Raw genomic sequence first — 144,179 nt, 5'->3', positions numbered from 1 at the left:
AAGATCATGGCATCTGGTCCCATCACTTCATGGCAAATAGATGGGGAAACAGTGTCAGACTTTATTTTGGGGGGCTCCAAAATCACTGCAGATGGGGACTGCAGGAATGAAATCAAAAGACGCTTACTTCTTGGAAGAAAATTTATGACCAACCTAGATAGCATATTCAAAAGCAGAGACATTACTTTGCCAACAAACGTCTGTCAAGTCAAGGCTATGGTTTTTCCAGTGGTCATGTATGGATGTGAAAGTTGGACTGTGAAGAAGACTGAGCGCCGAAGAATTGATGCTTTTGAACTATGGTGTTGGAGAAGACTCTTGAGAGTCCCTCGGACTGCAAGGCGATCCAACCAATCCATTCTGAAGGAGATCAGCCCTGGGATTTCTTTGGAGGGAATTATTCTGAAGCTGAAACTCCAGTACTTTGGCCACCTCATGCGAAGAGTTGACTCATTGGAAAAGACTCTGATGCTGGGAGGGATTGGAGGCAGGAGGAGAAGGGGACGACAGAGGATGAGATGGCTGGATGGCATCACTGACTCAATGGATGCGAGTCTGAGTGAACTCTGAGAGTTGGTGATGGACAGGGGGGCCTAGCATCCTGCAATTCATGGGGTCGCAATGAGTCGGACACGACTGAGTGACTGAACTGAATTGAAAGACTGTCACACAAAGTGAAGAAAGTCAGAGAAAAAAACAATTAGAATGGTGCAAAAGTAATTGCGGTTAGTGCAAAAGTAATTGAGATTCAAAAGTAATTGTGGTTGGTGCAAAAGCAATTGCTGTTGGTTAAAAAAAAAAAGCAACTGAGATTTAAAAGTATTTTCAGTTGACTTTGCACCAATTGCAGTAACTTTTGCACCAGCCTAATATTATATATTAACACATATATGTGGAATCTAGAAAACTGGTGTAGGTGATCTTATTTGCAAAGCAGAAATAGAGACACAGACAAATAAAGAATAAATGTATGGTTAAGAAGGGGGAAAGGGAGATGTGAGATGAATTTGGAAACAGATTGACATATATACATTTTCAGAATGCAGAGGCAAAATAGTCTTTCCATAGGAAAACCGTTGTACAGCCCAGGTCATTTCATGCTACACATGAAATCCAGACACTGCTGTGCTGATTTTGCTACAGCCCGCAGTGTCTTCATCCTTTCAGTCATCTTCTCATATTATGCAAAGATGTCCCATTAGTATTTAATGAAGGATCCCTTCATTAAGTTTGAAAAAATTAAGGTGCTCAAACAGAGATTTAAGTAATTCTCTGAGTCAAAAATGGAAAGCATTCCCAGTCACTTTCCAATATGTCTTTTGAAATCACCCTACCCACCATGTTATCATACCTGTGACCTCTGGATCTTTCAGCAGCAGGACGAGCCCATATCTCAGTGGAGTACTCATTGTCTCTGTCTCAGCTCCAAACAAAACAGATACTAGTGGTTGTCAAGTTTTCAAATGTACATTCCAATTGTTGGCTGTGCTTTCCCTAGGAATGATTTCATTTAAAAATTGCAAGGTATATACAAAGCAAGTAAATTTGGACCATTAATGGCTAAAAGAAAAGAGAAGTTGACAGGAATCAACTGGGTTTCCCCGAAGAAACCCAGATATTGGACTTACTAGGTAAAAACTTTGAGATACATGTCTTAAGTATACTCAAGCAGGTGAAGAAAACCATGTACAAGGATGAAAGAACATCAGAAAACTGTATAAACAAGTGGGAAATAATGAGAAAGGTATTATAAAAATAAATCAAAAAATTTATAGCTTAAAAAAAAAAAACACTTCAAATTTTTAAAAACTTACCAGACAGTTTCAACAGCAAACTGGAGGAAGCCGCAGAAAGAAATAGAAAACATGGATATAGGAGAACAGAAATTTCCTCTGTGACTATCAGGAAGAAAAAGGAATAAAGAAAAATTAACAGAACCTAAGAGACATATGGAATTCAATCAAGTGTACCAATATCCATTTAATGGGAATCTGAGAAAAGAGAGAGCAAAGGAACAGAAAATAAATATTTTAAAAAAGTATGGAAACTTCCCTGTTGGTCTAGTGGTTAAGACTTTGCCTTCCAATGCAGAGAGTGAGGGTTCAATCCTTGGTCAGGGAGCTAAGATCTCACATGCCTCCCAGACAAAAAACAAAACAAAAAAACCCTACAGAACAGAAAAAATGTTGTAACAAATTCAATAGACTTCAAACATTGTCCACATCAAAAAAATCTTTATAAAAATAAAAGAACAGCTGAAAACTTTCAAAATTTGGTGAAATACATGAATCTATGAGTCCAAGAAGTTAAATAAGCTTCAAGAATAATAAACCCAAATAGACTCACAGCAAGGCACATTTTAATCAAACTGTCAAAAGCCAAGGCAAAAGAGAGAAAGTTTAAAGCATCAACAGAGAAATGCTTCATCATATACAAAACATTCATAATAGGATAACAGTTCATTTTCTATACAAACTATCAAGACCAGAAATCAATGGAAAGATATAATTTAAATCCTGGATGTAAAAATGTCAACCAAGAAGTCTATATCTGGCATAACTATCCTTCCAGAAAATAGAAGATATAAGATATTCCCAAAATAAAAGCTAAGGAGATTCCTGACAAATACATTGACCCTACAGGAAATGCTAATGGTAATCATCTTCCCAGTTAAAAGCAAAAGGCACTAGATGATAATTCAAAGCCAGACTGACAAAGTTCCTTGTTAAAAAATAACCATGTAGGTAAATATAAAAGTTAATATTATCATATTCTAATGTAAAAACTTCTTTTAACTTTCTATCTTATTTAAAAGAAAAATGCATAAAAACAATCATTAGAAATATGTTATTCCAGAAAAAATCATATACAGATATATTCTGTGACACCAATGAAATAAAGTAGAATGAAAGTGGATGGGATCAGAATTAACATATACAATTTGAAGCTACAGTGAAAACAATTCACACTGGATTTTTCTTAATTTAAGAAGTTAACAGGATATCCCTGGTGGTCCAGTGACTAAACATTTGCCTGCCAGTGCAGGGGACATGAATATGATCCCTGGTCAGGAGAGATTCCACATGCCTTGAAGCAACTAAGCTTGTGTGCCACAAGTACCGAGCCTGCATGTTGCAGCCTGTGCACCTAGAACCTGTGCTATGCGGCAAGAGAAACTGCCACAATGAGAAGTCCACATATAGCAACAGAGAGTAGCCCCCACTCACCACAAGTAGAGAAAGTCCATGCAAAGCAATGAAAGCCCACTGAAACCAAAATAAATAAATAAAATTATTTTTTAAAAGAGAATAACAATAATTCCCATTTTAAAGATTAATTGAAAAATATACAAAAATTTGAAAGGGGAAAAAACGCACACTAGAAAAAAAATGTTCATACAAAGAATAAGGCTATACTGGAAGAACTGAGAAACAAAAGACATATGTGAGAACAAAAACTAACAGCAGGAATAAGTCCTTTGGTATTAATAATCACTTTAATTGATTGGAACTCACAATTTTAAACATATATTATAAGGATATATGTATATTTATATTTTGGCCACTCCACTTATAGGATCTCAGGCACTGAACCTAGGCCAGGGCAGTAAAAACCAGGAAGCTAACCATCAGCCTACCAAGGAACTCCCAAAAGAATACATTTTTAAATTATGTACATAAATATTCCATTACATATCTATAACACACAATCCATACATACATAGAATATAATATAGCCATTAAAAAAGAAGGAAATCCTGACACTTGTGGCAACATGGATGGGCCTTAAAGTTATTGTGCTAAGGGAAACATATCAGACACAGAAAGACAAATACTGTATGATCAATCTTGCATGTGAAATACTTTAAATCTGATCTCATAAATACACATTTGGTATTGGGTATCAGTGCCTGCCAGAGATGAGGGGTGGTTAAAAAGAGTGAAGGGAATCAAAATGTATAAACTTCCAGTTATAAAATAAATGTGTTGCAGATAGACTATATCACATGATGACTATAAATAATACTGAATTATATATTCAAAAGTTGCTAGGAAAGTAAATCCCAAGAGTTCCATGACAAGAAAAATATTGAAACTATGTGTTGCAATGGATGTTAACCATATTTATTGTGGTAATCATTTTGCAATATGCCCTTATACTGAATCATTATGTTGTACACCTGAAATTAATGTCATGTCAATCACTCTCAATTTAAAATAACTGCATTTTGTCAATTCAAAACTCACTTTTTGAAACACAAAGACAAAAATATGTTGAATGAGAAGAGGAAAAGAGACTTTTTCACTCAATGAATAGCCAAACAAAGCAGGAATGACCATACTAAGGTTAAGGAAGAAATGGTTTTTGATAAATAACAATTTAAAAGAAACAATAAGAATGAAATTGTTTGCATGCTAAGTTGCTTCAGTAGTGTACAGTGCATTGCAACCTATGGATCATAGCCATGCAGGCTTCTGTCCATGGGATTATCTAAGCAAGAATACTAGACTGGATTGCCATTTCCTCCTCCAGGGAAACACTTTATATTGGATAAAAAAAAGTAAATCCTTCAAGAAGCAATATAATTATACACACACATATATATACCTAGCAACAGAGCCCCCAAATATATAAGGCAAACAGTGAAAGACCTAAAATGATAAACAGAGAGTTCTACAATAATAGTTACCGTTGTTCAATCCCTCAGTTTCAGCATCAGGTCTTCCAACGAATATTCAGGGTTGATTTCCTTCAGGATTGACTGCTTTGATGTCTTTGCTGTCCAAGGGACTCTCAAGAGTCTTCTCCAGCAGCACAATTTGAAAGCATTGTTCTTCAGCACTCATCCTTCTTGATGGTCCAACTCTCACATCTGTACGTGACTACTGGAAAAACCTGTAGTTTTTGACTAGACAGCTTTGACTAGACAGAGCTTTGCAGAGAAGTGATGTCTCTGCTTTTGAATAAGCTGTCCAGGTTTGTCATAGCTTTCCTTCCAAGGACTAAGCATCTTTTAATTTTGAGGCTGCAGTTACTGTCCACAGTGATTTTGGAACCCAAGAAAATAAAATCTGCCACTGTTTTCAATTTTTCCCCATCTATTTGCATGAAGTGATGGGACCAGAGGCGATGATCTTAGTTTTTTGAATGGTAAGTTTTAAGCCAGCTTTTTAACTCTCTTTCACTCTCATCAAAAGATAGGCACCGGAAAATGAGCCCCCCATGTCAGTAGATCTCCAATATTCAATGCGGAAGAGTGGAGAATCAGTCCCAGAAGGAATGAAGAGGCTGGGCAAAAGCAGAAATGATGCCCGGTTGTGGATGTGTCTGGTGGTGAATGTAAAGTATGATGCTATAAAAAAACATTATTGCATAGAGACCTGGAATGTTAGGTCCATGAATCACGGTAAATTGGATGTGGTAAAGCAGGAGGTGGCAAGAGTGAATATTAACATTTTAGATATCATGAACTAAAATGGGTAGGAATGAGTGAATTTAATGCAAACTACCAATATAAGGTCCGTCTAGTCAAGGCTATGGTTTTTCCAGTAGTCATGTATGGATTTGAGAGTTGGACTGTGAAGAAGGCTGAGGGCTGAAGAATTGATGCTTTTGAACTGTGGTGTTGGAGAAGACTCTTGAGAGTCCCTTGGACTGCAAGGAGATCCAACCAGTCCATTCTGAAAGAGATCAGCCCTGGGATTTCTTTGGAAGGAATGATGCTAAAGCTGAAACTCATTGGAAAGTCAAATTCCAGTTGACTCATTGGAAAAGACTTTGATGTTGGGAGGGATTGGGGACAGGAAGAGAAGGGGACGACAGAGGAAGAGATAGCTGGACAGCATCATTGACTCGATGGACGCGAGTCTGAGTGAATTCCGGGAGTTGGTGATGGACAGGGAGGCCTGGTGTGCTGCGATTCATGGGGTCGCAGAGAATCGGACAAGACTGAGCGGCTGAACTGAACTGAACCATTATATCTACTATTGTAGGCAAGAATCCCTTAGAAAAAATAGAGTAGGAGGCAGTCCTAAGATGGCAGAAGAATAGGATGGGGAGACCACTTCCCCCACAAATTCATTGAATGATCATTTGAACACTGAGCAAATACCACAAAACAACTTCTGAACACTGATGGAGAACACCAGACACCCAGAAAGGTAGTCCATTGTCTTCAAAAGGAGGTAGGACAAAATATAAAAGATAAAAAGAGAGACAAAAGAGCTAGGGATGGAGATCTGTCCTGAGGAGGGAGTCATAAAAGAAGAGAAGTTTCCAAACACCAGGAAATCCTCTCACTGGTGGGTGTGTGGGGAGTTTTGGAATTTCAGAGGGCAACATAACCTGGATGAAAAAAAAAAAAATAAAACCCACAGATTACATGCCTAACTGCAAATCCCAGTGGAGAAGTAGTCCAGACACATGCCTCAGCCACCAGCAAGCGGTGGCTGAACAGAGAGTTCCGGGCTGCATTGCTTAGGGTAAGGACCGGGCCTGAATGCCCTGAGGGCAATCTGAGGGGGCTAATATGAGATAGAAACCCAAACTGTGGGATAGCCAGAGAGAGGGGAGGAAAAAAAAAGACAAAAGAGAGGGAGAGAGAGAGAGAGAGAGAGAGAGAGAGAGAGAGAAAACTTTCCTGCAAAAAGCTCTAACCTAAGGCACTTCCAGGCCACTCACAGAACAAAGGACTGAGTGAATACCAGAGGAGAGCTAGTCAGCAAAGGACCAGCCCATCCCACACTGGAGACAAGGAGGCAGGCGAGTGACAGCCAGAGCCAGAAGGCAAGAGGCAAACAGTCCCAGAAACGGCACCCTCTACCAAACTGCGAGCAGGCTCCCAGTTGCTAACCAAGTCTTCCTGGGATCCTGGAAGGTTGACATCTGCTAGGAGGGTCGCATCCAAAGTTCAGATCCCCAGAGGAGACACATGGCACACCTGAGACTGTGCTCCCACTCTGCAACAGGAAAACTGCTTGGCTAGGACAGGGGAGGTGATAAGAGGCACTGCACACCTGGGGAGTGTGCACTTACCAAGCACCTGGTCGACTGAGCTGCTCGGACCCAGAAAGGGCACAAAACGCAGGCTCAACCAAGTCTGTGCCTTTGTGGAGTACCCCAGAGCCTGAACCTGAGCAGCGTAGACCTGGGAAGTGCACGAAACCCAGGGCCCACCTTAGGACAGTTTGCCTGCAGAGCAACCTGGGGCCTGAGCATTGCAGACTGGGAAAGCACACACGCCATGAATGGGGGCAAACCTAGTGTGGCCCAGACACTGCGAGCACTCACCACACATGCCAGTGATATTTGTTTGCAATGTTCCTCCATCCCTGCAGTAGAATTGAACAAGTGAGCCTAAATAAATGACCACCTTTGCCCCCCTTGTGTCAGGGCAGAAGTTAGATACTGAAGAGACTTGCAAACAGAGGGAGCCAAAATAAACAAAGAAGAGGGAACCACTTTGGAAGTGACAGGTGCAACAGATTAAAACCCTGTAGTTAGCACTGGCTACATTGGAAGGTACCTATAGAACTTGAGAAAGACGAGCTGGAACAGGAACTATCTGAAACTGAAACGACCCCACATTGCCATCAACAGCTCCAGAGAAATTGCTAGATATATTTTATTATTATCATTTTTTAATATTTTTAGTTTTAAGTTCTTTATTATTCCTTTAATTTTCATTTTTAAAACCTACTATTACCTTGCAAAAAAGACCCTATTTTTAAAGCAAGTTTCACACACACACACACACACACACACACACACACACACACACACATATATATATATATATAACTTTTGAATTTTGTTTTGTTTTTAAATATTGTATTTTTGAGAATCTAACATCTACTCTAGATTGTTAATCTTTGCTTTTTGGTATTTGTTATCAATTTTGTACATTTAAGAATCCAATCTTTAGTACCCATTTTTACTTAGGAGTGTGATTACTGGCTTCATTGCTCTCTCCCCTTCTGATTTCCCCTCTCTCGTCCTGGTCACCTGTATCTCCCTCCTCCCTCTTCTCTTCTCCATGTAACTCTGAACCCCTCTGGGTGTCCCTCATGGTGGAGAATCTTTTCACCATTAACCTAGATGTTTTATCATCAGTGCTGTATGGATGGAGAAGTCTTGAGGCTACTGTAAGACTAAGACTGAAAGCCAGAGGCAGGAAGCTTAAATCCAAAACTTGAGAACACTGGAAAACTCCTGACACCAGGGAACATTATTTGACAAGAGCTCATCCAAAATCCTCCATACCTACACTGAAACCAAGCTCTGCCCAAGAGCCAACAAGTTTCAGAGCAAGACACACCAAGCGAATTCTTCAACAAAGCAAGAACATAACCCTTAACACAAAAATACAGGCTGCCAAAAGTCACACCAAATCCATAGACACCTCAAAACTCACTGCTAGACACTTCATTGCACCCCAGAGAGAAGAGGTCCACCTCCATCCACCAGAACACCAACGCAAGCTTCCCTAACCAGGAAAACTTGGCAAGCCACTCGTCTTAACCCACTCACAGGGAGGAACCTCCACAATAAAGAGAACCACAAACTTCCAGCATACAAAAAGGCCACCCCAAACACAGCAACCTAAACAAGATGAAAAGGCAGAGAAATATTAAGCAAGTTAAGGAACATGATAAAACTGGACCAAACCAAACAAAAGAGGAAGAGATAAGGAGTCTAACTGAAGAGAATTCAGAATAATGACAGCAAAAATAATCCAAAATCCTGCAAACAAAAATGGAGTTACAGATAAACAGTCCTGAGGCAAGAATTGAGAAGAGGGAAGAAAATTTAACAAGGACCTAGAAGAAATAAAAAAGAGTCAATCAATAATGAATAATGCAATAAACTGAGATCAAAAGCACTCTGGAAGGAACCAACAGTAGAATAACTGAGGCAGAATATAGGATAAGTGATGTGGAAGATAGAATGGTGGAAATAAATGAAGCAGAGTGGAAAAAAGAAAATAGAATTTTAAGAAGTGAGGACAACCTCAGAGACCTCTGGACAATGTTAAACACCACAACATTAGAATCATAAAAGTCCCTGAAGAAGGAGACAAAAAGAAAGGCTATGAGAAAGTACTTGAGGAGATAATAGTTGAAAACTTCCCTAAAATGGGGAAGGAAATAGCCACCCAAGTCCAAGAAACCCAGAAAATCCCAAACAGGATAAACCTAAAGTGAAACAACCCAAGACACATATTAATCAAATTAACAAAGATCAAACACAAAGAAGAAATATTAAAAGCAGCAAGGGAAAAAAACCAAATCACACACAAGGGGATTCCCATAAGGATAACAGTGGGTCTTTCAACCGAAACTCTTCAGGCCAGAAGGGACTGGCAGGACATACTTAAAGTGATGAAACAGAAAAACCTACAATTCAGATTACTGTACCCAGCTAGGATCTCATTCAAATATGAAGGACAAATCAAAGGCTTTATAGGCAAGCAAAAGCTGAGAATTCAGCACCACCAAACGAGCTCTTCAACAAATATTAAAGGATCTTCTCTAGATAGGAAACACAGAAAAAGTTTATAAACTCGAACCCAAAACAACAAAGCAAATGGCAACGGGATCACACTTATCAATATACCTTAAATGTAAATGGGTTGAATCCCCCAACCAAAAGACAAAGACTAGTTGAAGGGATTAAAAAAAAAAAACAAGCCCCCTATATATGCTGTCTAAAGAGACCCACCTCAAACCTAGGGACACATACAGATTGAAAGTGAAGGGCTGGAAAAAGGTATTTCACACAAGTGGAGGCCCAAAGAAAGCAGGAGTAGCATTACTCATATCAGATGAAATAGACTTTGAAATAAAGGCCATGAAAAGAGACAAAGAAAGACCTACATAATGATCAAAGGATCAATCCAAGAAGAAGATATAAGAATTATAAATATATATGCACCCAACATAGGAGCACCACAATATGTAAGGCAAATGCTAATACGTATGAAAGGGGAAATTAACAGTAACACAATAATTGTGGGAGACTTTAATACCCCACTCACTCCTATGGATAGATCTAGGAAACAGAAAATTATTAAGGAAACACAAACTTTAAAAGATACAATGAACCAGTTAGACCTAATTGATATCTATAGTACCTTTCACCTTAAATCAATGAATTTCACCTTTTCCTCAAGGGCACACAAAATCTTCTCCAGGATAGATCACATCCTGGGCTATAAATCTAGCCTTGGTAATTTCAAAAAAACTGAAATCAATTCAAGTATCTTTTCTGATCACAATATGGTGAGATTAGATGTCAACTACAGGAAAAAATATTAAAAATATAAACATATAGAAGCGTAACAACACACTTCCGAATAACCAACAAATCAGAGAAAACACAAAACCCCGAAACCTATGGGATTCAGTAAAAGCAGTGTTAAGGGGAAGGTTCATAGCAATACAAGCCTACATCAAAAAACAGGAGAGAAATCAAATAAATAACCTAACACTACACCTAAAGCAACAAGAAAAAGAAGAAATGAAACACCCCAGGGTTAGCAGAAGGAAAGAAATAATAAAAATTATGGCAGAAATAAATGCAATATAAACAAAGAGACCATAGCCAAAATCAACAAAGCTAAAAGCTGGTTCTTTTAGAAAATAAATAAAACTGACAAACCATTAGCCAGACTCATCAAAAAACAAAGGGAGAAGAATCAAATCAACAAAATTACAAATGAAAATGGAGAAATCACAACAGATAACACAGAAATACAAAGGATCATAAGAGGCCACTATCAGCAACTATATGCCAATAAAATGGACAATTGGAAGAAATGGACAAATTCTTAGAAATGTACAACTTTGCAAAACTGAACCAGGAAGAAATAGAAAATCTTAACAGACCCATCACAAGCATGGAACCGAAATTGTAATCAGAAATCTTCCAGCAAACAAAAGCCCAGGACCAGATGGCTTCACAGTGGAATTCTATCAAAAATTTACAGAAAAGCTAACACCTATCCTACCCAAACTCTTCCAGAAAATTGCAGAGGAAGGTAAACTTCCAAACTCATTCTCTGAGGCCACCATCACCCTAATACAAAAACCAGACAAAGATGCCACACAAAAAAGAAAACTACAGGCCAATATCATTGATGAACATAGATGCAAAAATCCTTAACAAAATCCTAGCAAACAGAATCCAACAACATATTAAAAAGATTATACATCATGACCAAATGGGCTTTATCCTGGGATGCAAGGATTCCTCAATATTCAGAAATCAATGAATCTGATACACCACATTAACAAATTGAAAGATTAAAAACCATATGATTGTCTCAATAGATGCAGAGAAAACCTTTGACAAATTCAACATCCATTATGATAAAAACCCTCCAGAAAGCAGGCATAGAAGGAATATATCTTAACCTAATAAAAGCCATACATGATAAACTCACAGCAAATATTTTCCTCAATGGTGAAAAATTGAGAGCATTTCCCCAGAAAGTCAGGAACTAGAGAAGGGTGCCCACTCTCACCACTACTATTCAGCATAGTTTTGGAAGTTATAGCAATCAGAGCAGAAATAGAAATAAAAGGAATCTATATTGGAAAAGAAGTAAAATTTTCACTGTTTGCAGATGACATGATCCTCTACAAAGAAAACCCCAAAGACTCTAGCAAAAAATAACTGGAGCTAATCAATGAATATAGGAAAGTTGCAGAAGATGTAAATTAACACATAGAAAGCCCTTTCATTCCTATACACTGAGAAAGCAGAAAGAGAAATTGAGGAAATAATTTCATTCACCATTGCAACGAAGAGAATAAAATACTTAGGAATAAATCTATATAAAGAAACAAAAGACTTATATACTGAAAACTATAAAACACTGATGGAAGAAATCAAAGATGACACATATGACAGAGAAATATACCATGCTCATGGAGTGGGAGAATCAATATAGTGAAAATGAGTATACTACCAAAAGCAATCTATAGATTCAATGCAATCTCTATCTAGCTACCAATGATATTTTTTCAGATAATTAGAACAAATAATTTCAAGTTTGTATGGATATACAAAAAACCTCGAATACCCAAAGCCATCTTGAGAAAGAAAAATGCAACTGGAGGAATCAACTTGCCTGACTTCAGTGTCTACTACAAATCCACAGTCATTAAGACACTATGGTACTGCACAAAGACAGAAATGTAGATCAATGGAACAAAATAGAAAGCCCAGAGATAAATCCGCTTACCTATAGACACCTTATCTTTGACAGAGGAGGCAAGAATATACAATAGAGAAAAGACAATGTCTTTAACAAGTGGTACTGGGAAAACTGGTCAACCACTTGTAAAAGAATTAAGCTAGAACACTTTCTAACACCATACACAAAAATAAACTCAAAATGGATTAAAGATCTAAATGTAAGACCAGAAACTATAAAACTCCTGGAGGAAAGCATAGGCAAAACACTGTCTGACCTGAATCATAGCAGGATCCTCTATGACCCACCTCCCAGAGTAATGGAAATAAAAGCAAAAATAAACAAATGGGACCTAATTAAAATTAAAAGCTTTTGCACAATGAAGGAAACTATAAGCAAGGTGAAAAGATAGCCTTCAGAATGGGAGAAAATAATAACAAAAGAAACAACTGACAAAGATTTTTCCTCAAAAATATACAAGCAGCCCTTGCAGCTCAATTCCAGAAACATAAACGACCCAGTCAAAAAATGGGCCAAAGAACTAAATAGACATTTCTCCAAAGAAGACATACAGGTGGCTAACAAATACATGAAAAGATGCTCATCATCACTCATTATCAGAGAAATGCAAATTAAAGCTATAATGTCATACCATCTCACGCCAGTCAGAATGGCTGCATTCCAAAAGTCTACAAACAATAAATGTTGGAGAGGGTGTGGAGAAAAGGGAACCATCTTACACTGTTGGTGGGAATGCAAACTAGTACAGCCATTATGGAGAACAGTGTGGAGAATACTTGAAACCTGGAAATAGGACCACCATATGACCCAGCAATTTCACTCCTGGGCATACATCTGAGGAAACCAGAATTGAAAGAGACATGTGTACCCCGATGTTCATCACAGCACTGTTTATAATAGCCAGGACATGAAAGCAACGTAGATGTCCACTGGCAGACTAATGAATACCAAAGCAGTGGTACATATACACAATGGAGTATTATTCAGCTATTAAAAAGAATGCAGTTGAATCAGTTCTAATGAGGTGGATGAAACTGGAGCCTATTATACAGAGTGAGGTAACCCAGAAAGAAAAACACCAATACAGTATACTAACGCATATATGTGGAATTTAGAAAGATTGTAATGATGACCCTATATGCAAGACAGCAAAAGAGATTCAGATATAAAGAACAGCCTTTTGGACTCTGTGGGAGAAGGTGAGGGTGGGATGATTTGAGAGAATAGCACTGAAACATGTATATTATCATATGTGAAATAGATTGCCAGTCCAGGTTCAATGCATAAGGCAGGGTGCTCAGGGCTGGTACACTGGGATGCCCCTGAGGGATGGGATGGGGAGGGAGGTAGGAGGGAGGGTCAGGATGGGCAACACATGTACACCTATGGCTGATTCGTGTGAATGTATGGCAAAAACCACCACAATATTGTAAAGTAATTAGCCTCTAATTAAAATTTAAAAAAAGAAAAAATAGAGTAGCTCTAATAGAGTCAATCAAACAGTCTGAAACTAAATACTTTGGTGCAATATCAAAAACAACAAGATGATCTCAGTTCATTTCCAAGGCAAACCATTCAATATCACATAATCCAAACCTATACCCCAACCACATTTGAAGTGAAAATCTTAAATCTTAACTGGTTGTCTTCAGATGGTGGTATAGATCACTGGTGATGCTATTGGTGGTGCTGTTTGTTAGGTTTTGTACTGAAAAACACACACTCTGTTTTGCTATCTCTTACAGCAGAATTAATCTTTTTAGTTTTCTCTTCTTCTTGAACCGAAGCAGATTGCTGCTGGAAATCTCTTTTTTGCTTCCCAGAAAAAGGCAGAGGCTTGTGTACAGACTCCCTGCTCAAGTCATAAGGAGAGTCAGCAGGACTGTGTCCTCCATAATGTCCTCTGAAAATTCCTATCTACTGCATTCACTTTCTCCTCTCTGGCCCAGGTATGGGGGTCCTGCTGTAGTACTCTGGTTGCTGCTAGAAAGAAATGAGTTTCTCCAGCTACAACACACAGAACTAAGATGACCAGGCACTCACTCACTGCTTTCCATCTCATCCACAGGAGAGGATGCTGCCAGCACACAGCTCAGTCCCAGGTGAGGGGAGGGGTCTATTGTGGAGTTCTTCTCTCTTCACTGCATCTAAATTCATATCCTTCTTGCTCTGAAGTTATTTTTGAAGAAGTTCTAGGTTCACACAAAACTGGGCAACATGTATCCATCCAACCAACAATTTATCCATGCCCACTTCCCTGTCCCCTCTGAAAACCACTAGTTTGTTTAATATGTCTATGAGTCTGTTTCAGCTTTGCATACACACTCATTTGTTAAATACCACATTTCTCCCATCCATCCACTGATGGACATTGAGGATTTTCCACATTTGTCTACAGAGAATAATGCCAACTTGAACATGGGTATGTAATATCTCGATTTCACTTCTTTTCATCACGATTTCACTTCTTTTATTAAATAGTCCAAAAATGGGATTGCTGGGTGGTGTGGTAATTTCATTTCTAGTTTTTTGATTTACCTCTCTTCTGTTTTCCATAGAAGCTGCACCACTTTGTCTTTCACCAACTGTATACAAGGATTTCAATTTCTTCATATCCTTGCCAGAACTTTTTCCTTTCTCATAATATTCAGCCTAAAAGATGTACAGAGCTATCTCATTGTGGTTTTGATTTGCATTCTCTGAAGATTACTGATGTTGAGCACTTTTTCATACACCTGCTTGCCATTCTTGTTTTTCTTTAGAGATACAGCTATTGTAGTCTTTGCCCATATTTAAAATGGGTTAATAGGTTTTCTACCTTTTACTATTGAGTTTTAAGAGTTCCTATATGTTTTTTAGATTAACCCCTTATCAGATAGGACTTGCAGATATTTTTCTCCTGTTCTGTATGTTGTCTTTTAACATTTTCGACTGTTTTTGCTTTCTGTGTAGATTTTTGTTTTTACTGTCTCACTTGTCTAAGATTGCTTTAGCTGCCTGTGCTTTTAGTGTCATAAGCATGAAATCATTGCCAGAATCAATGTCATGGATAACATACCCTGTGTTATCTTCTAAAAGTTTTTATAGTTTCAGGTCTTATATTTAGTCTTTTTAGTTGACTTTTGGTCTGGTGTAAAATAAGGGTCCAATTTTATTTTTTATTTTTGCACAGGAGTATTTATTTTTCCTGCATTATTTGTAAAAGAGACTGTTCTTTCCCAACTGGGTAGTGTTGGCATACTAGATGATGATCACATGACTCTGTAAACTTGGATTCACTTCTGGGCTCTCTATACTGTTATATTGCCCTGTGTCTATTTTTATGTTAGTACAATACTGTTTAATTACCTTTTAAATATATTTAAAATCAGGAATTGTGATGCCTCCAGCTTTGTCCTTCTTTTTCAAGATTGCATTGGCTATTTGGAGTCTTGTGGTTCCACATGAATTTTAATGTTATTTCTATTTTTGTATAAAATGTCATTAGGATTTTGATGCATACTACATGGAATATTAGATGGCTTTGGGTAGTATGGACACTTAAGCAATATTAATTCTTCCAACCTATAAACATGGAATATCTTTCTATTTCTTTGTGTCTTTTGAAAGTTCTTTCAGCAATGTTTTGCATGGCTTGGTGTACAGGCTTTCATTTTCTTAGTAAAGTTATTAACTTTTTGATATTTTCCTTGCTACCACAGATGTTATTGTATTTCTAATTAACACATAGGTTATTATTAGTATATAGAGAAGCAACTGATTTTTGCATGTTGGTCACCTTATGTTCTGCAAATTTACTGAATTATTTCATTTATTAGTTTTTACAGGATTTTATTATGGAATCTTTATGATTTTCTTCATACAAGGTCATGTCATCTGTGAACAGATATAATATTAGTTCTTCCTTCTGATTTGAATGCCTTTTAATTTTATTTTCCTAATTTCTCTAACTATGATTTATAATATGATGTCAGGTATCAGTGTGAGAGTGGATTTCCTTCCTTGCTCCAGAGCTTAGTGAAAGAGCTTTCAGCTTTTTGAAATCTATGATTCTAAGTACTGGTTTTCATATGGCCTTATTATTCCTAGTCTGTTGAGTTTTTTGGTAATGAAAGCTTGTTGAATGCTGTCAAATGCTTTTACTACATCTGTTGAGAAAATCATGTGATTTTTATTCTTTGTTGTGGCAATATTGTATATCACACTGTTTGAATTTTGTTTATTGAAGCAGTCCTTCATGACAGGGATAAATCTTGAATAGCTATGATGTATAGTCCTTCTAATTTGCTGTTGAATTTGTGAGACTCTGTCCTTGTCTTTCTTTCTGGCTTTGATGTAGCAGAATTCAAACTCACTAAGGGTACAGAAATTTTTCCACTAGTTTCCAGATTGTTACTTTACAAAGAGAATATATTCATGTTGTTTTGAATCAATATGCCTACAGGGGAAAGTGTAGTTTAGCACTTCCTATAATGTCACATTACAGATGTTATTCCTTGTGTACATTTGGTCAGACTGTGTACTTAAGAAATTGACCAGTGTCAATTAAGTCATCAAATTGGTAGACATAGAGTCATTCAGAATACTCTTTCATTATCCTTTTAATGTCCATGGCATCAAAAAAATGACTCCCCATTTCAGTGATAACTTGTGCAATTTCTGTCTTATAGCTTCTTTGAGGGTTCAGTTCAGTTCCATTCAGTCACTCAGTCGGGTCCACCTCTTTGCGATCCTATGGACTGCAGCACGCCAGGCTTCCCTGTCCATCACCAACTCTCAGAACCTACTCAAACTCATGTTCAACGCATTTTTGAGGGTAGCCTAGCTATAGATTTATCAATTCTGTTCAAATTTTCAAAGAACTAGCGTTGGTTTCATTGATTCTATTTAGTGATTTCCTTTATACAATCTTAATGATTTCTATTCTGATTTTCTTTTTCTTTTTTTAATATAAATTTATTTATTTTAATTGGAGGTTAATTACTTTAAAATATTGTATTGGTTTTGCCATATACCAACATGAATCTGCCACAGGTATACACGTGTTCCCCATTCTGAACCCCACTCCCACCTCCCTTCCCGTACCATCTCTCTGGGTCGTTTCAGTGCACCAGCCCCACTGAAACATGTATAATATCATATATGAAACGAATAGCCAGTCCAGGTTCTGTTCTGATTTTCAATTGTAGTTTTCCTGGCTTACTTTGACTTTGAGCTTCCCTTGTGGCGTGGCAGTAAAGAATCTGCCTGCAAATGCAGGGTACCCGGGTTCAATCTCTGGGTGAGGAAGAACCCCTGAAGAAGGAAATGACAACCCACTCCAGTATTCGTGGCCAAGATATTATATCCCAAGGACAGAGAGGCACATGGGCCACAGTGCATGGAGTTGCAAAGAGTCGGACATTACTGGGAAACTAAATAACAATCAACAGTGATCTCCATAATCCCTACAGGATGAATATGCTCCTGAAAACAATTTCTTTCACTTTCAAGTCCAAACCTTAAGTAACTCATGGTAACATGCACCTAAGGGAGCTTTTCTACTCTCATTCCCTCTGTCTTTCTCTGTGCTTATGAAGACCATGTGACATCTTTGTCTTTTCTTTTTCTTTCCTCCCTTATCTGCAATATGCACAAAGGAAGGAAAGTTTGGTACTGGCTTGCCAAGTTATGTGTTTTATTAGGAACAGGCATAGCAGAAATAGCTCTGTGTTGTACAGAGAGTAATCATCTTGTTTTATTTTGGTGGAGTATATAGTTTTATGCATGTAGAACTACTCAACATGAGATAATTATGTGCATTATCTGGTAGCCAATACAGATGTTACAGAGTATGAAGAACAGCAGATACATTTCTGCAGTGAAATTGCACAATGAATGAAGAAAGGTCAGAGCAGTCAGTCTCCAGAAAGATGAGGGGAAGCAGGTGAACAATGCTGCAGATGAGAGGGAGTTGAAGACAGCATCACTGAAGAAGTCAGATGATCTAACATTCCTCACATAGGAATGAAACAGAGCCGGTAAAAAGGTGGCACAGAAGCTAACCCACTGACAACTGGGGTGGTTTCGAGGTCCTTCGGATCAACCACAGATTTCAAGGTAAATTTTTGTAGAATTGTGGTCAGGAACTAAAACAGCTCCACGCGGGCCAGGCCCTTTCCCAAACAAACACGTTTTCCTAAAAATAGCAAACACAGAGTGTACATATTCCTTGAACTCTGTCTTTCTGACTGTCAGAAAGAGATTATGTAGTAACCATTTCATGAATGTGTGAATGGATGGATGGAAAGCAGGATGACTAGAGAGACTGATGGACAAAGAGTAGACATATATGCTATCCACCTGACATCTTACCATAGCAAATATTATTCTTTCAACAAATATTTACTGACTATTCCAAACACTTCTTTAAATTATTCACATATTTTAACTGTAATTTCATATTTTCAAGTTTCTATCTTTTTCTAGAAAGTCACAAATACTGGTTGTATTTTCTGATCCTAATCTAGTAGTCCCCCATGTTTCTTTCCATTCTTCACAGCGTCTGTTCTCTGCTTTATGTATACCTACTCTTCATCAACCTCCAACACACCTTGAGATTTTATAACACCTGATTCTTTTTGGCTAAGATATGGTTCTCTTACATTTTCAGTTTCCAGCTCAAGTTTTATTTCTAAATTTGAAATAACTGGGTCACCTCACCAAAACTCCAGTAATCTAGCCCAAAAATGACGATGTCTAATGGGAGGGAAAGTGTGTGGGCATTGGGATTGCTGCCCCTCATCATGGAGAAAGCGTTTCTACCAGCCCCATAGGATTATTATGTAACTCCCAACTGATCCTTAGAAGGTGTCTTGTCTTCTAAAGGATTGAGGGGAAAAGAAAAAAAAAATTACCTGTAGAGAAAGCCATGAAATAGTCGCTCTTTCTAAAGTTGCCACTCTCATCCAGGAAGTGGCCAGGATCAAATACCTCAGGGTTGAGGAATTCTTTGTCAACATGTAGCACAGAAGTCAGTGATGTTAATATATCTATGCCCTGGAAAGAACAGATGAAGATAAACAAAACTATGGAGAAGTCACGAAGCTAGAAGAAATGCTGCAAATTGCTTAGTCCATTCTGAGGATCAGTAATGAGGAATATTCAGTCCAAAGAAGGGCAGTGGTATTTTGAGGCAGACAGAACAAGTAATTAACAAGAATAAGTTTAAGACTAGGGGCAGTGATGCTGCTAAAGTGAACTTCAACAGCATCTGAAAACCTCGGTATCTGGGTCCTAGGGTGTCAGACCTTATGAATCCAGTGTGTTAATCACCACATTTGGATACAAGTGTCTATTCCCACCATGTGCTTTATTTTATCATTTCAATTCTCACTCATCTCCTATTTGGATTATGGTTTAAAATGGAAGTCCCTATTGAGCTAGAGAGATCTGGAGTTACCTGCTCATGGTGTTTTTATAAATGGATATATGCTCTTCTGTGATAAGAATAAGTCTGATAACAAATATTAATGTTTACCATTGCCATGCAGACTGTCTGTATTTATTTAAAAATATATGGTAGGGCTTCCCTGGTAGCTCAGGGGTAAAGAATCCACTTGCCAATGCAGGAGACACAAATTCAATCCCTGGTCCAAGAAGATCCCACATGCTGTGGAACAGCTAAGCCAAGGCACCAAACTACTGAACCTATGCTCTAGAACGTGGGAACCACAACTACTAAGGCAAATCACCACAACTAGTGAAGCCTTTGTGCCCTAGAGCAAGAGCTCCACAACAAGAGAAGTCATGCAAAATGGGAAGCCCGTGCACTGCAATGAAATTAACCCCCACTCACCACAACTAGAGAAAAGCCTGCGTGTAGCAACAAAGATCCAGCACAGCCAAAAATAAATGAATAAATAAATAAAATTATTTAAGAAGACAAAAATACAGTAGACATCATCACAGATTAATCCTAGATTTGAAACACAGGAAGAATGATAAAACTAGAAAAATCATTTCATAAAAATTCAGATTAACATCATCAATTTAAACAAGTTTTGCTATCAAAGTTAAAACTGTTGGGTAAATGATTAAGAAACACTACACTCTCAATCACCCTGCTTATTTAACTTCCATACAGAGTACATCATGGAAACTCTGGGCTGGAAGAAGCACCAGTTAGAATCAAGATTGCCAGAAGAAATATCAATAACTTCAGATATGCAGATGACACCACCCTTATGGCAGAAAGTGAAGAGGAACTAAAAAGCCTCTTGATGAAAGTGAAAGAGGAGAGTGAAAAAGTAGGCTTAAAGCTCAACATTCAGAAAATGAAGATCATGGCATCCGGTCCCACCACTTCATGGGACATAGATGGGGAAAGAGTGGAAACAATGTCAGACTTTATATTTTTGGGCTCCAAAATCACTGCAGATGGTGATTGCAGCCATGAAATTGAAAGACGCTTACTCCTTGGAAGAAAAGTTATGACCAACCTAGACAGCATATTGAAAAGCAGAGACATTACTTTGCCAACAAAGGTCTGTCTAGTCAAGGCTATGGTTTTTCCAGTAGTCATGTATGGATGTGAGAGTTGGACTGTGAAGAAAGCTGAGTACCGAAGAACTGATACTTTTGAATTGTGGTGTTGGAGAAGACTCTTGATAGTCCCTCGGACTGTAAGGGAATCCAACCAGTCTATTCTAAAGGAGATGAATCCTGGGTGTTCTTTGGAAGGGATGATGCTAAAGCTTAAACTCCAGTACTTTGGTCACCTCATGCGAAGAGTTGACTCATTGGAAAAGACTCTGATGCTGGGAGGGATTGGGGGCAGGAGGAGAAGGGGACGACAGAGGGTGAGATGGCTGGATGGCCTCACCAACTCGATGGACATGGGTTTGGGTAGACTCTGGGAGTTGATGATGGATAGGGAGGCCTGGCATGCTGCGATTCATGGGGTCGCAAAGAGTCGGACATGACTGAGAGACTGAACTGAACTGATACTCTCGAAGCCCTAATGTACCATGCAATAGATTTTGGTGTATTAAGTGTAATGAAAAAAAGGTCTTCTGCTCTGGATCAGTCTGGAAAATACCACTTTATCATGTGAATGGCACTGCATAACCAATAATAATGGAATAAGTGACAATATGGAGCCTCACCTCATTTATGAAGAAAAAAGAAAAACACTAGAAAGGTTATTCTAAGAAAATTGGGATATTTGAAGTATAGCTGGAGCATTAGATAATATCATTGTTTCAGTGATAAGCCATGCTATTATTCCTCTGTGTACAATAATCACTGTTATTGAGGTATGCATACTGAAGTAAGGAGATTTTGATGGATAGCTGGATATAGATATGTAAGTGGTTATTAGTGGAAGAAGTTTTCACATATTGCAATATAGTGAAATAATTCTGGCTTATCCAGTGATTTGATCTGAATTCTGCACTAACTAAAATGACCTGGGATGGTCTACCAAATACATATTGTCCATGTTTCTGCTCAGTCATGTCTGACTCCTTTTGTCCCCATGGACTGTAGCCTGCCAGGCTCCTCTGGCCATGGGATTCTCCCAGCAAGAATACTGGAGTGGGTTGCTCTTTCCTTCTCCAGGGTAGCTTTCTGACCCAGAGATTGAACTGGTGTCTCCTGCATCTCCTATACTGGTAAGAGGATTATTTTACCAGTAGGCCACCAGGCAAAAATATATGTAAAACATTCCCAATAGTGAGATGTTAACCTCAACTCTCCTTCAGATCAGAAAATTTTAAAAAGGATGAGACAAAGATATTAACCCAGATAGGCAAGATAATGTATATAGAAATTGCAATTAATTAGAGAGAAAATTTCAGAAATGATTATAAATTTAGCAAGTTTGCCATATACAAGGTCATCAAAATGATAAAATCAATTACATTTTGATATTACATACAAAAAATAGAAAAGGCATTTAAAATTTTTATAACTACAATAACCACCTTGACAAAATTGTCCCCAAAATATTCAAGCCAATGCCTGGAATAAATTATTGAAAAACATTACAGAAAGCCCTTTAAAACAGGGAGACTATATCATATTCATATCATGATATTCAGTATTTCTAAATTGATCTAAAATGTCACCATTCTATGGTGAAAAATTGAAAGCATTTCCCCTAAAGTCAGGAACTAGAGAAGGGTGTCCACTCTCACCACTACTATTCAATATAGTTTTGGAAGTTTTGGCCAGAGCAATCAGAGCAGAAAAAGAAATAAAAGGAATCCAAATTGGAAAAGAAGAAGTAAAACCCTCACTGTTTGCAGATGACATGATCCTCTACATTGAAACCCCTAAAGATTCCACCAGAAAATTACTAGAGCTAATCAATGAATATAGTAAAGTTGCAGGATGTAAAATCAACACACAGAAATCCCTTGCATTCCTATACACTAATAATGAGAAAATAGAGAAATTAAGGAAACAATTCCATTCACCATCGCAACAAAAAGAATAAAATACTTAGGAATATATCTATCTAAGGAAACTAAAGACCTATATACAGGAAACTCTAAAACACTGGTGAAAGAAATAAAAAGAAGACACTAACAGATGGAGAAATATACCATGTTCATGGATCGGAAGAATCAATATAGTGAAAATGAGTATGCTACCCAAAGCAATCTATAGATTCAATGCAATCCCTATCAAGCTACCAATGGTATTTTTCACAGAACTAGAACAAATAATTTCACAATTTGTATGGAAATACAAAAAACTTCGAATAGCCAAAGCAATCTTGAGAACGAAGAATGGAACTGGAGGAATCAACCTGCCCTACTTCAGGCTCCACTACAAAGCCACAGTCATCAAGAAAGTATGGTACTGGCACAAAAACAGAAATATAGATCAATGGAACAAAATAAAAAGCCCAGAGAAAAGTCCACACACCTATGGACACCTTATCTTTGACAAAGGAGGCAAAAATATACAATAGAGAAAAGACAATCTCTTTAACAAGTGGTACTGCAAAAACTGGTCAACCATTTGTAAAAGAATGAAACTAGAACACTTTCTAACACCATACACAAAAATAAACTCAAAATGGATTAAAGACCTAAACGTAAGACCAAAAACTATAAAACTCCTAGAGGAGAACATAGGCCAAACACTCTGTGACATAAATTGCAGCAGTATCCTCTATGACCCACCTTCCAGAATATTGGAAATAAAAGCAAAAATAGACAAATGGGGCGTAATTAAAATTAAAAGCTTCTGCATAACAAAGGAAACTATAAGCAAGGTGAAAAGGCAGCCTTCAGAATGGGAGAAAATAATAGCAAATGAAGCAACTGACAAACAATTAATCTCAAAAATATAGAAGCAACTCCTGCAGCTCAATTCCAGAAAAATAAATGACCCAGTCAAAAATGAGCCAAAGAACTAAACAGACATTTCTCCAAAGAAGACATACAGATGGTTAACAAACACATGAAAAGATGCTTAACATCACTCATTATCAGAGAAATGCAAATCAAAACCACAATGAAACACCATTTCATGCCAGTCAGAATGGCTGCTATCCAAAAGTCTATAAGCAATAAATGCCAAGAGGGTGTGGAGAAAAGGGAACCTTCTTACACTGTTGGTGGGAATGCAAACTAATACAGCCACTATGGAGAACAGTGTGGAGATTCCTTAAAAAATTGCAAATGGAACTGCCTTATGACCCAGCAATCCCACTGCTGGGCATACACACTGAGGAAACCAGAATTGAAAGAGACACATGTACCCCAATGTTCATCACAGCACTGTTTATAATAGCCAGGACATGGAAGCAACCTAGCTGTCCATCAGCAGACGAATGGATAAGAAAGCTGTGGTACATATACACAACTGAGTATTACTCAGCCATTAAAAGAATATATTTGAATCAGTTCTAATGAGGTGGATGAAACTAGAGCCTATTATACAGAGTGAAGTAAGCCAGAAAGAAAAACACCAATACAGTATACTGTTGCTGCTGCTGCTGCTAAGTCGCCTCAGTCGTGTCCGACTCTGTGCGACCCCATAGATGGCAGCCCACCAGGCTCCCCCATCCCTGGGATTCTCCAGGCAAGAACACTGCAGTGGGTTGCCATCCTTCTCCAGTGCATAAAAGTAAAAAGTGAAAGTGAAAGTGCTCAGTCATGTCTGACTCTGTGCGACCCCATAGACGGAAGCCCACCAGACTCCCCCTCCATGGGATTTTCCAGGCAAGAGTACTGGAGTGGGGTGCCATTGCCTTCTCCGTTACAATATACTAACGCATATGTATGGAATTTAGAAAGATGGTAATGATAACCCTGTATGCGAGATAGCAAAAGAGACACTGATGTATAGAACAGTCTTTGGACTCTGTGGGAGAGGGAGAGGGTGGGTTGATTTGGGAGAATGGTATTGAAACCTGTATAATATCATATATGAAATGAATCGCCAGTCCAGGTTTGATGCAGGATACAGAATGCTTGGGGCTGGTGCACTGGGATGACCCAGAGGGATGGTACGGGGAGGGAGGTGTGAGGGGCGTTCAGGATGGGGAACACGTGTACACCCGTGACAGATTCATGTTGATGTATGGCAAAGCCAATACAATATTGTAAAGTAATTAGCCTCTAATTAAAATAAATAAAGTTACATTAAAAAAAAACACAGTTAGTGAAGGTTTACTTAATATGCCAAGCCCTGGTGAGCAACTGTGGTATAAATATTAATATAATATGGTTTCTGTATTGAGAGAAATTTTCACTTCACAAATATATAATTTTCTATGCTGACAGATGTATTTGAGGGAGAAAATTATGACATGGATCAATATGACAATTCTTTCCTATCTCTGTGGCTCACATGATAAGGAGTCTGCTTGCAGTGCAGGAGACCTGGGTTCGATCTCTGGGTTGGGAAGATCCCCTGGAGGAGTGTATGGCAATCCATTCCAGTGTTCTTTCCTGGAGAATCCCATGGACAGAGAAGCCTGGTGAACTACAGTCCATGGGGTCACATAAAGTCGGGCATGACTGAGCGACTAACACACACATGCACGTGTTGACAGAAGTATCTGAGGGAGAAAATTATGACCATGGATCAAATATGATAATTTTTTCCTATACTCATATATCATGTTCATAGCATAAATGCATTTTTATATCTGTTCTCTCATTTTTTTACCTCAATTCTTCCTTACTATCATGATATATGGGATGACACAAAATACTATGATTCACATTTGTAGGTGACAAAAGAATTTGATCAATGTGATAAAGAGCACAGAGCTGGTCTTTGATGTTTCTACTTCTGGCTCATAGACTAAAACATAAAATCAGTATTTTAGGACTGAAAGTATCCTAAAAACACATGAAACACAACTAATACTTTATGGATAAAGTAAACGGGCACCAGAGCAATTAAGTGGCTTCTGAGAGGGTAGAACATAGCTCAGCACAGGGTACACCTGTGATGTTAATTTATGTTTCTTGCACCAAAACAAAAATCAATCATTTTGTCATCCCCAAAGCAATTACCTTGTAGGTTAAGATGTCAAATGAAGCATCAAACTCTCCCTCTTATCCTAGTTGTTCCCTGGCAGTACTGTCCCCCTTGAAGGAGATATTCTCCTCATTAAATGTAGATATTTCTGCCAACTCATGTGATTAAGTAGCTATTGTGCAACTGTGTGTGTGTGTGTGTGGGTGGGTGTGCTAAGTCACTTTAGTCATGTCCGACACTTTGCAACCCCATGGACTGTAGCCTGCCAGGCTCATCCGTCCATGGGATTCTCCAGGCAAGAATACTAGAGCAGGTTGCCATTCCCTTCTTCTTGACTCAAGTATCGAACACGCATCTCTCACATCTCCTGCACTGCAGAAGGATTCTTTACCACTGAGCCACCGGGGAAGCCCTAAGTAGCAACTAAGTGGTGCGAAATTAAAATATCTCCTGCATATAAATAAACAAGAAATATAGCCATTAGCGATTTCTGACCTCCAAATGTGAATGAGAGCTCTTAAACTGAGACCCGACAGATGCTGCCAGCCCTCAAAGTGACTGCTGAGGAGCTGCGGGAATGCAAGAAGCTTAAAGAGACTGCCACGCCTCCAAGTGAACAAGGAAACCAGATCTGGCCCAATAGAACTGAGGTGCATATGAAAGGAATGAATTCAGTGAGCCAAGAGGTTTGCATCTTCTCATACACAAGTTAAATTCCTTAACTTGATATCCGATCTTTGATGTTCAGACTGGTTGCTCCTTTTGTTGCAAACTTGTATATAGCCTGACTCTCTTCCTGCCTCCTTGGAGCAGTTTCCTCAGAGCTACTGAGATGTGGTCACCTGCACTCGGAGTCCTAACCATTCCCACCAAATAAAACAACTCTCTACTTTCAGGCTGTGACTATATTTTTTAGTCAATAGTTGGGATTGATTGACAAGACTTGTGAGTGATGGGAGTCTTTCCAGAAGAATTTGGAAGTCTTTCTACTGCTGTGGGCATCCCTTTGGAGAAGTTACAAAAGCAGTTTCTGGAAATTGGTGGGGAAAACCACTGAACAGTGTCAATAGGACTGAACTGCAGTTCTGTATTCTGGGCATGCATTTTCTTGTCTATCATTAAAGGGCTCAACCATCAGTCCCAGATGAACACTCCATGATGCTAAGCTCTGGGCAAGACTGTGCTCTTCACACTTTCACCTCACAGCTTGGTGTACAGAGGGAGATCTGGATCTCATGGAGAAAAGAGCAGAAAAAAAATTCCTCAAGAAGAAAGGAACTTGGCCTCACCTGAACCCATGGAAAGCTCAGAATCCTGAGGTCTTCATTCAATTTTTCCATTAGATTTAGAAAAGTCTGATCTTTATAATCAAAACAATTCTGGAAAATAATGGAGCAGATCTCATTGCAGGGAGCACAGCACAGGAGGAAAGTGGAATCTGAGGATGAAGCTAAAAAATCAGAAACAATTTTAAGACATTGAAATATACAGATGAAACATTTGGTGTTTGAGATAACAGGTAAAAGTAGTTTTAGAAACTTTAAATAATGTCTTATCTATAAATTCCCTTAACAACATATATTCAACAAACATAAAATCAACACTTCATTTTTATCTTAGCCAAACATAGAATTCAGCGTAGGTAATTAAATAAGGGGTTGTTCTATTATTATTCAATTCATTGCTGTTGCCTTTTCTTGTACCCTTTTCACCCAAGATGCCTGTTAATTTGAAGAAAAAATGGTGAAAATACTTCAAGAGGTAATTTAAAAATACTATTTAATAACTAAAATTATGAAGCTGAATATCATCTCTCTGCAAAGCCTGTAATTAACCACTGATATACAACGAAGGAGAATAGTTAGGGACATCAAAATATTTTTTGTTTAATGAACAGCTGAAAGAATCATATGTAGCATCAGCAGAGGTGAAGCTAATGTTGGGGTCAGTGTGAGGAAAGCAGGAGAGACTCCATCTTGAAGCCTGTCGTCCATCTTAAAGACTAGATGTGAACTGGGCCTGAACCCTGCCCGAGAGTGAAGAAACTGTTGCTAGTGAAAACCAGGTCTCCTGGAGACTTCCCTCCCTGCAGATGACAAACAGGGATTGTAGTTGAGGTCAGGCTGCCCTGGTTAGATTAACCATGGAGACATTCCCCCTTGATGTATAATCATCGCCCCCTACCCCCCTTAACCATACTTGTTTGTTCTCCTAGCACCTACTTGTTGTAAAACTCAATCATATACAACAAAGAGGTTGCTAACATGTAAGCAGTCACATAGTGGGGGGTATAAAACTGGGCCCCTCAGAAACATCAGAGTCCCTGTTGGGAACTGATTCCACTTGGATCCGCTGGCATAATAAACCATACTTCACTGTCTTGAGTGTCCTCCTAGGTGTGTTTTGCAACTCCAGATTCCACATTTCTGGTGCATTGGCTGGGAAGCCCTCAGAGAGACAGGCCACCTGAGCCTCTGCCTCCAGCTTGCTGCGAAGAGAACCTCCGGGAGGGGAAGGCACCTCTCACTCCAGATTGGCTCTTGTTTTAGCAACTTGTCAATTTTTTGAGTGAAATCTAAAATGAAACAGTTTCATTATCACTTATCTTCAACCAAAAATCAGAGCAAGTGGCCATGAAACGATGTAGGATTTGCCTTCTTTCAAGCAGCAACAGTCCTGAATTTTGCCACCTCACCACTTTTTTAAAAATTAATTTTTATTGAAGTATAGTTGCTTTACAATGCTGTGTAAGTTTCTGCTGAACAGCAAAGTAAATCAGTTATACATAAACATATATCCACTTTATTATTTTTGATTTCACTTTATAATGATGTAAAGATTTTTGTTCATGACAAATATATTACTCTGTTCTAGTTCTGACAATGACAGACAAAAAAAAAAAAGCAATGGAAAGATCAGAATCAGAAATTTGATGTATGATGCAGGGAACCTAAAGCAGGTGCTTTGTGACAACCTAGAGGAGTGGGATAGGAAGGGAAGTGGAAGGGAGTTTCAGAAGGGAGGGTATATATGTATGACTATGGCTGATTCATGCTGATGTATGGCAAAATCCACTACAATTTTCTAAAGTAATTATCCTCCAATTAAAAATAAAATAAAAATTTAAAAAATCCACAGGGAGTGTTTGCTGTAATATGTTCTATTTTAATACGTTGCCCCCAGGAAGATATTTTATTTAAATGTAAGGGTTAATTTCCTTATTCTTTGCAAGCCAAGGAGGAACCTAAAACACACTTATATTGCTTAATGATTTGCTGATGTCCTTAACATCTAACTGTAGGATATTTCCAAGAATTGGGAGAGGCTTCCCTTTCCCAGAGCTCTGTTTCCAGAGTGAGAGGAGAAGCGGACAAGAGAGACAGAGCACCAGGACCAGAGCCAGATCCATTGACGCCTTCACCTATAAAGTCAGCTTGAGCTAGCAGTCCAAGCTTTTATAACACTTCCTGCTAATCTACTTCTTACTCTTTCATTTGGGCTTCCCAGGTGGCTCAGTGGTAAAGAACATGCCTGCCAATGCAGGAGACATAAGAGACCCAGGTTCCGTCCCTCGGTTGGGAAGATTCCCCTAGAGGAGGGCATGGCAACCCACTCCAGTATTCTTGCCTGGAGAATCCCGTGGACAGAGGACCCTGGCAGTCTCCAGTCCATCAGGTTGCTAAGAGCCTAATACGACTAAAATGACTTAGCACTCTTTCATTTGCAAACTGACTAATCGCCTAAGTTCAGTTCAGTTGCTCAGTCGTGTTCGACTCTTTGCGACCCCATGGACTGCAACACCTCATCCACCCTGTCCATCACCAACTCCTGGAGTTTACTCAAACTCATATCCATTGGGTCTGTGATGCCATCCAACCATCTCATCCTCTGTCATCCCCTTCTTCTCCCTCCTTCAATCTTTCACAGCAACAGAGTCTTTTCAAATGAGTCAGTTCTTTGCATCAGGTGGCCAAAGTATTGGAGTTTCAGCTTCAGAATTAGTACTTCCAATGAATGCTCAGGACTGGTTTCCTTTAGGATGGACTGGTTGGATCTCCTTGCTGTCCAGGAGACTTTCAAGAGTCTTCTCCAACACCACAGTTCAAAAGCATCAATTCTTCAGTGCTCAGTTTTCTTTATAGTCCAACTCTCACATCCATACTGTACTACTGGAAAAACCATAGCTTTGACTAGATGGACCTTTGCTGGTAAAGTAATGCCTCTGCTTCTTAACATGCTGTCTACGTTGGTCATAAAAGAGCAAGCGTCATTTAATTTCACGGCTGCAGTCACCATCTACAGTGATTTTGGAGGCCAAAAAAATAAAGTCTGTCACTCTTTCCACTGTTTCCCCGTCTATTTGCCATGAAGTGATGGGACCAGATGCCATGATCTTATTTATCTGAAGGTTGCGTTTTACACCAACTTTTTCACTCTCCTCTTTCACTTTCATCAAGAGGCTTTTTAGTTCTTCTTCACTTTCTGCCATAAAGCTGGTGTCAACTACATATCTGAGGTTATTGATATTTCTCCCGGCAATCTTGATTCCAGCTTGTGCTTCTTCCAGTCCAGCATTTCTCATGATGTACTCTGCAAATAAGTTAAATAAGCAGGGTGACAATATACAGCCTCGATGTACTCCTTTCCCGATTTGAAGCCAGTCTGCTGTTCCATGTCAAGTTCTAACTGTTTCTTCTTGAGCTGCTTACAATCAGCTTGATCAATCAGCTAGAAGCACTTTAATCTCTCTTCTGAGTGGACTTTGGCCCACTGATAAAGGTAAAAATAAACAGCTGTTTGGTTTGCTTTTCTTTCTCCCAATGCCTCACCCTAGACACATCTTGGCTATGTCTCAGGTAGTGGTAATTTTTTTAAAAAAGAAAACCCCAGAGGTAGTTACAGCATACAGCCAGGAGTGAGAAGTAATGATGTAACTTATTTGATCCAAAAAACTGCCTGATATTCTGGCTTTTCAGACTGATGATCAGTTAGGAAATTAGACTTTGAAAGAGATGAGTTTATTTTAAATCTTGTATGTAAAAATTTATCCTATAAAGATTTATCAAATGTTAGAATACATTGTCCTGTAAATGGAAGAAAGCCTTTTAAATAATTAAATGCACTGTACTAACATTACAGTCACCAAAACAAACTTGCAAATATAACTCACATATGAATGACCAAACAAGTAGTGACTTCTGTTAAAGTCCTGCAGTGTTCACAAAACAAGATTCCCCATTAAATGGAAATCCAAGGATAAGAGGGTTATAGAAATTCAAGGAATGAAAATCAGATAAAGGTTGTCCCCTTCCATTACTAAAGAAGATACTAGCTCAAGGACCTGAGAAAGAGCCCATTTCAGAGAATTTAGGAGGGAGGACTTCCTCCCAGTCACCTCCAGGTACAGTTGCCTCTGTTGCTTTTTTTTCCAATCATATTCAGAAATAATGGAATGATGTATGCACAGCAAGGAAAGGAGATTCTAAACAGAACAATGGGTGTGGATTCAGTGAAGGATGGGAGACAGAGACATCATTAAACTGACCCAAAGCCCAGCATTAAGATCTGAACAAGAGATGCCATTCAATGAACATGAGATTCTAATTAGCAGGGAATTATATACATCTCTTGGGAAATCTGTATGCAGGTCAGGAAGCAACAGTAAGAACTGGACATGGAACAACAGACTGGTTCCAAATAGGAAAAGGAGTATGTCAAGTCTGTATATTGTCACCCTGCTTATTTAACTTCTATGCAGAGAACATCATGACAAACGCTGGACTGGAAGAAACACAAGTTGGAATCAAGATTGCTGGGAGAAATATCAATAACCTCAGGTATGCAGATGACACCACCCTTATGGCAGAAAGTGAAAAGGAGCCTCTTGATAAAAGTGAAAAGAGGAGAGCGAAAAAGTTGGCTTAAAGCTCAACATTCAGAAAACGAAGATCATGGCATCTGGTCCCTTCACTTCATGGGAAATAGATGGGGAAACAGTAGAAACAGTGTCAGACTTTATTTTGGGGGGCTCCAAAATCACTGCAGATGGTGCCTGCAGCCATGAAATTAAAAGATGCTTACTCCTTGGAAGAAAAGTTATGACCAACCTAGATGGCATATTAAAAAGCAGAGACATTACTTTGCTGACTAAGGTCCATCTAGTCAAGGCTACGGTTTTTCCTGTGGTCTTGTATGGATGTGAGACTTGGACTGTGAAGAAGGCTGAGCACCAAAGATTGATGCTTTTGAACTGTGGTGTTGGAGAAGACTCTTGAGAGTCCCTTGGACTCCAAGGAGATCCAACCAGTCCATTCTGAAGGAGATCAGCCCTGGGATTTCTTTGGAAGGAATGATGCTAAAGCTGAAACTCCAATACTTTGGCCACCTCATGCGAAGAGTTGACTCATTGGAAAAGACTCTGATGCTGGGAGGGATTGGGGGCAGGAGGAGAAGGGGACTACCCAGGATGAGATGGCTGGATGGCATCACAGACTCGATGGACATGAGTCTGAGTGAACTCCGGGAGATGGTGATGGACAGGGAGGCCTGGCTTGCTGCGATTCATGGGGTCGCAAAGAGTCGGACACGACTGTGCAACTGAACTGACTGACATACATCTGACCTGTCTCTTGAGAAACCTGTATGGAGGTCAGGAAGCAACAGTTAGAACTAGACATGGAACAACAGACCAGTTCCAAATAGGAAAAGGAGTACATCAAGGCTGTATATTGTCACCCTACTTATTTAACTTATATGCAGAGTGAGTGAAGTCGCTCAGTCGTGTCTGACTCTTTGCGACCCCATGGACTGTAGCCTATCAGGCTCCTCTGTCAGTGGGATTTTCCAGGCAAGAATGCTGGAGTGGATTGCCATTTCCTTCTCCAGGGGATCTTCCTGACCCATGAATCGAACCCAGGTCTCCTGCATTGTAGGCAGATGCCTTACCATCTGAGCCACCAGGGAAGCCCCATCATGAGAAATGCTGTACTGGAAGAAACACAAGCTGGAATCAAGATTGCTGGAGAAATGTCATAACCTCAGATATGCAGATGACACCACCCTTATGGCAGAAAGTGAAGAGGAATTAAAAAGCCTCTTGATAAGAGTGAAAGAGGAGATCGAAAAAGTTGGCTTAAAGCTCAACATTCAGAAAACTAAGATCATGGCATCTGGTCCCACCACTTCATTGGAAATAGATGGGAAACAGTAGAAACAGTGTCAGACTTTATTTTTGGGGGGTTCCAAAATCATAGCAGATGATGATTGCAGCCATGAAATTGAAAGATGCTTACTCCTTCAAAGGAAAGTTATGACCAACCTAGATAGTATATTAAAAAGCAGAGACATTACTTTGCCAACTAAGGTCCATCTAGTCAAGGCTATCGTTTTTCCAGTGGTCATGTATAAATCTGAGAGTTGGACCGTGAAGAAAGCTGAGCGCTGAAGAATGGATGCTTTTGAACTGTGCTGTTGGAGAAGACTCTTGAGAGTTCCTTCGACTGCAAGGAGATCCAACCAGTCCATCCTAAAGGAGATCAGTCCTGGGTGTTCATTGGAAGGATTGATGTTGAAGCTGAAACTCCAATACTTTGGCCACCTGATGCAAAGAGTTGACTCATTGGTAAAGACCCTAATGCTGGGAGGGATTCGGGGCAGGAGGAGAAGGGGATGACAGAGGATGAGATGGCCGTATGGCATCACCGACTTGATGGATGTGAGTCTGAGTGAACTCTGGGAGTTGGTGATGGACAGGGAGACCTGGCGTGCTGCAATTCATCAGGTCACAAAGAGTTAGACACAACTAAGTGACTGAACTGAACTGATATACATTACTAATTCAATAATGACCATGCTTGAATGAGGCATGTTCTGTAAGGAAATTATTGTATTGATTTTTTTTCTAAGTTGGCTAATGTGGTTACTTCTAAACTCTTTTCTTCTCTTTTTTAATTTTATTTTATTTTTATTTTATTTTACTTTACAATACTGTATTGGTTTTGCCATACATTGACATGAATTTGCCACAGGTGTACATGAGTTCCCATTCCTGAACCCCCCTCCCAACTCCCACCTCCATATCATCTCTCTGGATCATCCCCGTGCAACAGCCCCAAGCATCCTGTATGGGACATAGACTGGCGATTCGTTTCTTACATGATAGTGTACATGTGTCAGTGCCACTCTCCCAAATCATCCCACACTCTCCCTCTCCCTCAGAGTCCAAAAGTCCATTCTATATATCTGTGTCTCTTTTGCTATCTCGCATACAGGGTTATCATTACCATCTTTCTAAATTCCATATATGTGTTTTAGTATACTGCATTGGTGTTTTTCTTTCTGGCTTCACTCTGTATAATCGGCTCCGGTTTCATCCATCTTATTAGAACTGATTCAAATGTATTCTTTTTAATGGCTAAGTAATACTCCATTGTGTATATGTACCACAGCTTTCTTATCCATTCATCTGCTGATGGACATCTAGGTTGTTTCCATGTCCTGGCTATTATAAACAGTGCTGCAATGAACATTGGGGTACATGTGTCCCTTTCAATTCTGGTTTCCTCAGTGAGTATGCCCAGCAGTGGGATTGCTGGGTCATATGGCAGTTCTATTTGCAATTTTTAAAGGAATCTCCACACTGTTTTCTATAGTGGCTGTACTAGTTTGCATTCCCACCAACAGTGTAAGAGGGTTCCCTTTTCTCCACACCCTCTCCAGCATTTATTGCTTGCAGATTTTTGGATCACAGCCATTCTGACTGGTGTGAAATGGTACCTCATTGTGGTCTTGATTTGCATTTCTCTGATAATGAGTGATGGTGAGCATCTTTTCATGTGTTTGTTAGCCATCGGTATGTCTTTGGAGAAATGTCTATTTGGTTCTTTGGCCTATTTTTTGATTGGGTCGTTGATTTTTCTGGAATTGTGCTGCATAAGTTGCTTGTATATTTTTGAGATTAGTTGTTTGTCAGTTGCTTCATTTGCTATTATTTTCTCCCATTCAGAAGGCTGTCTTTTCACCTTGCTTATAGTTTCCTTTGTTGTGCAGAAGATTTTAATTTTAATAAGATCCCATTTGTTTATTTTTGCTTTTATTTTCAGTATTGTGGGAGGTGGATCATCGAGGATCCTGCTGTGATGTATGTCTGAGAGTGTTTTGCCTATGTTCTCCCCTAAGAGTTTTATAGTTTCTGGTCTTACATTTAGATCTTTAATCAATTTTGAGTTTATTTTCATGTGCAGTGTTAGAAAGTGATCTAGTTTCATTCTTTTACAAGTGGTTGACCAGTTTTCCCAGCACCACTTGTTAAAGAGATTGTCTTTACCCCATTGTACATTCTTGCCTCCTTTGTCAAAGATAAGGTGTCATACGTGTGTGGATTTATCTCTGGGCTTTCTATTTTGTTCCATTGATCTATATTTCTGTCTTTGTGCCAATACCATACTGTCTTGATGACTGTGGCTTTGTAGTAGAGCCTGAAGTCAGGCAAGTTGATTCCTCCAGTTCCATTCTTTCTCAATTGCTTTGGCTATTCGAGGTTTTTTGTATTTCCATACAAATCTTGAAATTATTTGTTCTAGTTCTGTGAAAAATGTGGCTGGTAGCTTGATAGGGATTGCATTGAATCTATAGATTGTTTTCGGTAGTGTACTCTTTTTCAGTATGTTGATTCTTCCCATCCATGAACATGGTATATTTCTCCATCTATTAGTGTCCTCTTTGATTTCTAAAAATATGGAATGCTTCATGAATTCACAAGGAAAAGTTAAGAGCTGTTGAGATTCTAGCTACAAAATGTCTTACCCCTCGCATATTTGCAGGAATACTGACAATTAGAAAATTTTCATACCCATCATATCCTTTCAGGTTCTCTTGATTAACTTTGCCTAATTTAAAATCATTCCTATTCTAAAGATGAAGAAACTGGGTCTTAGAAATTTAATACTTGGGCCAAGGACATGGTGTCTGCAGCCAGTAGAGCTGAGGCTGAATTCCTCTGAGGCCTGTATGCTTCCCTCTAAGTAAACCCTGATTCTGGGAAAGATTGAAGGCAGGAGGAGAAAGGAGCAACAGAGGATGAGATGGCTGGATGCCATCATTGGCTCAATGACATGAGTTTGAGTAAACTCCTGGAGATAATGAAGGACAGGGAAGACTGCAGTTCATGGGGTTGCAGAGTCGGACACAACTTAGCAACTGAACACAACAAAGCAAGCATTCAGTTTAAGCAATGTCGCCAACATGTACTGTGTACCATAATTCAGTATTCTGTGATTTGCCATAATCAGTGATGTTTAAAATAAACACTGAGTTAATAATTACAGCATCAGTTGATTAAAATAAGAATCAGAAATGTTGGTTTTGCAACCTTTGGGACTTGAATAAGCCCAGGTTGCAATGAAAGTTTTACCCAGGACAAAGAGCTGTGATTTGCTACCTGAATCACAGTGTACACTCTGAAAGAGCCAAAGTACTTTATTCTGGATGAAAAAAAAAAAAAAAAAAGCTGAGTTGCTCTCTTTACAGTTATCATTTTATTACTCTGCCCGGCTCCTCCCACCATATGGGAAGGCTTCTGTTGATCATTTATCTTTCTGTAGAATGAAAGAATCATAGATATTTTAGAGGCAGAAGGGTCTCAGAATACCACTAGTCTCATTCTTCTTTTATTTTTAGGAATTTCTGACTTAGTGAGGTGGATTGGCACCAACATATCAGTACAAGACCCTATCTTAGGGTCTAGTTTTCCCAACAACCAGTTCAAGAATTTCTCCCATCAAAGAGATTGCCTATGGGTGTCCAGGAACTTCCTTCCCTTGTAGTTCAGTCAGTAAAGAATCTGCCTGCAATGCAGGAAACCTGGGTTTGATTCCTGGGTCGGGAAGATCCCCTGGGAAGGAAACGGCAACCCATTCCAGTATTTTTGCCTGGATAATTCCATGGACAGAGGAACCCAGCAGGTTACAGTGCATAGTTGCAAGAGCTGGGCACGACTTAGCAACTAAACCACCAAGGGTGTCCAGGAGGACATCAACATGAAGTCCTCCCCAGTCCAAGCTTGGGCAGAATTGTAAGTTGAAAGTTTCTTTTTAAATAAACATTTTCACTGAAGCATAATATACCTAGAGAATGTTGCCTATGTCTTAAATGTACAGCTTGGTGAATTATCATGTGAACATATACCGTGCAGGCAGCATACAGGTCAAGAAAAAGAATTAAATAGGACCCAGAAGTGCCTTTATATCCCCTCTACTCAATACTTACCCTGACCTGAAGTGCATTGTTTCATGCCATAGGTTAGTTTTCCTGTTTGCAATCCTTAAATAAGTGGAATCATAATTTTTTTTGTATCCATCTTTTTTCATTTGATAATTCATTTGTGAGTTCAGGCAAATTCTTTGCCATCTGAGCTTCCAGGGAAGCCTGACTTTATTTCATGTTGTTACAAATAATAGTAGTAAGATTTTGCTTTGTGATTTGTGCTTTGAATAACTGCAGTTTATTTTTTGCATTGTAATCGTTATGGATATTAGATGCTTCTAGATTGGTATTACTTTGAATGGTGTCATTATGAAAATTCTTTTTTCTTTCAAGATCTAATAACTTTAACATCAAAGGTCTGTCTAGTCAAGGCTATGGTTTTTCCTGTGGTCGTGTATAGATGTGAGAGTTGGACTGTGAAGAAAACTGAGCACTGAAGAACTGATGCTTTTGAGCTGTGGTGTTGGAGAAGACTCTTGAAAGTCCCTTGGACTGCAAGGAGATCCAACCAGTCCATTCTGAAGATCAGCCCCGGGATTTCTTTGGAGGGAATGATGCTGAGGCTGAAACTGCAGTACTTTGGCCACTGCATGGGAAGAGTTGACTCATTGGAGAAGACTCTGATGCTGGGAAGGATTGGGGGCAGGAGGAGAAGGGGATGACAGAGGATGAGATGGCTGATGGCATCACTGACTCGATGGACGTGAGTTTGAGTGAACTCCAGGAGTTGGTGATGGACAGGGAGGCCTGGCGTGCTGTGACTCATGGGGTCACAAAGAGTCGGACACGACTGAGTGACTGAACTGAACTGAATTTTAACATCTCTTTCTATACTACTTTCTGTTTTAAATCCATTTTTATTGGAGTATAGTTGTTTTACAATGTTGTGTTAGTCTCTACTCTACAGCAAAATGAATCAGCCCTAGTTATACATGCATCCACTTCCTTTTGCATTTCCTTCCCATTTAGGTCACCACAGAGCATTAACTAGAGTTCCCTGTGCTATACAGGAACTCTATGCTACCATTTTTTTTTTTTAGATTTATTTATTTTTAGTTTGGCTATGCTGGATCTTCATTGCTGTGCAAGGGCTTTTTCTTTTTCTTTCTTTTTTTTTTTAGTTTTTTATTTTTTTAATTTTAAAATCTTTAATTCTTACATGTGTAAGGGCTTTTTCTAGTTGCAGTGAGTGGGGACTACTCTTCAGTTGTGGTGCTCAAGGCTTCTCAATGTGGTGCATGGGCTTTAAGGCATGTGGGCTTCCATAGTTGTGGCACACAGGCTTAGGTGCTTCTCAGCATGTGGGGTCTTCCTGGAGTAGGGACTGACCCATGTCCTCTACCTTGGCAGGCAGATTCTCAACCACTGGACCACCAGAGAAGTCCAATTATCTAATTTTTACACAGTATCAATAGTGTATATGTGTCCATCCCAATTTCCCAGTCTTCCTAACCCCTATACCCTTATCCCCCTAGGTATTCATATATTCATTCTCTACATCTGTGCCTCTATTTTGGCTTTGCAAATAGGATAATCTATACCATTTTTCTAGATTCCACATATATGTGTTAATATATGATATTTGTTTTCTTCTTTCTGACTTACCTCACTCTGTATGACATACTCTAGGTCCATCCACAACTGTACTAATGATCCAACTCTGTTCCTTTTTATGGCTGAGTACCTCATGCGAAGAGTTGACTCATTGGAAAAGACTCTGATGCTGGGAGGGATTGGGGGCAGGAGGAGAAGGGGACAACAGAGGATGAGATGGCTGGATGGCATCACTGACTCAATGGACATGAGTCTGAGTGAACTCCAGGAGTTTGTGATGGACAGGGAGGCCTGGCGTGCTGCGATTCATGGGGTCGCAAAGAGTCGGACACGACTGAGCGACTGAACTAAACTGAACTGAACTGCATATTTCATTGTATATGCACCACATCTGTGTTATCCATTCCTCTATTGATGGACTTTTAGGTTGCTTCTGTGTCCTGACTATTGTAAATAGTGCTGTTATGAACATTGGAACACATGTATCTTTTTTAATTATGATATTCTCTGGGTAATATGCTCAGAAGTGGGATTGCTGGATCATAGGGAAGTTCTATTTTTAGTTTTTTAAGGAACTCCATTCTGTTTTCCACAGTGGTTGTATCAAATTACTCTCCCACCAACAATTTTTAAGTATGGCTTTTTGGCTTTTCCAATGTACTGCATTTCTGTTCAGTACAGACTGACAAGTGGAATTGTTGGATAGGCATGTGTTCACTTTAAGTATGTGTGTGTGTGCTCAGTTGCTCAGTCATGTCCAATTCTCTGTGATGCTATGGACCCACCATGATCCTCTGCCCATGGGATTTTCCATAGGCAAGAATACTTGAGTGGATTGCCATTAATAAACACTGTCAAATAATTGGCAAAATGATTGAACCAATTTATGGTTTACTTTGAGAGTGCCAGTTCCTTCACTTTCTTGTCAACACGTAGTATAATCTTTTTCCATTTTAATCATTCTGATGGGTATATAATAATACTTCATTGAAGTTTCAATTTGCATATCTGTGAAGATTGTTTGACAATGTGGAGCACCTTTTCAGATGTCCACTAGCAGTATCAAATCTTTTGTGAAAGGCTTGTATATTTGGAAATGAACCCATAGTTGGCTCTCTCTATATAAACATACAGATATGTACATAATTATATTGTGCAAGTGTATAGGAAGTTTGGTAGTATGTATTTTGAATAGGTTGAGAGTAAAATGCTGACCCAGTGTTCTGAAGATCTGAATACTTTGTATGCATTGTCTTAAAACTAGGTGATTTTCCTGCATGACCATGATACAAACTTAAATACAAACAGGAAATTAATATTGATGCATTTGGACCATCTAACTCTTATCTCTGTCTTTAACCAGTACATCCCAAAGATATTCCTTATTTCCAGTTCCTTAGAATCACATCCTGCAACTAGTTGTCTTGTCTCCTTAGTCACATTCAGTCTGGAAGAGTTCCTTAGTCTTTCCTTGATTTCCAGGACCCTGCCACTCTTGAAGCGTATAGTCTGGGTATTTGTAAAACGTCCCTCAGTTTGAGTTTGTCTGATGTTTCCTCATGATTAAATTCAGGTTGTATCTCTTTGACAGAAATATTACAAAATGTTTTTTCTGTTTACTGCATCCTGTGAGGTGACAGTTTCAATCTGTTCATTATCGATGTTATTTGCTTTGATTACTTGGTTAGGTTAGTATTTGTCAGCCTCTTCTCATCAACGTGAATGGGCTATGACTTTTCAAACAAGGTAGCTCCCCCAACCTGCTCCATGTGGGTGCCCTCCTTACCTCTCTTGGCTATGATACTCCATCTTGGGGTGTCCCTCAGTGGGAGTGCTTTCTTCATCATACTTCATGCTAAGTCCCCTCTCCAGGTTATCTCATACTCTGCCTCTGCACCTTCATCCCCACCCCAAATTAAGATAGTTCAATAAACAAATATTTTTTTTTAATTAATTAAGCTTCAGCAATAAAATTACAAAGTAATTTTTTTTTAGTTTTTTATTTTTTAAATTTTAAAATCTTTAATTCTTACATGTGTTCCCAAACATGCACCCCCCTCCCACCTCCCTCCCCATAACATCTCTCTGGGTCATCCCCATGCACCAGCCTCAAGCTAGCTGCATCCTGCGTCAGACATAGACTGGCGATTCAATTCTTACATGATAGTATACATGTTAGACTGTCATTCTCCTACACTGTTGGTGGGAATGCAAACTAGTACAGCCACTATGGAGAACAGTGTGGAGATTCCTTAAAAAATTGCAAATAGAACTACCTTATGACCCAGCAATCCCACTTCTGGGCATACACACTGAGGAAACCAGAATTGAAAGAGACACATGTACCCCAATGTTCATCGCAGCACTGTTTATAATAGCCAGGACATGGAAACAACCTAGATGTCCATCAGCAGATGAATGGATAAGAAAGCTGTGGTCCATATACACAATGGAGTATTACTCAGCCGTTAAAAAGAATTCATTTGAATCAGTTCTGATGAGATGGATGAAACTGGAGCCGATTATACAGAGTGAAGTAAGCCAGAAAGAAAAACACCAATACAGTATACTAACACATATATATGGAATTTAGGAAGATGGCAATGACGACCCTGTATGCAAGACAGGGAAGGAGACACAGATGTGTATAACGGACTTTTGGACTCAGAGGGAGAGGGAGAGGGTGGGATGATTTGGGAGAATGACAAAGTAATTTTTAAAGTGTGCATACCATGGGACTTCCCTCATGATCCAGTGGCCAAGACTCCATGCTCCCAATGCAGGGGGCCCAGGTTTGATCCCTGGTCAGGGAACTAGATTCCGCATGCCTCAGCTAAAGATCTCACACTCACATGCTACAATTAAGACCCTGTTGAGGTCCTTTAATGGACTGGAACCCAGTGGTCCAGAGTTGACCGATAAGAAAGTAAAGGAGAGAGAAAGAGGCTGATATTCCTTGGTTTATGCAGAGGGCCAATAAAGCCCCTGACACAGGGCTTGCTCTGTTCATGGAGGCCTCAGGCGCCCTCTCGATGGGGTGAAGGCCCTTCATGAGAGGGTCTTAGAAGCCTGGGCAGGAAAGTGAACTCAGAGAGCCTCTGCGTTCCAGGGGATCAGCCTGAAAGAGAGAGAGAGAGAGGAGAGAGAGAGAGAGAGAGAGAGAGACAGAGACAGAGACAGAGACAGAGACAGAGAGACAGAGAGAGACAGAGAGACATAGAGACAGAGAGACAGAGAGACAGAGGGAGACGGGGACCAAAGCTCTGATGGAGCAAAGGTGTTTTAATCAACATGGTGTGGGCATATATACTGTAGTTATTCTCAACAAAGATAAAGATTAAAATTCCAGACTTACAAAACATAGGCGATCCATATTAAAGAGAGAGAGAGAGTTGTAAATAATCACTTTTACCTTATGGTTCACAAGAAGGAAGAGGGTATTTATCACCATATCCCCATGTCTTTCTTTCTCTCTCTCTCTCAGGCTATTTCTTTGGAGCACAGAGGCTCTCTGAGTTCACTTTCCTGCCTGGGCTTCTAAGACCTTCTCGAGAAGGTGCTCTGCACCTTCACTCCATAGGAGGGCACCTGAGGCCTCCGTGAACAGAGCAAGCCCCGTGCCAGGGGCTTTATTGGCTTTCCGTGTAAACCAAGGAATATCAGCCTCTTTCTCTCTCCTTTACTTTCTTATAGGTTGACTGTGGACCACCAGGTTCCAGTCCATTAAAGGACCTCAACAAGATCCGACACAGCCAAATAAATTTTTTTAAAGTGTATATCTTGTAATGATAATTCACAAAGAAAGAAAAATGAAAGTGCAAGGAGTAGATGAAAAAAAGTGATATGGCATAATTATTCATCAGGGATTCACACTTCATGAAAAACGCTAAATTTCAAAAACAGTGATAATTGGCAAAGTTCTGGGAAACCCAGTACTGTAAGATTCTAAGAAAAATGTAAAAGTACACCCGCTTTGGAAAAAGACAGGTACACATAAGATCTATATGATGTCTGGGGACCATGGGTTGAAGTGACAGCTAGAAAGACAGAACTGCCTGTCTCCCTGGCTAGTGGCATCCACTGGCCTGACCTGTTCTGGACCCCACAGAAGAGCAAGTTAAGAAGTTTAGGGAGAAGCACAGTCTCTTTAATTTTCAGTTTTCACATTTGGACATGAGACTCTCAGCTTCCCCTGAATAGAGCACCTATACTGGGGGTGGTGTGAGTCTGGTTTACATTACCCACCCTGCCCACTCCCCCCCAAACCTCCCATGAGTGTATGCTTTTCCAGCAGGGTTTTAAGCTGTACTTAGGGGAACCTTCTGCAGAGTTCAGAGTTCACTGTGCAACCTCAGCATCAGCCAATGATGGCTTTGTCCCTGCCTCACTCATTTCCTTCCTTATTGATTCATCCCACACCACTGTTAATGTAAGTTTGTGTGCCCAATGCGCAGTGAGGCCAAACAAACAGAAAGGCTAGAATTTGGAGCAGAGAAAGAACTTGGTGCAACTTGAGGCGGTTCATATCCTAAAAAGCCTTGAGCTTGAATTGAGCATGAATTTTAATGTTATTTCTATTTTTGTATAAAATGTCATTAGGATTTTGATGCATACTACATGGAATATTAGATGGCTTTGGGTAGTATGGACACTTGAACAATATTAATTCTTCCTACCTATAATCATGGAATATCTTTCCATTTCTTTGTGTCTTTTGAAAGTTCTTTCAGCAATGTTTTGCATGGCTTGGTGTACAGGCTTTCATTTTCTTAGTTAAGTTATTAACTTTTTGATATTTTCCTTGCTACCACAGATGTTATTGTATTTCTAATTAACACATAGGTTATTATTAGTATATAGAGAAGCAACTGATTTTTGCATGTTGGTCACCTTATGTTCTGCAAATTTACTGAATTATTTCATTTATTAGTTTTTACAGGATTTTATTATGGAAACTTTATGATTTTCTTCATACAAGGTCATGTCATCTGTGAACAGATATAATATTAGTTCTTCCTTCTGGTTTGAATGCCTTTTATTTTTATTTTTCTAATTTCTCTAACTATGATTTATAATATGATGTCAGGTATCAGTGTGAGAGTGGATTTCCTTCCTTGCTCCAGAGCTTAGTGAAAGAGCTTTCAGCTTTTTGAAATCTATGATTCTAAGTACTGGTTTTCATATGGCCTTATTATTCCTAGTCTGTTGAGTTTTTGGTAATGAAAGCTTGTTGAATGCTGTCAAATGCTTTTATTACATCTGTTGACGTAATCATGTGATTATTATTCTTTGTTGTGGCAATGTCGTATATCACACTGTTTGAATTTTGTTTGTTGAAGCAGTCCTTCATGACAGGGATAAATCTTGAATAGCTACGGTGTATAGTCCTTCTAATTTGCTATTGAATTTGTGAGACTCTGTCCTTGTCTTTCCTTCTGGCTTTGATGTAGCAGAATTCATACTCACTAAGGGTACAGAAATTTTTCCACTAGTTTCCAGATTGTTATTTTACAAAGAGAATTTATTCATGTTGTTTTGAATCAATATGCCTACAGGGGAAAGTGTAGTTTAGCACTTCCTATAATGTCACATTACAGATGTTATTCCTTGTGTACATTTGGTCAGACTGTGTACTTAAGAAATTGACCAGTGTCAATTAAGTCATCAAATTGGTAGACATAGAGTCATTCAGAATACTCTTTCATTATCCTTTTAATGTCCATGGCATCAAAAAGATGACTCCCCATTTCATTGATAACTTGTGTAATTTCTGTCTTATATCTTCTTTGAGGGTTCAGTTCAGTTCCATTCAGTCACTCAGTCGGATCCACCTCTTTGTGATCCCATGGGCGGCAGCACGCCAGGCTTCCCTGTCCATCACCAACTCTCAGAACCTACTCAAACTCATGTTCAACGCATTTTTGAGGGTAGCCTAGTTATAGATTTATCAATTCTATTCAAATTTTCAAAGAACTAGCATTGGTTTCATTGATTCTATTTCGTGATTTCCTTTATACTATCTTATTGATTTCTATTCTGATTTTTTCTTTTTTTAATATAACTTTATTTATTTTAATTGGAGGTTAATTACTTTACAATATTTTATTGGTTTTGCCATATACCAACATGAATCTGCCACAGGTATACACATGTTCTCCATTCTCAACCCCCCTCCCTCCTCCCTCTCCGTACCATCTCTCTGGGTCATCTCAGTGCACCAGCCCCACTGAAACATGTATAATATCATATATGAAAAGAATAGCCAGTCCAGGTTCTGTTCTGATATTCAATTGTAGTTTTCCTGGCTTACTTTGACTTTGAGCTTCCCTTGTGGCATGGCAGTAAAGAATCTGCCTGCAAATGCAGGGTACCCGGGTTCAATCTCTGGGTAGGGAAGAACCCCTGGAGAAGGAAATGGCAACCCACTCCAGTATTCGTGGCTGAGATATTATATCCCATAGACAGAGAGGCACATGGGCCACAGTGCATGGAGTTGCAAAGAGTCGGACATTACTGGGAAACTAAACAACAGTCAACAGTGATCTCCATAATCCCTACAGGATGAAGATGATCCTGAAAACAATTTCTTTCACTTTCAAGTCCAAACCTCAAGTAACTCATGGTAACATGCACCTAAGGGAGCTTTTCTACTTTCATTCCCTTTGTCTTTCTCTGTGCTTATGAGGACCATGTGACATCTTTGTCTTTTCTTTTCTTTCCTCACTTGTCTGCAATATGCACAAAGGAAGGAAAGTTTGGTACTGGCTTGCCAAGTTATGTGTTTTATTAGGAACAGGCATAGCAGAAATAGTGCTGTGTTGTATAGAGAGTAATCATCTTGTTTTATTTTGATGGAGTATATAGTCTTATGCATGTAGAACTACTCAACATGAGATAATTATGTGCATTATCTGGTAGCCAATACAGATGTTACGGAGTATGAAGAACAGCAGATACATTTCTGCAGTGAAACTGCACAATGAATGAAGAAAGATCAGAGCAGGCAGTCTCCAGAAAAATGAGGGGAAGCAAGTGAACGATGCTGCAGATGAGAGGGAGTTGAAGACAACATCACTGAAGAAGTCAGATGATCTAACATTCCTCACATAGGAATGAAACAGAGCCGGTAAAAAGGTGGCACAGAAGCTAACCCATTGACAATTGGGGTGGTGTCGAGGTCCTTCAGATCAACCACAGATTTCAAGGTTAATTTTTGTAAAATTGTGGTCAGGAATAAAAAGAGCTCCACGCGGGCCAGGCCCTTTCCCAAACAAACACGTTTTCCTAAAAATAACAAACAGAGTGTACATATTCCTTGAACTCTGTCTTTCTGGCTGTCAGAAAGAGATTATGTAGTAACCATTTCATGAATATTTGAATGGATGGATGGAAAGCAGGATGACTAGAGAGACTGATGGACAAAGAGTAGACATATATGCTATCCACCTGACATCTTACCATAGCAAATATTATTCTTGCAACAAATATTTACTGACTATTCCAAACACTTCTTTAAATTATTCACATATTATAACTGTAATTTCATATTTTCAAGTTTCTATCTATCTTTTTCTAGAAAGTCACAAATACTGGTTGTATTTTCTGATCCTAATCTAGTAGTCCCACGTGTTTCTTTCCATTCTTCACAGTGTCTGTTCTCTGCTCTAAGTATACCTACTCTTCATCAACCTCCAATACACCTTGAGATTTTATAACACACGATTCTTTTTGGTTAAGATATGGTTCTCTTACATTTTCAGTTTCCAGCTCAAGTTTTATTTCTAAATTTGAAATAACTGGGTCACCTCACCAAAACTCCAGTAATCTAGCCCAAAAATGACGATGTCTCATGGGGAGGGAAAGTGCGTGGGCATTGGGATTGCTGCCCCTCATCATGGAGAAAGCATTTCTACCAGCCCCATAGGATTACTATGTAAATCCCAACTGCTCCTTAGAAAGTATCTTGTCCTCTAAAGGATTGAGGGGAAAAGAAAAAAAACATTTTACCTGTAGAGAAAGCCATGAAATAGTCGCTCTTTCTAAAGTTGCCACTCTCATCCAGGAAGTGGCCAGGATCAAATACCTCAGGGTTGGGGAATTCTTTGTCATCATGTAGCACAGAAGTCAATGATGTTAATATACCTATACCCTGGAAAGAACAGATGAAGATAAACAAAACTATGGAGAAGTCACGAAGCTAGAAGAAATGCTGCAAATTGCTTAGTCCATTCTGAGGATCAGTAATGAGGAATATTCAGTCCAAAGAAGGGCAGTGGTATTTTGAGGCAGACAGAACAAGTAATTAACAAGGATAAGTTTAAGACTAGGGGCAGTGATGCTGCTAAAGTGAACTTCAACAGCATCTGAAAACCTCGGTATCTGGGTCCTAGGGTGTCAGACCTTATGAATCCAGTGTGTTAATCACCACATTTGGATACAAGTGTCTATTCCCACCATGTGCTTTATTTTATCATTTCAATTCTCACTCATCTCCTATTTGGATTATGGTTTAAAATGGAAGTCCCTATTGAGCTAGAGAGATCTGGAGTTACCTGTTCATAGTGTTTTTATAAATGGATATATGCTCTTCTGTGATAAGAATAAGTCTGATAACAAATATTAATGTTTACCATTGCCATGCAGACTGTCTGTATTTATTTAAAAATATATGGTAGGGCTTCCCTGGTAGCTCAGGGGTAAAGAATCCACTTGCCAATGCAGGAGACACAAATTCAATCCCTGGTCCAAGAAGATCCCACATGCTGTGGAACAGCTAAGCCAAGGCACCAAACTACTGAACCTGTGCTCTAGAACTTGAGAACCACAACTACTAAGGCAAATCACCACAACTAGTGAAGACTTTGGGCCCTAGAGCACAAGCTCCACAAGAGAAGTCATGCAAAATGGGAAGCCCGTGCACTGCAATGAAATTAACCCCCACTCACCACAACTAGAGAAAAGCCTGAGTGTAGCAACAAAGATCCAGCACAGCCAAAAATAAATGAATAAATTAATAAAATTATATAAGAAAACAAAAATACAGTAGACATCATCACAGATTAATCCTAGATTTGAAACACAGAAAGAATGATAAAACTAAAAAATCATTTCATACCAATTCAGATTAGCATCATCAATTTAAACAAGTTTTGCTATCAAAGTTAAAACTGTTGGGTAAATAATTAAGAAACACTACACTCTCAGTCACCCTGCTTATTTAACTTCCATGCAGAATACATCATGAGAAACTCTGGGCTGGAAGAAGCACCAGTTAGAATCAAGATTGCCAGGAAAAATATCAATAACCTCAGATATGCAGATGACACCACCCTTATGGCAGAAAGTGAAGAGGAACTAAAAAGCCTCTTGATGAAAGTGACAGAGGAGAGTGAAACAGTTGGCTTAAGGCTCAACATTCAGAAAACAAAGATCATGGCATCTGGCCCCATCACTTCATGGGAAATAGATGGGGAAAGAGTGGAAACAGTATCAGACTTTATATTTTTGGGCTCCAACATCACTGCAGATGGCGATTGAGCCATGAAATTAAAAGACGCTTACTCCTTGGAAGAAAAGTTATGACCAACCTAGACAGCATATTGAAAAGCAGAGATATTACTTTACCAACAAAGGTCTGTCTAGTCAAGGCTATGGTTTTTCCAGTAGTCATGTATGGATGTGAGAGTTGGACTGTGAATAAAGCTGAGTACCGAAGAATTGATGCTTTTGAACTGTGGTGTTGGAGAAGACTCTTGAGAGTCCCTTGGACTGTAAGGGCATCCAACCAGTCTATTCTAAAGGAGATCAGTCCTGGGTGTTCTTTGGAAGGAATGATGCTAAAGCTGAAACTCCAGTACTTTGGTCACCTCATGCGAAGAGTTGACTCATTAGAAAAGACTCTGATGCTGGGAAGGATTGGGGGCAGGAGGAGAAGGGGAGGACAGAAGATGAGATGACTGGATGGCATCACCAACTCTATGGACATAGGTTTGGATAGACTCTGGGAGTTGGTGATGGACAGGGAGGCCTGGCATGCTGCGATTCATGGGGTCACAAAGTGTCGGACATGACTGAGAGACTGAACTGAACTGATACTCTCGAAGCCCTAATGTACCATGCAATAGATTTTGGTGTATTAAGCGTAATTTAAAAAAAGAACTTCTGCTCTGGAGCAGTCTGGCAAATACCACTTTATCATGTGAATGGCTCTGCATAACCAATAATAATGGAATAAGTGACAATATGGAGCCTCACCTCATTTATGAAGAAAAAAGAAACACTAGAAAGGTTGTTCCAAGAAAATTGGGATATTTTAAGTATAGCCGGTGCATTAGATAATATCATTGTTTCAGTGATAAGCCATGCTATTATTCCTCTGTGTACAATAATCACTGTTATTGAGGTATGCATACTGAAGTAAGGAGATTTTGATGGATAGCTGGATATAGATATGTAAGTGGTTATTAGTGGAAGAAGTTTTCACATATTGCAATATAGTGAAATAATTCTGGCTTATCCAGTGATTTGACCTGAATTCTGCATTAACTAAAACGACCTGGGATGGTCTACCAAATATATATTGTTTGTGTTTCTGCTCAGTCATGTCTGACTCCTTTTGTCCCCATGGACTGTAGCCTGCCAGGCTCCTCTGGCCATGGGATTTTCCAGGCAAGAATACTGGAGTGGGTTGCCCCTTCCTTCTCCAGGGGAGTTTTCTGACCCAGAGATTGAACTGGTGTCTCTTGCATCTCCTATACTGGTAAGAGGATTATTTTACCACTAGGCCACCAGGCAAAAATATACATAAAACATCATTCCTAATAGTGAGATGTTAACCTCAACTTTTCTTCAGATCAGAAAATTTTAAAAAGGATGATACAAAGATATTAACCCAGATAGGCAGGATAATGTATATAGAAATTGAAATTAATTAGACAGAAATTTTCAGAAATGATTATAAATTTAGCAAGTTTGCCATATACAAGGTCATCAAAATGATAAAATCAATTACGTTTTGATGTTACATACAAAAAATAGAAAAGGCATTTAAAATTTTTATAACTACAATAACCACCTTGACAAAATTGTCCCCAAAATATTCAAGCCAATGCCTGGAATAAATTATTGAAAAACATTACAGAAAGCCCTTTAAAACAGGGAGACTATATCATATTCATATCATGATATTCAGTATTTCTAAATTGATCTAAAATGTCACCATTCTATGGTGAAAACTTGAAAGCATTTCCCCTAAAGTCAGGAACAAGACAAAGGTGCCCACTCTCACCACTACTGTTCAACATAGTTTTGGAAGTTTTGGCCACAGCAATCAGAGCAGAAAAATAAATAAAAGGAATCCAAATTGGAAAAGAAGAAGTAAAACTCTCACTGTTTGCAGATGACATGATCCTCTACATAAAAACCCCTTAAGACTCCACCAGAAAATTACTGGAAGTAATCAATGAATATAGTAAATTTGCAGGATGTAAAATCAACACACAGAAATCCCTTGCATTCCTATACACTAATAATGAGAAAATAGAGAAATTAAGGAAACAATTCCATTCACTATTGCAACAAAAAGAATAAAATACTTAGGAATATATCTATCTAAAGAAACTAAAGACCTATATAGAGAAAACTATAAAACACTGGTGAAAGAAATAAAAAGAAGACACTAACAGATGGAGAAATATACCATGTTCATGGATCAGAAGAATCAATATAGTGAAAATGAGTATACTACCCAAAGCAATCTATAGATTCAATGCAATCCCTGTCAAGCAACCAACGGTATTTTTCACAGAGCTAGAACAAATAATTTCACAATTTGTATGGAAATACAAAAAACCTCGAATAGTCAAAGCAATCTTGATAAAGAAGAATGAAACTGGAGGAATCAACCTGCCCTGCTTCAGGCTCTACTACAAAGCCACAGTCATTAAGAAAGTATGCGCCTGGCACAAAAACAGAAATATAGATCAGTGGAAAGAAATAAAAAGCCCAGAGATAAGTCCACACACCTATGGACACCTTATCTTTGACAAAGGAGGCAAAAATATACAATAGAGAAAAAACAATCTCTTTAACAATGGTGCTGGAAAAACTGGTCAACTGCTTGTAAAAGAATGAAACTAGAACACTTTCTAACACCATACACAAAAATAAACTCAAAATGGATTAAAGATCTAAACGTAAGACCAAAAACTATAAAACTCCTAGAGGAAAACATAGGCAAAGCACTCTGTGACATAAATTGCAGCAGGATCCTCTATGACCCACCTCCCAGAATAATGGGAATAAAAGCAAAAATAAACAAATGGGGCCTAATTAAAATTAAAAGCTTCTGCACAACAAAGGAAACCATAAGCAAGGTGAAAAAACAGCCTTCAGAATGGGAGAAAATAATAGCAAATGAAGCAACTGACAAACAACTAATCTCAAAAATATACAAGCAACAGTTGTAGCTCAATTCCAGAAAAATAAACGACCCAATCAAAAAATGGGCCAAAGAACTAAACAGACATTTCTCCAAAGAAGACATACAGATTGCTAACAAACACAGGAAAAGATGCTCAACATCACTCATTATCAGAGAAATGCAAATCAAAACCACTAAGAAATACCATTTCATGCCAGCCAGAATGGTTGCTATCCAAAAGTCTATAAGCAATAAATGCCAGAGAGGGTGTGGAGAAAAGGGAACCTTCTTACACTGTTGGTGGGAATGCAAAGTAGTACAGCCACTATGGAAAACAGTGTGAAGATTCCTTAAAAAACTGGAAATAGAACTGCCTTATGACCCAGCAATCCCACTGCTGGGCATATACACCGAGGAAACCAGAATTCAAAGAGACACGTGTACACCAAGGCTCATCACAGCACTGTTTATAATATCCAGGACATGGAAGCAACCTAGCTGTCCATCAGCAGATGAATGGATAAGAAAGCTGTGGTACATATACACAACTGAGTATTACTCAGCCATTAAAAGAATATATTTGAATCAGTTCTAATGAGGTGGATGAAACTGGAGCCTATTATACAGAGTGAAGTAAGCCAGAAAGAAAAACACCAATACAGTATACTGTTGCTGCTGCTGCTGCTAAGTCGCCTCAGTCGTGTCTGACTCTGTGCGACCCCATAGATGGCAGCCCACGAGTCTTCTCTGTCCCTGGGATTCTCCAGGCAAGAACACTGCAGTGGGTTGCCATTTCCTTCTCCAATGCATGAAAGTAAAAAGTGAAAGTGAAAGTGCTCAGTCGTGTCCGACTCTGTGCGACCCCATAGACAGAAGCCCACCAGGCTCCCCCATCCATGGGATTTTCCAGGCAAGAGTACTGGAGTGGGGTACCATTGCCTTCTCCGTTACAGTATACTAATGCATATATATGGAATTTAGAAAGATGGTAACGATAACCCTGTATGTGAGATAGCAAAAGAGACACTGATGTATAGAACAGTCTTTTGGACTCTGTGGGAGAGGGAGAGGGTGGGTTGATTTGGGAGAATGGTATAAAAACATGTATAATATCATATATGAAATGAATCGCCAGTCCAGGTTCCATGCAGGATACAGGATGCTTGGGGCTGGTGCACTGGGATGACCCAGAGGGATGGTACGGGAGGGAGGTGTGAGGGGTGTTCAGGATGGGGAACACGTGTACATCCGTGACAGATTCATGTTGATGTATGGCAAAACCAATACAATATTGTAAAGTAATTAGCCTCTAATTAAAATAAATAAAGTTACATAAAAAAAAACCTCAGTTAGTGAAGGTTTACTTAATATGCCAAGCCCTGGTGAGCAACTGTGGTATAAATATGAATATAGTATGGTTTCTGTACTGAGAGAAATTTTCACTTCACAAATATATAATTTTCTATGCTGACAGATGTATTTGAGGGAGAAAAGTATGACATGGATCAATATGACAATTCTTTCCTATGTCTGTGGCTCATATGATAAGGAGTCTGCTTGCAGTGCAGGAGACCTGGGTTCGATCTCTGGGTTGGGAAGATCCCCTGGAGGAGTGTATGGCAATCCACTCCAGTGTTCTTTCCTGGAGAATCCCATGGACAGAGAAGCCTGGTGAACTACAGTCCATGGGGTCACATAGAGTCGGGCATGACTGAGCGACTAACACACACACACATGCATGTGTTGACAGAAGTATCTGAGGGAGAAAATTATGACCATGGATCAAATATAACTTTTTCCTATACTCATATATCATGTTCATAGCACAAATGCATTTTTATATCTGTTCTCTCATTTTTTTACCTCAGTTCTTCCTTACTATCATGATATATGGGATGACACGAAATACTATGATTCACATTTGTAGGTGACAAAAGAATTTAATCAATGTGATAAAGAGCACAGAGCTGGTCTTTGATGTTTCTACTTCTACTTCATAGACTAAAACATAAAATCAGTATTTTAGGACTGAAAGTATTCTAAAAACACATGAAACACAACCAATACTTTATGGATAAAGTAAACGGGCACCAGAGCAATTAAGTGATTTCTGAGAGGGTAGAACATAGCTCAGCACAGGGTACACCTGTGATGTTTATTTATGTTTCTTGCACCAAAACAAAAATCAATCATTTTGTCATCCCCAAAGCAATTACCTTGTATGTTAAGATGCCAATTAAGCATCAAACTCTCCCTCTTATCCTAGTTGTTCCCTGGCAGTACTGTCCCCCTTGAAGGAGATATTCTCCTCATTAAATGTAGATATTTCTGCCAACTCATGTGCTTAAGTAGCAATTGTGCAATTGTGTGTGTGTGTGTGTGTATGTGTGTGTGTGTTAGTGCTAAGTCACTTCAGTCATGTCCTACACTTTGCCACCCCATGGACTGTAGCCTGCCAGGCTCATCAGTCCATGGGATTCTCCAGGCAAGAATGCTAGAGCGGGTTGCCATTCCCTTCTTCTTGACTCAAGTATCGAACACGCATCTCACACATCTCCTGCATTGCAGAAGGATTCTTTACCACTGAGCCACCGGGGAAGCCCTAAGTAGCAACTAAGTGGTGCGAAATTAAAATATCTCCTGCATATAAATAAACAAGAAATATCATAGCCATTAGCGATTTCTGACCTCCAAATGTGAATGAGAGCTCTTAAACTGAGACCCGACAGATGCTGCCAGCCCTCAAAGTGACTGCTGAGGAGCTGCGGGAATGCAAGAAGAAGCTTAAAGAGACTGCCACGCCTCCAAGTGAACAAGGAAACCAGATCTGGCCCAATAGAACTGAGGTGCATATGAAAGGAATGAATTCAATGAGCCAAGAGGTTTGCATCTTCTCATACACAAGTTAAATTCCTTAACTTGATATCCGATCTTTGATGTTCAGACTGGTTGCTCCTTTTGTTGCAAACTTGTATATAGCCTGACTCTCCTCCTGCCTCCTTGGAGCAGTTTCCTCAGAGCTACTGAGATGTGGTCACCTGCACTCGGAGTCCTAACCATTCCCACCAAATAAAACAACTCTCTACTTTCAGGCTGTGACTATATTTTTTAGTCAATAGTTGGGATTGATTGACAAGACTTGTGAGTAATGGGAGTCTTTCCAGAAGAATTTGGAAGTCTTTCTACTGCTGTGGGCATCCCTTTGGAGAAGTTACAAAAGTAGTTTCTGGAAACTGATGGGGAAAACCACTGAACAGTGTCAATAAGATGAACTGCAGTTCTGTATTCTGGGCATGCATTTTCTTGTCTATCATTAAAGGGCTCAACCATCAGCCCCAGATGAACACTCCATGATGCTAAGCTCTGGGCAAGACTGTGCTCTTCACACTTTCACCTCACAGCTTGGTGTACAGAGGGAGATCTGGATCTCATGGAGAAAAGAGCAGAAAAAAATTCCTCAAGAAGAAAGGAACTTGACCTCACCAGAACCCATGGAAAGCTCAGAATCCTGAGGTCTTCATTCAATTTTTCCATTAGATTTAGAAAAGTCTGATCTTTATATTCAAAACAATTCTGGAAAATAATGGAGCAGATCACATTGCAAGGAGCACAGCACAGGAGGAAAGTGGAATCTGAGGATGAAGCTAAAAAATCAGAAACAATTTTAAGACATTGAAATATACAGATGAAACATTTGGTGTCTGAGATAGTTAAAGTAGTTTTAGAAACTTTAAATAATATCTTATCTATAAATTCCCTTAACAACATATATTCAACAAACATAAAATCAACACTTCATTTTTATCTTAGCCAAACATAGATTTCAGCGTAGGTAATTAAATAAGGGGTTGTTCTATTATTATTCAATTCATTGCTGTTGCCTTTTCTTGTACCCTTTTCACCCAAGATGCCTGTTAATTTGAAGAAAAAATGGTGAAAATACTTAAAGAAGTAATTTTAAAATACCATTTAATAACTAAAATTATGAGGCTGAATATCATCTCTCTGCAAAGCCTGTAATTAACCACTGATATACAACGAAGGAGAATAGTTAGGGACATCAAAATATTTTTTGTTTAATGAACAGCTGAAAGAATCATATGTAGAATCAGCAGAGGTGAAGCTAATGTTGGGGTCAGTGTGAGGAAAGCAGGAGAGACTCCATCTTGAAGCCTGTCGTCCATCTTAAAGACTAGATGTGAACTGAGCCTGAACCCTGCCCAAGAGTGAAGAAACTGTTGCTAGTGAAAACCAGGTCTCCTGGAGACTTCCCTCCCTGCAGATGACAAACAGGGATTGTAGTTGAGGTCAGGCTGCCCTGGTTAGATTAACCATGGAGACATTCCCCCTTGATGTATAATCATCGCCCCCTACCCCCCTTAACCATACTTGTTTGTTCTCCTAGCACCTACTTGTTGTAAAACTCAATCATATACAACAAAGAGGTTGCTAACATGTAAGCAGTCACATAGTGGGGGGTATAAAACTGGGCCCCTCAGAAACATCAGAGTCCCTGTTGGGAACTGATTCCACTTGGATCCGCTGGCATAATAAACTATACTTCACTGTCTTGAGTGTCCTCCTAGGTGTGTTTTGCAACTCCAGATTCCACAACATTTCTGGTGCATTGCCTGGGAAGCCCTCAGAGAGACAGGCAGTGTGGGGCTCCGCCTCCAGCTTGCTGGGGAGAGAACCTCCAGGAGGGGAAGGCACCTCTCACTCCAGACTGGCTCTCGTTTTAGCAACTTGTCAACTTTTTGAATGAAATCTAAAATGAAACAGTTTCATTATCACTTATCTTCAACTGAAAATCATAGCAAATGGCCATGAAACAATGTAGGATTTGTCTCCTTTCAAGCAGCAACAGTCCTGAATTTTGCCACCTCACCACTTTTTAAAAATTAATTTTTATTGAAGTATAGTTGCTTTATAATGCTGTGTAAGTTTCTGCTGAACAGCAAAGTAAATCAGTTATTCATAAACATATATCCACTTTATTATTTTTGATTTCACTTTATAATGATGTAAAGATTTTTGTTCATGACAAATGTATTACTCTGTTCTAGTTCTGACAATGACAGACAAAAAAAAAAAAGCAATGGAAAGATCAGAATCAGAAATTTGATGTATGATGCAGGGAACCTAAAGCAGGTGCTTTGTGACAACCTAGAGGAGTGGGATAGGAAGGGAAGTGGAAGGGAGTTTCAGGAGGGAAGGTACATATGTATAACTATGGCTGATTCATGCTGATGTATGGCAAAATCCATTACAATTTTGTAAAGTAATTTTCCTCCAATTAAAAATAAAATAAAATTTTAAAAAATCCACAAGGAGTGTTTGCTGTAATATGTTCTATTTTAATACGTTGCCCCCAGGAAGATATTTTATTTAAACGTAGGGGTTAATTTCCTTATTCTTTGCAAGCCAAGGAGGAACCTAAAACACACTTATATTGCTTAATGATTTGCTGATGTCCTTAACATCTAACTGTAGGATATTTCCAGGAATTGGGAGAGGCTTCCCTTTCCCAGAGCTCTGTTTCCAGAGTGAGAGGAGAAGCAGACAAGAGAGACAGAGCATCAGGACCAGAGCCAGATCCATTGACGCCTTCACCTATAAAGTCAGCTTGAGCTAGCAGTCCAAGCTTTTATAACACTTCCTGCTAATCTACTTCTTACTCTTTCATTTGGGCTTCCCAGGTGGCTCAGTGGTAAAGAACATGCCTGCCAATGCAGGAGACATAAGAGACCCAGGTTCCGTCGCTCGGTTGGGAAGATCCCCTAGAGGAGGGCATGGCAACCCACTCCAGTATTCTTGCCTGGAGAATCCCGTGGACAGAGGACCCTGGCAGTCTCCAGTCCATCAGGTTGCTAAGAGCCTAATACGACTAAAATGACTTAGCACTCTTTCATTTGCAAACTGACCAATCACCTAAGTTCAGTTCAGTCGCTCAGTAGTGTCTGACTCTTTGCGACCCCACGGACTGCAACACCTTCACCTTCCTGTCCATCACCAACACCTGGAGTTTACTCAAACTCATATCCATTGGGTCTGTGATGCCATCCAACCATCTCATCCTCTGTCATCCCCTTCTTCTCCCTCCTTCAATCTTTCACAGCAACAGAGTCTTTTCAAATGAGTCACTTCTTCGCATCAGGTGGCCAAAGTATTAGAGTTTCAGAATCAGTACTTCCAATGAATGCTCAGGACTGATTTCCTTTAGGATGGATTGGATGGATCTCCTTGTGTCCAGGAGACTTTCAAGAGTCTTCTCCAACACCACAGTTCAAAAGCATCAATTCTTCAGTGCTCAGTTTTCTTTATAGTCCAACTCTCACATCCATACTGTACTACTGGAAAAACCATAGCTTTGACTAGATGGACCTTTGCTGGTAAAGTAATGCCTCTGCTTCTTAATATGCTGTCTAGGTTGGTCATAAAAGAGCAAGCATCATTTAATTTCATGGCTGCAGTCACCATGTGCAGTGATTTGGGAGGCCAAAAACTAAAGTCTGTCACTGTTTCCGCTCTTTCCCCATCTATTTGCCATGAAGTGATGAGACCAGATGCCACGATCTTAGTTATCTGAAAGTTGAGTTTTACACCAACTTTTTCACTCTCCTCTTTCACTTTCATCAAGAGGCTTTTTAGTTCTTCTTCACTTTCTGCCATAAAGCTGGTGTCAACTGCATATCTGAGGTTACTGATATTTCTCCCAGCAATCTTGATTCCAGCTTGTGCTTCTTCCAGTCCAGCATTTCTCATGATGTACTCTGCAAATAAGTTAAATAAGCAGGGTGACAATATACAGCCTCGATGTACTCTTTTCCCGATTTGGAACCAGTCTGTTGTTCCATGTCCAGTTCTAACTGTTTCTTCTTGAGCTGCTTACAGTCAGCTTGATCAATCAGCTAGAAGCACTTTAATCTCTCTTGTAAGTGGACTTTGGCCCACTGATAAAGGTAAAAATTAACAGCTGTTTGGTCTTGCTTTTCTTTCTCCCAATGCCTCACCCTAGACATATCTTGGCTATGTCCCAGGTAGTGGTAATTTTTTAAAAGAAGAAAACCCCAGAGGTAGTTACAGCATACAGCCAGGAGTGAGAAGTAATGATGTAACTTATTTGATCCAAAAAACTGCCTGATATTCTGGCTTTTCAGACTGATGATCAGTTAGGAAATTACTTTGAAAGAGATGAGTTTATTTTAAATCTTGTATGTAAAAATTTATCCTATAAAGATTTATCAAATGCTAGAATACATTGTCCTGTAAATGGAAGAAAGCCTTTTAAATAATTAAATGCACTGTACTAGCATTACAGTCACCAAAACAAACTTGCAAATATAACTTACATATGAATGACCAAACAAGTGGTGACTTCTCTCAAAGTCCTGCAGTGTTCACAAAATAAAAGTTTTCCCATTAAATGGAAGCCCAAGGATAACAAGGTTGTAGAAATTCAAGAAATGAAAATCAGATAAAGGTTGTCCCCTTCCATCACTAAAGAAGAAACTAGCTCAAGGACCTGAGAAAGAGCCCATTTCAGAGAATTTAGGAGGGAGGACTTCCTCCCAGTCACCTCCAGGTACAGTTGCCTCTGTTGCTTTTTTTTCCGATCATATTCAGAAATAATGGAATGATGTATGCACAGCAAGGAAAGGAGATTCTAAACAGAACAATGGGTGTGGATTCAGTGAAGGATGGGAGACAGAGACATCATTAAACTGACCCAAAGCCCAGCATTAAGACCTGAACAGGAAATGCCACTCAATGATCATGAGATTCTAAATAGCAGGGAATTATATACATCTGACCTGTCTCTTAAGAAACCTGTATGCAAAAAGAAAGAAAGAAAGAAAGAAAGAAAGAAAGAAAGAAAGAAAGAAAGAAAGAAAGAAAGAAAGAAAGAAAGAAAGAAACCTGTATGCAGGTCAGGAAGCAACAGTTAGAACTGGACATGTAACAGCAACTGGTTCCAAATAGGAAAAGGAGTACGTCAAGGCTGTATATTGTCACGCTGCTTATTTAACTTATATGCAGAGTACATCATGAGAAATGCTGGGTTGGAAGAAGCACAAGCTGGAATCAAGATTGCTGGGAGGAATATCAATAACCTCATATATGCAGATGACACCACCCTTATGGCAGAAAGTGAAGAGGAACTAAAAAGCCTCTTGAAAGTGAAAGAGGAGAGTGAAACAGTTGGCTTCAAGCTCAACATTCAGAAAACTAAGATCATGGCATCTGGTCCCATCACTTCATTGGAAATAGATGAGGACAGTGTAGAAACAGTGTCAGACTTTATTTTGGGGGGGTTCCAAAATCATAGCAGATGGTGATTGCAGCCATGAAATTAAAAGACGCTTACTCCTTGGAAGGAAAGTTATGACCAAACTAGATAGCATATTAAAAAGCAGAGACATTACTTTGCCAACTAAGGTCCGTCTAGTCCAGGCTATTGTTTTTCCACCGGTCATGTATAAATGTGAGAGTTGGACGGTGAAGAAAGCTGGGAGCTGAAGAATGGATGTTTTTGAACTGTGCTGTTGGAGAAGACTCTTGAGAGTTCCTTCGACTGCAAGGAGATCCAACCAGTCCATCCTAAAGGAGATCAGTCCTGGGTGTTCATTGGAAGGATTGATGTTGAAGCTGAAACTCCAATACTTTGGCCACCTGATGCAAAGAGTTGACTCATTGGAAAAGACCCTAATGCTGGGAGGGATTCGGGGCAGGAGGAGAAGGGGATGACAGAGGATGAGATGGCTGGATGGCATCACCGACTCGATGAACATGGGTTTGGGTAGACTCTGGGAGTTGGTGATGGACAGGGAGGCCTGGCGTGCTGCGATTCATGGGGTCACAAAGAGTCAGACACAACTGAGTGACTGAACTGAACTGAACTGATATACATTACTAGATCAATAATTACCATGCTTGAATGAGGCATATTCTGTAAGGAAATTATCATATTGATTTTTTTCTAAGTTGGCTAATGCGGTTACTTCTAAACTCTTTTTTTTTTTTAATTTTCTTTTCTTTTTATTTTATTTTACTTTACAATACTGTATTGGTTTTGCCATACATTGACATGAATCTGCCACAGGTGTACATGAGTTCCTGAACCCCTCTCCCAGCTTCCACCCCATATCATCTCTCTGGATCATCCCCGTGCACCAGCCCCAAGCATTCTGTATCCTGTATTGAACATAGACTGGTGATTCGTCACTTACATGATAGTATACATGTTTCAGTGCCATTCTCCCAAATTATCCCACCCTCTCCCTCTCCCTCAGAGTCCAAAAGTCCGTTCTATACATCTGTGTCTCTTTTGCTGTCTCGCACACAGGGTTATCATTACCATCTTTCTAAATTCCATATATATGTGTTAGTATACTGTATTGGTATTTTTCTTTCTGGCTTACTTCACTCTGTATAATCGGTTCCAGTTTCATCCATCTCATTAGAACTGATTCAAATGTATTCTGTTTAACGGCTGAGTAATACTCCATTGTGTATATGTACCACAGCTTTCTTATCCATTCATCTGCTGATGGACATCTAGGTTGTTTCCATGTCCTGGCTATTATAAACAGTGCTGCAATGAACATTGGGGTACATGTGTCTCTTTCAATTCTGGTTTCCTTGGTGTGTATGCCCAGAAGTGGGATTGCTAGGTCATATGGCAGCTGTATTTGCAATTTTTAAAGGAATCTCCACACTGTTCTCCATAGTGGCTGTACTAGTTTGCATTCCCACCAACAGGGTAAGAGGGTTCCCTTTTCTCCACACCCTCTCCAGCATTTATTGCTTACAGATTTTTGGATCACAGCCATTCTGAGTGCTGTGAAATGGTACCTCATTGTGGTCTTTATCTGCATTTCTCTGATAATGAGTGATGTTGAGCATCTTTTCATGTGTTAGTTAGCCATCTGTATGCCTTCTTTGGAGAAATGTCTATTTAGTTCTTTGGCCCATTTTTTTTATTGGGTCATTTATTTTTCTGGAATTGAGTTGCATAAGTTGCTTTTATATTTTTGAGATGAGTTGTTTGTCAGTTGCTTCATTTGCTATTATTTTCTCCCATTCAGAAGGCTGTCTTTTCACCTTGCTTATAATTTCCTTTGTTGTGCAGAAGCTTTTAATTTAAATTAGATCCCATTTGTTTATTTTTGCTTTTATTTCCAGAATTCTGGGAGGTGGATCATAGAGGATTTTGCTGTGATTTATGTCGGAGAGCGTTTTGCCTATGTTCTCCTCTAGGAGTTTTATAGTTTCTGGTCTTACGTTTAGATCTTTAATCCATTTTGAGTTTATTTTTGTGTGCGGTGTTAGAAAGTGATCTAGTTTCGTTCTTTTACAAGTGGTTGACCAGTTTTCCCAGCACCACTTGTTAAAGAGATGTCTTTACTCCATTGTATATTCTTGCCATGTTTGTCAAAGAAAAGGTGTCCATAGGTGTGTGGATTTATCTCTAGGCTTTCTTGTTCCATTGATCTATATTTCTGTCTTTGTACCAGGACCATACTGTCTTGATGACTGTGGCCTTGTAGTAGAGCCTGAAGTCAGGCAAGTTGATTCCTCCAGTTCCATTCTTCTTTCTCAAGATTGCTTTGGCTATTCGAGGTTTTTTGTATTTCCATACAAATCTTGAAATTATTTGTTCTAATTCTGTGAAAAATACAGCTGGTAGCTTGATAGGGATTGCATTGAGTCTGTAGATTGCTTTGGGTAGTATACTCATTTTCACTATGTTAATTCTTCCAATCCATGAACATGGTATATTTCTCCATCTATTAGTGTCCTCTTTGATTTCTAAAAATATGGAATGCTTCATGAATTCATAAGGAAAAATTAAGAGCTGTGTAGATCCAGCTACAAAATGTCTTACCCCTCACTTGTTTGCAGGAATAATGACAATTAGAAAATTTTCATACCCATCATATCCTTTCATTTTCTCTTGATTAACTTTGCCTAATTTAAAATCATTCCTATTCTAAAGATGAAGAAACTGGGTCTTAGAAATTTAATACTTGGGCCAAGGACATGGTGTCTGCAGCCAGTAGAGCTGAGGCTGAATTCCTCTGAGGCCTGTATGCTGCCCTCTAAGTAAACCTTGATTCTGGGAAAGATCGAAGGCAGGAGGAGAAAGGGGCGACAGAGGATGAGACGGTTGGATGCCATCATTGGCTCAATGACATGAGTTTGAGTAAACTCCTGGAGATAATGAAGGACAGGGAAGACTGCAGTCCATGGAGTTGCAAAGAGTCAGACACAACTTAGCAACTGGACACAACTTAGCAACTGAAAACAACATAGCAAGCATTCAGTTTAAGCAAGGTCACCAACATGTACTGTGTACCATAATTCAGTATTCTGTGATTTGCCATAATCAGTGATGTTTAAAATAAACACTGAGTTAATAATTACAGCATCAGTTGATTAAAATAAGAATCAGAAATGTTGGTTTTGCAACCTTTGGGACTTGAATAAGCCCAGGTTGCAATGAAAGTTTTACCCAGGACAAAGAGCTGTGATTTGCTACCTGAATCATATAGTGTACACTCTGAAAGAGCCAAAATACTTCATTTTGGATTAAAAAAAAAAAAAGCTGAGTTGCTCTCTTTACAGTAATTATTTTATTACTCTTCCCTGCTCCTCCCTCCATCTGGGAAGTCTTCTGTTGATCGTTTATCTTTCTGTAGAATGAAAGAATCATAGATATTTTAGAGGCAGGAGCATCTCAGCAAACCACTAGTCTCATTCTTCCTTCATTTTTAGGAATTTCTAACTTAGTGAGGTGGATTGGCACCAACATATCAGTACAAGACCCTATCTTAGGGTCTAGGTTTCCCAACACCCAGTTCAAGAATTTCTCCCATCAAAGAGATTTCCTATGGGTGTACAGGAACTTCCTTTCCTTGTAGTTCAGTCAGTAAAGAATCTGCCTGCAATGCAGGAAACTTGGGTTTGATTCCTGGGTCGGGAATATCCCCCGGGAAGGAAATGGCAACCCACTCCAGTATTCTTGCCTGGATAATTCCATGGACAGAGGAACCCAGTAGGTTACAGTGCATAGTCACAAAAGCTGGCATGACTTAGCAACTAAACCACCAAGGGTGTCCAGGAGGACATCAACATGAAGTCCTCCACAGTCAAAGCTTGGGCAAAATGGTAAGTTGAAAGTTTGCCTATGAAAGTTTGCCTAGAAAATGTTGCCTATGTCTTAAATGTACAGCTTGGTGAATTACCATGTGAACATATACTGTGCAGCCAGCATACAGGTCAAGAAAAAGAATTAAACAGGACCCAGAAGTGCCTTTATATCCCCTCTACTCACTACTTACCCTGACCTGAAATGCATTGTTTCATGCCATAGGTTAGTTTTGCCTGTTTGCAATCTTTAAATAAGTGGAATCATAAATTTTCTTTTTTGTATCCGTCTTTTTCCATTTGATAATTCATTTGTGAGTTCAGGCAAATTCTTTGCCATCTGAGCTTCCAGGGCCGGAGTTTATTTCATGTTGTTACAAGTAATAGTAGCAAGATTTTGCTTTGTGATTTGTGCTTTGAATAACTATTCTGCAGTTTTTTTTTTTGCATTGTATTGTTATGGATATTAGATGTTCTAGATTGGTATTATTTTGAATGGTGTCATTATTAAAATTCTTTTTTCTTTCAAGATCTAATAACTAACATCAAAGGTCCGTCTAGTCAAGGCTACGGTTTTTCAAGTGGTCATGTATAGATGTAAGAGTTGGACTGTGAAGAAAGCTGAGCACTGAAGAATTGATGGTTTTGAACTGCGGTGTTGGAGAAGACTCTTGAGAGTCCCTTGGACTGCAAGGAGATCCAACCAGTCCATTCTGAAGATCAGCCTTGGGATTTCTTTGGAGGGAATGATGCTGAGGCTGAAACTGCAGTACTTTGGCCACTGCATGCGAAGAGTTGACTCATTGGAAAAGACTCTGATGCTGGGAGGGATTGGGGGCAGGAGAAGAAGGGGACGGCAGAGGATGAGATGGCTGGATGGCATCACTGACTCAATGGACGTGAGTTTGAGTGAACTCTGGGAGTTGGTGATGGACAGGGAGGCCTGGCATGCTGCGATTCATGGGGTCGCAAAGAGTCGGACACGACTGAGTGACTGAACTGAACTGAACTTTAACATCTCTTTTTATACTACTTTCTGTTTTAAATCCACTTTTATTGGAGTATAGTTGCTTTACAATGTTGTGTTAGTCTCTACTATACAGCAAAATGAATCAGCCCTAGTTATACATGCATCCACTTCCTTTTGCATTTCTTCCCCATTTAGGTCACCATAGAGCATTAACTAGAGTTCCCTGTGCTATACAGGAGGTTCTCTATGCTATCATTTATTTTTTTAAGATTTATTTATTTTTATTTTGGCTATGCTGGATCTTCATTGCAGTGCAAGGGCTTTTTCTAGTTGCAGTGCGTGGGAACTACTCTTCAGTTGTGGTGCTCAAGGCTTCTCAATGTGGCGCATGGGCTTTAAGGCATGTGGGCTTCTGCAGTTGTGGCACACAGGCTTAGTTGCTTCTCAGCATGTGGGGTCTTCCTGGAGTAGGCACTGACCCATGTCCTCTACCTTGGCAGGCAGATTCTCAACCACTGGACCACCAGAGAAGTCCAATTATCTAATTTTTACACAGTATCAATAGCGTATATGTGTCCATCCCAATTTCCCAGTCCTCCTAACCCCTATACCCTTATCCCCCTTGGTATTCATATATTCGTTCTCTACATCTGTGCCTCTATTTCTGCTTTGCAAATAGGATAATCTATACCATTTTTCTAGTTCCACATATACGTGTTAATATATGATACTTGTTTTCTTCTTTCTGACTTACCTCACTCTGTATGACATACTCTAGGTCCATCCACAACTGTACTAATGATCCTGCTCTGTTCCTTTTTATGGCTGAGTACCTCATGCGAAGAGTTGACTCATTGGAAAAGACTCCGATGCTGGGAGGGATTGGGGGCAGGAGGAGAAGGGGACAACAGAGGATGAGATGGCAGGATGGCGTCACTGACTCGATGGACATGAGTCTGAGTGAACTCCAGGAGTTTGTGATGCACAGGGAGGCCTAGCGTGCTGCGATTCATGGGGTCGCAAAGAGTCGGACACGACTGAGTGACTGAACTAAACTGAACTGAACTGAACTGCATATTTCATTGTATATGCACCACATCTGTGTTATCCATTCCTCTATTGATGGACTTTTAGGTTGCTTCTGTGTCCTGACTATTGTAAATAGTGCTGTTATGAACATTGGAGCACATGTATCTTTTTTAATTATGATATTCTCTGGGTAATATGCTCAGAAGTGGGATTGCTGGATCATAGGGAAGTTCTATTTTCAGGTTTTTAAGGAACTCCATTCTGTTTTCCATAGTGGTTGTATCAAATTACTCTCCCACCAACAATTTTTAAGTATGGCTTTTTGGCTTTTCCAATGTACTGCATTTCTGTTCAGTACAGACTGACAAGTGGAATTGTTGGATAGGCATGTGTTCACTTTAAGTATGTGTGTGTGTGCTCAGTTGCTCAGTCATGTCCAATTCTCTGTGATGCTATGGACCCACCATGATCCTCTGCCCATGGGATTTTCCATAGGCAAGAATACTTGAGTGGATTGCCATTAATAAACACTGCCAAATAATTGGCAAAATGATTGAACCAATTTATGGTTTACTTTGAGAGTGCCAGTTCCTTCACTTTCTTGTCAACACGTAGTATAATCTTTTTCCATTTTAATCATTCTGATGGGTATATAATAATACTTCATTGAAGTTTCAATTTGCATATCTGTGAAGATTGTTTGACAATGTGGAGCACCTTTTCAGATGTCCACTAGCAGTATCAAATCTTTTGTGAAAGGCTTGTATATTTGGAAATGAACCCATAGTTGGCTCTCTCTATATAAACATACAGATATGTACATAATTATATTGTGCAAGTGTATAGGAAGTTTGGTAGTATGTATTTTGAATAGGTTGAGAGTAAAATGCTGACCCAGTGTTCTGAAGATCTGAATACTTTGTATGCATTGTCTTAAAACTAGGTGATTTTCCTGCATGACCATGATACAAACTTAAATACAAACAGGAAATTAATATTGATGCATTTGGACCATCTAATTCTTATCTCTGTCTTTAACCAGTACATCCCAAAGATATTCCTTATTTCCAGTTCCTTAGAATCACATCCTGCAACTAGTTGTCCTGTCTCCTTAGTCACATTCAGTCTGGAAGAGTTCCTCAGTCTTTCCTTGATTTCCAGGACCCTGCCACTCTTGAAGAGTATAGTCTGGGTATTTGTAAAACGTCCCTCAGTTTGAGTTTGTCTGATGTTTCCTCATGATTAGATTCAGGTTGTATCTCTTTGACAGGAATGTTACAAAATAATGTTTTTTCTGTTTACTGCATCCTGTGAGGTGACAGTTTCAATCTGTTCATTACGGATGCCATTTGCTTTGATTACTTGGTCAGGTTAGTATTTGTCAGCCTCTTCTCATCAATGTGGATGGGCTATGACTTTTCAAATAAGGTAGCTCCCCCTACCTGCTCTATGTGGGTGCCCTTCTTACCTCTCTTGGCTATGATACTCTATCCTGGAGTGTCCCTCAGTAGGAGTGCTTTCTTCACCCTACCTCATGCTAAGTCCCCTCTCCAGGTTGTCTCATACTCTGCCTCTGTACCTTCATCCCCACCCCAAACCAAGATAGCTCAATAAACAAATATTTTTTTTAAATTAATCAAGCTTCAACAATAAAATTGCAAAGTAATTTTTAAAATGTGCATACCATGAGACTTCCCTCATGATCCAGTGGCTAAGACTCCATGCTCCCAATGCAGGGGGCCCAGGTTTGATCCCTGGTCAGGGAACTAGATTCCACATGCCTCAACTAGAGATCTCACACTCACATGCCACAATTAAGACCCTGTTGAGGTCTTTCAATGGACCAGAACCCAGTGGTCCAGAGTTGACCGATAAGAAAGTAAAGGAGAGAGAAAGAGGCTGATATTCCTTGGTTTATGCAGAAAGCCAGTAAAGCCCCTGACACAAGGCTTGCTCTGTTCATGGAGGCCTCAGGCGCCTCTCAATGGGGTGAAGGCGCAGAGTCCCTTCTTAAGAGGGTCTCAGAAGCCTGGGCAGGAAAGTGAACTCAGAGAGCCTCTGCGTTTCCAGGGGATCAACCTGAAAGAGAGAGAGAGAGAGAGAGAGAGAGAGAGAGAGAGAGAGAGAGAGAGAGAGAGAGAGAGAGAGAGGGAGACACGGGGACCAAAGCTCTGATGGAACAAAGGTGTTTTAATCAACATGGTGTGGGCATATATTCTGTAGTTATTCTCAGCAAAGATAAAGATTAAAATTCCAGACTTACAAAACATAGGCGATCCATATTAAAGAGAGAGAGAGAGTTGTAAATAATCACTTTTACCTTATGGTTCACAAGAAGGAAGCGGGTACTTATCACCATATCCCCGTGTCTTTCTTTCTCTCTCTCTCAGGCTATTTCTTTGGAGCACAGAGGCTCTCTGAGTTCACTTTCTTTCCTGGGCTTCTAAGACCTTCTCGAGAAGGTGCTCTGCACCTTCACTCCATAGGAGGGTGCCTGAGGCCTCCGTGAACAGAGCAAGCCCCATGCCAGGGGCTTTATTGGCTTTCTGCGTAAACCAAGGAATATCAGCCTCTTTCTCTCTCCTTTACTTTCTTATAGGTTGACTGTGGACCACCAGGTTCTGGTCCATTACAGGACCTCAACAAGACCCGAGACAGCCAAATAAATTTTTTAAAAGTGTATATCTTGTAATGATAATTCACAAAGAACGAAAAATGAAAGTGCAAGGAGTAGATGAAAAAAGTGATATGGCATAATTATTCATCAGGGATTCACACTTCATGAAAAAAGCTAGATTTCAAAAAACAGTGATAACTGGCAAAGATGTGGGAAACCCAGTACTGTCAGATTCTAAGAAAAATGTAAAAGTACACCTGCTTTGCAAAAAGACAGGTGCACATAAGTTCTGTATGATGTCTGGGGACCATGGGTTGAAGTGACAGCTAGAAAGACAGAACTGCCTGTCTCCCAGGCTAGTGGCATCCACTGGCCTGACCTGTTCTGGACCCCACAGAAGGGCAAGTTAAGAAGTTTAGGGAGAAGCACAGTCTCTTTAATTTTCAGTTTTCACATTTGGACATGAGACTCTCAGCTTCCCATGAATAGAGCACCTATACTGGGGGTGGTGTGAGTCTGGTTTACACTACCCACAGCACTCCCCTCCCCGCCCCCGCCAAACCTCCCATGAGTGTATGCTTTTCCAGCAGGGTTTTAAGCTGTACTTAGGGGAACCTTCTGCAGAGTTCAGAGTTCACTGTGCAACCTCAGTATCAGCCAATGATGGCTTTGTCCCTGCCTCACTCATTTCCTTCCTTATTGATTCATCCCACACCATTGTTAATGCAAGTTTGTGTGCCCAATGCACAGTGAGGCCAAACAAACAGAAAGGCTGGAATTTGGAGCAAAGAAAGATTTATTGCAACTTGAGGTGGTTCATATCCTTAAAAGACTTGAACTCCCTAAAGGGTTTTGGCAAAGCCTTTATTTAAAGGGCAGGTGTGGTGGGGCAGGGGGCAGGATGCCATCTGCAGGGTATGTGATCAGCCTTGTGCAGAGTTCTCTGACTGGCTGATGATGAGGTAGCAGAGTGGTGTCACAAGGGTTAATATTATCAGTCCTTAGGCTCCAGCGGGCCTGGGGCTGTGTATGTGTTTATGGTCATCAATCTGCTCCCCCACTTGTTGGTAAGGGGGATTTACATCTGCAAAACGACTCAGGAAATGTGCATCAAATACTAGTATCTAGGTAATTCAGAGAGAAGCTAAAGCAGAGGATACAAGGGAAGGCTCCAGAGGGTCCTGCTCAGTTATATCATAAACAGGCACATCCCAGACAGAAGGTCTGCACTTCCCTCCTTCTTCAAAGAAACCCTCCAATAGAATCCAAGAGAATCAGAATCTGTCCTTTTACTCTTTATACTTAAAATGATAAAACATTTTCAATACAAATAAGGCATCAAGACTAGCCCAACCCTATGTACTGAAACTATTACAAACTGAGAAAAGCCTCAGAGTCTGTGTTGAGAGTCCAGTCACACCTCTGCAGGAAGCTGGCTCAAGATCAAATTCCAGGCAGCTTCTCTGCTGGATGTGGGAGTGGGTACAGTAGGTAACTTGAAATCAAAGGACAGAGTAAAAGTTAATGATGTGGCAAAAACATCTAGCAGAATGTTGAAGCATTATTGACTCAGTAGGGTCTACCTCTGTGACCCCATGAACTGTAGACCGCCAGGTTCCTCTGTCCATGGGATACTCCAGGCAAGAATACTGGAGTGGGTTGCCACACCCCCCTCCAGGGGATCTTCCTGATCTAGGGTTTGAACCCAGGTCTTGTGCATTGCAGACCAATTCTTTACCACCTGAGCCACCTGGGAAGCCCAGAGGACTTTGGAGGCAGGTTGCAAGTCAAGTGCTCATTTAACCATTCAAATCAAAGTGAACAATCCATCTTACACCAACGTGGCTGAGGAAGAGAAATAAAAACCCACCTGACATGTCATCATAAAATTTTCCAGACTAAGGAAGGCTTCTTTGAAAGAGTATATCAACATGTTGAGGAAAAAAGAAATTAAATAACTGAACTGTATCAACATAAAAAAGGGGAGCGCCTGGAGGTATTACCTGTCAAGAGAGATTGTGGCTTGGAGCAAGAAGTGGGATTTTCCTTAAAACCTACAGAAAGTGACTTTAAAAACCTCAAAGAAATACTCCAAAGGATCATTTCTTTACAAAGGCAGATTCTGTTCCCTGGAACTAAAATCTCGTGTTCTTTGGTTGAGATCTTGGGAGGTTGGACAAAATCTCTTCATCTGTGGAGAGGAGATTACAGACTTTACACAAAGATCTACCCACCTGTGATTAAAGTCCAGCTTCCAGGCATGGAATCTTAGGTAGCTGGTGATTCCCTTGGAGCATGTGCTTCCTGATCCTTGTCCAAGGGTGCGGCTTCCTCTGAGAAAGGAAGGCCCCACATTCCTTCCCTAGATCTTCCCCTTAAGGGAAGGCTGTCCTCCTTTCCTCCTAACCTGAAATTTCCCTTGGGTCTGAAAGAGCTGTAAAATCAAAAAAAGAAAGCCTCTCTTTTCCACACAACCCAAATTCAAGTCCCCACTTTGTGGTGGTGGTGGTTTAGTCACTTAGTTGTGTCCGACTCTTGTGACCCCATGAACTGTAGCCTGCCAGGCTCCTTTGTCCATGGAATTCTCCAGGCAAGAGTTCCCACTTTAGTTAGAACCAATTTTTGGAAAGCTCTGTGTCCCATTGCAGGTCCTGAGAATGAAAATACCTTGTGAAGGATCTCACCTCTAAGTGTGGCCCCAAAGGACTCTCCCCTTCATTGTCTGAAGGGTTTACAGACATTCTGTGATCAGGCATTGAAAGCAGTTAAAACCAGCTGCCCAGTCTTATTCCCAAAGACTCATTGTAGGGCAGGAGCTTTGAATTGGAGAGGAAGTGGGTTATCCTTTCTTTTAAGTCCACTGATGTGGTAGAGAAGTTAATCCTTCTGATACCTGGCGGAGTGGCTTGATCAAACCAACCTTGCCACGGATAACAGTGTTTCAACCTAGAGAAGTTATCCACAAGAAAACAACTCACAGAACTCACTTCAGAGTCACTTAAATTGGCATGTCCTAGAGAGGATAGAGTGATGGGGTAACACAAGAGGTGGATTCCCTGTTAGTGAAATTTTCCACCAGCTCCCTGAGTGATTTCACTTGTGTTCACTTCATACCTTGTCAATATTATAGTTTTCTGAACAGTTTTATTACACAAAAGTTTCCTCATTAATGTTGTTCTTTGCATTATTTAGATAAGTAGCATTAAAAAACTTTTTTTAAACATTTTTGTCTGTGCAGGGATTTTTTCATTATGGTTCACAGGCCTCTCTTGTTGTGGTGTATGAGTTTATTTGCTCCATAGCATGTAGGATCTTAGTTCCCCCTTCAGGGCTCAAACCTGCATCCCCTGCATTGGCAGGTAGATTATTAACCACTGGACCACCAGAGATATCCCAATTAGCAGCAAATTTTAATTCAAGAAATCAATCTACTTTTCCCTAAAAAATATGATATTTTCTGTGAGAGATCAGCCACAAGAATCATTTGAAATGTCCAAACACTCTTCCCTTTTTAAATGTTTTTTAGTGTGAAGAGCTCCAGGGTGTCCCCAGGCTTCTCCTCAGATGCATGAGTCCTCCTCAAAGGACCTGGAGGATCCAAAAGACCATTCACCCAGCCCTCAGCCCAAGAATTCAAGGCCAGGTCCAGGGCAGTGAGGAAAACACTACTCTTCACTTGTCCTGAGCTCGCTCATTGGGAGCAGTCACTTTGAGCCCGGATCACTCCATTCCCCTCACACTGGGAGCCCCTGCACAGAGTATGCATGACTTAGAGCTGGCTTGAGGAAGGAGTCCCTGAATGCCCCACCTGTACTCAATAAATGAGATGAAGATCCCATTAGAAAGCACTGTGTGCAAAAATTCTCTACAAACAATTGTTAAGTTCAGTCACTCAGTGCTGACCGAACCTTTGTAACCCCACGAACCGTAGCATGCCAGGCCTCCCTGTCCATCACCAACTGCCAGAGTCTACCTAAACTCATATCCATTGAGTCGGTGTTGCCATCCAACCAACTCATCCTCTGTCATCCCCTTCTCCTCCCACCTTCAATCTTTCCCAGCATCAGGCTCTTTTTCAAATGACTCTGTTCTTTGGATCAAGTGGCCAAAGTATTGGAGTTTCACCTTCAGTATCAGTCTTTCTAGTGAAAATTCAGGACTGATTTCCTTTAAGGTAGAGTGGTTGGATCTCCTTGCAACCCAAGGGACTCTCAAGAGGTTTCTCCAACACCACAGTACAAAAGCATCAATTCTTTGGCACTCAGCTTTCTTCACAGTCCAACTCTCACATCCGTACATGACCACTGGAAAAACCATAGCCTTGTCTAGACAGAACTTTGTTGGCAAAGTAATGTCTCTGCTTTTTAGTATGCTGTCTAGGTTGGTCATAACTTTCCTTACAAGGAGTAAGTGTCTTTTAATTTCATGTCTGCAGTCACCATCTGCAGTGATTTTGGAGATCCCAAAATAAAGTCTAATACTTTTCCCCCATCTATTTGCCATGAAGTGATGGAACTGGTTGCACTCATCTCACATGCTAGTAAAGTAATGCTCAAAATTCTCCAAGCCAGGCTTCAGCAATACGTGAGCTGTGAACTGCCAGCTGTTCAAGCTGGTTTTAGAAAAGGCAGAGGAACCAGAGATAAGATTCCCAACATCCACTGGATCATCAAAAAAGCAAGAGAATTCCAGAAAAACATCTATTCTGCTTTATTGACTATGCCAAAGCCTTTGACTGTGTGGATCACAATAAACTGTGGAAAATTCTGAAAGAGATGGGAATATCAGACCACCTGACCTGCCTCTTGAGAAATCTGTATGCAGGTCAGGAAGCAACAGTTAGAACTGGACATGGAACAACAGACTGGTTCCAAATAGGAAAAGGAGTATGTCAAGGTTGTATATTGTCACCCTGCTTATTTAACTTCTATGCAAAGTACATCATGAGAAATGCTGGACTGGAAGAAGCACAAGCTGGAATCAAGATTGCCGGGAGAAATATCAATTACCTCAGATATGCAGATGACACCACCCTTAGTGCAGAAAGTGAAGAGGAGCTAAAAAGCCTCTTGATGAAAGTGAAAGAGGAGAGTGAAACAGTTGGCTTAAAGCTCAACATTCAGAAAACTAAGATCATGGCACCTGGTCCCATCACTTCATGGGAAATAGATGGGGAAACAGTGGAAACAGTGTCATACTTTATATTTTTGGGCTCCAAAATCACTGCAGATGGTGACTGCAGCCATGAAGTTAAAAGACGCTTACTCCTTGGAAGAAAAGTTATGACCAACCTAGATAGTATATTAAAAAACACTGGGATGACCCAGAGGGATGGTACGGGAAGCGTGGTGGGAGCGGGGTTCAGGATGGGGAACACGTGTACACCCATGGTGAATTCATGCGGATGTGGGACAGAACCAATACAATAATGTAAAGTAATTAGCCTCCAATTAAAATAAATAAATTTAAATTAAAAAAATTAAAAGCAGAGACATTACTTTGCCAACAAAGGTCCATCTAGTCAAGGCTATGGTTTTTCCAGTGGTCGTGTATGGATGTGACAGTTGGACTGTGAAGAAAGCTGAGTACTGAAGAATTGATGCTTTTGAACTGTGGTGTTGGAGAAGACTCTTGAGAGTCCCTTGGACTGCAAGGAGATCCAACCAGTCCATTCTAAAGGAGATCAGTCCTGGATGTTCATTGGAAGGACTGATGCTGAAGCTGAAACTCCAATACTTTGGCCACCTCATGCATAGAGTTGACTCATTAGAAAAGATCCTAATGCTGGGAGGGATTGGGGGCAGGAGAAGAAGAGGACGACAGAGGGTGAGATGGCTGGATGGCATCACCGAATTGATGAACATGAGCTTGGGTTAACTCTGGGAGTTGATGATGGACAGGGAGGCCTGGCGTGCTGCAGTTCATGGGGTGGCAAAGAGTCGAACACGACTGAGTGACTGAACTGAACTGAAAATTGTCATAACATATTGGCTATATTCCATGTACTGTACATTATATCTTTGAATCTTATTAACTTTAATTTTATACTTAGTAGTTTGTACTTCCTAATGCCCTTCCTTTTTCTTACCTTTCCATCTATCTCTCTCTGCACTGATAACAGTAGCCTATTTTTTGTGTTGTGAGTCTTTTTCTGTTTTGTTGTATTAGTTCATTTGTTTTATTTTTGAGGCTGCATCGAAGACTCTTGAGAGTCCCTTGGACTGCAAGGAGTTCCAACCAGTCCATCCTAAAGGAGATCTGTCCTGGGTATTCATTGGAAGGACTGATGGTGAAGCTGAATCTCCAATACTTTGGCCACCTGATGCGAAGAGCTGACACATTTGAAAAGACCCTGATGTTGGGAAAGATTGAGGCAGGAGGAGAAGGGGACGACAGAGGATGAGATGGTTGGATGACATCACCGACTCAATGGACATGGGTTTGGGTGGACTCCAGGAGTTGGTGATGGACAGGGAAGCCTGGCATGCTGCAGTTCATGGCGTCGCAAAGAGTCAGACACAACTGAGTGACTGAACTGAACTGAGTAAGTAAAAGTGTTCAGTATTTGTCTTTCTTTATCTGACTTATCTCACTACGCATAATACCCTTCAGGATTATCCACGTTCTGAAAATAGTAAAATTTCATTCTTTTTTATGGCTGAGTTAAATTCCATTGTGTATATGATGTTACCTGTTGGTTTGTCATAAATAGCCTTTACTATCTTGAAATATGGTCCCCCTATATCGTCTGTTAAGAGGTTTTTTTTTTTATTTATCATGAATAGATATTGAATTTTCTCAAATGCTTTCTCTGCATCGGGGATGATGATCATGTGATGTTAACCCTTTGTTTTGTTAATGTGGTATATCACTTTGATTGATTTGTAGGTGTTGAATCATCCTTGCATCCCTAAAATTAACCCCACTAGATCATGGTATATGATCATTTGTATGTATTGTTGAATGCAGCTAATATTTTTTTCAGGACTTCTTTGTTTATCAGGGATATTGATCTGTAGTTTTCTCTTTTAGTAGTGTCTTGGTTTGGTATCAAAGTAGTGATGGTCTCACAGAATGAGTTTGGAGGTGTTCCCTCCTCTTCAGTTTTTTGGAATAGTTTGAGAAGGATAGGTATTAACTATTTTTTCTGGCTGTGATGTGTAGCTTGTGGGTTCTTAGTTCCTTGACCAGGAATTGAATCTGATCACCAGCTGTGAAAGCACAAAGTCCTAATCACTGAATCACCAAGGAATTCTCAACTATTTTTTAAATGTTTGGTAAAATTCCCCTGTGAAGCCATCCAGTCCTGAAGGGTTGTTTGGAGGCAGATTTTTAAATTACTGCTTATTCATTTTCAGTACTAGTAATGTTCCACTCTTAATTTCCGTACAGAGTCTGGCTAAAATTTTTATCAATTTTCTTTTCCTTATCAAAAAAAAAAAAAAAACCAATTCTTGGTTTTGTTGGTCTTTTCTATCATTCTTTTAGTCTCTGTTTTGCTTATTTCCACTGTGATTTTTATTAATTCCTTCTTTATGCTGACTACGGGCTTTGTTTGATTTTTATAATTCCTTTATATGCCACCAGTGTTCAATATTCCATGATTCACACTAATCAGTGACTTTCAAAATAGGTATTAATACAGTTAATAATTACAGTGCCAGCTTATTAAAATGGAGTCAGAAAAGTTTGGTTCTGTAACCGTTAGAATTTAAGTGAACCCATGTCTCGGGGAACATTTTAACCAGGACAAACCAAAATACTACTTTTCTGTCTAACTCACATGGTTCTAACTCTAATAGAACCAGACCAGCTTCTTTTGAATAAAAAAGCTATCACTCTCTTGAAGTAACCAATTTATTCCCTGAGTAAGAGGTGTCCTGCTTGGTACCTCCTTCCTTCTATGTGCACTTCCTCTCCCAGATGTGGGAAGTTTTCTATCATTGTTAATTTCAATTAACTTTCCGATCCTTTTTCTTTCTCTCTTCTCTGTCTATGACTCCTATACTGCATGTATTGATCTACTTGATAGTGTTCTGTAAGTCCCTTAAACTTCTTTTCTTTTTCTTCCTCTTTCCTTTTTCCTCTCAGTTGAATAATTTCCAATGACTTATCTTCAAGTTTGCTGATGTTTTGTTCTGCATGATCTAGTCTATTGTTACATTCTCTAATGATTTTTTTTTTAATACAAAGAGTGATCTTCAGCTCTATGACTTCTGTTTCATACCTTTGAATTTTCTGCCCTGTTGTTGAAATTCCTACTTCATTTGTTTACTGTTCTCCAGGCCACAGTGAACAACTTCATGACTTATTTTGAATGATGTTTTAGGTCAATCATACATCTCCTGTTTCTACACTTTCCTTGACTCTCTTCATTGCGGTTTGCACATTAGACAATAGCTCGTTTCAGTCTTCACTGACTAGTCACATGGAGGAGAAGAACTTCACCAATCAGCTCAGCCAGAGATTCTGGAGGTCTCTCAAACCTGTGTGCTGGCCCAGTCTGCTTCTTATGTTCTAGAAACTCCCAGGTATCTACAGCTCGTTGAGTCCTTTCAATGCTCCAAGACAGGTAACACAGAGGCCAGTTCCTCATGAAACTCCCCCACGACGGTGAGAGGTTGGAATGCCAGATGTGCATGCCAACTCCTTTGTTCCTCAAGGAAAAGCTGAGAGTTTGGAGGGAGATACCTGCCCAATTATATGGCATATTGTTGGGCTTGGTAGTTGTGATGAGAGAGGATCTGCTTCTCTTTCTGGCTTTCATGTGACTAGGTTTATATTCACTAAGGGTACAGAAGTCTTTCAACTGGTTTCAACTAGTTGATGTTACTCTTTCCTGTGTGAATTTTGACAGATTGTGTGTGAAATTAACCGATATCATTGAACTTCTCAAACTGGTGGGCATACTGCTTCATAATAATCCCTTATTATCCTTTTAGTGCTCTGGGACTTAAAGTTATGGTCCCTCTTTTAGCAATGATATTAATAATGTGTGTCTTCTCTCAGAGTGGGGAATAGGTTACTTATGGGTTTATCAATTCTGTTCAACTTTTCAAAGAATTAGGTTTGGTCTCATTGATTTTTATCTTGATTCCGTGTTTGCAATTTCACTGATTTATGCTCTAATTTTCATTTGTATTTTTCTGCGGCTTACTTTGGATTTAATTCCTTACTATCACTGATCTCAGTATTTTCCTACTGAGGCACTCCTGGACACAATTTCTTTCCATTTTAAATCCAAACGTCAAGTAACTCTAGGTGACATGTAGCCAAGAGAACTTTCCTGCTTAATCTCCCTAGTCCTCTGTGCTGATCACTATGAGGCCAACATGACTTTGAATTACTTTCCTTCCTTTCTTACTTGTATTAGGCACACCATAAGGAAACTGAGAACTGGCTCATCAAATTATGCTTTTTATTAGGAACATACACTGGAATAATGACTCTCCATTGCCATACACTAATCATCTTGTTCTATTTTGTATTGACTACATAGTGCTACTCGATAATATATAAAGTATTAGCATATGTGATGGCCAATACAAATGTTACAGGACATGGAGAATAGCGGATACATTTCTGCAGTGAAACTGCACCATAACAAGAAGAGAGGTTGAGAAGACATTCCTAGGCAGAAGAATGAAGAGGAAAGGAGGTGACCAATGCCCCAGATGAGAAGGAGTTGAAGACAACATTATAGGAGACACCTCCTTACAGAGGAATGAGGCAGAGCTTGTAAGGAGGTGGCACAGAAGCGAACCCATTGGCAATTGGGGTGGTGTCGATGTCCTTTGGGTCAACCACAGATTTCAAAGTAAATTTTTGTAAAATCGCTGTCAGGAATAAAAACACCTCCATGCGGGCCAGGCCCTCTCCTGCACAAATCCGTTTTCCTGAAAATAACAAACACAGAGAGTACATACTCCTTGAACACTGTGTTTCTGGCTGTTAGAAAGAGTTGGCATGCGCATCTGGCATTCCAATCTCTCACAGCTGTGGGGAAATTTCATGAGGAACTGGCCAATGTGTTACTTATCAGTGGTTAGAAAGTAACCATTGACGAATGGTTGAATGGATAAATGTAAGCCACAACAGTTAGATAGATAGATGGATGGATACACATGCTGTCCACATAAGTTCATATCTTAATGGCTACCCTTATTTACACAAATTTTTTATGAGCTTTGGCACTATGCCAAGTACTTCATTAACTATTCTCATGCAATTTGATATTTCATGTTTTCATCAATCTTTTTCTTCCCCTGGAAACACACAGTATAGTTGTATTAATTGTTCTTAGTCTGATGTCCCCATCATCTTTATTTCTACTCCTCACAGCCCCTGTTATCTTCTCTAACTACATCTTCATCAATCTTCAATACCTCTTGAAGTTTCAAGTTTTACAACACATGTTTCCTTCTGGTTAAGGTGAACTTCTCTTATATTTTCAGCCCCTAGCTCAAATTTTATTTGTGAATTTGAAAGAATTGGGTCATCTTTCCAAAGCTTTGGTGACTTAGTCCAATAAAGAGCATATATTATGAGGAGGGAAATTGTGTGGGCATTGCAATTGCTACACCTGAGTGTAGGAAAAGAGCAGTTCAACCAGTCCCTGAATGGGAATTTTATAAGAAGTTCCAACTGATCCCCCCCCCACCCCCCCCCACCCCCCCGCCGCTCCACCCACACCCCTCAGAAAACATCCCTGGTGGCTAAGAGGTTAAAGCATCTGCTTGAAATGCGGGAGACCTGGGTTCGATCCCTGGGTCGGGAAGATCCCCTGGAGAAGGAAATGGCAACCCACTCCAGGATTCTTGCCTGGAGAATCCCTTGGACGGAGGAGCCTGGTGGGCTACAGTCCACGGGGTCGCAAAGAGTCAGACACGACTGAGCGACTTCACTTTCACTTTGAAGTAACGAAGGAAAAAATTTTGTTACCTGCTGAGAAAGGCATGAAGCAGTCACTCTTTTTAAAGTTACCACTCTCGTCCAGGAAGTGGCCAGGGTCAAATATTTCTGGGTTAGGAAATACTTTGTCATCATACAGCACAGAACTCAGTGATACTAATACACCTGTGCCCTGGGAAGAAAAGATGAAGATAAACTGAATGATAAAGAAGTCATGGAACTGGAAGAAATGTTATAAATTATTCATTCCAATCTTATGACCTACAGGTGAGAAATCCTAGGTCCAAAGAAAGACAATGGCATTTTGAGCCAGACAAAGAATAAACAAGGAATACGCTTGAGGCAAGTGACAGTGATATTTGAAGTAGTGAGTCCATGGGTCCTAGGGTGTTAGACCTTATGAATCCATTCTTCTTATCATACTGGTGTCTGTCCCCATCAGCCGCTTTATTTTACTACTTTAGTTTTCACTCATCTAATACATGGATTCAGAGAAGGCAATGGCACCCTACTCCAGTACTCTTGCCTGGAAAATTCCATGGACGGAGGAGCCTGGTAGGCTGCAATCCATGGAGTCGCGAAGAGTCGGACACGACTGAGTGACTTCCCTTTCACTTTTAACTTTCATGCACTGGAGAAGGAAATGGCAGCCCATTCCAGTGTTCTTGCCTGGAGAATCCCAGGGATGGGGAATTCTGGTGGGCTTCCGTGTATGGGGTGGCACAGAGTCGGACACAACTGAAGCGTCTTAGCAGCAGCAGCAGCAATACGTGGATTATGGTTTAAAATGGGGAAACTCTGTTAGAGTTTGGGATGTCTGGATTATAAATTCATAAGGCTTTTATAAACAGATTTCTCATCTAATTAATAATAACTTCTGTAATAATAACAATAAGTATAATAAAAACTGCTGGTATTTATCATTGCCATGCAGATTGTTTGTCTTAAAGTATATGACAGGGTTCATTAGAGATGGATGCTAGGTTAAAAACATATAGAAAGGTGAGTGGGTGGTCCTAAGATGGAGGAGGAATAGGACGGGGAGACCACTTTCTCCCCCACAAATTCATCGAAAGAACATTTGAGCCCCAAGCAAATTCCATAGAACAACTTCTTAATGCTGGCAGAGGAGATCAGGCACCCAGAAAAGCAGCCCATTGTCTTCAAAAGGAGGTAGGACAAAATATAAAAGATGAAAAGAGACAAAAGAGGTAGGGACTGAGATCCGTCTGGCGAAGGGAGTCTTAAAAAAAAAAAGAGAAGTTTCCAAACACCATGAAACACTCTCTCCGGTGGGTCTGTGGCAAGCCTTGGAATCTCAGAGGGCAAAATAATTGTGAGGAAACATAAATAAATAATTAAACCCCACAGATTACGTCCCTAACAGCAACTCCTAGTGGTGCAACAGCCCAGAGGCTCGCATCCCCCACTAGCAAGCGGGGAGGGACAGGGAGGAGCAGGCTGTATTGCTTAAGATAAGGCATGAATGCCCTGAGGGCAATGTGAGGGAATTAGCTTGACATCGCAACCCAGACTGTGGAATAGCTATCCTGTGATCCCCCGAAAAGCCCTAACCACCGCCAGGCATGCTCACAGAACAAAGGACTGAGCAGAGCTAGCTGGCTGTGGACCCAGCCCATCCCCCACCAGAGACAGACAGGTGAGGGTAGCCAGAGCAGGAAGGGGGCAATCATAGCCCCAGGGAGGCATCCTATACCAAACTGCAATCAGACTTCCTAGATAACCAAGACTTCTTGGGATTCTGGATGGTCGACATCCGCGGGGAGGGTCGCAGCCAGAGATCAGCTTCCCAGAAGAGACACACAGCACACCTGAGAAAGTGTGCCCGTTGTACACCCAGAAAAACGAGCGGCTGGGACGGGGGAGGGGATAAGCCGCAGCCTTCAACTGAGGGCGGCTACGTGTGCCAAGGACCTGGTCACCTGAGCTGCTCGGACCTAGGACGGGTGTAAAATGCAGGCCCAACCAAGTCTGCACCTTTGTGGAGTACCCAAGAACCTGAACCTGAGCAGCTTAGACCTGGGAAGTACATGCAAACCAGGGCCCGCATCAGACAGTTCCCAGCAGAGCAAACTAGAGTCTGAGCAGTGTAGACTGGGAAAGCACACATGCTGTTAGCAGGGGGAAACCTAGTGTGGCTGAATCACTATGAACACACACCAGTGATATTTGTTTGCAGTGTTCCTGCCTCCCCAAAGCACGACTGAACAAGCTAGCCTAAAAAAAGTGACCACCGTGCCCCTTGTGTCAGAGCAGAAATTAGACACTGAAGAGATCAGCAAACAGTAGAAGTTAAACAGAGGGAACCGCTTTGGTTCAGGTGCAATAGATTAAAACTCTGTAGTTAGCACCAACTACATAGGAAGGGGCCTATAGACTGTGAGAAGTACCAGCCGGACCAAGGAACCATCTGAAAATGAACTAACCCCACACTGTCCCCAACAGCTCCAGAGAAAGTCTTAGATATATTTTTACTATTATTTTTTAAATTAAAAAAATTATTTTATTTTATTGTTGTTTTTAAGTCCCCATTACTCCTTTAATTTTCATTTTTATAACCTACTATTACCTTGCCAAAAAAAAAAAAAAAGATCCTATTTTTAAAGCAAACTTCATATATATATACTTTATAATTTCTGTGACTTTGTGTTTTTTGTTTGTTTGTTTTTTGGGTTTTTTGCTTTGTTTTTGTTTTTCTTTTTCAATATTGTCTTTTTGAGAATCTAGCCTCTATTCAAGATTTTTACTTTTTGCTGATTGGTATTTGTTATCAACTTTGTACCTTTAAGAACCCAATTTACAGGACCCATTTTTACTTGGAAGCAAGATCACTGGCCTGATTGCTCTCTTCCCCTTTTGACTCTCCTTTTTCTCCAAAAGGTCCCATCTATCTCCCCCCTTCCCCGTTTCTTCTCCACCCGAATCGGTGAATCTCCTTCTGTTCTGAGCTGTGGAGAACACTTAGGGAACTGATTACTAGCTGGATCTGCCTCTCTCCTTTTGATTCCCCCTTTTATTCTCCTGGTCACCTCTGTCTACTTCCTCCCTCTTCTCTTCTATGTGCAACTCCATGAACATCTCTGAGGGATCCAGACTGTGGAGAGCACATAGGGAAGTGATTACTGGCTAGCTTTCTCTCTCCCCTTTTGATTCCCCCTCTTCTCCTCCTAGTTATGTCCATCTCCCTCCTCCCTCTTCTCTTCTCCATGTAACTCTGTGTACCTCACTGGGTGTCGCTCACTGTGGAGAAACTTTTCATCATTAACCTCGTTGTTTTATCATTGATGCTGTATAGATGGTGAAGTCTTGAGGTTACTGTAAGGATAAGACTGAAAACCAGAGGCAGGAGGCTTAAGGCCGAATCCTGAGAACATCAGAGAATTTCTGATTCCAGGGAACATTAATCTATAGGAGCTCATGAAACACTTCCATACCTACACTGAAACCAAGCACCACCCAAGGGCCAACAAGCTTCAGAGCAAGACATACCACTCAAATTCTCCAGCAACATAACTCTGAGCCTCAATATACAGGCTGACCAAAGTCACACCAAACCCATTGACATCTCAAAACTTATTACTGGACACTTCATTGCACTCCAGAAAGAAGAAATCTAGCTCCACCCACCAGAACACCAACAAAAGCTTCCCTAACCAGAAAACCTTGACAAGCCACCCATCCAACCCCACACACAGTGAGGAACCTCCACAATAAAGAGAAGCCACCAAATGCCAGAATACAGATAACGCTACCCCAAACAGAGCAATCTAAACAAAATGAAAAGGGAGAAAAATACCCAGAAGGTAAAGGAATAGGATAAAAACCCACCAAACCAAAAAAAAGAGGAAGAGATAGGGAATCTACCTGATAAAGAATTCCAAATAATGATAGTGAAATGATCCAAAATCTTGAAAACAAATTGGAGTTACAGATAAACAGCCTGGAGGCAAGGATCAAGAAGATGCAAGAAAGGTTTAACAAGGACCTACCTAGAAGAAATAAAAGTCAATATATACTGAATAATGCAATAAATGAGATAAAAAACACTCTGGAGTGAACTAAAAGTAGAATAAGTGAGACAGGAGATAAGATAAGTGAGGTAGTAGACAGAATGGTAGAAATAAATGAAACAGTGAGGAAAAAGGAAAAATGAATTAAAAGAAATGAGGACAACCTTAGAGACCTCTGGGACAATGTTCAACATGCCAACATTCAAATCATAGGAGTCTCAGAAGAAGACAAAAAGAAAGACCATGAGAAAATACTTGAGAAGATAATAGTTGAAACCTTCCATAAAATAGGGGAAGGAAATAATCACCCAAGTCCAAGAAACCCAGAGATTCCCAAACAGGATAAACCCAAGAAAAAACAATCCAAGACACATATTAATCAAGTTAAAAAAGATCAAACACAAAAAACAAATATTAAAAGCAGCAAGGGAAAAACAACAAATAACACACAAGGGGATTCCCATAAGGATAACATCTGATCTTTCAATAGAAACGCTTCAGGCCAGAAGGGAATGCCAGGACATACTTAAAGTGAAGAAAGAAAATAACCTACAGCCCAAATTTCTGTACCCAGCAAGGATCTCATTCAAATATGAAGGAGAAATCAAAAGCTTTACAGACAAGCAAAAGCTGAGAGAATTCAGCACCACTAAATCGGCTCTCCAACAAATGATAAAGGATCTCCTCTAGACAGTAAACACAGAAAGGGTATATAAACTCGAAACCAAAAAAATAAAGTAAATGGCAACAGGATCATACTTATCAATAATTATCTTAAATGTAAATGGCCTGAATGCCCCAACCAAAAGACAAAGAATGGCTGAATGGATACAAAAACGAGACCCATATATATGTTGTCTACAAGAGACCCACCTTGAAACAAGGCACACATACAGACTGAAAGTGAAGGGTGGGAAAAAGATATTCCACACAAATAGAAACCCAAAGAAAGCAGGAGTAGCAATACACATATCAGATAAAATAAACTTTAAAACAAAGGCTGTGAAAAGAGACAAAATGGACACTACATAATGATCAAAGGATCAATCCAAGAAGAAGATATAACTATCATAAATATATATGCACCCAACATAGGAGCAACACAATATGTAAGACAAATGCTAGCAAGTATGAAAAAGGAAATTAACAGTAACACAACAATAGTGGGAGGCTTTAATACCCCACTCATGCCTATGGATAGATCAACTAAACAGAAAATTGACAAGGAAACACAAACTTTAAATAACACAATAGACCAGTTAGACCTAATTGATATCTATAGGACATTTCACCACAAAACAATGAATTTCACCTTTTTCTCAAGCACACATGAAACCTTCTCCAGGATAAATCAAATCCTGGGCTTGGTAAATTCAAATAAATTGAAATCATTCCAAGGATCTTTTCTGACCACAATGCAGTAAGATTAGATCTCAATTATAGGAGAAAAACTACTTAAAATTCCAACATATGGAGGCTGAACAACACGCTGCTGAATAACCAACAAATCAGAGAAGAAATATAAAAAGATATCAAAATTTGCATAGAAATGAATGAAAATGAAAACACAACAACCCCAAACCTATGGGACACTGTAAAAGCAGTGCTAAGGGGAAGGTTCATAGCAATACAGGCTTACCTCCAGAAATAAGAAAAAAGTCAAATAAATAACCTAACTCTACACCTAAAGCAACTTGAAAATGAAGAAATTATGAATCCCAGGGTTAGTAGAAGGAAAGAAATCTTAAAAATTAAGGGGGAAACAAAAGCAAAAGAAACAAAAGAGACTATAGCTAAAATCAACAAAACCCAAAGCTGGTTCTTTGAAAGGATAAATAAAATTGACAAACCATTAACCAGACTCATCAAGAAAGAGAGAAAAATAATCATCAAATGGAGAAAAATCAAGTCAACAAAATTAGAAATGAAAATGGAAAGATCAAAACAGACAACACAGAAATACAAAGGATCATGAGAGAGTATTATCAGCAACTATATGTAAATAAAGTGGACAACTTGGAAAATATAGACAAATTCTTAAAGAAGTACAACTTTCCAAAATTAAACCAGGAAGAAATAGAAAATCGTAACAGACTCATCACCAGCACAGATATGGAAACTGTAATCAGAAATCTTCCAGCAAACAAAAGCCCAGGACCAGACGGCTTCACAGCTGAATGCTACCAAAAATTTAGAAAAGAACTAACACCTATCCTACTCAAACTCTTCCAGAAAATTGCAGAGGAAGGTAAACTTCCAAACTCATTCTATGAGGGCACCATCACCCTAATTACCAAAACCTGACAAAGATGCCACAAAAAAAGAAAACTACAGGCCAATATCACTGATGAACATAGATGAAAAAACCCTTAACAAAATTCTAGCAAACAGAATCCAACAACATATTAAAAAGAGCATACATCATGACTAAGTGGGCATTATCCCAGGGATGCAAAGATTCTTCAATATCCGCAAATCAATCAACGTAATACACCACATTAACAAATTGAAAAATAAAAACCGTATGATTATCTCAATAGATGCAGAGAAAACCTTTGACAAAATTCAATATCCATTTATGAGAAAAAAATCTCCAGAAAGCAGGTATAGAAGGAACATATTTCAACATAATAAAAGCTATATATGACAAACCCACAGTAAACATTATCCTCAATGGTGAAAAATTGAAACTATTTCCCCTTAAGTCAGGAACAAGACAAGGGTGCCCACTTTCACCACTACTATTCAACATAGTTTTGGAAGTTTTGACCACAGCAATCAGAGCAGTAAAGCAAATAAAAGGAATCCAGTATGGAAAAGGAGAAGTAAAACTCTGACTGTATGCAGATTACATGATCCTCTACATAGAAAACCCTACAGACTCCCCCAGAAAATTACTAGAGCTAATCTATGAATATTTAAAGTTGCCGGATATAAAATTAACACACAGAAATCCCTTGCATTCCTATACACTAACAACGATAAAACAGAAAGAGAAATTAAGAAAACAATTCCATTCACCATTGCAACAAAAAGAATAAAATACTTAGGAATGTATCTACCTAAAGAAACTAAAGGCCTATATATGGAAAACTATAAAACACTGGTGAGGGAAATCAAATAGGACATCAAAGATTTCTCCAATCAAAGATGGAGAAATATACCGTGTTCAACAATCGGAAAAATCAATAGAGTGAAAATGAGTATGGTACCCAAAGCAATCTATAGATTCAATGCAATCCCTACAAACTACCAATGGTATTTTTCAGAGAACTAGTACAAATAATGTCACACTTTGTATGGAAATACAAAAAGACTTCGAATAGCCAGAGCAATCTTGAGAAAGAAGAATGGACCTGAAGGAATCAACCTGCCTGACTTCAGGCTTTACTACAAAGCCACAGTCATCAAGACAGTATAGTAATGGCACAAAGACAGAAATATAGATCAATGGAACAAAATAGAAAGCCCAGAGATAAATCCACACACATATGGACACCTTATCTTTGACAAAGGAGGCAAGAATATACAATGGAGAAAAGGCAATCTCTTTAACAAGTGATACTGGGAAAACTGGTTATCACTTGTAAAAGAATGAAACTAGAACACTTTCTAACACCATACACAAAAATAAACTCAAAATAAAAGAGCTAAACATAAGACTAGAATCTATAAAACTCCTAGAGGAGAACATAGGCAAAACACTCTCGAACATAAACCACAGCAGGATCCTCTATGACCCACCTCCTAGAATATTGGAAATAAAAGCAAAAATAAACAAGTGGGACCTAATTAAAATTAAAAGCTTGTGCACAACAAAGGAAACTATAAGCAAGGTGAAAAGACAGCCTTCAGAATGGGAGAAAATAAAGCAAATGAAGCAACTGACAAAGAATTAATCTCAAAAATATACAAGCAACATCTGCAGCTCAATTCCAGCACAATGAAAGACCCAATCAAAAAGTGGGCCAAATAATTAAACACACATTTCTCCAAGGAAGACATACAGATGGCTAACAAACACATGAAAAGGTGCTGAACATTACTCATTATCAGAGCAAATCAAAACCACAATGATGTATGATTTCAGGCCAGTCAAAATGGCTGCGATCCAAAAGTCTACAAACAATAAATGACGGAGAGGATGTGGAGAAAAGGGAACCCTCTTACACTGTTGGTGGGAATGCAAACTAGTTCAGCCACTATGGAGAACAGTATGGAGATTCCATAAAAAACTGGAAATAGAACTGCCATATGACCCAGTAATCCCACTGCTGGGTGTACACACTGAAGAAACCAGAGTCAAAAGAGACACGTGTACCCCAATATTCATCACAGCACTGTTTATAATAGCAGGACATGGAAGCAACCCAGATGTCCATCAGCAGATGAATGGATTAGAAAGCTGTGGAATGGAATAGAATATTACTCAGCCATTAAAAAGAATACACTTGAATCAGTTCTAATGAGGTGGATGAAACTGGAGCCTATTATACAGAGTGAAGTAAGCCAGAAAGAAAAACAAAAACACAGTATACTAATGCTTATATGTGGAATTTAGAAAGAAGGTAATGATAACCCTGTATGTGAGATAGCCAAAGAGACACAGATGTATTGAACAGTCTTTTGAACTCTGTGGGAGAGGATGAGGGAGGGATGATATGGGAGAATGGCATTGAAACATGTAAAATATCATAAGTGAAATGAATCGCCAGTCCAGGTTTGATGCATAATACAGGGTGCTCAGGGCTGGTGCAGTGGGATGACCCAGAGGGATAGTATAGAGAGGGAGGTGGGAGGGGGGTTCAGGATGGGAAACACATGTACACTCATGGCAGATTCACGTCAATGTATGGCAAAACCAATTCAATATTGTAAAGTAAAATAAATAAATTAATTAATGAAAAAATAAAATTAAAAAAATATACAGAATCATGAAAAAGGTAGAAAAATCATTTTATAACAATGCACCTTAGGGTCACTGACTTAAGCAACATTTACCTATTAATGCTAAAACTGTAGGGTGAATAATAAGCATTAAATTCACCAAGTTCTAGTACTTTGCCATAGATTTTTATTAATTAAGTGTAAAAAAATGTCAGAACATAGGCTATGGAAAAACCTGACAGATACTATTTTATTATGTGAACAACAGTGCATAACCAATAACGAGGTAAGTGACATGATGTGGCCTCTCTCTTCCCAATGAAATTCAGTGGGAAACACTAAGTACCTATGTAGTTCTCTTGCCCAGTCATAACTGGAATCTAATTTCTAGAGAACCAGCTTGAAGAATATTTTACATGAGTATTGGCCTGGACACTTCACATAGTGAAATGTAGCGAAAGAAAACAAAAGGGCAAAGAGAACTCATATTGGAAGACTAAAAAGTGAAGATAGCCAGATTTCATGCTTGTTCTTTGGCTGGATATTGTATTTAAAAAGGGGAAAAAAAGACCATAAAGGATATTCCAGTAAAAGTGGGAAACATTGAAATACAGGCTGGGGGGACCTCCCTGATGGTCCAATGGCTAAGACTCATGCTTCCACTGCCTTAACATCTAAAGTTATTAATAATTTTAGTCTGTGTCAATGCCCACATTTTACTTAAAAGGGAGGTGTTATATCATTCCAAATATCCACTAGGAGAAGGATGAACTTTTTGTGGAAGAATATAAACATCATCTGAAACTCAGCATTTTCTCATTTATAACAATTGATACTCAACAAAAAGTTATTAGGCACTTCAAAAGCACAGCTAGGTGACCACAAGTAGAAGAAGGGAAGACTTATAAAATATTCCTACCATAGGGAACATTTCTCATCTCACTTTATAAGGACAACATTATCTTAATATCAGAAATCTGACAAGAAAATTTTGAGGAAGAAATAGAGTAGACCAAAATTCTTTACTTTAAACAGAGAAGTTCTGAACAAAATGTGGCAAACCAAATTCAGCTGTGTGTATACTTATAATATGTATATTTAGTGGGAAATTGAGGCCATAAATCATAGCAATAGTTGCAGAAATCCATATGAAAAAATTGTATACCAATTATAACCTATACATCATAAAAAACAAAGAGGGTAAATTTTCCTAATCTAATATTTTAAATCTACCAAAATGTACATAAAACATGCTCAGTAGTGAGAGGTTAACCTCCACTCTCCTGTAGATCAGAAATGAAACAAAGATGAAACATGGATATTAACCCAGATTACAGGGCAATGTATATAGAAATTGCAATTAATTTAGAGAAAGATTATTAGTAATGATTTTAAAATTAGCAAGTTTCCTGCCATTAAATTCATCAAATGATAAAAGCTGATTATATTCCCATATTCCAGTTAAAAGAAATAGAAAAGACTAAAAAGTTTATAAAAGCAAGAATGATATTCAGCACCTAGGGGGGAAACAAAACAAAAGATTTGCAAGCCAACCAGTACACTGAAAAATTTTGAGAGAACTATAAACCCCCCAAAACTGGAAGTATATACCAGATTTATTAACACAAAGATAAAATGAGTCATGATGTTAAACCTTTCTAAATAGACCTAATGTAACACTGATAAAAATCCCAGCAGAGAGCTTTGATAAATTGACAAACTAGTACTAACATTGTTTGGAAAAGTAAACAGCTAAGATCAGAAAAACAATATTAACAAAGCAGAACAAATTTGGAAGACTTACACTGCTACCTGTCAAAGTCTGTTATAAAGCTTTCTAGACTAACCTGGAAACAATACACAAACCATTGAATTGCCTCACATATGATTTTAGTGCTTCTCTCATCTGTGTTCATTAAGGATTGCACACATACCACGAAATGGGAATGTCAAGACCACTGAAGTCACTGTAAGAGAACCAGTCTAACCTTGGGGATGATGTAGTTTCTGAATTCAATGTCATGCGTCACCATATGGGGCAGACTGGAAGGGACCAGGTCAATGTATCTCTGGATCTCATGGACCACAGCATCCGTGTAGGGCATGTGGCTTCTGTCCTGCATGCAGGGGCTCCGGTGTCGTCCAATCACATGGTCAATCTCTTCCTGGACCTTAGCTGATAAGAGATAGTATGACTAATGCAAAAAAGAAAAACGCATATCACATTTGCATACCAATTCAGGGATTAGTTCAGTTCAGTTGCTCAGTCACGTCCGACTCTTTGCAACCCCATGGACTTCAGTACACCAGGCTTCTCTGTCCATTACAAACTCCTGGAGCTTGCTAAAACTCATGTGCATTGAGTCAGTGATGCCATCCAACCATCTCATCATTTGTTGTCTCCTTCCCCTCCCACCTTCAAACTTTCCCAGCATCAGGGTCTTTTCCAGTGAGTCAATCCTTCACATCAGGTGGCCAGAGTATTGGAGTTTCAGCTTCAGCATCAGTCCTTCCAATGAATATTTAGGACTGAATTCAGGGATACATGAGGCATTATGAAGGTATTCCAACATCATTTTAAACATCAGTTAGGACTCCCCTAGAGATACCAAGGGAGCATTTCACGCAAAGATGGGCTCGATAAAGGACAGAAATGATATGGACCTAACAGAAGCAGAAGATATTACGAAGAGGTAAGCAAGAATACACAGAAGGTCTTCACTACCTGGATAAACACGATGGTGTGATCACTCATCTAGAGCCAGACCTCCAGGAATGTGAAGTCAAGTGGGCCTTAGAAAGCATCACTACGAACAAAGCTAGTGGAGGTGATGGAATTCCAGTTGAGCTCTTTCAAATCCTGAAAGATGATGCTGTGGAAGTGCTGCACTCAATATGTCAGCAAATTTGGAAAGCTCAGCAGTGGCCACAGGACTGGAAAAGGTCAGTTTTCATTCCAATCCCAAAGAAAGGCAGTGCCAAAGAATGCTCAAACTATCACATAATTTCACTCATCTCATATACTAGTAAAGTCATGCTCAAAATTCTCCAAGCCAGGCTTCAGCAATACGTGAACCATGAACTTCCTGACATTCAAGCTGGTTTTAGAAAAGGCAGAGGAACCAGAGATCAAATTGCCAACATCCGCAGATCATGGAAAAAGCAAGAGAATTCCAGAAAAACATCTATTTCTGCTTTATTGACTATGCCAAAGCCTTTGACTGTGTGGATCACAATAACCTGTGGAAAATTCTGAGAGAGATGGGAATACCAGACCACCTGACCTGCCTCTTGAGAAATCTGTATTCAGGTCAGGAAGCAACAGTTAGAACTGGACATGGAACAACAGACTGGTTCCAAATAGGAAAAGGAGTATGTCAAGGCTGTATATTGTCACCCTGCTTATTTAACTTATATGCAGAGTACATCATGAGAAATGCTGGACTGGAAGAAGCACAAGCTGGAATCAAGATTGCCAGGAGAAATATCAATAACCTCAGATATGCAGATGACACCACCCTTATGGCAGAAAGTGAAGAGGAACTAAAAAGCCTCTTGATGAAAGTGAAAGAGGAGAGTGAAACAGTTGGCTTAAAGTTCAACCTTCAGAAAACGAAGATCATGGCATCTGGTCCCATCACTTCATGGGAAATAAATGGGGAAACAGTGGAAACAGTGTCAGACTTTATTTTTGGGGGCTCCAAAATCGCTGCAGATGGTGACTGCAGCCATGAAATTAAAAGACACTTACTCCTTGGAAGAAAAATATGACCAACCTAGACAGCATATTCAAAAGCAGAGACATTACTTTCCGACTAAGGTCCGTCTAGTCAAGTCTATGGTTTTTCCAGTGGTAATGTATGGAAGTGAGAGTTGGACTGCAAAGAAGGCTGAGCACTGAAGAATTGATGGTTTTGAACTGTGGTGTTGGAGAAGACTCTTGAGAGTCCCTTGGACTGCAAGGAGATCCAACCAGTCCATTCTGAAGGAGATCAGCCCTGGGATTTCTTTGGAAGGAATGATGCTACAGCCGAAACTCCAGTACTTTGGCCACCTCATGCGAAGAGTTGACTCATTGGAAAAGACTCTGATGCTGGGAGGAATTGGGGACAGGAGGAGAAGGGGACGACAGAGGATGAGATGGTTGGATTGCATCACTGACTCAATGGAGGTGAATCTGAGTGAACTCCAGGAGTTGGTGATGGACAGGGAGGCCTGGCGTGCTGCGATTCGTGGGGTCACAAAGAGTCAGACACGACTGAGCGACTGAACTGAACTGAACTGGTGGATAAGAATCTGCCTGCCAATGCAGGGAGCACATGTTCAATCTCTGGTCTAGGAAGACTCCATATACTGCGGGGCAACTGAACACATACCTCGCAAATACTGAGCCTACGTGTTGTAAGTACTGAAGCCTGTGTGCCCTAGAGCCTGTGCTCTACAACAAGAGAAGCCATCACAAGGAGAAGCCTGAATGCAAGAACTAGAAAGTAGCCCCCAGTCCCTAAAACTAGAGAAAGTCCACATGCAACAACAAAGACCCAGCACAGCTAAAACTACATGAATAAAGAAACAAAAAAAAAATTTTTTTAAATCAGTTACATGCCCAGAACTACACCCAGACATAGAGAGAAAATGACCATAATATAGATGTATGTACATTTCCTACAAACTACACTTAAGATACATCTATACATATCTCTATATTAACATACATGATAAAACAAATAATGAACTATTTCAAAATATAAACAAAACACAACCTTAAGACATTATAGTCTTTGCTGAAAGAAAAATAGGAATCAGATGTTAATTTTTAACAAAATAACATAGAGGTAGAAAAGTTAAATTATACATATTTTTGTGTATTTGTACAATTTGCAATGATACTCTTTTCATCTTCCAATTTCCATAAGCCACCACACTGAGTATTCTAGCAGTTTCTTCTGAAATTGATGCTTTATTTCTAGATAATAATTCGCTATTTCTATTTTTAACATACCTAGACAATTTTAACATTTCTAGACAATATTGTCCTGTGGGAGATGAGAATTTATTAGTATAGCTCCATCTCCACTTCATACAGAACACACATAACACACATAATTCCTGTTACTCCATTTCCCCCAATATATTTAGATCACAACTTTCAGCTGTTAGAATTTCATTTTATCATCATTCTGACTATGTAAACAAAGCTTCCTGATCAGACAACTATGATTACGTTTCATTTTTCGTATTTTCTTGGACTTAAATATGTCTCTTTATTTCATCTTATAAATTTTTTCATCTTGATCTACAATTATTTCCAAATACTGAGATAAATATTCCAAACTCCAAATAACAGTTTTCCTTTTATAAGGAAATCTCAGATCATCAATCACTTCTCGTTTGGTGTCTCCCTTCATAGCTGCTTTATCTATCTAATCCATTTTGAAGTGAACATTTTCTATGCCTGATACCTAGCAATAGCCCTGACACTTTCATTTTCCTTCACGAGTTCTCAAGATTTCTGGAGCCATGACTTCCTATGACATGACTTCAGGCATTTGGATGAGAAAAGGGAAAAAATGGGTAAAAATTTTGTCAGACACACTGGTCTGAAAATACCCTTTATAAAATCAATACCCAGTTTGATAGTTGGTCTTAAATTCTGATGCTGTTGTAAACTCTGATCCTTTATCTATGACCTGCTACATTTCTCTGAAAGTTTTTACAATTTTCTCTTTTATCCTGGTGTTCTGAAATTTCATGACCCTCTATCATGAGGTGAATGCTTTTATTTCATTCACTCTGCTAGACACATCAAGAGAATTATCTATCTACATGGCAATATTTAGGGGTCTTTTCTCCAGAGTGTTCACTCTCTGGAGTTTTTCTCTTGCTGCTGAATTTCAGAAAGCAGGATGCAGAATAGAGCTGAGTCTGAAGTCAAGATATGGATTCTTCCCTAAATTTTCTTCCATGCTGTGACTTCACTATTTCCTCCTGTCTCTGCCCAGTGTCCTGGGCATAGGGCCTCTTAGATTCCACTTCTCTAGAGAGTAAACCTCTCTCATCCTATTGGGGGAACACAGTGATCTGATAAAGTGTAAGTGTTAGTGTCTCAGTCATGTCCAACTCTTTGTGATCCCATGGACTGTAGCCTTCCAGGTTCCTCTGTCCATGGAATTCTCCAGGGAAGAATACTGGAGTGGATTACCTTTCCCTTCTCCAGGGGATCTTTCTGACCAAGGGATCAAACCTGGGTCTCCTTCATTGCAGTCAGATTCTTTATCTTCTGAGCCACTAAGGAGTTGTCAAAGAGTTGTGGCTAGGTGAGCTAATTTTATCAGCCTTTGTCTCCCCCTCTTCTGTTTGACACCTGCTACTTCTAAATGTGGAAACTTACAGGCTGATAGGGATATAAACAACATTTCCCAATTATGTATCTTCCTTTTCTGATATTTAGGGCACAACTTAATCTTCTCTGTGCTGTGCTTAGTCACACAATTGTGTCTGACTCTCTGCGATCCCATGGACTGTAGCCCGCCAGGCTCCTCTGTCAATGGGGATTCTCCAGGCAAGAATACTATAGTGGGTTGCCATGACTTCCTTCATGGGATCTTCCCAACCCAGGGATCAAACTCAGGCCTCCCGCATCGGAGATGGATTCTTTATCATCTGAGCTACCAGGGAAGTCCAAGAATACTGGATTGGGCAGCCTATCCCTTTTCCAGGGCAATCTTCCTGACCTGGAAATCAAACCTGGGTCTCCTGCATTACAGGTGGGTTCTTTACCAACTGAGCCAGCAGGGAATTATGTTCCTTTTCTGATATTTAAAATACAACTTCATCTTCTCTACTGGCTTTACTATCACCTCTCAATATGTTTTCTGTGTTTTAGAAGTTTGTTAAAGATCTATCTGTTGCTGTTTCCTGGCTTCTTCTTGTCCAACTTTAGAAGACTGATTCTCATCCTTAATAGGTCATAGTCATTGTAGAGACATCCTCACAGGTGACAGGACATTGTTTCTAAATTGCTATGAACAATCATAACTCTTTAAATGTAAATGTTTTATATAATGTTCTTTGTAAAAATTATAGACCACCAAATTTCTTATTTTGGCAAGCACTGTTTCTCTAGAACCAGACTTCTGGACTAATAAAATACCTTTACAGGCACCTTAAACCTGAATAGTACAATTTCTTGTGAATCTAAACTTTTAGATCACTTCCCAGAAAGCAGACGTTATATCTGGCTATGTCACTAAGTTTCTAGGATTTCCATTTAGGCTTCAGTAAGGAGAGTATCCAGAGAAGGAAATGGCAACCCACTCCAGTATTTTTGCCTGGAGGATCCCAGGGACAGAGAAGCCTGGTGGACTGCCATATGGGGTCACACAGAGTCAGACATGACTGAAGCGACTTAGCAGCAGCAGCAGCAGCAGCAGCAGCAGCAGCAGCAGCAGCAGCAGCAGCAGCAAGGAGAGCTTCCATTTTCCCTTTAGAAAACTTTAGAACATTGCATTTTCAGAATGAGGTGGCATTATTATTTTCCATAATAAAGATATTATGCAGCCCCAGGCCAATTCATGCTGGGAATGCCTGCTACACATGACCTCCCATGAAATCCAGATGCTGTTTTATTGCTTTTGTTATTTTCCACAGTGTTTCACTCCTGTCTGTCATCCTCCTGTATTATGTAAAGATGTCCCAATACCATCCCTTCATTAAATCTGAAAACATTAAGCTGCTCAAACAGAGATTTACATAATTCTGTAAGAGCAACAAGATGGAAAACACTCCCAGTCTCTTTCCAATATCTCTTCTGCAGTCACCCTGCTCACCATGTACCATACCTGTGACCTCTGGGTGCTTCAGTAGCAGAAGGAGCCCATATCTCAGAGTGGTGCTCGTCGTCTCTGTCCCAGCTCCAAACAAATCAAATACAGTGGTTGTCAAGTTTTCCAAAGTAAACTCCAATTGTTGATTTTGTTTTTCCTAGGAATGATTTGATAAAATTGTTTAACAAGCTAGTTTATCAGAATTGCCCTTAATCCAAAATAGCTCATGGTGTTTTAAAGTTAAGGCAACATACAAACTACTGGGCAATTATAGGGAAAAAAACACTGTATAGAAAAACAAAATACTGTAGATCAGTTGACTTAAATGTCATTTTCTCCTGCCTTATTCCTCATTTGCTTAAAAGTTCCATTCATCAGCCTTTTCTGCATTTAGGTAGTGGTTCAGACAGTAAAGAATCTACCTGCAATTCAGGAGACTCAAGTTTGATTCCTGGGTAGGGAAGATCCCCTGGAGAAGGCAATAGCTTCTCCATCCCCTGGTTATTGGAATGGTTACCCACTCCAATATTCTTGCCTGGAGTATTCCATGGACAGAGAGAAGCCTGGTGGGCTACAGTCTGTGAAGTCGAAAAGAGGCAGACGCAACTGAGTGGCTAACACATTCACTTTCAGGCTATGCAGCTTAATTTTTTTGCCAGCAAGATATAAATAGACACCAACTGGTACACTTCCTCTTTCTTACTCAAAACAAGTATTTGATAGATTGAAAGTGATTTCCATACAAATGGAAATCAAAAGAAACCTGGAGTAGGAATACTCATATCGGACAAAATAGACTTTAAAATAAAGACTGGGATTTCCCTGGTGGTCCAGTGACTAAGGTTCTGCACTCCCAATGCAGTCCCAGGTTTGATCCCTAGTTGGGAAACTAAATCTCACATGCTGCAGCTAAGTTCGCATGCCACAATTAGAAGATCCTGTATGCCACAACTAAGACCTGGCACAGCCAAATAGATAAAGATAAACACATAAATTAAATAAAGACTGTTACCAGAGACAAGGAAGGACAGTATATAATGATCAAGGATCAATCCAAGAAGATGTAACAATTGTAAGTACATATGCACCCAACATAGGAGCACCTCAGTGTATCAGGCTAGTGCTGCTGCTGCTGCTGCTGCTAAGTCATTTCAGTCGTGTCCGACTCTGTGCGACCCCAGAGATGGCAGCCCACCAGGCTCCCCCATCCCTGGGATTCTCCAGGCAAGAACACTGGAGTGGGTTGCCATTTCCTTCTCCAGTGCATGAAAGTGGAAAGTGAAAGTGAAGTCTCTCAGTCGTGTCCTACTCCTAGTGACCCCATGGACTGCAGCCTATCAGGCTCCTCCGTCCATGGGATTTTCCAGGCAAGAGTACTGGAGTGGGTTGCTATTGCTTCTCCCAGGCAAATGTTAACAGCCATTAGAGGGGAAATCTATACTAACAAAATTATAGTAGGCAACTTAAACTTACAGCACTGGACAGATCATCCAGACAGAAAATTAAGGAAACACAAGCCTTAAATAACCCATCAGACTAGATAAACTTACTGTCCTAGATGTTAATTGGAAATTCCATTAAAAGGCAGCAGAATACACTTTTTTGTCAAGCACACATGGAACATTCTCCAGGATATAATCTTGGGTCACAAATCAAAGCTCAGTAAATTTTAGAAAATTGAAATCATATCAAGAAACCTTTCCAACCACAAGGCTATGAGATTAGATATCAATTACAGAAAAAAAATGTATAAAACACAAACAAATGGAGGCTAAACAATATGTTATTAAATAACCAATGGATTGAACATGACTGAGCACACATACCCCACATTGCAACCAATGGTATTATACATGATATTATACACAGAAAATCCTAAAGATGCTACCATAAAACTACTAGAGCTCATTGATGAATTTGGTAAAGTTGCAGGATACAAAATTAATACATAGAAAAGAAATCTCTTTCATTACTATACACTAACAATGAAAGATCAGAACGAGAAATCAAGGAAACAGACTCATTTGCCATCACACCTAAAAGAATAAAGTAGCTAGGCATAAACCTACCTAATGAGGCAAAAGATCTGTACTCAGGAAACTAAAAGATCCCAATGAAAAAATCAAAGATGACATAAACAGATGGAGAGATATATCATGTTCGTGGATCAGAAAAATCAATATTGTGAAAATGACTATACTACCCAAGGCAATCTACAGATTAAATGTTCAGTTCAGTTCAGTTCAGTTCAGTCTCTCAGTCGTGTCCAACTCTTTGTGACCCCATGAACTGCAGCACGCCAGGCCTCCCTGTCCATCACCAACTCCCAGAGTTCACTCAGACTCACATCCATCGAGTCGGTGATGCCATCCAGCCATCTCATCCTCTGTCATCCCCTTCTCCTCCTGCCCCAATCCCTCCCAGCATCACAGTCTTTTCCAATGAGTCAACACTTTGCATGAGGTGGCCAAAGTATTGGAGTTTCAGCTTTAGCATCAGTCCTTCCAAAGAACACCCAGGACTGATCTCCTTTAGAATGGACTAGTTGGATCTCCTTGCAGATTCAATATAATCCCTATCAAATTACCAAGGGCATTTTTCACAGAATCAAAACAAACAAACATAAAAAGCACTTGACAAGTAAAAGTAAGCAGGCTGTTTAATACTGAGTAGAAGGGACTGTTAATATGCAAAAACATTGTGAACCTGTCCTTAGGCCAGTATTAATTTAACGATGCATTTGCAACCTCCAGTGGTCCACTGCCATGTCTAATATCAAGTAATAAACACCCTCAAGGGAGAACAAACACTCTGAATGACTATACTTTTTACAAAAACTTATTGTCTTTGACTTTACACAAGCTATAAGCTTGTCAATTCAAAACTATTCTAAAGTCAGTTAGAAAAGCAGTGAAATCACAAAACAGTACTAGTATTTTGATTTCTTGAATTGGATTTGAAGATAAAGTCGTTATGTGTACATAGTCTATCATTCTTAGGCTATAGAAAATATTACTGAAAAGAATTATATAAAACAATGTTGAAAATTTAAAGAGAACCTATATAAATAAAGGGCTTCCCAGGTGGTGCTAATGCTAAAGAACCCACTGGCCAGTGCAGGTAGATGGAAGAGAGACAGATTTGATCCCTGAGTTGGGAAGAGCTCTTGGAGGAGGACACAAGTCCTCCACTCCAGTATTCTTGCCTGGAGTATCCCATGGACAGGGGAGTCTGGCAGGCTGCAGTCCACAGATAGTACTGAAGTGACTTAGCATGAATAAAAATAAAAAACCTTCCTTGATATGAATCAAAAACACTCAGTATTATTATGATAGCATTGCTGAATTAATGTCACAAAGAAGGCAGATCAGTTCAGTTCAGTTTAGTCACTCAGTCGTGTCCATATCTTTGTGACCCCATGAATCACAGCATGCCAGGCCTCCCTGTCCATCACCAACTCCAGGAGTTCACTCAGACTCATGTCCATCGAGTCAGTGATGCCATCCGCTATCTCATCCTCGGTCGTCCCCTTCTCCTCCTGCCCCCAATCCCTCCCAGCATCAAAGTCTTTTCCAATGAGTCAACTCTTCGCATGAGGTGGCCAAAGTACTGGAGTTTCAGCTTTAACATCATTCCTTCCAAAGAAATCCCAGGGCTGATCTCCTTCAGAATGGACTGGCTGGATCTCCTTGCAGCCCAAGGGACTCTCAAGAGTCTTCTCCAACACCATAGTTCAAAACCATCAATTCTTTGGCACTCAGCCTTCTTCACAGTCCAACTCTCACATTCATACATGACCACTGGGAAAACAATAGCCTTGACTAGATGGACCTTTGTTGGCAAAGTAATGTCTCTGCTTTTGAATATGCTATCTAGGTTGGTCATAACTTTTCTTCCAAGGAGTAAGTGTCTTTTAATTTCATGGCTGCAATCACCATCTGCAGTGATTTTGGAGCCCAGAAAAATAAAGTGTGACATTGTTTCCACTGTTTCCCCATCTATTTCCCATGATGTGATGGAACCAGATGTCATGATCTTCATTTTCTGAGTGTTGAGCTTTAAGCCAACTTTTTCACTCTCTTCTTTCACTTTCATCAAGAGGCTTTTTAGTTCCTCTTCACTTTCTGCCATAAGGGTGGTGTCTGCATATCTGAGGTAATTGATATTTCTCCTGGCAATCTTGATTCCAGCTTGTGCTTCTTCCAGTCCAGCATTTCTCATGATGTACTCTGCATATAAGTTAAATAAACAGGGTGACAATATACAGCCTTGACATACTCTTTTTCCTATTTGGAACCAGTCAGTTGTTCCATGTCCAGTTTTAACTGCTGCTTCCTGACCTGAATACAGATTTCTCAAGAGGCAGGTTAGGTGGTCTGGTATTCCCATCTTTTGAAGAATTTTCCACAGTTTCTTGTGATCCACACAGTCAAAGGCTTTAGCATAGTCAAGAAAGCATAAATAGATGTTTTTCTGGAACTCTCTTGCTTTTTCCATTATCCAGTGGATGTTGACAATTTGATCTCTGGTTTCTCTGCCTTTTCTTAAACTCTCTTGAACATCAAGAAGTTCACGGTTCACATATTGCTGAAGCATGGCTTGGAGAATTTTGAGCATTACTGTACTAGCATGTGAGATGAGTGCAATTGTGCTGTAGTTTGAGAATTCTTTGGCATTTCCTTTCTTTGGGATTGGAATGAAAACTGACCTTTTCCAGTCCTGTGGCCACTGCTGAGTTTCCAAATTTGCTGGCATATTGAGTGCAGCACTTTCACAGCATCATCAGGGCAACCCAAGACGGGTGGGTCATGGAGGAGAGGTCTAACAGAATGTGGTCCACTGGAGAAGGGAATGGCAAACCACTTCAGTATTCTTGCCTTGAGAATCCCATAAACAGTATGAAAAGGCAAAATGATAGGATACTGAAAGAGGAACTCCCCAGGTCAGTAGGAGCCCAATGTGTTACCTGAGATAAGTGGAGAAATAACTCCAGAAAGAATGAAGGGATGGAGCCAAAGCAAAAACAGTACCCCGCTGTGGATGTGACTGGTGATAGAAGCAAGGTCTGATGCTGTAAAGAGCAATATTGCATAGGAACCTGGAATGTCAGGTCCATGAATCAAGGCAAATTGGAAGTGGTCATACAAGAGATGGCAAGAGTGAATGTCAACATTCTTGGAATCAGCGAACTAAAATGCACTGGAATGGGTGAATTTAACTCAGATGACCACTATATCTACACCTGTGGGCAGAAATCCCTCAGAAGAAATGGAGTAGCCATCATGGTCAACAATAGAGTCTGAAATGCAGTACTTGGATGCAATCTCAAAAACGACAGAATGATCTCTGTTTGTTTCCAAGGCAAACCATTCAATGTCACAGTAATCCAAGTCTGTGCCCCAATCAGTAACTCTGAAGAAGCTGAAGTTGAACGGTTTTATGAAGACCTACAAGACCTTTTAGAACTAACACCCAAAAGAGATGTCATTTTCATTATAGGGGACTGGAATGCAAATATAGGAAGTCAGAAACACCTGGAGTAATAGGCAAATTTGGCCTTGGAATGCGGAATGAAGCAGGGCAAAGACTAATAGAGTTTTGCCAAGAAAATGCACTGGTCGTAGCAAACACCCTCTTCCAACAACACAAGAGAAGACTCTACACATGGACATCACCAGATGGTCAACACTGAAATCAGATTGATTATATTCTTTGCAGCCAAAGATGGAGAAGCTCTATACAGTCAACAAAAACAAGACCAGGAGCTGACTGTGGCTCAAATCATGAACTCCTTATTACCAATTCAGACTTAAATTGAAGAAAGCAGGGAAAACAGCTAGACCATTCAGGTATGACCTAAAGCAAATCCCTTATGATTATAGAGTGGAAGTGAGAAATCGATTTAAGGGCCTAGATCTGATAGATAGAGTGCCTGATGAACTATGGAATGAGGTTCGTGACATTGTACAGAAGACAGGGATCGAGACCATCCCCATGGAAAAGAAATGCAAAAAGCCAAATGGCTGTCTGGGGAGGCCTTACAAATAGCTGTAAATGAAGAGAGGTGAAAAGCAAAGGAGAAAAGGAAAGATATAAGCATCTGAATGCAGAATTCCAGAGAATAGCAAGAAGAGATTTAAAAAGTCTTCTTCAGCGATCAATGCAAAGAAATAGAGAAAAAGAACAGAATGGGAAAGACTAGAGATCTCTTCAAGAAAATTAGAGATACCAAGGGAACATTTCATGCAAAGATGGGCTCAATAAAGGACAGAAATGGTCTGGACCTAACAGAAGCAGAAGATATTAAGAAGAGGTTGCAAGAATACACAGAAAAACTGTGCAAAAAAAGATCTTCACTGCCTGGATAATCATGATGGTGTGATCACTCATCTAGGGCCAGACATCCTGGAATGTGAAGTCAAGTGGGCCTTGGAAAGCATCGCTACGAACAAAGCTAGTGGAGGTGATGGAATTCCAGTTGAGATCTTTCAAATCCTGAAAGATGATGCTGTGAAAGTGCTGCACTCAATATGCCAGCAAATTTGGAAAGCTCAGCAGTGGCCACAGGACTGGAAAAGGTCAGTTTTCATTCCAATTCCAAAGAAAAAAGGCAGATAGGAAGTTTCAAAAATCCATCCCTCTACTGAAACAACAACTGATCATGCACAAAGTGTCTGAGCAACTACTTTGGGACTCTGGAAACTAGTTAGACACTTGCAGCTGATGTGCTTAAGTGCAGTGTCTGATAAACGTGAGATCTCCCATGCTGACTAACATTCCTCATAACCCAGTTCCAAGGCAGACAGTTATGGAGAGTGTGGACTTTATTTGTGGTGTAGCCAGTGGATCTCAGAACAGGAAACTGGACCACTTTCTTCTACATTGGAGACTGGCACAGAAAGCAGCCATTGTTTCAATCTCCATGACTTTCATTGAAAACATAAAGAGAATGCTTTCTTTTCCCATTTACATTTAGGTACAGGTATTTAAGAGAATCTCTGTAAGGTCACTATCTGACTATGGAGATAACAGAACAGAGAGTCAAGTGACCACAAAAGATAAGAAAACAATCTTGGCAAAAATAATCTGGAAAAGTTACTACACAAAGGAATTAATACAGTCTTCTTCAAATAACAATAACAATTGTTAGAAGAGTGTAAAGTCTTATTTCCAGAGTTACCACATTACATTATATAAATCATGTAAGTATGGTCCATTAACAACTGAAAAAAAATGGACACAAACCACTGTTGAGGAAACCCAGACACTGGACTTACTAGATTAAAAACTATAAGATAGATGTCTTAGGTATGTGCAAAGAGATGAAGGAAACCATATATGAGGAACTAAGAATATCAGAAAAGTATAAGAACAGTTAGGGAATATCAATAATGAGAACAGCATTGTAATAAAGAACCAATAGAAATTCAGGAGCTAAAAGTACAATACCATAAAAATTTAAAAACGTACCAGAAACTTTCTGGTATTGTACTTTTTGCAATAAAAAGTAGTACACTGAAGTAAATCATTCACTACATCTAATCATTATAAACTGTGTAGATAAATATCCTATTTATAATGGAGTATAATATAGCCATAAAAGGAAGGAAATCCTGCAATTTATGATTGCATGGATGGGACTTGACGGCATTATGCTAAATGGAATAAATCAGGAAGAGAAAATAAAATATCATATTGTCTCACATATACATGGACTATGGGCTTTCCCAGTGGTACAGTGGTAAAGAATCTGCTTACCAAAGCAGGAGACACAAAAGACCTGGGTTCGATCCCTGGGTCAGGAAGATGCCCTGGAGTAGGAAATGGCAACATATTCAGTATTCTTGCCTGGAGAATGCCATGGACAGAGGAGCTTTGTGGGCTATAGTCCATGGGGTCGCAAAGAGTCGGATACAACTGAGCGACTGAGCATGCACACATATGTGGACTATAAAATAAAAATCTGAACTCATAAATGCAGAGAACACATTGGTGACTGTCAGAGATGAAGAGGGGTCAAAATGAATGAACGTGGGCAAAAAGTACAAACCTCCAGTTGTAAAATATAAATAAGTCTTAGGGATATACTATACAGCATGATAACTGTAGTTAATACTATATTGTAAATTTGCAAGTTGCTAGGAGGGTAAATCTTAAAAATTCTTATCACAAGAAAAAAATGCAATTATATGTGAGATGGATGTTAATTAGACTTATCTTGGTGATCATTTTTCAATACATGCATATATTGAATCTTTATGTTGTACACCTCAAGGTAATATATGTTTATAATATTAATTTCTCAAATTAGAAATAAAAATCTACACTGTCTACAAGAAAGTCACTTAAGACCCAAATACACAAATATGTTGAATGTGAAAGAAGAAAAAAGATACTGCAAGACTGAGTAGCCAAATAAAGTCTTAAGAAGGCCTGTCCTCAAGAGAAGCTAGTTAACCAGAGCCTCACCTGCTGGGGTTTTATCAGACACTAACCAACCTGAGGGTAGAGAAATATCCCATCCAGTTAGCTCTAGCTGTGGGAGAAGTGAAATTCCCAGCTCTGGCCCACTCTTGCTTTCCTGCCCCATCTAAGGAGGGAGAAAAACACTGAGGAACACACATGAAGTTAACACTCCAGAGGTATAGGCTCACTAAAATTTTGCGATCCCTAGCAAAATCACTTTCTTGGTATAAACTGACAAGTTTATTCTAATATCCACATGGAAGTTTAAGAGACCACAAAAACCAAAACAATCTTTAGAAAGAACAGCAAAGTTAAAGGACGTCTCAATTTCAAAACTAACTACAAAGCTAATAATTAAGACCGCCAGATGATGTGATACTGACATAAGGACTGACAGAGATTATCGAAATAGAATTGAGATTACGCAAATAAACCCCCACATTTTGAGTCAACTGATTTCTAACAAGGATGTCAAGATGATTCACGTGGGAAAAACAGTCTTTTCCACAGACACCAACTTCCAACTCAGTATCTATGTCAATTCATTTTACTTTACACTCAATTAAGGTTTCTCTCTTCCATCCACCTACTCTTTCCCATCACACTTCTCTGCACTGCTGAATACACCCATCTGAATATACCCATCTGAAATTCCCTCCCCTGTTTTTCAATGCAAATATATTATTATATTTCCAACCACTGGACATACAGGAAGGCCAGCTGCCTTAAGTCATTCTTTTCCATTCCCTCACACAGCGTGTGCAATTACCATGACCATCTTCATATTAGAGCATGATATTTTGTATTTTCTCAAAATAATAGGACACAACTTAGTAAATAAACAACAACTTGTTTGCAATTGTTTACATTTCACCTGAGGTGTCATTCTGTCTCTCTTTGGGTAGATTCTTATTACACAAAGAGCAGGATCAATTTTTCTACTTATCATGCACACAATATGTATTTAAACTGCTTGACAGCATTGCTTCCCTGACCATTAAAATAACTCTGATAAATACAGAACTAGTCAATGAACCACAGAATGCACAATCGGTCAGATAACTGAACTGTCATTAACATTTTACCTGCTCCATTTTGATCAGGAAACAATCAATATAGTCCCGAGGGTTGTTAATATCCAGGGATGCTTTGTGTTCCATTGCTTTCTCCAACACATAACTTTTTAAATTAGCAACATTTTTAATTACTTTGTTATGACTTCCTGGTAAATAATCAATGAGTGCAGGGAAATTATTGCAAACCTAGGAGAGAAACAATTGTTTATTAAATAAAGATCACTTTAATAATACTTCTATACCATAAGCCAAAACCTTGTCAGAAACGGTATTATAAGTATTAATATAATATGGTCTTTGTATTGAGGGAAATTCTTACCTTACAGGTAAATAATTTGCCATACTGATAGATATCTATGAGGGAGAACATTCTGACCAGGTATCAAATATGATAATCATTTCCTATAATCGTGTATTATATGTATAGCATAAAAGCACTGTTATAAAAATTATCTCATTTTCTTATATCAACTCTTCCCTTCTATCATGAAATATGGGATGGCATGAAATACTATGACTCACATTTTGTAGATGACAAACGACAGTAGTTAAGAGAGTTTGGACAATCTGTTATACAGTCCAGAGCTGGTCCCAGATGTTTCTACTGTTGTCTCATAGACTCAAACATAAGATCATATTTGAGGACTGAAAGAATACTAAAAACCATGAAACTTAACTCAGTGTGATAAAGTCACTGGCCCCCAGAGCAATTAAGTGACCTCTGCAAGGTCATATCATTGTCTTTTAGGTAGAAGGCAGAATATGTCGGCTCAGCAAAGATACACCTGTGATGTTGGTTTGTGGTTCCTACACCAAACAACCCCAATCACCTTTGTCATCCCCAAACAATTACCTTGTCAGTTAAGATGCCAATTGAAGCACCAAACACTCCTATCCTAGTCAGTGTCCCCTGGCAGTACTCTCCCAGTTGAAGGAGACATTCTTTCCCTTTCCAAACACAGATATTTCTGCAAACTTAATATGCCAAAGAAGTCCTTAAGTGGTGACTGGGTGACAAGGCTTGTGGGCAATGGAAGGCTTTCCAGAAGGACATGGACATCCTTCTACTGCTGTAGGCATGCTTTGAGGAAGCTACCAAAATAGTTTATGGAAAGTGGCTTTGAAAATTGGTGGGAAAACCACTGAACAGTGTCAATAGGACAGAATTACAATTCTGTATTCTGGGCACGAATTTTCCTCTCTATCATTAAAGGGCCCCACCATCGTCCCCAGATAAACACTCCATGATGCTAAGCTCTGGGCAAGACTGTACTGTTCACACATTAACCTCACAGCTTGGTGTATCTGGACCTCATGGAGAAAAGAGAAGAAATGATTCCCACAGAAGAAAGGACCTGGGCCTCACCTGAACCCATGGAGAGCTCAGAATCCTGAGGATTTCGTTCAATCTTTCCATTAGATCTAAAAAAACTGGATCTTTATAATCAAAACGGTTCTGGAAAATAATGGAGCAGATCACATTGCAGGGAGCACAGCCCAGGATGAAAGTGGGGTCACAGGGCAACCCTAAAGAATAACAAACAATTTAAACACATCATTAAAACATACATGAGACATTTGTATTTAAGATAACAGGTAAAGCTAATTTTAGAAACTCTAAAGCAATATTTTGGGCTTCCTTGTGGCTCAGCTGGTGAAGAATCTGCCTGCAGTGTGGGAGACCTGGGTTCGATCCCTGGGTTGGGAAGATCCCTTGGAGAAGGAAAAGGCTACCCACTCCAGTTAAAGTGTCTGCCTCCAATGCGGGAGACCCGGGTTCGATCCCTGGGTCTGGAAGATCCCCTGGAGAAGGAAATGGCAATCCACTCCAGTATTCTTGCCTGGAGAATCCCTTGGATGGAGAAGCCTAGTAGGTTACAGTCCACGGGGTCGCAAAGAGTCGGACACGACTGAGGGACTTCACCTTCACCTTAACCCACTCCAGTATTCTGGCATGGAGAATTCCATGGATAGTCCATGGGGTTGCAAAGAGTAGGACATAACTGAGTGACTATCATTTTCACAAAGCAATATTTTACCAGCTAACTGTCTTAATAGCAAAGTATTCCACATGCATAAAATCAACACATCACTTTTACCTTAACCTGAGCAGGTCATTTCACCCTAGCTATGTAAATAATGGTTTTTGGAAAAAAAAAAAAAGAATCAATTAAAATCCACTGCTTTAACTTGTACTCTTTTCACCTAAGGGGCCTGTTAAGTTGAAGGGAGTGGGGGGAAACAGTTTAAAATACTATTTTTATAACATTTAATAACCTAAATTTATCAGTGCTGAATATTATCTGCTTGCAAAGCCTGTAGAAAATAAAGCACTGATAAAGAAAAAAAGAGAATAGTTGAGAACCTCAAAATCCTTTATATAATGAATAGTTGAAAGAATCATCTCTAGAATCAACATGGAAGTTAAACAGAGACTGTAGGTGATTTCATGTATTTAAAGGAACAGATTTTTTTGGTCTTTTTTTAAAATATAAATTTATTTATTTTAATTGGGGGTTAATTTTAAAAGCAGCAAGTATCCATGCTGTATGAGAAAAAACTAATACAAATGAACAATGTTGGCCACCACAACATTGTAAAGCAAAAATCCTCCAATTAAAAAAAAATGAAATAAATGAGAACAAGAAAAATAACTTTTTATAAAATGGGTTTCTTGTCTAAAATATAAATTTTTGTTATTGTTCAGTCACTAAGTCATGTCTGTCTCTTTGTGACCTCACAAAATGCAGCACGCCAGGCTTCTCTGTCCATCACAATCTCCCTGACTTTGCTCAAGCTCATGTCCATTGAGTCAGTGATATCATTCAATCATCTCCTCCTCTGTCACCCCTTGCCCTCAATTTCCCCCAGCATCACGGTCTTTTCCAATGAGTCAACTTTTTGCATTGTGTTGGCCAAAGTATTGGAGCTTCAGCTTCAGCATCAGTCCTTCCAAAGCATATTCAGTGTTGATGATACCACTTTAATGACAGAAAGTGAAGAAGAACTAAAGAGCTTCTTGATGAAGGTGAAAGAAGAGAGTGAAAAAACCTGGCTTAAAACTCAATATTCAAAACACTAAGATCATGGCATCTGATCCTGTCTCTTCATGGCAAATAGACGGGCACAAAGTAGGCACAGTGTCAGATTTCATGCTCTTTAGCTCCAAAATCAGAGACTGCAGCCACAAAATTAAAATATGCTAGCTCCTTGGCAGAATAGCTATGTCAAAGCCAGACAGTGTTTTAAAAAGCAGAGACAGTTTGCATTCCCACCAACAGTGTAAGAGGGTTCCTTTTTCTCCATACCCTCTCCAGTATTTGTTGCTTGTAGACTTTTGAATTGCAGCCATTCTGACTGGCGTGAAATGGTACCTCATTGTGGTTTTAATTTGCATTTCTCTGATAATGAGTGATGTGAGACAGCAAAAGAGACACAGATATATAGAACAGTCTTTTGGACTCTGTGGGAGAGGGAGAGGGTGGGGTGATTTGGGAGAATGGCAGTGAAACATGTATAATATCATATATGAAATGAATCACCAGTCCAGGTTCGATGCATGATACTGGATGCTTGGGGCTGGTGCATTGAGATGACCCAGAGGGATGGTATGGGGAGGGAGGAGAGAGGGGGGTTCAGGACAGGGAACACGTGTATACCTGTGGCGGATTCATGTTGATGTATGGCAAAACCAATACAATATTGTAAAGTAATTAACCTCCAATTAAAATAAATAAATTTATATTAAAAAATAATAAAAAGCAGAGACATCACTTTGCCCACACAGGTCCGTATAGTCAAAGCTATGGTTTTTAAAGTAATCATGTATAGATGTGAGAGTTGGACAATAAAGAAGGCTGAGAGCTGAAGAGCTGATGCTTTGGAACTGTGGTGCTGGAGAAGACTCTTGAGAGTCCCTTGGACAGCAAGGAGATGAAACCAGTCAATCCATATCAGATGATCTGGTATTCTCATCTCCTTAAGAATATTCCACAGTTTGTTGTGAGCCACACAGCCAATGGAGAAAAGGAGAATTTCACCCACCTGAATAAGAGTTCCAAAGAATAGCAAGGAGAAATAAGAAAGTCTTCCTAAGTGATCAATGCTAAGAAATAGAGGAAAATAATAGAATGAGAAAGACTAGAGATCTCTTCAGGAAAATTAGAGATACCAAGGGAACACTTCATGCAAAGTTGGTCACAATAAAGAACAGAAATGGCATGGACCTAACAGAGCCATAAGATATTATGAGAGGTAGCAAGAATACACAAAAGAACTATACAAAAAAGATCTTAATGACCCAGATAACTAAGATGGTATGGTCACTCACCTTGAGCCAGACGTCTTGGAGTGTGAAGTCAAGTGGGCCTTAGGAAACATTATGTGAAAAAGATACTGGAGGTGATGGAATTCCAGCTGAACTATTTCAATACCTTAAAATAATGCTGTTAAAGTGCTGCAGTCAATATACCAGCGAATTTGGAAAACTCAGCAGTGGCCACAGAACTGGAAAAGGTTAGTTTTCATTCCAATCCCAAAGAAAGGCAATGCCAAAGAATACTCAAACTACTGCACAATTTCACTCATTTCACATGCTAGCAAAATAATACTCAAAATTCTCCAAACAAGGCTTCAACAGTATATGAACCAAGAACTTCCAGATGTTCAAGCTGGATTTAGAAAAGGCAGAGGAACAAGAGGCCAAATTGCCAACATCCATTGGCTCTTAGAAAAAGCAAGAGAAAGATGCTCAACATCACTCATTATTAGAGAAATGCAAATCAAAACCACAATGAGGTACCACTTCACACCAGTCAGAATGGCTGCGATCCAAAAATCTGCAAGCAATAAATGCTGGAGAGGGTGTGGAGAAAAGGGAACCCTCCTACACTGTTGGTGGGAATGCAAACTAGTACAGCCACTATGGAGAACAGTGTGGAGATTCCTTAAAAAATTGCAAATAGAACTACCGTATGACCCAGCAATCCCACTGCTGGGCATACACACCGAGGAAACCAGAATTGAAAGAGACACATGTACCCCAATGTTCATCGCAGCACTGTTTATAATAGCCAGGACATGGAAACAACCTAGATGTCCATCAGCAGATGAATGGATAAGAAAGCTGTGGTCCATATACACAATGGAGTATTACTCAGCCGTTAAAAAGAATTCATTTGAATCAGTTCTGATGAGATGGATGAAACTGGAGCCGATTATGCAGAGTGAAGTAAGCCAGAAAGAAAAACACCAATACAGTATACTAACACATATATATGGAATTTAGAAAGATGGCAATGACGACCCTGCATGCAAGACAGGAAAAAAGACACAGATGTGTATAACGGACTTTTGGACTCAGAGGGAGAGGGAGAGGGTGGGATGATTTGGGAGAATGGCATTCTACCATGTATACTATCATGTAAGAATCGAATCGCCAGTCTATGTCTGACGCAGGATACAGCATGCTTGGGGCTGGTGCATGGGGATGACCCACAGAGATGTTATGGGGAGGGAGGTGGGAGGGCGGTTCATGTTTGGGAACGCATGTAAGAATTAAAGATTTTAAAATTAAAAAAATAAAAAACTAAAAAAAAAAAAAAGAAAAAAGAAAAAGCAAGAGAATTCCAGAAAAACATCTACTGCTTCACTGACTACACTAAAAGCCTTTGACTGTGTGGATCACAACAAACTGGAAAATTCTTAAAGAGATGGGAATACCAGACCACCTCACCTGCTTCCTAAGAAACCTGTACGCAGGTCAAGAAGCAACAGTTAGAACTGGACATAGAACAACGGACTTTCCAAAATTGGGAAAGAAGTATGACAAGGCTGTCTATTGTCACCCTGCTTATTTAACTTGTATGCGGAGTACATCATGGGAAATGCTGGGCTGGATGAAGCACAAGCTGGAATCAAGATTGCTGGGAAAAACATCAATAACCTCAGATATGCAGATGACATAACCCTTATGGCAGAAAGTGAAGAAGAACTAGAATCTCTTGATGAAGGTGAAAGAGCAGAGTGAAAAAGCTGGCTTAAAACTCAACATTAAAAAAACAAAGATCATACTATCTGGTCCCATCACTTCATGACAAATAAATGGGGAACAATGGAAACAGTGACAAACTTTATTTTGGGGGACTCCAAAATCACTGCAGATGGTGCCTGAAGCCATGAAATTAAAAGACGCTTGCTCCTTGGAAGAAAAGCTATGACAAACATAGATAACATAGTAATAAACAGAGACATTACTTTGCAACAAAATTCCATCTTGTCTAAGCTATGGTTTTTCCAGTAGTAATGTATGGATGTGAGATTTGGACCATGAAGAAGGCTGAATGTGGAAGAGTTGATGCTTTTGAACTGTGGTATTGAAGAAGACTGTGGAGGAGTTCCTCAGACTACAAGGAAACCAAATCAGTCAATGTAAAGGAAATCAACCCTGAATATTCTTTGGAAGGACTGATGCTGAATGCTTTGGTCACCTGATGCCAAGATCTGGCCCATTTGAAAAGACCCTGATACTTGGAAAGATTGAAGGCAGGAGAAGGGCATGACAGAGGACGAGATGGTTGGATGGCATCACTGGCTCAATGGACATAAGTTTGAGTAAGCTCCAGGAGATGGTGAAGGACAAGGAAGCCTGGCATGCTGCAGTCCATGGGGTCGCAAAGAGTCAGACACAACCAAGGGACTAAACAACAATACACAGTTAAAAACGTTAGCAGAGTCAATGAAGCAGAAGCAGATGAAATTTTTAGAATTCCCTTGCCTTTTCTGTCATCCAAAAAATCCTTTAAGTTAGGCTTCAGCAGTACATGAACCAAGAACTTTCAGATGAACAAGTTGGATGTAGAAAAGGCAGAGCAACCAGAGATCAAATTGCCAACATAGGCTGGATCATAGAAAAATATGAATAAAATGTAAATTTCTATTTCAAACATAAATCTGAGGTAAATGAAGCAGAAAAGGTAAATTGATGAAAAATTTTAAAAAACTGTCTTCTTAGGAATTAATTGTTAATCATTTATTTCAGATCAAAAATTAATTATTTGGGCAGAGTTGCCCTATGTGAACATCTGGGATATTGTTCTGTGTAGCTAGCAACAGAATAGTATATTTCAATCAGTTTTAAATGCATCATTTAAATCAAGATTATCATATTTCCAGTAAAGAAATCACATTAGTGCCGCGGCCAGCACAAGCAAGAGTCGCACCTGCACAGGGAGAGAACGGAGCGTCCCCGCTAAGAAAATAAGAGATAGACAAAAGATGGGGTTGAGAGGATCAGACCAAAATGGCTGATACCTTGCTTTATTGTGCTGCGGTATATATAGGGTAAAGTACGTGACTTAAGGCACTCACAAGGTTGTTTTTTAATCTCAGGATACAATCACCAGACCCTTACCATTGTATACAGAACACAATCAGAATATCTATCTTCTATGAAATATACACAATAAGATAATCTATCTTCTATGAAATGTTGCCGAAACCAAACATCTTGGAGCCTTAAGGGTTATAAAAACTCTTGAGGGTGGCGGGACAGGGAGCTTAGGCACGTGTCCTAGGGCCCGGCATACCTGCCAGGGAGCTCCCAAGACTTAACCCTTCACGGGTCGTCCCCCGCAGCTCCCCTCTCTTTATTTTTTAAAAGCTCCATAAGATGTTGGTGTTGCAACATGTTTTTATGTATTAAAACTCTCATATGTAGAAATTCTTTAACAATGCTACGAATAAGGCAAGGAGCTAAACAAATTATGATAAGCACAACAGTCAGAACCGCGCCCATAGCAATTATACTTCGCCACAGTGAATGAAGGCTAGGAAAGTTAGAAAATAAATTTTGTAAAAAATTATCGACGGTATCAGCTATATTCAAAGTAGCTTTTGGAGAATTTTCGATGTCAAGAATTTCATTGTGCAATTGTAAAAGATCTAAAGAAACATTAGTATTAAACCAAATTCCTTGCAGATGTTTTTTCACCTTATCCCACGGAAAGTCAGAAGTGTTGTAAGGCTTTTTTGTAACACAAATCCATTTATAATTAGCATGGCATTGAATTTTCATGCGAAAATTAATGCTCTGAACTTGTTCTCCTAGAACTCTAACTACATCATATAAAGCGGATAATCTATCTTCTATTTTTTTATCTATATCTTCTTGAGTTCCCATTACTTTAGTAACATTATATGACAAGGAATCTACAGTATGAGCAGCTTGAATGGATTGTGCTAAAGATACAGAAGCAGTAACAGCAGTTGCTATAAGGGTGATTAAAGATACTATACCCAGAATAATCAGGCTCAGACCTCTTTTAGGACGGCTAAGAGCCGTATTAATGCGTTGTAACAATTCTAAAGCAGTCTCATCATACCATTCTTCAGTTATTTCAACAGGTAGCATTACAAAAGCAGGTTGTTTTACTATTATAACTTGTTCTCCTTTGGCTACACCTCTAATGCAATTAGTAAGTATGCAATTAGAACAATTTAAATGATAAATATTCAATGACAGTGTTATTTCCATATGGCCTTGTATCAACATGAATGGGTAAGGAACACAAGCTCGGGGGTATAGAAACCCCGTAACTCCTACATTACCATATTTGCTCCCACTAATATTGGGTTGTAAATATAGACTATTGCCATGACCAAAAGCAGCCAAAAGTTTCCATAGTTCTGTCTGATATATAGGAGCAGTGTTTACAGAGAGAATGGGTGGATGCTGTCCTCGATATTCGGGGAAATCAGGTGTTCCTCCAGGTGCCCAGTCCCATAAAAGGGTGGTATTGGCATTGTTGATGTTATACACCGATGCAATTCGTGCTCGACATAAAGTCCAAGGAGTGTCTATTCCTATGCCGATGCTTAAATGTTTGTCACAAAACGGAATGTCGAGGGGTCCGGTTCCGTCACGGTACGATCTCTTTCCGGTTTTTTCATCAATGCCTGAAATAGTCACTCGAGGATAGGATATATCAGCTGACACCTGTATACAATGAGGATGCTGTGATTGATAAGAAAAGCACATAGGGTATTGAGTAGTAAGACCATAAAAGGAGATATTGGCTTGCTGAGGAGAAATGTGAATATCTGATTTTCCTCCTAAAAGACTTGTATCATTAACATATACAGGTACTGTTTCTTTATCCCATCCTAGGGATTGAATCATAGGCGGATCAGGAATGTATGCCCAAAAAGCCGCAGCTGCCCCGTTTTGTATCCGCTGTAACAATAATAATAACATGATCAGTATATTAGTAGGTGTCACTGGAGGTTGTACATGAGCCTCATTCCAAGCATATCGCATCAGCGCCTCAATTTGCCTCTGAATAGGCAGCTCACTCGTGGGCTCTCTCAGTGTCATGCGTTGCATTTGATGTGTCAGGGAGTTCCTCTGCCGCGCGTACCAGCCTTTCCGGAATCCAGCGCGGCGCTTCGGCATCCTGTGGAAAAACACAAACATGCCCTCGTCCCCATATTAGTACAGGGTCTGGCCCATACCACAGATTGGTAAGTGGATCCTTCCATCGTACAAGTGGTTTTTTGCATGAGGATCGTTCTCCCCAAAAACGCTGGGCTGCTGAATTGCCTTCTGCGTCTAAAGTTAAAAAATTTAAAACATAAAGAGCATGGTTTAAGGCGTTCTGCGGTGAGGGGCTATACAGTTCATTCCCCTTTTTTTGTTTTAATAATTGATGTTTAAGGCGTTGATGGGCTCGTTCCACAATACCTTGTCCCTGTGGATTATAAGGAATTCCTGTTTTATGATGAATTTGGAAAGAAAGACAAAAACGTTGAAAAGAACGGCTAGTATAACCAGGTCCATTATCTGTTTTAAGGGTTTGTGGGATTCCTGAAGTAGAAAAGCAAAACAGCAAATGTTGAATACAGTGACGTGTTGATTCTCCAGTGTGAAGGGAAGCCATGAGAAAATTGGAAAAAGTGTCAATAGAGACATGAACATATTTAAGACGCCCAAATTGAGGAATGTGAGTAACATCTGTTTGCCAGAGGTGATTAGGGCGTAAACCTCGAGGGTTGACACCATATTGAGGGAGAACAAAGAATTGAGGACAAGTAGAGCAAGATTTAACAATTTGCCGTGCAGCTTCACGAGAAATTTTAAATTGCAAGCGTAAAGAATGACTATTTTGGTGATGTAAATCATGGGATTTTCGGGCTGCATCAATAGCTGATTGGAAAAACACTTGTTTAGTAAGAACGTCCGCAGTGTGATTGCCTTGTACGAGGGCACCAGGAAGGGTGGAGTGTGCACGAATATGTCCAAAGAAACAGGGGTGTTGGCGGCAATGGAGAACCTGTTGAATTAATGTAAATAAGTTAAGAACTTCAGGAGAGGTGGTGCCGATAATTGGAACAGTTTCAATCATCTGTAAGGCACCGACCACATAGGAGCTGTCTGTAAATAAATTGAAGGAAGTAGGTACAGTTAGCAACGCTTGGTGGACTGCAAATAATTCCACAACTTGAGCAGAAGAAAAACTGGTTTGTGCGTAATAGGTTTGATGGTTAATGATTAAAGCTGCAGTTCCATTAGAAGATCCATCTGTAAATATAAGTGTCGCTTCGGGAATAGGTTGTCGGCGAACTATTTTTGGAAAAATAAAGGCATGAGAGCTAGCAAATTGTAACAATTTATCAGAAGGGTAATGATGAATAATCCGTCCCGGGTAATTTGCAAAAGCTATAGACCAATTATCTGAAAATTGAAAAAGCCAATCTTGTTGTTCTAAAGCATAAGGAACACAAATGAAGGGGGGTTCCATACCAAAATATTGGATGGCCTCGTGACGTCCCTTTGCTACAATTTTTGCAACAAGTTCATAGTAAGGGAGCAGATGTTTAGTTGGAGTAGCAGATAGATATATCCATCGCAAAGGTTTATCTTGATAAAGTACCCCTGTGGGTGCTCGGGGGGTAGGAAGTATATACAAACCCCATGATCGTTGGTAATCACAATAAGTAATCTGTTGTTGTCTAATAGCTTCTTCTATTGATTGTAAAGCAGTTCGTCCTTCTAAAGAAAGTGTTCGGGGTGACGCAGGATCAGAGTCACCTTTAAGGATGTCAAATAATGGCTGCAAGGTATAAGTGGGTAATTTTAAATAAGGACGTATCCAATTAATGTCTCCTAAAAGTTTTTGAAAGTCATTTAGAGTTTTTAAATGGTCAGTCTGTAATTTTACTAATTGGGTATTATAAACGCGAGGATATAAGGAGAAACCCAAATAATTATAAGGAAAATGAGTCTGAATTTTTTCATCAGCAATAACAAGACCATTAAGGCTTAAATGTTGTTTTAGAATCGAAAAAGCTTGATACAATAGATGTTCGTCAGCATGAGCTAGTAATATATCATCCATATAATGAACCAAATATAGCTGAGGAAAACGTTGACGAACGGGAGCTATTGCTGTAGCAACAAATTTTTGGCACAGCGTAGGGCTATTAGTCATTCCTTGCGGGAGAACTCTCCATTGATAGCGTTGCATAGGCTCTTTAAAATTAACAGAGGGTAAACTGAAAGCAAATCTTTTACAATCTTGAGGTGCAAGAGGAATAGTGTAAAAACAATCTTTTAAATCTATAACAATGATATAGGATTTATCAGGTATAGCAGAAGGAGTGGGCAACCCAGGTTGTAGGGCTCCCATATGCATCATTGTTTCATTTACCTTACGAAGATCTTGTAGCAATCTCCATTTCCCAGACTTCTTTTTAATAACAAAAATTGGGGAATTCCAAGCAGAGGTAGAGGGTTCAATATGCCCAAGTCTCAGCTGTTCCTGCACCAGCTGTTGTGCGGCAGAAAGTTTTTCCTGTGTTAGGGGCCACTGATCGACCCATACCGGTTCCTCAGATTTCCAATCAATAGGATCGGCATGTGTCACAGGAGAATCAGAGGTCCCTAGGGAAAACACCCCAAGCCTTTTCGATCTTGATTAGGTTTTAAATCAAGGGGCAAAATGATGCCTTGATGTTGTTTACCTAAACCTTGATTTGGAAGTAAGCCCTGATCTAACATCAAATCTGTCACAGTGGGTGAAGGACTATATAAATAAACACCCATTTTGCTTAATATATCACGCCCCCATAGATTAACTGGAAGATAGGGCAGAATATAAGGTTTAAATTGGCCTGTATGTCCGTCCTTATCCGTCCAAGTAAGAAGGGACGAACTTTGTTCTGGATTGGTAGTTTGGCCAATACCCTGGAGAGTGGAAATAGCCATCTGTTTTGGCCATGTAGTAGGCCAATATTTATCAGAAATAACACTAATATCGGCCCCTGTATCAAGCACTCCGCGGAAAAGCTTACCATTAATGCGTAGCTCAAGTTCTGGTCGTGCCTCGGTAACATTTTGCACCCAAAAGGCGTCAGAGGACCCGAAACCTTTATCTTGACGGTCTCGGTTAATTGTTTTTCCTTGTATGACTAATGGAACTAAAAGAAGTTGAGCTATACGCTGTCCTGCATTGATCACAATAATTTTGTTAGGAGCGGAGGCTAATATTTTTATCTCTCCTGTATAATCAGAGTCAATCACACCAGGATGAATAAGTATTCCTTTTAAAGATGCACTGCTGCGCCCTAAAAGCAGTCCAGCTGTCCCTGGAGGTAAAGGCCCAAACACTCCTGTGGCAAGGGTTTGGACCCCCATCTCGGGAGTTAATACTGTGTAGGAGGTGGCACAGAGGTCCAATCCCGCGCTGCCTCTTGTGGCTCGACAGAGGTCTGCAATGGTCCTTTTGGAACCTGCAGTGTTGCCCCATAACATTGTTTCGGGGCCAGGGGCTGGCCCCTCACCCAGTTTCCCGAAACCGGGGGCAAAGGATTACCTTGAACATCCGTTTTGGAACGGCAGTCCCGCGCCCAATGCTTTCCTTTTTTACAGCGTGGGCACAAATTAGGAGTGTTAACAGGGCTTTGTTGTTTTTGAGGGCACACTGCAGCCCGATGGCCAGACTGACCACAAACAAAGCAACCCGAATTACCTGACTTTTGAAGTCCTTTCTTGTTCCGGGCTTGCTGCTGGAAAAGTACCTCCTTTATGCTTTTTCCTTGTAATGCTGCTGCCATAGCAATGCCTTGCATGTAGGAGGGTCCAATGTCAGCACAAATGCGAATAAAATCAGACAGATCTCCCTTCTTTCGATAAGGTCTTAAAGCAGCTTGACAAGCAGAGTTAGCGTTTTCAAAAGCCAATTGTTTTGCCAATACCATCCCAGCCTTTTCATCTGACATTATCTTACCTATAGTATCTAAAAGTCGTGCCACGAAGTCCTGGTAAGGCTCATCAGGTCCCTGCCGGACTTTTGAAAGATCCTCTGTCTTAGTACTGGAGCTAGGAAGTTTTTTCCATGCCTGCCGAGCCGCATTTGATATTTGTGCATATGCACCAGGTAAGAAATTAAGTTGAGTATCAGTAGCCTGGTAAGGGCCTTCACCAATCAACATTTCATAGGAGGTCTGTATACCTTGCTGTCGGTTAACATCAGCTATACGAGCACATTGTTCAAAAAATTCAGATTTCCATAATAAATAATCTCCCCCTGAGAGACATGCCCTAGCTGTCTGCTTCCAATCATTTGGAGGTAAAGCTTGAGTACCCAAATTTTCTATCATAGCAATGGTGAATGGAGCGGTAGGACCGTATTGTGAGCAAGCAATCTTTAACTCTTTCAGTTGTTTAAAAGGCAGTGATTCATAATAACGCTGGTTGTTATTTTCAAAGACAGGAAAAGCAAGAGAAAAATCAGAGACAACCTCACCAAGTCGCTGTGCCTGTCTCAATGCCTTTTGCAGCGGAGACATGTTCTCAGACGGTGGAGGGGGCCCTGGAGGGGGATCGAGACCAGCCACAACGGAAGGAGCATAAGCAGGGGGAAGAGGCGGAGCAGAAGGAGATTTGGCATTGTTACTAGGAAGCTTGATTCCTGCGTTCTGTAAAGCAATAGTGAGGTTTTTAAAGCATTCAACCAATTCATCTTTAGATGTTAACGCCCCTTTTTCTTGTGCTAAAAAACCCCAATCTTCTTGATGGTATTTAGCAGCTTCTTCGTCTAATTCTGCCTCATCTGTGGATGAAAGTGAATCATCATTATCCGAAGGACGCAATAAGTTAGAAAACGGAGGGTCGCTTTTAACCCCCTCGGGAACAGCATATCTGGGTTCCGAATCAGGAACATGGAGAGGATCTTCTTCCTGTTTTAATAAATTTCCTAAACGTTTTAATTCATCATTATCAAAGTCCAGGCAGTCACGAATTAGTGTCCAAAAGGATAAGGTTTCGACAGGGATTTTTTCAGGGCCATGTAACGTATAATGAGTCCGAATTTGTTCCCCTACCTTCTTCCATGTCTCTAAATTTACTGTACCTTCTCTGGGGAACCAAGGGCAAACTTCCTCGATGAATGAAAGAAAATTGATTAATTTAGGTTTAGAAACAGTAATTCCCCTATGTTTTAACATTACAGATAACATATGCACAAACAACTGGCGACTATGCGTCTGTCCCATATTTATACTCTCAACTATATACCTTACTACTCCTCCTCAATTTAATTCACTTGTTTACTCATATACTCACTCTTTTCAATTAATAAGAGTAGTGGCGAGGAAAACTGTCGAGCTCGAGCCCCACGTTGGGCGCCACCTGCCGCGGCCAGCACAAGCAAGAGTCGCACCTGCACAGGGAGAGAACGGAGCGTCCCCGCTAAGAAAATAAGAGATAGACAAAAGATGGGGTTGAGAGGATCAGACCAAAATGGCTGATACCTTGCTTTATTGTGCTGCGGTATATATAGGGTAAAGTACGTGACTTAAGGCACTCACAAGGTTGTTTTTTAATCTCAGGATACAATCACCAGACCCTTACCATTGTATACAGAACACAATCAGAATATCTATCTTCTATGAAATATACACAATAAGATAATCTATCTTCTATGAAATGTTGCCGAAACCAAACATCTTGGAGCCTTAAGGGTTATAAAAACTCTTGAGGGTGGCGGGACAGGGAGCTTAGGCACGTGTCCTAGGGCCCGGCATACCTGCCAGGGAGCTCCCAAGACTTAACCCTTCACGGGTCGTCCCCCGCACATTAGAGGAAAAGTTTTCTTTTTTGGTAGGAGATCTATAAAGCAAAATTGCTGCAATGAAATAATCAATGAAAATTCATTATGTGGAGAGATAAAATGTTCATATCTATAGATTAATAATTACATGAATAAAAAAATATACTGACAGAGTGACATCAAGAAGATGGTGACCTAGCCCTTGTTCTCCCATAGAAACACTGATTTAGAAATGATAAATGCGGTAAAAATTTTAATGAGGTTTTCAGAATCCAGTTATGTGTTGCAGTACCATAGATGAGTACACAGCTAAGAACAGCCATATTAAAATTATAGAAGTTCAATTTCATTTTTCCTGTATTAGCAACTCCCCCAACCTGGCACAACTCAATGCTGGAAGAGAATGTCCAAGGTGGTGACTATTCCATTGCAGAAAAGAGAAGGATGAAGTATGCATCCAATGAACTGACTTTTCAGGGGCTTCTTTAGGAAGTGGTTTCTGTCTTAACTAACTTGGGGTGCTCTCAGAACTAGGATAGTGTGGATGTCTGGGACCACTGAGAATAAAGGAAAGTGAGGATAGTGGTTTGCTATGGCCAGCATGGCTTGGCACAATCTAGAGAAAGTGAACCACTTCAGGCTTTTTCTTGAAGGGGATGGGAGAGGAGTAGAGCTTGCACCTGGTGCTCTGGCCTTTTGCAGGGCTACCCAAGGGAATGGTATCTGTCTCATCTGATTCAGGGTACTAAGGGGGAACTTGCTGCAGGCAGAAAACAAAAGGAACAAGAGATTGCCTGAAATGAATTTGGCAAGCTTCATTAATTGTGAAATTCTGCACTCAAGGCCAGAGAAGCTGCATCTTCATTTTCAAAAGAAAAAGATTTCGTAGGCCCCCAGAATCCCTAGCCAAGATACCTGGTGAGATTTTGCCTCATATAAAGACTGGGCCACAATAATGTAAAGCAATTATCCTCCAGTTTAAAATAAATGAATTAAATATAAATAATTAAAAAAGAAGGTAGAATGAGCTGTGAACTACCCATTTAAGAAAAAAGAAAGAGTGGGAAGATTGGCAATTTTTTTTTCAAAATCCTGGATTTTAACATGAAGTTACAAAACACAAAAAGAAGCAGGAAACATGGCTCAAAGGTAGAAAATAAATCTCTGGAAACTGACCCTAAAGAAATGGAGATATTACTTATATGAAAATAATTTTTTAAAAAATGTGATAAAGATGCTTCATCAGTTCAAGAAGATGATTCATGAACAAAATGAGACTGTCAACAAAGAGACAAAACATACAAAAAAAATCAAACAAGGGCTTCCCTGGTAGTCCAATGGTTAAGAATCTGCCTTCACATGCAGGAGACATGGGTTCCATTCCCAGTTGGGAAACTAAGATCCCATATGCCTCAGAGTAACTAAGCCCATGCTAATATTATTTAATCAGAAGATCAAAAGGGAAAAATATGAAAAAGAATGAAGAAATCCTAAGGAACTTATAGAACACCAATAATTATATCAATATGCATATTATAGGGAAGAGAGATAGAAAGGGACAGAAAGCTTACTTGAAGAAATAGTGGCAAAAACTTTCCATATCAGGGGGAAAACTGACGCTCAGATTCTAGAAGACCAACACACTCTAACTAGGATGAACAAAAGAATCCACATTGAAATACATTATAATCAAATTGTCAACAGTCAAAGATAAAGAGAGAAGTGTGATAGCAGCAAGGAAATAGTGATTTGTCTCTTACAACAGAAGCATCATACAACTAACAACAGGTTTCTAAGCAGAGATGTTGGAGGCCAGAAATGAGTGGGATGATAAAGCAGAAAGAAAAAAAATTGTCAACCAAGAAAACTCTTAATATATCTGGCAAAACAATTCTCCAAAAAAAGGACAAATAAAAGCTGAAGGTGTTCATCACCACTAGACATGTCTTACAAGAAATGTTAAAACATGTCATTAAAGTTGAAACAATAGGGCACAGAACAGCAACACAAAAACACAAAAGTATAAAGCTTGCTGATATAGGTATATATATAGACAAATCCAGAATAACACAGTAATGTAGAGGTGGTGCATAAACCACCATTACCTCTAGCATAGAAATTCAAAGATAAACTGACAACCCTTTACCTAGATTATCTAAAAAAAAGAGAGAGAGAGGGCAGGGACTTCCCTGGCAGTCTAATAGTTGAGACTGCACTTCCAATACAGGGGGCTGCCTGTTCAGGGAACAAAGATCCCACATGCCACACAGCCAAAACACAACAAAAAAAATAAATGGATGAAAAGGTGTACAAGAAAGTCTCACTCAAAATAATGAATTCTATTTAAAATTTTTTAATTAAAAAAGAGAAAATTCAAATGAAAAACAATCAGAAGTGAAGACGAGACATTACCACTGATACCACAGAAATACAAAAAATGTTGAAGCAACTACTATGATGTCAACAAATTGTATAGCATAGAAGAAATGGATAGACAAGCTGTTAGGACTGACTCATGAAGAAACAGAGAATCTCACAAACCAAAAATGATAAGGTTGTCAAATCAGTAATCAAAACCCAACAACAACAAAAAAAGCCTAGAACCAGATGATTTCACTGGTGGATTCCACAAACATTTAAGGATTAGAAACATTGCCAATCCTTCTCAAACTCTTTTGAACATATGCAAATCAATCAATCAATATACCACATTATTAAAATGAAAAGCAAAAATCAACACAATAGACGTAGAAAAAGCATTTGACAAAATTAGAAATTCTTTTTGATAAAAACACTTCTATATTACTCAACATAATAAAGTGATATATGACAAACCTACAGTTAACATAATACTCAAAGGTGACAGTCTGAAAGCTTCTCCTCTAGGATCAGGAAAAATATAAGATTGCCCCCTCTTACCACTCCTATTCAACATAGTACTGGGGGTTCAGGCCACAGCTATCTCTCAGCAAAAAGAAATAAAATGTGTCCAAAAGAAAAGGAAGAAGTAAAAACTGTCTGCTTGCACATCTTATGATATTATGTATGGAAAGCCCTAAAGACCCTACTAAAAGCATAGAACTAATCAGTGAATTCAGTGAAGTTGCAGGATATGAAGTCAACATAAAAAATGAGACATTACAACTGAAAGTGATCTATGACAACCCCACAGCTCACATTGTACTCAGAGGTGACAGATCAAAAGCTTTTCCTCTAGGATCAGGAACAATAAGAATGCCCATTCTTACCACTCCTATTCAATATAGTACTGGAATCCTAGCCCCAGCAGTCTCTCAGTGGCAACCCACTCCAGTATTCTTGCTTGGAAAATTCCATGGACAGAAAAGACTGATGGGTTACAGACCCTAGGGTTGTAGAGTTAGACACGACTGAGCATGCATACACACATAAAGGAAAAGGAAGAAGTAAAAAAGTCTTCTTGCACATGCTACGATCTTATATATGGAAAACCCTGAAGACCCTACTGAAAACTGTTAGAACTAATCAGTGAATTCAGTAAAGTTGCAGGATATGAAGTCAACATAAAAAATGATTTGCACTTCTGTACATTAAAAACAAACTGTCTGAAAAAGAAATAAAGAAAACAATCCCATTTTTCTCACAATAAAATGATAAAATGCTTAGGAATACATTTAACCAATGAATAAAAGTGTTTATACTGATCTCTTAAAGACAATGATGAAAATAATTAAATAAGGCATGAATAGCTATTTAGTGTCCATGAATCAGAAGTATTAATACTATTATTATCTCCATAATATCCAAAGCAGTCTGTAGATTCATTGTAATTTCATCAAATTCTATCAAATTCTAATGGCATTTCTTACAGAAATACAAAAAAATCATTCTAAAAATCCACATGGAAGTAGAAAGAGACCCCAAATACCCAAAGAAGTCCCAAGAATAATGGAAAATGCTGAACATATTAAAATTTCTGACTTCAAATCATATTACAAAGCTAAGATATCAAAAGAATATTGTACTGGCATAAAAACAAACAAATAAACAAATGCAACAGAATTCAGAGCCCAGCAATAAACCCATACATATATTATCAACTAATATTTGACAAGGGAGCCAAGAATACTCAGTGGAGAAGGGTAGTCTCTTCAATAAATGTAGTGTTAGGAAAACTACAAATTCACACACAAAAGAATGAAACAAGACCCCTATCTTTACCACTCATAAAAGTTAACTTTAAGTGGATTAAAGACTTCAATGGAAGACCTGAAAGCATAAAACTACTAGAATTAAACTTAGAGAAAACACTCCTTGAGAACGGTTTTGGGAATGTGATTTTTCAAATGTGACACCAAAAGCACAAGCGATAAAATAAAAAGTAAACTAATGGGACTACATCAAAGTAAAAAGCTTTTCTGCACAGCAAAATAAGTATGAAAGGAAACCTACGAAATGTGAGAAAATATTTGCAAACCATATTTCTTATAAGGGGTTAATATCCAAAATATGTAGAGAACTCATACAATGCAATAAAAAGAAAAGCAACCTGGTTAAAAGTGGGCAGAGGAACTGAACAGACATCTGCCAAAAGACATGCAAATGGCCAAAAGGTGCATAAAAGGTTCTCAGCATTACCATGACACTACTGGAGTGACTGTAAACTTCTACAGTCACTGTGTAAAACAGTGTGGAAGTTCTTCTATTTATTAAACATAGAACTACCATATGATCCAGCATTGCTACTTCTGAATGAAATGAAAACAGAATATCATAGAGGTTTCTATACTTCATGTTTATTGGAGCATTATTTACAATATCTAAGATGTGGAGACAAACTAAGTCTCCATCAGCTGTTGAATGGATAAAGAAAAAATAAATATACACACAAAGAGCTGACCCTTGAACAACATGGGAATGGAGCACTGACCCCCATCCCACGTGGCCACAGTTGAAAGTCCATGTACAACTTTACAGTTGGCCTTCCACATCTGCAGTTACATGTTCCAGGATCCAACCAAGCATGAATCATGTGGTACTGTAGCAAATACTTACTGGAAAATATACACATATCAGGAGACCAATGAGTTCAAACCCACATTGTTCAAGTGTCTACTGTATATACATCACTTTAAGTGCAGCACTTGAGTGATATATACATATACACATACAATGGAATACTATTCATCCATGAGAGGAAGTAAATCCTTGTATTTGCTACCACTGAATGGATTGTGGGCACATTATGCTGAGTGAAATAAGAGAGACAAGATAAATACTATATGAAATCACTTATATGTGGAATGTAAAAAACAAAAATAAAAACAAAAAACTAACACATGGAAACAGAGTAGAAGGATGGTTTTTAGGGGGCAGGAGGTTGGGGAAATAAGGAGATGTTGCTCAAAGAGTACAGATTTCCAGTTAGAAAATGAATGACTTCTGGGGAATCTAATGCACAACAGTATTAATAGAGTTAACATAGCCATATTACATATCAAAAAAATTGCTGAGACATTAGATTTTATATGTTTTCTAAAGAAAGGTAATTATGGGACTTGATGGAGGTGCTAGACAGTGCTATGGTAGTAATCTATTTCAATATATGAGTATATAAAATCAACATATTGTATACTTTAAACTTACACAGTATCAATTATATCTCAATGAACCTGGGGGGAAATATTGAGTATAGACCACATCCATTCAGGAAGTTGATTTTTTAAAAACCTGGATATGTAGGTGTAGTTGCAGCTACCATGTAGGGAAAATGTATGGTTCAGCAGAAAACTTTGCACTATCTATGTAGTTCACTCTTCTGTAATTCTATGGGAGACATTTTGCAACTTTTTCAATTTTCAACAATAGATAGTGACACAAAATAATTCTTGTCTTTAGACATACAAACTCTGTTCTGTAGAGATTCAGTTGACTTTCCTAGATAGTTTTGTCTTCATTTGCACATTCATATCAACATTTTTTCACTCTAAATAAATCTGTACTGTTCCACCCTTGTCCTGTAACCTGGTTGGAACACTCTGTTACTACTTGTTGTAACTTATTTCATCATTAATGAGTTATATAATATTTTTAACTTGTGTTCATTAAAAAAAATAAAGAAGATTGGTCAGTAGGTATCTAAGACAATGTTAACATCACTAATCATTAAGTTTTGTGCTGGTCTCAGCATATTAATAACCAATGGTGCGGTTGGACCAGCCCTTGTGTTCATATTTTGACTATGGAAGCTCCTCAAAAAACAGAAATATTCAATATAATTACTATATTACCTAAAAGTCCCATTTATGAGTTTTTATTCAAAAGAACTGAACTGATTTGTGATCTCAAATAGATATAGCCATGGGGTGGAAAGAACCTAAATACCCTCAATAATTATCTAAAAAGAAAATATGTAAATACACACAGTGGAGTACTATTCAGTCATAAACATGAAATAAATCTTGTCACATACTACAATGTGGATGACCCATGAGCATATTTTGCTAAATAGAAAAGTCAGTCATGAAAGGACCAATGTTGCATGATTCCACTTAAATGAAGTAGCCAAAGAAGTCAGACTCATAGAAATAGAAAGTAGATTGCTGGTTAGCAGGGCCTCGGGGAAAGGAAATGGAGAGTTCAATGGGTAGAGAGTATCAGTCATGAAGGACGAAAGTTCTAAAGGGCTACTGTGTGATTAACTTCCCTGGTGGTTCAGGCGGTAAAGCGTCTGCCTACAATGTGGGAGACCTGGGTTTAATCCCTGGGTCAGGAAGATCTCCTGGAGAAGGGAATGGCAACCCACTCCAGTATTCTTGCCTGGAAAATCCCATGGATGGAGGAACCTGGCAGGCTGCAGCACTCTTGCCTGGAAAATCCTAAGGATGGAAGAGCCTGGTAGGCTACATTCCATGGGGTCGCTAAGAGTCGGACATGACTGAGTGACTTCACTTTTCACTGTGTGATTATAGTTAATAATACTGTCCTGCACACAATAATATTTTAAGAGGATAGATCTCATATTATATGTTGTTTACTATAAAAATACTTTAATTCTGAAGAAAAAAATAAAACAGTGTAATTTGTAATACAAGCTGAAAAATCAGAGTCATTGTGACAAACACTTTGTGCCTGGTGTGGGAAGTAAATATTTACCATAAATTTGTTATCAAAATCCAATAATGATGTAGCAAAGTTTGGCAAACTGAAAACAGAGTCAAATTCTAGTTTGATAAGACAGGGTAAAAAGGTATTAATTAGGTTGAACTATAGTTAAATAAAACACTTCATATTAATCACTTGGTTTGGTGTATTGTGCTGCATATGTGTAGCATGTTTTTTCAAAATATAAATATAGTGAGTATTGAGTAGCAAAAATCATTGATGTTGATATGTTTAAATAGTGCTGCCTTTACAGAGAGGGCTTCCCAGGTGGAGCTAATGGTAAAGAGCCCGCCTGCCAATGCAGAAGACTGCAGAGGGAGACACGGGTTCAGTCCCTGAGTCAGGAAGATCCCCTGGAGGAGGGGACAGCAACACACTCCAGTATTCTTGCAAGGAGAATCCTATGGGGAGAGGAGCCTAGTGGGCTACAGTCCATAAGGTCACAAAGTGTCGGACATGACCAAAGGGACTTAGCATGCACTCATGCCTTTACAGAGAACTCATGATTGAGGAGAACTTCACTGAGATAGATATTCCTAATGGACTGAAATTATAGATGACATAACTATTGGCCAGAACTTCAGGTCTGGGTCCTGGAATATCTCTCAGATGTGTCTGTGAGACAGAATATAAGAATATAGTTCAATTAGGTAAATACATATGACACTTGTTTCATGCTCCCTAAGAGCATGAGGAGGTCATTCCCACCCTGTCCACTTAACAAGTATTCCCTGGTGAAATGCTCTAAAACAGACAACCACATTGGTGATACAGGAAAACCACTGATCTCTCTATCATGAAATGATTCAAAACCATTCTTAGTGATTTCTGATATTAAAACAGGGCTCAGGAGACACTATGAATAAATGACTTTTTGTAACCGCATGGTATGTGTAATCATAGAAGTCCACACCCAGCAAGCATAGATACACAAAAGCCCGCTTGGTTCTCTTCTTCAGACACTCTCTCCTCCACATGAGGGCTGACAGTCATGACCCATAGGGAAGATGTGGCCCATCCTGAAATGCTTCCAAGAGGCATCATTGGAGAAAGAGAAGACTAATAAAGATAGAGTTATCAGAGCATAGAATTGCTCACCATTGGTTTTTCTCAACTCCTCCACCAGGCAGTGGGCTTCCTCTTGAACTCGGTCCTCAATGCTCCTCTTCCCCATTCCAAAATTTCTCAGGGTCATGAGGGAGAAGCGCCGCATCTCCTTCCATGTCTTCCCATTGCTGAAAAGGATTCCTACCAGGAGGAGAAATAGAACTAGGAGGGAGGTCCTAGGGAAGGAGAAGGAAGCTGACACTTGGCAGCCCCCCACATGGACCAAGCTCTGCTGGAGAGCTAATCAAATTCCTGTTTGCATTCTGCCCACTCCCATTGCCAATGCTTAACACATACCGTTTACTATATTAGCTCTTTCAGCCAGTGGAAATGCTCCTCTTCCAGAAAACTCCTCTCCCAGATCAATCAGGGCTTCTTTCACTGCTTCATATCCATGCAAGACCACAATGGGCTTCATTCCAAAATACACAGTGAACACAGGGCCGTAGACTTTTGAGAGCTGTGAAGGGAGGCACACATAATAACAAAAGAAGTCAATATTTGAAACTATATTGTGCCTGAGGCAGAATGTATTATCATCCTACTATTATGCTTTCATTCTGCCACATACAGCCTAAATAAATTTGATACATAAGTATGATGGTAATTGAAAAGCAGAGACATTACTTTGCCAACAAAGGTCCGTCTAGTCAAAGCTATGGTTTTTCCAGTGGTTATGTATGGATGTGAGAGTTGGACTGTGAAGAAGGCTGAGTGCCAAAGAATTGATGCTTTTGAACTGTGGTGTTGGAGAACTCTTGAGAGTCCCTTGGACTGCAAAGAGATCCAACCAGTCCATTCTGAAGGAGATCAGCCCTGGGATTTCTTTGGAAGGAATGATGCTAAAGCTGAAACTCCAGTACTCTGGCCACCTCAGGCAAAGAGTTGACTTATTGGAAAAGACTCTGATGCTGGGAGGGATTGGGGACAGGAGGAGAAGGGGATGAGAGAGGATGAAATGACTGGATGGCATCACTGACTCAATGGCTGTGAGTCTGAGTGAACTCCGGAAGTTGGTGATGGACAGGGAGGCCTGGCGTGCTGTGATTCATGGAGTCACAAAGAGCTGGACACGACTGAGCGACTGAACTGAACTGATGATGGTAATTGTTACCATTTCCATTTCCATCTGTTATGCTAGGCAATGGCCCAAGTAACTGGTACCCAGATTACAATGAATTCGCATATCAGCACCTTCAGCAGGTTTATTGGCCCGGTTTATAAAGAAGGAATTTATCATGAGAAATGCCGGGCTTGATGAAGCTCAAACTGGAATCAAGATTGTCAGGAGAAATATCAATAACCTCAGAAATGCAGATGACACCACCTTTATGGCAGAAAGCAAAGAGGAAGTAAAGAGCCTCTTGATGAAAGTGAAAGAGGAGAGTGAAAAATTTGGCTTAAAGCTCAACATTCAGAAAACTAAGATCATGGCATCTGGTTCCATCACTTCATGGCAAATAGATGGGAAAACAATGGAAACAGTGACAGATTTTATTTTCTTGGGCTTCACAATCACTGCAGATGGTGACTACAGCAATGAAGTTAATAGTTGCTTGCTCCTTGGAAGAAAAGCTATGACCAAACTAGACAACATATTAAAAAACAGAGACATTACTCTGATGACATAAGTCTGTCCAGTCAAAGCTATGGTGTTTTCAGTAGTTATGTATGGATGTGAGAGTTGGACCATAAAGAAGGCTGAGTGCTGAAGAATTGATGCTTTTGAACTGAAGCATTGGATAAGACTCTTCAGAGTTCCTTGGATTGCAAGTAGATCAAACCAGTCAATCCTAAATGAAATCAACCCTGAATATTCATTAGAAGGATTGATGCTGAAGCTGAAGCTCCAACGTTTTGGCCACTTGATGCGAAGAGGTGACTCATTTGAAAAGATCCTGATACTGGGAAAGAGTGCAGGCAGGAGGAGAAGGTGATGACAGAGGACAAGATGGTTGGATGGCATCACTGACTCAATGGACATGAGTTTGAGCAAGCTCTGGCAGATAGAGATGGACAAGGAAGCCTGGCATGCTGCAGTCCACAGGGTCACAGAGTCAGACACGACTGAGCAACTGAACAACAACAACAACAACAATAAATGAGGAAACAGGTTGTAGAATTTCATTTCTTTTCCAGCGTCCCATGGCTACTACATAGAAGATTTAAATTTGAAACTCTTATTCACCTTCTGATCCTTAATGAGCAAGGCATCAATCCCCGAGGCTTACCTTTAAACCATCACCTACCTGGCTGCTTCAGAGTCATGTGCAGGGTTCTTCCAATGGGAATTCATATTCCCTAGCCCCTGATGAATACTAGAATTCCATATTTTTAAAAATGAATTCAGATAACTCTAATGCCCAGCTTAGTTTGAGATCCAGTGGTGTCACTAACACAGAAAGGGAGGAATCATCATAGAGGCAGCATCAGGACATGCATATCTCATGGAGGAACAATATCTTCCATCCTGCAGTATTTACCAGATGCAGACAGGAGCTTCCTGCAGAATCCAAATGAGTGCTTCTGCCGCCAGTGGAACCCTGACTGGTGACTTCTTTCTCTCATTCACTCATCCTGTGCTGAATGCAGAGCTATTTCCTTAATACCAACCACAATGTACTTCAGAAAAGTTCTATTTTCATGGCCATCTGAACAAAACATAAGCTTATATAGTAAAAGAGTTCTGCAAGGAAATCTCTAATCACAAAAAAACTTATCATTGACTTTCAGTCCCAAATCATAGCAAAAGGCTGTGAAACAAAAAAGGGAAGTAACACTTGCAACTTTTGCCACTTTATTATTTTGATTCTATTACTTGTGCAAAGACAAATATTTCTCTGCTCACAAAACATATTACTTCTTTTCTCTACTTATGACGACAGGCCAGAAAAGGCAACAGGAACACCAGAATTTACAGGGAGTAATTTGCTGATCTGTTTTAACAATGTGCCCAGGACTTCCCTGGTGGTCCAGTGGTTAAGAATTCACCCACTGATGAAAGTTCAATCCCTGGTGCAGAAAGATTCCTTATGCCAAAGGGCAACTAAGCCTGTTTTCCACAACTCCTGAGTCCATGTGCCCTAAAACCCATGCTCCACAAGAGAAGCCACCACAATGAGAAGCCTGTGCACCACGACTAGAGAGTAGCTCCAATCTGCCACAACTAGAGAAAGCTGTACACAGCAAGGAAGACCCAATACACTAAAAAATAAATTAATACAAACTAAAAGGTAAAAACAAAAAACAATGTGCTCAGAGAAACATATAAAACTGGACGTAAAGATAAATTTATTTATTTTAATTTGAGGTTAATTACATTAAAAAAAAAGATTTGACAACATAGTTGACCTGCAAAATAACTGGACTTAATTTACCCTTTTCAAGCCACTGGAGGAGCATAAAGGCTACTTACATTGGTTAAAGATTTGCTGATGTTCTTAACATCTAACTGTAGGATATTTCCAAGAATCGGGAGAGGAGTGGGACCCGGCGGGAGCTTCCCTTTCCTGGAGCTCTGTTTCCAGAGTGAGATGAGAAGCAGACAGGAGAGACAGAGCACCAGGACCACAGCCAGATCCATTGACACCTTCTCTTCCTACTCAGACGACTGTGAGCCTGAAATCTAAGTCCCTGCTGATTCAATATGGGTCTCTCTGAGGACTAAAGATATCAATCAATCACATCCACTTTATACTCTATTCTGAGTAGACTTCGGCCACTGATAAAGATAAAATTAAAGTACTTTAATCTTGTTTTCCCTCTGTCCAGTAATGACTTTGGAGATTGACATTTACTTGTACTGGGCTGGGATCCACATTTGATAATTTAAAAAAAAATTTTCCATTGTGCAGTCAGGATTCAGAACCACTGAAATAAATAATTTGATGCCAAAAACCAGCTCAAAACTCTGGATTCAAGTCAATGATCAGTTGTAAATTTATGACTTGAAGACAATCAGTATATTCTATGCCATTTTTATTTATTTATTACCAAATTAAACAAGTTTATTGGAGTATACTTGATTTACAAATGTTAGTTTCAAGTATACAGCAAAGTGAATAGGTTGTACATATACATATATCCACTCTTTTTATCCTTTAGATTATTTTCCTATATACTAAATTATAGAATATTGAGTAGACCCCCATGCTACACAGTAAGTCCTAGTCAGTTATCTACTTTTTTTATTTTTAAATATTTTTAGTCCTTTAAATTATGAAAGTATGATACCACATTTACAGACGACTTTGGCAAAAGCAAGAGAGTTCAAGAAAAACATCTATTTCTGCTTTATTGACTATGCCAAAGCCTTTGACTGTGTGGGTCACAAGAAACTGTGGAAAATTCTGAAAGAGATCGGAATACCAGACCACCTGACCTGCCTCTTGAGAAACCTATAAGTAGGTCAGGAAGCAACAGTTAGAACTGGACATGGAACAACATACTGGTTCCAAATAGGAAAAGGAATACGTCAAGGCTGTATATTGTCACCCTGCTTATTTAACTTATATGCAGAGTACATCATGAGAAATGCTGGGCTGGAAGAAGCACAAGCTGGAATCAAGATTGCCAGGAGAAATATCAATAATCTCAGATATGCATATGACATCACCCTTATGGAAGAAAGTGAAAAGGAACTCAAAAGCCTCTTGATGAAACTGAAAGTGGAGTGTGAAAAAGTTGGCTTAAAGCTCAACATTCAGAAAACAAAGATCACAGCATCTGGTCCCATCACTTCATGGGAAATAGATGGGGAAACAGTGGAAACAGTGTCAGACTTTAATTTTGGGGGCTCCAAAATCACTGCAGATGGTGACTGCAGCCATGAAATTAAAAGACGCTTACTCCTTGGAAGGAAAGTTATGAAAGCAAAGATATTACTTTGCCAACAAAGGCCCATCTAGTCAAGGCTACGGTTTTTCCAGTAGCCATGTATGGATGTGAGAGTTGGACTGTGAAGAAAGCTGAGCACCGAAGAATGGATGCTTTTGAACTGTGGTGTTGGAGAAGACTCTTGAGAGTCCCTTGGACTGCAAGGAGATCCAGCCAGTCCATTCTGAAGGAGATCAGCCCTGGGTTTTCTTTGGAAGGAGTGATGCTGAAGCTGAAACTCCAATATTTTGGCCACCTCGTGCAAAGAGTTGACTCATTGGAAAAGACTTTGATGCTGGGAAGGACTGGGGGCAGGAGGAGAAGGGGACGACAGGATAAGATGGCTGGATGGCATCACCAACTCAATGCACGTAAGTTTGAGTAAACTCTGGGAGTTGGTGATGGACAGAGAGGCCTGGCGTGCTGCGATTCATGGAGTCGCAAAGAGTCTGACACGACTGAGCAACTGAACTGAACTGGAAAATATAGAACAAATTTGCATATAGTTCCACTGTGTATTACAATGATTTTTTTAAGTGGATAAATTAAGGTTTTTAGTCGGAGTTTCAATATCAAATTCTCAAAAATCAATAAAATGAATAGAAAGAAAAGTAGAAGTATACAGTAGATCTAGAAAGCACTATGAACCAATTCAACATAGTTAGATTTATACAGTTTTCACACAATTGCTGCTAAGTCACTTCAGTCGTGTCTGACTCTGTACGACCCCATAGACGGCAGCTCACCAGGCTCTCCCGTCCCTGGGATTCTCCAGGCAAGAACACTGGAGTGGGTTGCCATTTCCTTCTCCAATGCATGAAAGTGAAAAGTGAAAGTGAAGTCGCTCAGTTGTATCTGACTCTTAGCGACCCCAGGGACTGCAGCCTACCAGACTCCTCCGTCCATAGGATTTTCCAGGCAAGAGTACTGGAGTGGGGTGCCATTGTCTTCACACAATAGCAGGATACAAATTCTATTCAAGTTCCCGTATACTATAAACCAAGAGACAGTGGAACATATCCAGGAACATAAAGCAAGGTGCAAAAACTTCATGATCTAAAGATATTGAAATCATACAGAGTGTGTTCTCTTACTACTGTGGATTATGTCAGAAATCAATATCAAAAGATATTTTAAAATAGCCCACTATTTTCTTTTTTTTTTTTCAAATTTTTTTAAACTTTTAATTTTTACTTTATTTTACTTTATAATACTGTATTGGTTTTGCCATACATTGACATGAATCCACCACGGGTGTACATAAGATCCCAAACATGAACCCCCCTCCCACCTCCCTCCCCACAACATCCCTCTGGGTCATCCCCATGCACCAGCCCCAAGCATGCTGTATCCTGCATTGGACGTAGACTGGTGATTCGATTCTTACATGATAGTATACATGCTTCAATGCCATTCTCCCAAATCATCCCACCCTCTCCCTCTCCCTCTGAGTCCAATAGTCCGCTATACACACCTGTGTCTTTTTTTGCTGTCTTGCATACAGGGTCATCATTTTCATCTTTCTAAATTCCATATATATGTGTTAGTATACTGTATTGGTGTTTTTCTTTCTGGCTTACTTCACTCTGTATAATCGGCTCCAGTTTCATCCATCTCATCAGAACTGATTCAAATGTATTCTTTTTAATGGGAAATAGCCCACATATTTTCAAGTGCAATGTGACATTTATCAAGACAGATCTTTGACTTAGCCATTGAAAACCTTAAAAAAGTTAAAAGAAAAAGCACAGAGGGTGATTGAAGAGAAGAAAGCATCTAAATAAGAAATTAATATCAAGGATAATATTGTAAAGTAATTAACCTCCAATTAAAATAAACAAATTTATATTTTGAAAAATAGAATAAAAACTCCATGTATCTGGAAATTAAGTATCCACTTTTAAATGATGGGCATATCTAAGAAGCCATAACAAGGAAAAGTTAAAAATATTTGTAATGAAATAAAAATGAAAAGAGCATTTATCAGAATTTGCTGCATGCAGCTGAAGCAGCTCAAGGCAAATAAATACAATGTGGAATCTTGAATAAGGTATGAAAACAAACAATGGACACTAGCATAAAATTTTGTGAAATTTGAACGCATTCTCTGCTTTAGTTAATACTGTGCTTTGCTGTGCTGAGTTTTGCTGAGTTGCTCAGTCATGCCCAAGTTACTTTGTGATCCCATGGACTGTAGCCTACCAGGCTCCTCTCTGTCCATGGGGATTCTCTAGGCAAGAATACTGGAGGTGGGTTGCCAGGTCCTTCTCCAGGGGATCTTCACAATCCAGGTGTCAAACCCAGGTCTCCCGCACCACTGGTAGATTCTCTACTGTCTGAGCCACCAGGGAAGCCCAAGAATACTGGAGTGGGTAGGCTATCTCCAGGGGATCTACCCAACTCAGGAATGAACTGGGGTCACCTGCACTGCAGGCAGAATCTTTGCCAGCTGGGCTACCAGGGAAGTCCAGTTAATACTGTTCAGTTCAGTTCAGTTCAGTCGCTCAGTCGCATCTGACTCTTTGCAACCCCGTGAATCGCAGCACGCCAGGCCTCCCTGTTCATCACCAACTTCCGGAGTTCACTCAGACTCACGGCCATCGAGTCAGTGATGCCATCCAGCCATCTCATCCTTGGTCGCCCCCTTCTCCTCCTGCCCCCAATCCCTCCCAGCATCAGAGACTTTTCCAATGAGTCAACTCTTCTCATGAGGTGGCCAAAGTACTGGAGTTTCAGCTTTAGCATCATTCCTTCCAAAGAAATCCCAGGGCTGATCTCCTTCAGAATGGACTGGTTGGATCTCCTTGCAGTCCAAGGGACTCTCAAGAGTCTTCTCCAACACCACAGTTAATACTGTACCACATGTTAATTTCCTGTTTTGTGTTTGTCTTTTTACAACATAGTATCTCTTAATTATTTTTCAGAATTGGATTAGAAGTTTCAAGCCTCATTCAAAATTTAAAAAAAAAATCACTAAGATAATAAGATTTCTAGAGTTTCAGCAGTAATACTTGATGCCAGAATAAATGGAATTATATCAAAGGTTTGAATGAATATAAATTAGAATTCTAGCATTCTATTCATACATAGTAAAACAAGTGGAACCAAAATGTCATATATTTTTTAGCTAAGCAAAAATTCATAAGTTTTCTAAAATATATATATTGCATTATACATATATAAATGACAGATTTTCTGCTACACTTGATAAAGGTTTGAGAAAGAACAACAAAAACAGACAGAGAAATCAGAAAACATAAACTAAATGAAATGGGAGCACTGAATATGAAAGAGAAAAAGTGAAATAAACTAGATAAAAATAAAAGATTATCATATAATCCAGTTACTTTTAAATATGGCTGCTCACTAGAATCACATCTGGAACTTTGGAGAAAATAGCAATACCTAAGCATTTGCATTTTTCAAAAAATTTGAAGGTAATTCTAATGTGCATCTGGATTTGAAAAAGTGATTACAGGTTTTGCTATTAAATGGTAGTTTTAGTAATATAGAATTCTATTATTTTCTGATGACCAATCATGACACAATGGTATTAAATGAACAGTAGTTACCTAATCACAATAATGAAAAATTTTTATCAGTTTTCACAATTAATAGCCAGACAAAAAATATGTAATTGCAATTGCAAGCCAGGGAAACATAATTAACCTAACCATATAAAATAATTACATTTTGGGGGCGTAAGTAGAGTGATGTGGTAAGTGGAAATGCATACATGCATATATTTCATCTTTCATCCAAGCAGTCAGTCTGTCTTTAGGCTGGTGCATTCAATTCATTTACATGTAAGGTTATTATCAATATATGTGCTCCTATTACCATTTTCTTAATTGTTTTGAGTTTATTCTTTGTAGGTTGGTCTCTTCCTTCTCTTGTGTTTCCTGCCCAGAGAAGTTCCTTTTTCATTTGTCGTAAAGCTGGTTTGGTGGTGCTGAATTCTCTTAACTTTTGCCTTTGTAAAGCTTTTGATTTCTCCTTTAAATCTGAATGACAGACTTGATGGGTAGAGTATTCTTGGTTATATCTTCTTCCTTCTCATCACTTCAAATATATTGTGCCACTTCCTTCTGGCTTGTAGAGATTCTGTTGAGAAATCAGCTGATAAACTTACAGGAGTTTCCTTGTATGCTATCTGTCATTTTTTCCTCTTGTTTTTTAAATATTTTATCTTTGTCTTTAATTTTTGTCAGTTTGATGACTATGTGTCTTGGTGTGTTCATCCTTGAGTTTATCCTGCCTGGGACTCTCTCTGCTTCACAGACTTGGCTGAGTATTTCTTTTCCTACGCTAGGGAAGTTTTCAGCTATTATCTTTTTGAATGTTTGCTCAGGTCTGTTCTCTCTTCTCTTTCTTGTTCATTGTTGAGTTGCTCAGTCATGTCTGACTCTTTGCAACCCCATAGACTCCAGCACTTCAGGCTTCCCTGTTCTTCACTATCTCCTGGATTTTGTTCAAGCTCATGTCCATTGAGTTGATGATGTCATCCAACCGTCTCACCTTCTGTCTCCTCTGTCATCTCCTGCCCTCAATCTTTCTGAGCATCAGGATCTTTTCCAATGAGTCAGCATTTGCCAAAATATTGGAGATTCAGCTTCATAATCAGGCCTTCCAATGAAGGACTCCCCTTCATCAGGAGGCTCTTTAGTTTATCTTTATTTCTCTCATTAAGGTGGTATCATCTGCATATCTGAGGTTATTGGTATATCTCGATTCCAGCTTGTGATTCATCCAGCCCAACATTTTGAATGACACACTTTACATGTAAGTTAAATAAGCAGGATGATGATATACAGCCTTGTCATATTCCTTTCCCAATTTTGAACCAGTCTGTTGTTCCATGTACAATTCTAACTGTTGCTTATTGGCCTGCATATAGGTTTCTCAGGAGGCAGGTAAGCTGCTCTGGTATTCCCATCTGTTTAAGAATTTTCCACAGTTAGTTGTGATACATGTGGTCAAAGGCTTTAGTGTAGTCAATGACGCAGAAGTAGATGTTTTTCTGGAATTCCCTTGCTTTTTCTATGATCCAGTGGATATTGGCAATTTGATCTCTGGTTCCTCTGCCTTTTCTAAATCCAGTGTATACATCTGGAAGTTCTCTGTTCACATACGGTTGAAGCTTAGCTTGGAAAATTTTGAGTATTACCTGGCTAGCATGTGAAATGAGTGCAATTGTGCAGTAGTTTGAATATTCTTTGGCATTGCCTTTCTTTGGGATTGGAATGAAAACTGACCTTTTTCAGTCCTGTGACCACTGCTGAACTTTCCAAATTTGCTGACCTAATGAGTGCGGCACTTCTACAAGCTTCATCATTTAGGATTTGAAATAGCTCAACTGGAATTTCATCACCTCCACTAGCTTTGTTCATAGCAATGCTTCCTAAGGCCCTCTTGACTTCTCTTTCCAGGATGTCTGGCTCTAGGTGAGCGAGCACACCATCGCTGTTGTCTGGGTCATTAAAACATTTATTGTATAGTTCTGTGTGTTCTTGCCACTTCTTCCTAATATCTTCTGCTTCTGTTAGATCCATATCATCTCTATCCTTTATTGTGCCCATCTTTACATGAAATGTTCCCTTGGTATCTCTAATTTTCTTGAAGGGATCTCTAGTCTTTCCCATCCTACTGTTTTCCTCTATTTCTTGCTTTATTCATTTAGGAAGGCTTTCTTATTTTTCCTTGTTATTATTTGAAATTCTTCACTCAGATGGTTATATCTTTCCTTTCTCCTTTGCCTTTCACTTCCCTTCTTTTCTCACTGATTGGTAAGGCCTCTTCAGACAACCATTTTGCCTTGTTGCATCCCTCTCCAACCCCCCCTCCCCCTTCCTTGGGAATGGTTTTGATCACTGCCTCCTGTACAGTGTTGTGAACCTCTGTCCATAGTTTTTCAGGCACTCTATCAGACCTAATCCCTTGAATCTATTTGTCACTCTACTGTATAATCATAAGAGATTTTATTTAGATCATATGTGAATGGTCTGGTGGTTTTCTCTACTTTCTTCAGTGTAAGTCTGAATTTTGCAATAAGGAGTTCATGATCTGAGACACAGTCAGCTCCCAATCTTGCTTTTTGCTGACTGTATACAGTTTTTCCATCTTTGGTTGTGAAGAATATCATCAATCTGATTTTGGTATTGACTATCTGGAGGTATCCATGTATAGAGTTTTGTTGGAAGAGGGTGTTTACTATGACCAGTGTGTTCTCTTGGCAAAACTCTGTTAACATTTGCCTTGCTTCATTTTGTATTCCAATACCAAACTTGCTTGTTACTCCATGTATCTCTTGACTTCCTACTTTTGCATTCCAATTCTCTATGATGTAAAAGACATCATTTTTTGGTGTTAGTTCTGGAAGGTCTTGTAGGTCTTCACAGAACCATTCAACTTCATCTTCTTCAGCATTAGTGGTTGGGGCATAGACTTGGATTACTGAGATATTGAATTGTTTGCTTTGGAAATGAACTGAGATCAATCTGTTGTTTTTGAGATTGCACCCAAGTACTGCATTTCAGATTCTTTTGTTGACTAAGGGTTACTCCTTTACTTTGAAGGGATTCTTGCCCGCAGTAGTAGATATAATGCTCATCTGAATTAAATTCGCCCATTCCTGTCCATTTTAGTTCTCTGATTCCTAAAATGTCGATGCTCACTCTTGCCATCTCCTGCTTGACCACTTCCAACTTACCTTGATTCATGGTCCTAGCATTCCAGGTTCCTATACAATACTGTTCTTTACATCATCAGACTTTGCTTTCACCACCAGTCACATCCACAGCTGGGTGTCATTTCTGCTTTGACTCAGCCACTTCATTCCTTCAGGAGCTATTTCTCCACTCTTCTCTAGTAGTATATTGGGCACCTAGCAACCTGGGTTTTCATCTTTCCATGTCATGTCTTTTTTCATTTTCATACTGTTCATGTGGTTCTCAAGACAAGAATGCTGAGGTGGTTTGCCATTCCCTTCTTCAGTGGACCATGTTTTGTCAGAATTCTCCACCATGACCCCATCCATCTTGGGTCACCCTACATGGCATGCCTCATAGTTTCATTAAGTTCCACAAAGTTGTGATCCATGTGATCAATTTGGGTAGTTTTCTGTGATTGTGGTTTTCATTCTGTCTGCACATTGATGGATGAGGATAAGAGGTTTGTGCAAGCTTCCTTATGGGAGGGGCTGGCTGTGGGGAAAACTAGGTCTACTCTGATGGGCAGGGTCACGCTGAGTAAATCTTTAATCCAATTTCTGCTAATCAGTGGGGCTGTGTTTGGCCTAGGCCAAACTGTGATAGGGGAAATGATGACCTCCCCCAAAAGGACTTATGAAAGAATGTCTTAGGGCTGCTGCTATCAGTGCCCCTGACCCCATGCCAGCCAGTGTCAACCTACAGCTCCACCAGACTCCCAGACACTCACAGGCATGTCGGACTTAGTCTCTTGTGCAGTCACTGCTCATTTCTCCTGGGTTCTGGTGTGCACAAGGTTTTGTATGTGCCCTCCAAGGATCTCTCGTGGGTATGAGGCTTGATTTTATATATGACCACACCCCGTCTACTATCTTGTTGCAGCTTCTCCTTCGTCCTTGGAGATAGGGTATCTTCTTTTGGTGGGTTCCAGCATTCTCCTGTAGAGGGTTGTTCTTAACAGCTATTTGTGATTTTGGTGTTCTCGCAGGAGAAGATGAGTGCACTTCCTTCTACTCTCCCTTCTTGAACCTGTCTTCCTGTCTTCTCCTTCCGGAACCCTTATAATGCAAATGTCAGTGTGTTTAATGTTGTCCCAGGAGACTCTTAAGCTATCTTCATTTTTTTCATTCTTTTTTTATATTCAGTTTTACAGCAATGTTTCTACCTTTCTGTCTTTCAGGTCACTTATCTGTTCTCTGCTTCAATTATTCTGCTATTAATTCCTTCTAGTGTATTGTTCATCTCGGTTTACTTGTTTTTTAGTTTTTCTAGGTCTTTGGTAAACATTTCTTGCATATTCTCCATTCCTTTTCAAAGATCCTGGATCATCTGCACTATTATATCAAGTCTTGGAGTTTACAGGCTCTATGATAGGGTTTTCATTAAGAGGCTTATGGAAGCTTCCTGATGAGAGAGACTGACTGAGGGGGAAAGTGGGTCTTGTTCTAATGGGCAGGGCCATGCTCAGTAAACCTTTAAACCAATTTTCTGTTGACGGGCTGGGCTGTGTTCCCTCCCTGTTATTTGACCTGAGGCCAAACTATCAGTTCAGTTCAGTTCAGTTCAGTTCAGCCACTCAGTGCTCAGTCGTGTCCAACTCTTTGCGACCCCATGAATCACAACACCCCAGGCCTCCCTGTCCATAACCAACTCCCGGAGTTCACTCAGACTCACGGCCATTGAGTCAGTGATGCCATCCAGTCATCTCATCCTCTGTCGTCCCCTTCTCCTCCTGCCCCCAATCCTTCCCAGCATCAGAGTCTTTTCCAATGAGTCAACTCTTCGCATGAGGTGGCCAAATACTTTGTCCTTAGAGATAGGGTATCTTATGGCCAAAGTACTTAAGAGGTGGCAAGAATACACAGAAGAACTATATAAAACAGCTCTTCATGACCCAGAACACCATGATAGTGTGATCACTCACCTAGACCCAGACATCCTGGAATGTGAAGGCAAGTGGGCCTTAGGAAGCATCACTACGAACAAAGCTAGTGGAGGTGATGGAATCCCAGTTGAGCTGTTTCAAATCCTGAAAGATGATACTGTGATAGTGTTGCACTCAATATGCCAGCAAATTTGGAAAACTCAGCAGTGGCCACAGGATAGGAAAAAGTCAGTTTTCATCCCAATACCAAAGAAAGGCAGTGCCAAAGAACGCTGAAACTACCACACAATTGCACTCAATTCACATGCTAGCAAAGTAATGCTCAAAATTCTCCAAGCCAGGCTTCAAAGACACGTGAACCCTGAACTTCCAGCTGTTCACACTGGATTTAGAAAAGGCAGAGGCACCAGAGATCAAATTGCCAACATCCATTGGATCATTGAAAAAGCAAGAGAGTTCCAGAAAAACATCTACTTCTGCTTTATTGACTATTTCAAAGCCTTTGACTGTGTGGATCACAATAAACTGTGGAAAATTCTGAAAGTAATGGGAATATCAGAGCACCTTACCTGCCACCTGAGAAATCTGTATGCATGTCAAGATACAACAGTTAGAACTGGAGCAACAGACTGGTTCCTAATAGGAAAAGGATTACATCAAGGCTGTATATTGTCACCTTGCTTATTTAGCCTACACGCAGAGTACATCATGAGAAATGCCAGACTCGATGAACCACAAGCTGGAATCAAGATTTCCGGGAGAAATATCAACAACCTCAGACATGCAGATGACACCACCCTTATGGCAGAAAGTGAAGAAGAACTAAAGAGCCTCTTAATGAAAGTGAAAGAGGAGAGTGAAAAAGTTGGCTTAAAACTCGACATTCAGAAAACTAAGATCATGGCATCCAGTCCCATAACTTCTTGGCAAATGGATAGGGAAACAATGGAAACAGTGACAAAATTTATTTTGGTGGGGCTCCAAAATCACTGTAGATGGTGATGGCAGCTATGAAATTCAAAGATGCTTGCTCCATGGAAGAAAAGTTATGACCAATCTAGACAGCATGTTAAAAAGCAGAGACATTACCTTGCCCACAAAGGCTGATCTATTCAAAGCTATGGTTTTTCCAGTAGTCATGTGTGGACATGAGAGCTGGACTATAAAGCTGAGCACAGAAGAATTGATGCTTTTGAACTGTGGTATTGGAGAAGTCTCTTGGGAGTTACTTGGACAGCAAGGAGGTCTAACCAGTCCATCCTAAAAGAAATCAGTCCTGAACATTCATTGGAAGGACAGATGCTGAAGCTGAAACTCCAATACTTCAGCCACTTCATGTGAAGAAATGACTGATTTGAAAAGATTCTGATGCTGGGAAAGATTGAAGGCAAGAGCAGAAGAGGATGACGGAAGATTAGATGATTGGATGGCATCACTAACTCAATGGACATGAGTTTAAGTAAACTCTGGGTATTGGTAATGGACAGGGAGCCCAGGTGCTTGCAGTCCATGGGCTCACAAAGAGTTGGACATGACTGAGCAACTGAACTGAACTGAACTGAGTGATAGGGTTAATAGCAACCTCTCAAGTGGGCACTTGTCAAGAGGCACCTCCCAGAACAGCTGCTACCATTGCCCCTGTCCATCTATGTTGTTGCAAGTGGAATTATTTTGTTCTTTCTATGGCTGAGCAATAGTCCATTGTATGTATATATGTATCATATCCTTTTTATCCATTCCCCTGTTGATGGACATTTAGGTAGATTCCATGTCCTGGAAACTGTAAACAGTGCAGTGAACATTGGGTTGCATGTTATTTTTTTGAATTATTTTCTATGAGTATATGCCCAGGAGTGGGACTGCTTGATCATATGATAGCTTTATTTTTAGATTTTAAAGAAACCTCCATACTGTATAAGAGGGTTATCTTTTCTTTCCATCCTCTCCAGCATTTATTGTTTGTAGAGTTTTGATAGTGGCCCTTCTTACCTGTGTGAGGTGACACTTTATGACAGTTTTGATTTGCATTTCTCTAATAACTAGTGATATTGAATATCCCTTCATGTGTTCTTTGGCCTTCTGTATGTCTTCTTTGGAGTAATGTCCATTTAGATCTTGTGCCCATTTTTGGATTTTTTTAAAATATTGAGCTACATGAGCTGTTTGTATATTTTAGAGATTAATCACTTGTCAGTTACTTCCTTTGCAAATATTTTCTCCTATTTTATGGATTGTCTTTGTTTTGTTTATGATTAGCTTTGCTGTGCAAAAGATCCCAATCCCTCCAATCTCACAAGTAAGTAATCATTCCAAGTCTCAACCAGATTTTTTTCTTAACAAAAGCACCTTATTTTCTGTGAGCTCCAATTGTTTTTTTTTTGTTTGTTTGTTTGTTTGTTTGTTTTTTGCCAAGTTATGATGTATGCAGGATCTTAGATCCTTGACCA

The 144,179-nt window shown here is 39.6% G+C and overlaps 1 protein-coding gene across 1 annotated transcript; it reads right to left on the bottom strand.

Annotated features, from left to right (window-relative positions):
- Positions 1 to 77,108: 77,108 nt before the first annotated feature.
- Positions 77,109 to 131,910, bottom strand: LOC138427959 (cytochrome P450 2C19-like). Its single transcript, XM_069568086.1, has 9 exons — positions 131,681 to 131,910; positions 128,563 to 128,725; positions 128,257 to 128,406; positions 106,275 to 106,435; positions 104,918 to 105,094; positions 95,382 to 95,523; positions 89,529 to 89,716; positions 78,653 to 78,794; positions 77,109 to 77,607 (listed from the first exon to the last, which is right to left on the bottom strand). The coding sequence occupies exons 1-9, from the start codon at positions 131,846 to 131,848 to the stop codon at positions 77,426 to 77,428; spliced, it is 1,473 nt and encodes a 490-aa protein (XP_069424187.1). The 5' UTR covers positions 131,849 to 131,910; the 3' UTR covers positions 77,109 to 77,425.
- Positions 131,911 to 144,179: the final 12,269 nt, after the last annotated feature.

This window comes from Ovis canadensis, chromosome 22 (assembly GCF_042477335.2).
Source record: "Ovis canadensis isolate MfBH-ARS-UI-01 breed Bighorn chromosome 22, ARS-UI_OviCan_v2, whole genome shotgun sequence".
NCBI classification, from domain to species: Eukaryota; Metazoa; Chordata; class Mammalia; order Artiodactyla; family Bovidae; genus Ovis; species Ovis canadensis.
Note: the sequence above shows the minus strand (reverse complement) of the source record. Positions and strands in the feature narration are given on the sequence as shown.

Bases quoted from the DNA above. Each gene is read 5' to 3' on its own strand.
- LOC138427959 (XM_069568086.1), bottom strand. From the start codon at position 131,848: ATGGATCTGGCTGTGGTCCTGGTGCTCTGTCTCTCCTGTCTGCTTCTC. The intron at 128,407-128,562 runs GTATGTGTTAAG...TCCTCCTGGTAG, and splicing joins AAGAGCTAATATAGTAAACG to GAATCCTTTTCAGCAATGGG. The intron at 95,524-104,917 runs GTAAAATGTTAA...AATCATTCCTAG, and splicing joins TCCTGATCAAAATGGAGCAG to GAAAAACAAAATCAACAATT.